General features: G+C 34.4%; 3 protein-coding genes across 5 annotated transcripts; 1 reads left to right on the top strand and 2 right to left on the bottom strand.

Moving 5' to 3' along the window:
• Window positions 1-33,573: 33,573 nt before the first annotated feature.
• Window positions 33,574-102,609, top strand: LOC144438557 (TBC1 domain family member 1-like). 2 transcript variants are annotated; one of them, XM_078127636.1, is made up of 19 exons: window positions 33,574-34,207; window positions 51,967-52,572; window positions 55,516-55,614; window positions 56,773-56,890; window positions 66,447-66,538; window positions 66,948-67,064; window positions 67,256-67,363; window positions 68,300-68,407; window positions 68,656-68,936; window positions 69,333-69,475; window positions 71,924-72,118; window positions 74,104-74,148; window positions 81,450-81,611; window positions 83,257-83,409; window positions 94,848-94,999; window positions 95,449-95,541; window positions 95,965-96,124; window positions 98,026-98,195; window positions 98,857-102,609. In XM_078127636.1, the coding sequence occupies exons 1-19, from the start codon at window positions 33,686-33,688 to the stop codon at window positions 99,511-99,513; spliced, it is 3,981 nt and encodes a 1,326-aa protein (XP_077983762.1). In that variant the 5' UTR covers window positions 33,574-33,685; the 3' UTR covers window positions 99,514-102,609. The 2 variants fall into 2 exon arrangements, with proteins under 2 accessions (XP_077983762.1, XP_077983763.1); XM_078127637.1 differs by lacking the exon at window positions 74,104-74,148.
• Window positions 102,610-107,171: 4,562 nt separating this feature from the next.
• Window positions 107,172-110,328, bottom strand: LOC144438718 (hydroxylysine kinase-like). Its single transcript, XM_078127864.1, has 4 exons — window positions 109,920-110,328; window positions 109,249-109,376; window positions 108,471-108,645; window positions 107,172-107,650 (listed from the first exon to the last, which is right to left on the bottom strand). The coding sequence occupies exons 1-4, from the start codon at window positions 110,326-110,328 to the stop codon at window positions 107,172-107,174; spliced, it is 1,191 nt and encodes a 396-aa protein (XP_077983990.1).
• A 6,615-nt stretch (window positions 110,329-116,943) lies between these two features.
• On the bottom strand, window positions 116,944-131,202 carry LOC144438979 (organic cation transporter protein-like). 2 transcript variants are annotated; one of them, XM_078128211.1, is made up of 11 exons: window positions 131,067-131,202; window positions 127,399-127,829; window positions 126,779-126,882; window positions 124,542-124,696; window positions 122,088-122,256; window positions 121,157-121,310; window positions 120,405-120,523; window positions 119,761-119,981; window positions 118,918-119,032; window positions 117,833-118,042; window positions 116,944-117,705 (listed from the first exon to the last, which is right to left on the bottom strand). In XM_078128211.1, the coding sequence occupies exons 1-11, from the start codon at window positions 131,083-131,085 to the stop codon at window positions 117,591-117,593; spliced, it is 1,812 nt and encodes a 603-aa protein (XP_077984337.1). In that variant the 5' UTR covers window positions 131,086-131,202; the 3' UTR covers window positions 116,944-117,590. The 2 variants fall into 2 exon arrangements, with proteins under 2 accessions (XP_077984337.1, XP_077984338.1); XM_078128212.1 differs by having other exon boundaries at window positions 121,163-121,310.
• Between the last annotated feature and the right edge of the window lie 12,977 nt (window positions 131,203-144,179).

Raw genomic sequence — 144,179 nt, 5'->3', positions numbered from 1 at the left:
TAACGATGGCCAGCCTTTAATGTGTTCTTTAATGGATGTTTGCACTTCAAAGATGGTGGCCCTCTTGGCCATGCTGCACATGCGTCAGTACAGAAGTGAAAGAGCTTGGCAGATCATTTTTTCCTAAAAAGTGTTAAATTCCAGTCACTTTGGCAATATATGTAGTTATTTAGGCAGGAAATAATGTAGCGATAGATTTAGAAAGAAGGGAATGACCTTTGAATAGTAGGAAATGGTATCCCGTGTCATTACAGTATTGTATTGATCACAGTGACCGGCTGGTATTTCACACATAAAATGTGGAAATTGTAATTCTCAAACTCTATAAAATGTATAACAAAGAAATAACATCTGGTTTCCTACATTTTGCATGTGATATTGATTAAATGTTTATCTTCATCAATTTGGAGTTTTCAGAACAACATGAAACATTAATTTTGTAAATGTGTCGTCTAATCATAGCACCAATGGTATAGTAGCACATGTAGCTATAAAATTTGTGATATTCAAAAAAAATTTTATCCACAGCACATACCAATATATATTTGATACCTATGCAATATGCACCATTATTTGACTGTTGCTATGGGTGGGGTCTTGTTGTTGTTTAATGTTTACTCATTTGATTGTCCAACAAAGTCGTGGAAATAATGACACGGATTGAGGAATTTCTGATATATCTTCACATTGGCCATCGGAAAAAAATATGAGAAGACTGGGGAGGAGTTTATGGACAATTTATATACTGGGGACGTGGAGAAAAAGGAATGACTGAATGTTGCGATACACCATAGACACCATAGGATCTGTGGATACACAACTACTGTACATGTGATCAGGGTTACAGTCCCATCTAGTTTAGAAGTACCGTTGAGGTGTAAAAAAAGGTTGTTTGGCAGGGCTATAGAAATAGATGGTCCACAACAAATGAATACTCTCTTGTAATCCTTATTAAGATAACACTGAATGGGATGACCCGGTGTTAAATATTTTTTTCACTCTATTGTTGCACAAACTTGTCTCAGCTGGTAAGTCTATTACAAAATGAATAGGCTGATCCCAATGAAAGTGCCTACTGTCACACTTTCTCATTGTATCTAGTAACAAACAATTTCATATTCATAAATGTCACACCAATATAAATTAACTATGTATATTGTTGTCATTAAATCCATTTTTCTTCATTTTTGGAGTATTGTAAAGAGCACTGAGACAGTGTAGTGCACATTTATTAAAGAAATTAAATCATTATTTTTATCACACAGGTATTTGACTGTTGCTATGGGCATGGTCATGTTGCTTGCCATATTGGCATATTTTTTTCAAATGAATGTTTATTCATTTGCCAACCCATTACTGTTGATAATTTTGCAATATGCAACTGTTACACCAAATATCAAAATACTCATGCCAATGGTTTTGACTTTAAGTCACTCACAGTTAGGCAGACAGATGGACAAGACACCATCAGATCTATAACATGAATGAATGAATGAATGAATATAGTTCAGCTGTGCTAATAACAGTGTGTTCAAACAATCTCAAACATGTTAATCTTGGTGCCAAAGCCAAGAAGGTGAATAAACCCTGTGGTACCATTCAGACCTAGATTTACCCAAAACACACACCGCTGGTCCAATCAATTGAGATTTCAACAATTTCCCAATTAGACACACCAAAGGGAACATCGCCACCAAATTTCAAAACAATTGGCATGGCAGTTGCACACACTCACAAACAAGACTGATGGACAGACACCACATCATGATTACAGCACTACTGAACCCCTTATTCGTTCAGTTGTGCTAAAAATCGAACTTCAGTTTTTGACTTTTTGGACTAGGTATAAACCCCTAAGTTGTCATTTAAACCTCAAATGGTTTTTAACTCCTTATTTTCATAGTAAGGCAGAATATAAAGTCTTATACCTTCTTCTTCCTACAAGGGACAGCAGATTACCTTTTTCAATCTGGTCAAATTTTAGTTTCTTCAAACACCTAAGGCAGCCTTCAAAGATACGACGTACAAAATTACCGCGTCTGGAAGGAAGGCAACAAATAATAGACTCAGTGATTACCATGTAGTGTTTGTTGTAATAAATAGGAGATTATAAAACACACTGAAATGGCACCAAACTTTAATTTCCACAAGTTTTCAACAATTTTCAGGAATTTCATTGTCAAAAGGATATCCAGGAATGGTTTGAAATTTCAGGATGATCACTTTCTCAACTAATGCATAAAGCCTGAAAGAGTTACCAGAATGTTAGAAACTCAAGTGTGTGGCAAAAATATTATATTCCTTGGTATCAGGTCTTGAAGTTGCAGCCATTTTAGTCATATATACAATGTTTTTATGTTGTGACTATTAAAATATGGCAATTTTTTACTTTTTAATTTTTTTTACACATCTTCAAAGGTTAAAGTCTGCAAGGTACATTATGTTAAAAGTTTACTTAATTTTAGTTAATATATAATGACACATGATTATACATAAATTATACATTGTTTTATTTCTGTAAGCCTGGACTTCTGTTCCCCTTTACATTTGCTTACAAGCTGGCATTTCCACAGATGTATAAATTAGATTCACAACTCTTTCACTGAGTGTTATGTAATGGCAGCACAGGAAATTCATCAGAATGTTTGCAAAGCTATACTACCAAATAGAATTCTGGTTACCTCACCATCTAATGACATATAGTGCTAACAGTTATGCATATTTTTATTTTCAAAACCTCAGTCTAGTGTATATTGATAAACTACTCACCTGTCTGTTTCACATGGCTTTGTGTCACTAGAATCTGTAATGATCGACTGCTTTATGTCTCTGTTTTCTAGAAAGTTCGTTTTGGATTGTAAGTCCTTATGTACAATGTCACGTGCATGGAAATATCCCATACCCTGTAAAGACAACATCAATTCTTAAGCTTTTCAACAAGGTATCGTACAACATAACGATGATCTCCAATTGAGATTAACAGGTCTAGCTATTAAAGCAAGAAAAGTTCATTAATTTCCAGGGGCTGAGAATTTCATTACATTAAATTATGTTCCTCCACATTATACCCGTTTATTACACAAGACAAAGATCATGTAGTTTGGCCACTAACAGCACTGTTCAGAAACAGCTTTTGGACAGAAGTGAGGGCCAATTGTTCGTTGTGTTTTATAGTCTCCTTTGTTTGAAAGAAACCTAATTTCTAGTGTTTCGTGGCAAGGCAAATATGATAGCACTGTCAACCAGTGAACACATTTTTCATTTTGTTCACTCTTGTGATAATTCTATCAAACAATTACTGCATTATGGGTACATAGAATATGGCATTTGTCACAAAAACTAAATGTTACATTCATCATGTCTAGTTACTTTTTAGTGGTTGGGGAAAATCAAAAACAAAAATAACTGAAAATACCAAATAAAGATGATGATAACAGAAAATAGCAGAAAGATCACTTTTTAAAAGATAATTTTTTTAAACCAATTTGTGGACGCTTTTGATTCCTTACCTGTGCAATTTGTGGTGTAATATGTACACTCTTATTGAACAGTACAAGGTTTTCATGTCTGGTTTTCCTAAAAGTGGAGACCTGAAATACCAAATGAGCACACACAACAATGATTGCTTTCTACTTTTATCATATGTAATTACATATGTACCAGTCATTACTTACACTGGTGCACATGCACACTAGTGGTACTTGCAGTGAACTGCAATACTGTAAACACTACATACATGTATGCAAATAAGTATGCAACTGTTCCCCACACCATTGCTTCAAAATAATGTACAATTATGAAGTGTTCACTGGACAAAAGTAATCCCAAGTATCTTTGATGCTACCAATATTAATCATGAACCCAGAAGACGCTGCAGAATTAAAATGAAAAAAAAATGTACACTCACCTCTTGATTAAATGACAGACTAGTATTTGCAAATCGTTATCCACATTAAATAACTTCATAACCACATCACCATGCCAGTACCCTCTGCAAAAAGACACAGATCCATTTATTAGCATCACATACATGTGACAGTGCCCCTTAGTGGCAAAATGTATTTAATCTTTTTTCTTTACCATAACTGGACTACCCAGTATGCAGTAAACTTCTATCAGCTAATTGCTACACAATTATGTTTCTTTAAACTGACACGGCCCCTTATACACTGTTTACATCACTCTAGCTGCTGGGGTTCACTGATTGGATGAAGAACCTTTTGTGAGGGACTTTGACCAGACACGATTTAGTTAAAGACTATGTTGGCTTCCAAACTAACTTGAAGTGTACCTCTCTCTCCTCATACCAGGTGAGAAGCCAACTGATTAATCTTAGAAAACTATCACATACCTCAATGTTGTCAGAGATTCATCATAGCTGTAGCTAGCAGGACCAATATTAGCTACCATCACTTTCTTGGCATTACCATCTAAAGAATCTTGCAGAAGTATGGTCAATTTGAAATCACGATATGGAATGTGTGTACTCTTGCCATCAACGAGAGCAGAGGTAACATTATCCAATGCTGCCAAAGACAAATTAATTTTCGTTGCTTCTTTCGAACGTTCTCCCTGAAAATTAAGATACAATAACCAATGAAAGAATGGGTACACACAACATATCACTGCTTGTGTCATTTGGGATATAAGATGTGAATCAATTATTTTATTTCTGAATGTATCAATGGTGTAAGGGAAGCTTGGACTAAAAACCTAAGACTTTAAAAGTTTCCCCTTGTCACACTGAGCAGGAAAAATAACTAATAATAGCCACTCCACCAGTAAAGTTCAATAACAGCTTTTACACTGGGCTTAAAGCATATCAGATAAGCTGTGCGTGAACACTGCACTTACCCCCCCCCCCCCCCCCCCCAACCATTCCTTCAATATAATATACACTATAAAACGTTTACTGGACAAAAGTCATCCCAATATCTTAGATGTTACCAATATTAACAACAAAACAAGATGGTGTACAAAATAATAGCAAATGTACACTCACCTCTTGTTTAAATGGTAGTAATTGTAAATTGTTATCAGTATCTGCATTAAATAATTTAACAGCCATATCACCATGCCAGTACCCTCTGTAAAAAACACATATCCATTTATTAGACATCACTTTAAATGTGACAGTGCCCTCCGAGTCAATTCTATATAACATGTTTTTCTTTACCACAACAGGCCTACCTGGTATACTGAATGGTCAAACATTTAGTTAAAGATAAACAGAAATGGAAAAAGTTCTGCAACAAGCAAACTTTCAAAATATTTATTGGCTAATTGCTGTACAATGTATACACTGTGCTACCTGTAATTGGAGTATTGTTTTTTTTATATATCAATACCAATATATTCACTGATAATTGTCAAAACAATAACAATATTATATAATACCAACAATTTATACAGCGGCTGAAATCCACAGTGGCAGTGGTCAGAGCCACTTAAAATACAAAAAATACCGCGAATGGTGTTGTAGCACAACTGTAAATTTTTTTAATGTTTATCCATATGCTAGTCAATACTAACAATAGGTGTTCATTTGCTGAATGACTATCCAGTTGCCTATCGAATCATGTTGCTATCTTTATATATATGCTGTCATTTGGCTGTTGCTATAGGCATGGTCATGTTGTTAGATATATTTGCATACATTTGTATGTGTTTTTGTTCACTTGTGTATGAATTCCTGATATTATCTTTGCAATATACGTGATCATTTGGCTGTTCCCATGGGTGCGGTCTTGTTGCTAGGCATATTTACATACATTTTTTGAATGTTTATTCAATTATCTATTAATCCCTATTGTTATCTTTGCAGTATATGTGATCATTTGGCTGTTGCCATGGGCATGGTCCTGTTGCTAGGCATATTTACATACATTTTTGGAATGTTTATTCAATTGTCTATTAGTACCCGTTATATTTGCAATATATGTGATCATTTGGCTGTTGCTATGGGTGTGGTCTTGTTGCTAGGCACATTTGCAGACATTTTTTGAATGTTTCTTCAATTGTCTATTAAACCCAGTTGTTATCTTTGTGAAATACATGGGCATTTGGCTGTTGCTATGGGCGTGGTCATGATTGCTGGGTATTTGCATACATTCTTTGAATGTTTACTCATTTGCCTCCCAGATGATGTTGTTATCTGACCAAAATATACTGCCATTTGGTTGTTGCTAAGGGCTTGGTCAGTAGTTTTGGAATTATAGATTTATAACCAAAAAGACACATTTTTAGTCCTAATTTGCATATCACTGATGGAATCATCCCGTCATGAACAAATCTTACTTTACACCCCCTTAAAAATGCTCCCCCAAATTTCGCACTAATCTGCCCAGTGTGTGAGTTTACGTTTTTTGACCAAAAATAACATTTTTTGACCAAAACCACACACCTGTGATGCGATCATTTTTATGTGAACAATTTCCCAACTAGCCACCAAGGTAATAGACTCACCAAATATGGTAATCGGTTCAGCAGTTTTTGACTTTAAGTTGTTCACACACGCGCACGCACACGCACACGCACACGCACACGCACACACACACAAAAAAAAATCTACCTACCCACCTATTTTTAAATTGAAGGTTATCGTACCATTCAATTTTTTTTTACACCTTAGTGCCATTGGATGATTTTGAATTTCTAATGTTTTCATCTGTGAATTTTTCAGTTTATTGTCAAAGTTCAAAACAGAAAATGTGGAAAATACACAACTTAACAGAAAAAGTGACCAGATGTAAACTGAATGTCTTCCGTAAGGGCAAAGTTTTGAGATTGTCATTCCTACAGACAATTGTTGGAATACAACAGAACATATGTAATAAGTTTTTTTTTCTCATTGATTGCTATTTGCTCATTGCTGTTAGTGATCTCCTGGCAAACCACAACATGTACTGTGACATTTCTTGAGAATGTAAAAAAAAATATAAGCGCATCGTTGTACCACTTTAGACAACATTTCCTGACGCAAAACTATTTTTTTCCTTTTTAGTGGCCTACAAAAATATGCCAATAATTTATTAAAACTAAAAGCTACATCAATAATATTTTCAGGACAAGTGCGCTTTGGTATCGCAAATGCATGTATCAAATTATATTGAATTTGAAGTATGAATTCTTGAGATATAGCCTAATTACCGAAAACCATTAATTATGTAAATTTCTTATTAATATTCTTGGGATGTTTACCAAAACCTAATCAGTTCTTGTCACTACCCTACAGAACATATGCAATAAATTTTGTTTGAATTGAGCCAGTCGTGTTTAAGAAAATGGTGATAAAGTTGCACCACTTTAGATGACATTTCCTGACGAGAAACTATTCTTTCCTTTTTTGTGGCCAATCGAAAATATGCCTATAACTTATTAACTAAAAGCTACATCAGTAATATTTTCAGGAAAGGTGCGCTTCAGTATCGCAAATGTGTGTACCAAGTTATAATGAATTTGAAGTGTGCATTCTCGAGATATAGCCTAATTACCGAAAATCATTAATTATGTAAATTGCTCATTAATATTCACAGGATATTTACCATAACCTAATCAAGTCTTACCATTACCCTACGGAATACGTCTTCGAAATTTGTTTGAATTGAGTAAGCCGTTATGGAGAAAACGATGACACAGCTCCTTTAATGTCCATGACGATTGTGTGTACAATGTACCGAAAATATGTCAATATCTTATTAAAACTAAAAGCTACATTAGTAATATTTTCAGGACAGGTGCGCTTTGGTATTGCAAATGTGTGTACCAAGTTATAATCAATTTGAAGTGTGCATTCTTGAGATATAGCCTAATTACAAATCATTAATTATGCAAATTGCTCATTAATATTCACAGGATTTTTTACCAAAACCTAATCAAGTCTTGCCATTACCCTACAGAATACGTCTTCAAAATTTTGTTTGAATTGAGTAAGCCATTATGGAGAAAACGATGACACAGACACACTGACTTCCACCCATAAATATATCTCTTCCTTACGGAAGAAAAAATGTCGGAAACTCAAAATCAACCCGAAATAATACCCACCATGGTGGAAATGTATTCACTGTGGTGGAAATAATTTCACAGCGGTGTAAATAATTGTCACCAAAAAATCACTGTTTTGGACCCAAATCACATTCCGGTGGTAAGATCATTTTGATATAAACAAATTCCTAACTAGACTAGACACCCAAGATAATGCACACACCAAATGTTATGGCAATCAATTCAGCAGCATTTGACTAAGGTCTAAGTTTGTTTACACACACATCCACAGACAGACACTTAGCCATATGCCTATAGCACTACTGAACCATATCAGTTTAGTTGTGCTAAACACATACCAATAAACAAACAAGACAGGCACACAGAAAGAAAGAGACAGACAGACAGACAGACAGACAGACTTAACCCTTATCAGTTCAGTTGTGCTAACAAAAACTACTTCATTATTGTTTTTCTAGACAACACAATGTGAAACAACAAAGATCAAGTTCATGCTTGTAATTCAATGAGAATAACAAGAAGCTTGCTTACCCAACAGCTCTGTTCTGATTACCAACATTCGTCACATGTTCAATTTCTGTCACACTTTTTGTAACAAATGAGATGAGATCCTGTAAATAAATGAAAAAAACAGTGAGAACAAATAACATTACATAAATCCATCAAATATTAAAGTTATGATTTTTCAAGTTAAGTTTTTTTAAACAGAATAATATAATAATACATTTAAATATGACTTTACAGCTACGTATACTTTGGTTTTACAGCTTTGAATGCCATGATAATAGCAATGTTAAATCTACACTAGCTGAAACAGGAAATGTTTCTTTAAAGATGTTTTGCCGGAAGTAATGACTTTCATACTCGTGACATACACTTTCAACAATATTGAACAAACTATGGGTAACGTAGATGTATACATTTATTATAGTAAAATGACTCCCATCAAACTGATGTTTGGGTCTGTACCTTAAAATCAATCAACAAACATAATCCTGATATCAAACAATAATGTCCCACTTGCAGCTAGTGCAGTTTGCAAGTTGAGAAGTTAAACTATTTTACTCTAAATACTCACCATAACATAAACACTAACATCTGGTTGTTTTATCAATTCTAACCGTTCCTTCTGGACATTGGAAAGCAAATCACTGATCTTCTCCTGATAGATCTCCAAGTATGATGCTCTCACTAAATACTGTCGATTTTCTGACTGGGATATGTGTTTACATATGTGGTCAAAGGAATCTGGAATCAAATCTTGGAGGTCTGGATCACTCCATACACCTGAATAATATGATATCATACATGTAGTTTACAATTACCATTGCTCAGATAATTTTGAGCATTTTGTATTCATTCTCAATATTTGACATAACTATCTTGACAAATACAAGTTAATATTGCAGTTTAACACATCAATTTCAAGATTATGGTAAATTTGCAAAATGCAACTTTTTGCTGTTTTTAAAAAAAAATTAACTTTTAGAAATGCCACTCTACCATGAACACTGTACAACACATCACAACAATAATTTTAGCCTGAATCTATCTTAACTGAAAGTTCAATTTCCATTCAATTGTCGTACAAGTTTAAATCAAAATATTGGCATATGGATTGATATTCTCCTGAAAGGTCCTGACATTAGCAAAGACGATCCCATCATCTAATTCAACAACTAATTGTTATGTTTATTAACTGACCTTCCATAGTAAACGTCTTGCCCGTACCAATTTGTCCATATGAAAATATTGTACCATTAAAGTCCTCTACAGAGTCTAGTAGATCACGGAATCTCTTGTCATACAATCCTCTTTGTATAAAGCTGAAAAATTCATTAAAATAGAAATGATTCAGGTATGTACATGTATTAACTATCAAATTAAAATGATGGTACATGTAAGCTAAGGGCATGTTTGTGCATATAATCACCAGTGGTAAAACTAGTTCTGATTAGTGGCTGGCCTCAGTTCAGTGGTGTGGTTCGGTACCGCCACCGACTTTTTTGTTTTGTAAAAATCTGAACATGCTGACGCTAACCACGGTTAGATATGTCTTACAGTACATTTTTTTTTCGGCATGAAGTTCACTTCTGTGCTGTGTCCATATGAACCTGGCATGCATGATGCAATGATTCTCTAGGTAGACACAATGATGGCAACAAAAATTGCACCATTAGTGTAGTGTCTTTTTACAGTGATTGCAACAGGGGTACACACTACATGTACATGTATGTATCAAAATAAAAACAATTGACTCCTAGTACCATATGCTGGAAAGCAAAACATACAATGAATCAAACCGAATTGTTTTTAAAAAAAAAAATTACCATCATATTAACGATGTTTTATGAACCTAACATGCCTTCTTTATTAGTTGAAGTACGATTTTCAAAGCATTTTACATTTGTACATGTTTTCTGTTTTTTCATGTTGACAATGGGCACACACGTGGGAAAATCCTATCAATTCTGCATATTTGAAAGCAGTACACTTACCTTGGCCTTATTTGGATCATTTCACTATAGAGATGTCTGTTAGGATGGGTTGCAATATCTGTGAAAGATTACAAACAAATGTGTTTAAGTTACATACAGACAGACAGAGAGGAAACAGATGGCATCATAACAACATAAAATATGTTATGAAGGAATGGCATGAGTGGCATGTATATGACTTTAGTGTATAACATTACCTGGGGAATCAAAATGAGCTGGTCTTGATAATGCTAGAGAAGATGGTGTCAAACTCTAAAAAAGCAAACTCTATTCTTAAAGATACAACTGTGGAAAAGCAAGTTTTCAACTAACTAAGATAGACATGATAAAATAAGCTATTATAAGACGTTGAACTATTAATTTACACACTGATGAAATGTTCACAGTTGATCTACAAAGTTGACATTTGCAATCAGGTATAGACTTCAGAATTTTGACAAACAAGACTGCACAACATAATACTACAGCCTTATAGTCTCAGGTTCCTCTCTGGCAGGACTTTTACTGCACTTGTCCACGAACTGTGATCATCTGGTAGCCGAACATGATAATTCTCTACCAACTAATTTACATTCAAAGTAAACACTCACTGATTTACAACAACAATCACATGCTTAGACCAGGACTAAGTATTCTCACAAACCATGCAGAGCTGATATTCTTAATCAACACTGCGAAATATATCGGACAGTGCTGTGTATAACACTGATGCCAAATTGCCAAATTCAGATGAACATACTTTTACTAAAACATAATGTCACCACTTTGTGACTCACTCACTGACTGACTGGCTGACTTAGGTGAGTAGTTATTTCACCTAGTTGGGAGCTATAGTAACCCTCAAAATGGTTACAACATTTCGCTGTCTCAGTATTGAGATTTTGTGAGAGAAAAAAAAAAGATCATTTCACTGAAATACACTAAGAAAGCAACACAGTGCTCATCGCAGTGATACATGCATTCAAATGTTATTATCTACATACCATATTATATTTGGTGAAGAACTCAGGAACAGTCAAACTTACTTACTTACTTAGATCTCAATGCAAACATGAAGGGCAATTAGTAGAAAATCAAACTCTGGGAATGAAAACAGTCTTGGCTAAAAGCTGTCTTAATACATATCTTATGTGGTGGGTTTCACAATCGGTAAAACTTTACAAAATGATTTCAAAGTATTGCTGACAATGTGTGTACATTTGATACAATTTGTCATACAAAGACAAATTGTACAAGTTGAAGTACAGTGAAGTTATGCAGCTGTGTCCAAGACAGTAAACATGGACTGTTTATTTTTATACAATTAATCATAATAAAGCTGTGTACACCATAATCAGGCTGTATTTATACAGATGACTATCTCCATACAAGAGTAAACATTAACTATGAAAATTTTAATAGGCAAATATATATTAATTTGTTAGTTTTAGCTAGTACATGAAGAATGATGCCTTTATACACCAGGAAGCAGCAGAAATAACGTACCTGTGAACAACTTCTGTCTTTTAGCTTCTTTTTCTTCAGCACCATAATCACTCATTATTCGAATCACCTCAGAGTCTGTTAACTGTAGAAGACTCTCTAGTTTTCCAACTCTGTTGACCACACCCTGTACAATATTAACACATCATTTCATTCAAATTAATAGATAGTCTACAAACCCAGATCGAAGAAAGCTACTAGATTTTTCAACTTTTGACCATAAAGCAGATGTTCAAAAAAGTATACAATCTTAAGGAATACAATGAAATCATATAAGGGGTGGACCATTTGATATCCTGGGGGGGGGGGGGGGCTTGGAAGATTTCCAGGGGAAAAAAGATGCCAAATGGAGTTGCTTGAAAAAAAATCCAGATATGAGTGGGTGATGGAAAAAAAAAGATGGACCACTGCTGCTAGAAAAAAAAATGTCTTGGCAGGGAAATGATGCACAGGTTTGAGTATACTGTTCAACCTGCTCGTACCACTCCAACCAGGAGACTTGTCAAGTCATGACAAACATTTTCAAACCAGTCTGCCTAACCAGTCAGTTTCAATAGCCTGTGGTATATATATATATATATATATATATATATATATATATATATATATATATATATATATATATATATATATATATATATATATATATATATATATATATATATATATATATATATATATATAGTTTTGGTAGTACTGGAACTCTTTCTTGGTTGTAACTCTGAGTTTCACGCATTGTGCGATCATCAGACAGTGTGACATGCGTGAAACTCTGAGTTACAACCAAGAAAGAGTTCCAGTACTACCAAAACTATTACGCTCTGCCACTGCGGTATAGAGCACTGCCAAAACTATTACGCTCTGCCACTGCGGTATAGAGCACTGTCTTAGCAGATTGATAGGCACCAAGTTATATATATATATATATATATATATATATATATATATATATATATATATATATATATATATATATATATATATATATATATATATATATATATATATATATATATATATATATATATATATATATATATATATATATATATACACACACAAAATTATGCATATAATACATGTATTACCTAGCTACCACACTAGTTACAGAACATGCCATGCAAGTGTTTGGTACTTGTATTCATTTGACTCTTTTATGGTTAAATCACCAATTAACCAGTTTTTCTGTTTGTCTATTTTCTTATTTACAATCAGGATATTTGATTTTTCTTCGTTAATTAACATTTTCCAGAGTTTGCAATATTTGTTTGTGATGTCTACCATTTGTTGAAGTTGGTGTTCATTTGGTGCTATGAGAGCTAACGTCATCAGCAAAAAATAAACCATTAACAGTTGTTTCATTTAAATGTACTCCAAGAAGTGATTGATTAAGTAATTTTTTAAGTTCATTGATATAAATAGAGAAAAGGATTGGAGCTAGCACACATCCTTGCCTCAGACCTTCATTTTGATCAAAATAATTTGTCTCAATATCTCCAAGAGAAACTTTGCTTTCAATTCAATGTTATCATGTGTGTTTAATAATTTGCCATAATTTACCCTTTATGCTATTTTTCCATAAAGCATACCACAGTCCTTCTCTCCACACAATATTGTATGCTTTTTTAAAGTCTAGAAATGCCAAATATGTATGATATCGAATGGTCTACCCCTAAATGGGCAAATGAACTGAATTAACATGGTATGGCGCCCTCAGGTGGCGAGATTGAGAGAATACAGAATAGTCCCAGGCCCCAGGATGACAGGGCTAATACACAAGTCATTAATTAGCGCAAAAACTAATGCGCCGACCCACAATTTTTGTTTCATTTTCAAGAAGTACATGATAAAGTCTACATCTTGTCACAAAATTGACATTACAAGAAGAGAGATATTTCAGTGAAAATATAATATTTTTTTCAATAAAGTCATGTGACTAGGCTTATGGTAAATACCCTGGAAATCTTTTTTTTTTTTTTTCAATGTTGAAATACCACTTTTCCTATATAGTACATATATGTCTAGGTAAAAAGCTATTAATATGGGAAATACACATTCACATTTATTTATTAATGACATATAAAGAAGAAAATTAATTTTCACAATTTTCATCAAAAATATTTAGGAGTGCATGTTGCATGATACTTTGAGCATTTCCAAAAAACACCCTATATTTTCTTTGCAGTTTCTAAGAGCATAATAAATATATTTTGCAAAAAATCACTTTTGATCAAACTGACATTACTGTTAATGTTAAGCATCATCCTTCCTTAAAATTGGTAAAAGGCATATTGCAGTCCTCAAAAAAAACCCAAAAAAACTTTAAACCAGTTGTATCATCAGGGAAATTACTGACTCCATGAAATGGTAATGCATTCATGACCCATGATATGCATGACCTTGGAAGACATTATTTGTTCATTGCATGTGAGCAATAAATGAAATTATCACAGCTTCGTGTAACATAGGCTCAGATGTTTGTTACAACTTACAAGCTTCAATTGTGTCATAAACACAGGTTTTAGGCATGGATGTTACAAAAATTGTACAAAATGACTCAAAAGGAGCAGTTTTTGATGATTTAAATAGTTTCAGCATTGGAATGTTTGAATGCAAGTTTGTCCACTATGCAACAACGTCTTGCTATTGCCTATTGCTAACATTAGTAACAACACTTACAAGTTACAGAAGACGGGTAATGTATACTGTACTGCAAGGTCAACCAAGACAGTCTTAATTTTGTACACATGCAAGGCATATATTGTTACTGATGTTTACATTATTACTTTTATACAGTAAATCCCAAAGGAATACTGAGTTATAGAAATGTTTACATCTTGTCTGGTGAATTATTTTGACAAGTTCACAGTGAAGAAATGTCTTTCATAGAAGAAATGATTTTCAATCAATGACATACAAAAATGATAGTTCATCTAGCACACTGATGACAATCACACAAGTGTTTCAAAAAGTCACACACTAAAGTTCAAATTGAAAAAATTAATAGCAATGTCATGCCACTTTGTTTAAACTTTTCTTAAAAATTTTCACCCAATTCTAATTTGAGATGATATTGTCTTTTAAAGATGTGAAATGTTTGCCAAGGTAGTATAATATTGCCTTAAACTCCAAATCTCCCCTACCAATGATACGACCAGTAGATGTGCTGACCTTTACTACATGACTTGTATATAATGTTTAAGAACATATTTCAACCCTATGTAAGTTATAAAGAATAGTCTCTGATACTTGATGGTGCTGTCTTGTAAAGCATGGATTGAGTTATTGCTAAAAATTAGCTTTAAGAGTAATATTCATGGAAATCCATACATCGATTGTACTGACTATGCCAGAAGACAATTTAGAATTCTACCACAGGGAAAGTATTGACATCAACATTGTACTAAAATGGTCAATCTTGTTTATAATAATTAAACTATCATAATTGCATTTGACATATACAAAATGTGCATTTCACTCAATCAGCATCATTTTTTTACGAACACTCTCAAAGCTAGATCTGAAATTAGTATATCTAGCACTATGCAAATTGTATGCAAATGAACAACTGGTCAGAGAAACTGATATGGGGAAGCTGTTCATTTGAAAGCAAATTCCAATTTATCATATGCAAATCTCCATGATATGTTCTAATGACCTTTTCGTTCTACCTACTCCCATCTGTATTTTTTTAATTTTTTTTTTATTGTGTATTGTGTACTGTTTGGCCTTTTCTGAGTGTGGTCTACTTTTCCTTTATTTTTGTGCTTAACTTGTTTGGGCCCCTGGGTAGATTAGGCTGGTCCTAACAGGGTTACCCATTTGTTGATGTGTATTTTAAAGCATTTTGATAATAAAAGTCATTATTATTATTATATACATGTATATATATAATGACCTTTGACCAGTCCTGTACTTTGACCTGCTTGATAGACCATCAAAATTAAGTCACTACTTGTTTTTTTTCTTCTGTTTCTGTGCTTTTCTGCATATATGCATTTCTACTTTTGCTGAATTTAAGGGATTGGGGGTACCTCTGAACATTTCTTGGATCTTGAAGGCTCCATAATATCAATGTCGGGGTTAGGAAATGTCCAATGTTTTGACAGGTAAGGTCCATTGTTTCAATGGAATGTTATGCCTGGTCCACCGTCTCACAAAGCATGTGTGACAGTAGACTAAATAACGAACTGTTAATACTGATAATCTTTAATCACTTAGAGTGCTCTAAATATCTCAGTGTGAATTAGCCCTATGCAAAGAGACCAGTTGCTTTATCTCTTATCTTCTGGGAGATTATCACACTCATTCATGCATTAACTAGTTCTTCCTTGTTAGTGCATGTTTGAATGTTTGTCTGGTGTGATAACTATTTGGTCAAATTTGCATACATCAAAAAACGAAGTGGCATGCATATGTCACATATGATATGACACCTTTGTGCCAGGTTTGACAGATTGAGTATGGCATGTCTGATAAATGAAGCCGCATTATGGACAGATGAATGAATGGATGGATGCACTTATGGATGGACAGATGGAGGGATGGAGCCCACTGTAATAGTATCAATTGTAACAGCTTTTTAAATGATGACATTTGAAATAAGTCATTTACTAATTACCTGTACTTTCACTTCAGGAGTGTGGAATTCCATCATTTCGATCATTTCATATTCTGTATAAAAAACATAACATAAATATAATAACTATACATTTGTTCGATATTCAAAATATCTACGATGAGAGTACATTCAGTTAGGTGGGCATACTCTACAATGTTTTTCTGGCTACTTATTCAGGACGTTTCTTAAAAATAGCCCCAATGGCATACCTGCACAACTTCATTGACTTTTGCTATGGGTAAGGTCTTGTTCCTAGACATATTTGCTTACATTTTTTAATCTTTATTCATGTGCCTATCCATTCCTGTTGTTATCTATGAAATATACACCACCACCTGGCTGTTGCCATGGGTGTATACTAGCCTTGCTGCTAGGTATATTTTCATGCATTTTGTGAATATTTATTCACTTGCCTACCCTTCCCAGTTTTGTATTTGCAATATAAATCATCATTTGGCTGTTGTTATGGGCATGGTCTTGTTGCTAGGCATATTTACATAGTTTTTTATTCACTTTGTTAATCTCAGCTTTATCTTGTAACACCAGCCAAGAAACATGCTAGTACACCCCAAGGACAAAAACACTGAAAGAAGAACTCTGTGGCATAATTTACCATAGCAAGTGATCACGACACTGAACAACCATTATATTACCTACATTGGAGAGTCCACACACCATCTCAGTGTCTAATTGAAAGAGGACACAATAATGGATAGGGTCACCGGAGTTAGGGACCACGGTAACAAGACTGTCCACAATGTGTCCTAGGATAACACCAAGGTTTTAGCCAGAGAATATGACTGGTTAAAAGGTAAAGGAAAGGAAGCCATCTACATCAGACAGAGAAGACCCATCATGAACTGGGACCAAGGATACCAACTACCATTAATTCATGGACATATTATTCAGCCAGTTCAGTGAGAAACATTAACATTGAATAATTAAATCGTTGCATGATCAATAAAATCATTGTGTGATCAAGGTCCATAAGTTAAAACGGATCGCAGCATCACATTCATTTCCAATTTACCGTTCCAAAGTAACTTTATCATTTTACTGTCCTGTTGATTCTTAGAACCATTAACAAGATATTCTACATTGGTCTGATGTTGTACTAGTGGTCTGAGGTTGTACTAAAAATGAGTTACAGGTTGGAACAACATGATATACATACCTTTTTTTTTACTCTTCCTGAATTTTCGCACAAACTGCTTGAGAAGGTTCAAAATTAACATCATATCTGTGTAGATATAAATGAATGACAAAGTTAAACACATGTACAACTAGCGGCTGCATCTAGCAAATTAAAACATTTAGCTACTGATTTAGCCAATCTCAAGAAGTTTTAGCCACTTTCAGTGAATATTAGCCATTAAGTTAGGGCTTTAAAATGGTAAAATGTAGTATTACATGACGCAATATATTGCGTCTTTTATGCATTATTAATATTATGGCCTTGTGACCCTCATAAAAATCAGGACTGCTTCCTATCAGACACAAGAATTTCGGCGCAAGATATAATATTCCCCTCCTGCAGTCCTAGAAACATGAGAAAGGTCTAAATCATTTGACAGCCTGTCAATTTGTGATGGATTAGGTGCGGGTTAAACACTAATATAAAACTTAAAAAGTCACCAAAACAGACGAAAAGAAACATCAAAACCGCAACAAGACGCTACAATTATTGCAGCTAAAGTCGAGTCCTGCTTGCAGACGCGCGCTAGAAGGTGCACGGTACAATTAATTATCAAAATCAAGTCCCGGTGATTACTCCCCGTATGCCAGCAGCCCGGGCAAGCCGGACTAAAATTCAACTTTACTCTTCCAAAGGATTTACATTCTATTAAAAGAGTCACAAAATTTTCCCACGATTTTCGAAGATGTCGTATAGCATGATTTTATGATGTGTAAAAATCAGCTACTTTTAAAATGAATTTGTAGCACTTCACTTTCGATTCGTTAGTTCTTGACAAACTTCATTCTAATGGTGACGTAATTCATGTTTTTCCCGAATGGCTCCGATTGGAGTCCGATCGTGTTCGGTTTGACGAAGTTGCTTCGAGCTATTTTCCAACAAAACAAACGTTGAATGAACGAACATACCGGTAATATTCACGTCAATTTGTGGTCAGTGTTGCCGTGAAAGAACTAGCGGTAATCAAATGAACCAGATACCTAATTTTAGAGTGTAGCAGTCACCTCGGAGCTGAGTGGAGTCGTGCAAATTCAGTGAATTGAAAATCGTATCGCCAACAGTTTCGCCAAATCATTTTTTTTGCAAATTTGTGCGACTTGCCGAATGGATAAAGTACTAGAAATGCTCAAAATGTCTCTTCTTATATATACACGCCACGGTTATTTTATCACAATCTTACCTTATCCACGTAAATGTTTCGACTCGCCTCGACTGACTCAGTTCAGGACTTTCTTCAGTGGAGAATGTTTTTCGCCAGGTGTTAATGGCGTCACGTGATTTTATTGACCAATGACCTGGTCGTATGCGTGTGACAGCTGCAACCCTTATCTCGGTTCCAGTTGGTTTCTCCCTTCGGGTAGAGATTGCCTCCCGCCACTGCCTTGATGTATACGTGAATCCATAGTCTCTTTATGCATTATTTGGTAACCTAGAGCTCCAATATCTACTTGGTGTCCTCAGCTCCATCAATGTTCCGCCACTGCTAATATCATTGTCTTTAATTTTCCTTAATCGATTTGTTGTGTTCTACCCTGGTTTTTAGTTGCCCCCCCCCCCCCACTTTATCCAATATAGGAACCATTGCAGGAATTACACTGTATTGATCAGTAATCATGTGACGCCATTAACACCTTGCGAAAACTTGCCATAATCAGACAACTGAAGAAGTCAATAAAGTCTCGACGAAATAAGATTATAATTATATATGTCACTGAAATCAAACTGGTCAATATCTTTGGATCTATGTCTATTCTTGCATTTTCTGTCATATCTTGTCTAACCGAGCCACATAACGGACAATATGGCCACAACATAAACATGCCCAGGGTTGTGTACAATATTGAGCTACATGCATCTGGTTGCATGACTTACCGTTGTGTATGCAGCTTGAACACAACTTAGACAATAAAGGACAGAATAGACAAGACGTGAGTTGAATTTAGTGACCTAAGCCTGGGGTCCGGTCAGTTTCTTCGGCCTGGGGGGGGGGGGGGGGCGAGGAGGGGTCACTCTGTTTTTGAAATTGGCAGGTGGGGGGGGTCATGTTGTTTTGAAAATTGTGGATGGGGGAGGGGTCATTGTGTTTTGGATTGTGATCGAAGAATATAATCCTTTTCTGCTATGGCATATAGCTTTGTCTGAAATGTGGTACATGTAAATATTTATTCTTGTCCCTGTTTCTCACATAAATTCTTTAAATACTTATTTAGTTAAAACATAACTACATATACATATACATATACATATACATGTATTACCTAGCTACCACACTAGTTACAGAACATGTTATGTAAATGCTTTGCTGTTTCACAATCAGTGCTTCACTTACATTGCACTTTGCGGCAAAAGTGAACTTGAAGGTTTCGTAATGGTAATCTTCATAGAGAGTTTATAAAAGAAGTTAATCTAAATTGTTCTACTCGTCAGTATGAACACGTCAGAATCGAAGGGATTAATACACTTTCTACTTTGGACACGACATGATATATATATTAATTATTGACACCACACATCACCATATCTCATCAGATTCCAGTTTCTATTATCATGATTATACACTAGGTATGACCATCTAAAGTTCTCTAACACACCGGTGACTTTACTATACATGCAATATTAATGCCCCTAAACCAAGTGTTACGGGCCCATTTTTGTGTGATATGGGAAACTTCATTTAAACTTACATTTACGTTAGCTTTTCGAAGCTTGAATAAGGCTATGAATAACCTAAACATTGCCTTAATAGAAGCAAAACAACTGCAGATCTGCCAGGGGAAAACACAAAGGACTCCCTCATCCCCAGAGGTCACCCATGCATTCAACCAACAATCAGATGCACCAGCAACCTTTTTACTGTCATAATGGTATTAAACTTTTCTTAAATATTTTCATCCTATTCTAATTTGATATGATATTGGCATGTTTGCCAGAAATCTCCCCTACCAATGATACTACCATTAGATGTGCTGACCTTTACTACATATATATAATGATACCAGTTATATACCTGAACATATTTCAACCCTATGTAAGTTATAATAGGATAGTTTCTGATACTTGATGGTCTAAGACTTGTAAAGCATGGATTAAGTTATTGCTTGAAAGGGTCTGAATAGCCTAAATATTGGCTTTCAGAACAAAAATCCCCCAGGGCTTCTAGAGAGAGACCCCCTTGGACCCCCACATGAGGTGGACATATCCTAGTCTTGCTGCTAGACGTTCGGGCTTTCTTTCGATACTGTAAGCGAACGAAATTCGCAGTGAGGGCTTGCCCGAATCCATCCTCGATAGCGATGTTTGGTGGTGTCGTATTCTATCGGAATAACATCCGAGGTCTAGCAGATAGACTAGACATATCCCAGTCTCAAGCTCTTCCCCTCTTACTGTCAAGATGCTATCACAATATATTTCAAAAGTATTTCAACCCTATGTAGTTGGGTTTGTGTGTTTGGTTTTTTTGTTGTTGTTGTTTTGTTTTGTTTTTTACATATATTGGTCCTGTCTTGTAAGGCTTGGAAATTATTGTCTGAAAGGGTCTGCATAGTCTCAAAATGGACTTTTCAGAGTAAAGCTCCAGGGCTTCTAGGGGGAGACCTAGGACCCCCCCCCCCACACACACACACACGAGGTATACACATCCCAGTCTCAAGCTCTTCCCCCTATATCTTACTGTCAAGATGCTATCAAAGTATATTTCACAAATATTTCAACCCTATGTAGTTGCTTTTTACATGTCGGTGCTGTCTTGTAAAGCTTGGAAATTATTGTCTGAAAGGGTCTGAATAGTCTCAAAAGTGGCTTTTCAGAGTAAAAAAGCTCCAGGGCTTCTAGGGGATGTATATGGGGGGGGGGGGTCATCATGTTTTAGAAGTAAGTGATAGGGGGTCAGCCTGTTTTTTGGTTTTATAGATAGGTGGTCAGTGGCTTTTTGTCGGCCCGATTTAAGAATCCAACCCCCCCCCCCCACAGGCTGAGAAACTGACCAGTCCCTAAAGTTCATTTCTGTATTCTAAATAGTCATTAGCAAGGGTATGAGTTACTCCCAAAATCTATGAGCATAAATTCTGGCTTTGGAGTAACATCATATCCTTACCTCCTTGACATTTGTGAATCCCTTCCCCCTCAACATTTTATAGTCATAACAGCTTTCTACAAACATTACACACACACATACACATACACATACACACATACACACACACACACACACATACATACATACATACATACATACATACATACATACATACATACATACATACATACATACATACATACATAATTATATACACACACATACACATACATACATACATACATACATACATACATACATACATACATACATACATACATACATACATACATACATACATAGAAATGCATAAGGAAATTGTGAGACAGTCCGAATAAATATATGTAAAATCCGACGTTTCGAATAAAAATTCTTTCTCAAGGTATTATAATATAAATCATAATATCTTGCTTGCGAAATTGGAATACTATGGAATCATAGGTTTGCCTCTACAATGGATGCAAAACTATCTTAGAGGACAGTTTGTTGCCATCAAAAGAAAAGGAGTGTAGTTTGTGGTGTCCCACAAGGCTCAATTTTAGGCCCATCATTATTTTTAATTTACATAAACGATATCCCGTCATTATCAAGTGTTTTTGATTTTAGATTGTACGCAGACGATTCTAATTTATTCCATACCGTTAGAAATAGAACCTATGTGATTGATCTAAATGGAGTAAATCATGATTATCGTGTACATATTTGTGATTGTATACGAAGGATATATCCGCGATAATTAGCGGATATATCCTTCGCATACAATCAGAAATATGTACACGATATACCAGTCCCTGGCCGAGTAAAACAATTGTACCAAGTATATATTGGATATTTACAATAATTAACGCGTTTTAAATGTCCTTCTAAATGTATACATTAGCCGAGGTTGTATGGTATAACCAGGAAATTAATATTAAATGCCATACAATCAGAATTATGTACACGACATACCAGTCCCTAGCCGAGTAAAAATTTTGTACCAAGGATATATCGGATATTTACAATAATTAACGCGTTTTAAAGGTCCTTCTAAGTTCATAAATTAGCCGAGGTTGTGGAAATTAATACTAATTACCATACAATCAAAACTATTTACACGATGTTCCAGTCCCTTGTACATTAGACCCCGGGCGCAAAATAATTCAATTTTCGTTGTTATCATGTAAAAAATATTAACATTTTATGATTACCGTAAACGCAGGCTGTTGAACCGAAATAAGAACTTGACTGGTGGTACGTCTTTTTCGTATGATTGATCGGACAGACTATCATTCAGTGACCTGAACAAGGAGGTGATAATCTTTGTGTTTATATAACAATTAAAGCTACTAACATTTCAATTGTTACACTTATGGGAAAAGTAAACGTACAACACTGATCCGCCATTGAATACAGTGGAGTCTCCCCTCCACTGTCTATGATTGTACAATATCGAGTACAACAATGACAATATCAAACAACTGGAGCATCCGTAATATCATCGTCTCTGACTTCCAATCCCTCATCCACGGCTAGTCTTGCTGCTAGACGTTCGGGCCTTCTTTCCGATACCTCAAGCGAACGAAGTTCGCAGTGAGGGCTTTGCCCTCGGATGTTCCATCCACAGTCGCTTGTAAACTGTTATTCCTTTCCTAATGGTTTTATTCTTGTCTATGACGGTCCTAATACAGAACAATGACGTTATTATAGGGATTGGCGATATTCTTATAAAATCGGTAGCGATGTCATTTCCACAGTCACACACACAGTCGCTTGTAAACTGTTATTCCTTTCGTAAATGGTTTTATTCTTGTCTATGACGGTCCTAATACAGAACAATGACGTTATTATAGGGATTGGCGATATTCTTATAAAATCGGTAGCGATGTCATTTCCACAGTCACACACACAGTCGCTTGTAAACTGTTATTCCTTTCCTAAATGGTTTTATTCTTGTCTATGACGGTCCTAATACAGAACAATGACGTTATTATAGGGATTGGCGATATTCTTATAAAATCGGTAGCGATGTCATTTCCACAGTCACACACACAACACTGTGGAAATGACATCGCTACCGATTTTATAAGAATATCGCCATTCCCTATAATAACGTCACTGTTCTGTATTAGGACCGTCATAGACAAGAATAAAACCATTTAGGAAAGGAATAACAGTTTACAAGCGACTGTGGTTTCATCCTCGATAGCGATGTTCGGTCGTGTGTCGTATTGTATCGGAAGAACACCCGAGGTCCAGCAGATAGACTAATCTACGGCGTGCTTCTCACTCACTACTCAAACGAACCTATAATTCTCAATGTCAATCCAGATTAACTTCCTCTCCAGTTCGATTGCAGGAAACGCTGCAACAGAACAGTCAGGCGAAAGCGAACGTGGTAAGCCTCCAAGGTCGGTCTGTCTAATTAGCGGATATTTTATAAAGTTTAGAACGATATTTAGACGTGATAATAAGCGGATATATCCTTGCAAAAGTTTGTAACCAGCCGACGGTCCGTCTAATTAGCGGATAGTTTATACAGTTTATAAAGTTTAGAACGATATTTAGGCACGATAATTAGTGGATATATCCTTGTAAAACTTTTGTAACCAGCCGACGGTCCATCTAATTAGCTGATAATTTAAACAGTTTATAAAGTTTAGAACGATAATTAGCCGCGATATTTAGCGCGTAATGTATAACGTTTAGCTGAACGACATTTGGATGCGATAAAGCTTCTAATGTTTGGAACGATATCTATAAAGTTTAGATTTAGATGTAGATACTTCTAATTTAGTTTTCTAAACTTCTAGCTAAACTTTCTAAACAGGCTAAAACACAAGTGTAAATATCTACTGATCCGACTAATGGTAGGTATGTGTATTACCATTAGTCGGATCAGTAGATGTTTACACTCGCGGCATAATGCGTTAATTTGGGCAAATAGTGAGTTTGTTCTAGCAAGCTACTAATTAATGCACAGCTTATAAACTCAGATAAGACATTGATATCAGGTAGGAAATAGAAAAAAACAGTGAGAGGAAACAGCATTTAAAACTTTATTTGAAATATACAGAAAATAATATTAGAAATCCGGAAAATCGCGAGTACAAAATTGATTATTTGTCCTTTACCCTGTGATGCAATCATGAGCCTACAGTGATCGTAAGTGGTCATTATCATTAATGTACTGTTCGGGCAAGCCCTCACTGCGAACTTCGTTCGCTTATATGTTATTGTATCGAAAGAAAGCCCGAACGTCTAGCAACAAGACTAACAATTCATGAACTATCATATTTAATCACAACTGAACTGATAAGGTTCAATAGTGCTATAGACAAGGCAAAGTGTCTGTCTGTCTGTCTATGTGTGTGTGTGTGTGTGTGTGTGTGTGTGTGTGTCACTGTGTGTGTGTGTGTGTGTGTGTGTGTGTGTGTGTGTGAGTGCGTCTGTACGTGCTTGTGCTTGTGTGTGTTACAACAACAACAGCCTAACTTATTGTGTTGTAGGGACATTATAATTACTTAGGGTGTGTAGATCGAAATTGATAAAAAGAAAATGATCTCAACAGAGAAGTTTATTTTAGGTTGAAAATGTGTTCTTGGTATGAAAAAATACTACCAATAAATAAATGACAATACATACATGTACTTACCCAGTGTTACATGGAAATAAAATGTAATTATATCAAAAAACGTTTTGTCCATCTGGGTTTATCTGTTTCCGTGCTGTTCTCCAAATATCGCTGTAAAATAAATGACTTTAAAGGTGAAATTTAAAATTGATTTCACATAATACCTATTAGGTGTGCAGTATCTAACAAACACTAGTATAATGACGTCATATTACAGCAAAAACCACCTCCTGGTGATGGTATACTAAGAGTTTATGACAAGTGAACAAAATATATGCATGGACAATAGCAATATTGAGAAAATTGGGTTCACTGGTCAAAATTGATGTATACAAACCTTAGTTGTGGTTCATTGCTATTATATTATACAATTATATTGAAAAAAATAAGGTTAATTAAGGTTGATTAAATGTATCAGGGGAGTTACACAGGTAAACTGCTTGGGTTTTGGGATTTCCCACTCAGGAATACTAGTACAGCATGACAGCTAGGATCAAAAGCAAATATTTTATAGCACACTAAAAATGGACAGATAAATCTACCTTTGTCCTTTTCTCTTTGCTTTTAATGCCTGGTAGAAGGTGGTTGGTACTATCTTTGTTACATTCTTCATTTGCTGCGGTGCATTGTTGTGATGGTCACTGAAAACAAATAGAAACACATAAATGTATGCATGACTGACTATTAACCATCCTCGTAATGTTAAGTTAAGTTTCAATTTGTCTGTCTTTGTATGTAGGAGTATAGATTTTTGTGAACACACATGTAGGGTAGTTTCTTTTTTTTTGTAGGTTATACATATCATGTACTTTAGTATGTCATGTCTTTGTTCTTGTCCTTATTTTTTTCTTGACATCTGTAGTTCACTACAAATTGATATTTGATAAATCTTTGTTTGTGTGCTACCTCTAACCTTCAACTTACAGTAGTGCAAAGTCAATGATAGAACCATTCAGCCATTCCCCTGGTTCTAAAGTCTGCATGTCTATTTCATTTAGAGCTTGTAAAGATTTCTGCCATGGTAATAACCTGGAATGTAATGAATAATACTACAATTGATGATACTGCTATCTGTAATTGTCTAAAAATATGCTATGCTTGTCATAATTATCATTTAATATAATATATTACATGTGATATTCTTGTAGACAGTACAATATACAGTAATAATATTTGGTTTTGTAACTTATTAAATATACTAGTTGATATGTCATAACATTGCAGTTTTGTTTGGTGACGTACATTAACATATTGTAAAACTTTACGAACGAACCCGATATTATTGTATGATTGTTAACTAAGATTTAGAATGAACAAGATTATTGTATTGTTGTTAACAATACTAAAAATCACTGAAACGATTAATTCTAAATAGATAAATAAATAAATAAATATAAATAAATAAATAAATAAATAAATAAATTAATGAATAAATAAATAAATAAATAAATAAATAAATAAATAAATAAATAAATAAATAAATAAATAAATAAATAAATAAATAAATAAATAAATAAATAAATAAATAAATAATATAAATAAAATATTAACACATTGTGAATCCAGAGAGTAACTATTCCAATAAGGAGTATCTTACAAACCTTTGTGTGGGTGCATTTGTATATATCTCTCCATCACTGTTAATAATTTTCACCTTTTCTGTAATAATTTAATATAATATAATATAATATATTATAGTTAAAACTATATATGAGTTAGAGGAATAGAAAATGAGACTGAATGGTTTTTATTTACGTTTTTAGCAACGTGTATGTATAGTAAACTTTCTTACCTGCTTTGCCTTCATGCTGATCACTTGTTTTCTTTCTTTTATTTGTACTGATACCACTAGTTTTACCTATTATTAAACAGAAGGAACAAATATTCTAGGGTTAAAATCAAATTGAAACACTTTAAAGTAAACATAACCAGGTTACACTTGGTCATGTTCATCCACTAGTCTTTAACATAAATATTACAAAGTTACCCTACATACACATATTTATGTACATTAATTTTATATAGGAGCAAACTGATTAATAGTAATGATAATAATAATAATAATTATAATAAAGTTTATTCGGCCAAAAAAATTCAGAAATTTCTTGATGAATGTCTATGGAATATCAATAGAATTAGTGATTAACTATAACTTTTGTGGTTCTAGCCATTCTTTTCCTCTTCACAGTAATCATACATGGGCCAGCTGGGAGACCTCCTTCGATTCACTGTCACTTGGAATTAATTTGCTGTCTATCTTGTGAATGGATTCAAGTTGTTCACTAATCAATTTCAATATGTGTTCATCATGGATGAGGTAAGTGATATTGCACAATTTGTCTAGGTTTTCTCTACATTCTATGTAAAGTTTATTTGCTTTTGATTGTTTATTATCTGCTGACTGGCTTGTTGTTGGTGTTTGTGCTTCGTTGACATCTGCTGACTGGCTTGTTGTTGGTAGTGTTATTACGTTGGAATCTGATGACTGGCTAGACTGTAAGATACGTCGTGACGTTTCGCCCTCACCGGCCTCCGGGCCTCTCTGTTAGGGGTTGGCCGATGGTTGAGGGCGCCCCGTCACGGCGTACCTTACAGACTAATGACTGGCTTGTTGTTGTAATTGGTGCTGGTTTATAGTCTGATGGAATGTCAAGTTTAAAATACATACTGTCTCTGTATAATGGTGATAAGTTATTCCAACTCCATGATGGGAAATGAGTAAATATTGCTATAAAATGTTTGCATAACATGTGTGTGCGTTTCCAATCCTCACAGTCACGTGAAGGCCTGTTTTCATGGTTTCCAAATTGCATTATGTACTGTATACATGTACTTCTTGACTCACTTTGCACTTGGCAATGTCCGTTATTTAACTCTGTAATGACATACATGGCGTTTTTTTTAAAACATTAGTTTTAATAATATTTATTCATAAATATACATTTCAGGAAACAATTCTATCGAAAAGAACTTGTTGGAAATGAGTTATTTCAATATACATTCACGTTATTATTAGAAAAAAACCCAGAATAACCAAAAAATAAAAAATAAAAGCAAAATCTTGGTTATTCGTCAATGAAAAACTATTATATATGATTTATATGACATATTAAATATATATAATACTATAAAACTATATGTATTATTATAAGAAAACAACAACAAAAACTATCTAAATAAGCTGAATATTTATGTCATGAAATTACCGGCTACCTACCAATAACACAAAATTTAGAGTGTGTTTCGATCTCAAACACACAACTATCAGTTCTAATGCCTCTTCAACGTTGTTTACATAGTCAGTGTAATCATCTGTGCGTTCGATAAACTTCTCTCTCCACGTCATTTTGATTGTGTTTTCGATAGTAATTGCGATAGCAAGTGTATGGATACTCAAATTACGTTGATTTGAAAAACAACGGGTAAATTTAAATATATTTAAATTCCCGCTGCCAGTTCAGTTCAGTCCAATTACGCTCCTCCACTACGGCGGCCCACAGGTGACAGACGAAAACTAAATTTGTGCTATAAATAATTGATTTTTGAGGGCAAAATATTTAATAAAAGGATAACACTTTTATTTCATATGACAAAACATTAATTTCTTGGGTCAATATAGAAATATTACGGCGGCCCACAGGTGACAGACGAAAACTAAATTTGTCCTATAAATACTTTATTTTTGATGGCAAAATATGTAATAAAAGGATAACACTTTTATTTCATATGACAAAACATTAATTTCTTGGGTCAATATAGAAATATTAAAGCAAAAAACTACAATTTCTGTGACAAATAAATTCTTTTTACAGAGCAGAAAATTAATTTGCGAAACGAAAATATTTATTCGTGTGGCTCAAACTTTATTTTCATGTGATAACATTTAAGTTGCGGGATAAAAAGTTTAATTGTTGGTGCAATGTTTGAAACATTAGAACAGTTTTTTCAAAAGTTTTCTAACAAGACAAAATGTTTGTGTCCTGTGGAATAGTTGTAGAATATATATCATGAGAGTTGGACCCTGAATGCACAACACCTCGAATAACAGACAGACTAAAAACGAAGAATGCACATCTGCCCTATACATTCCAACGCTGATCTAGGTACTGAGAATGGCACTGTGGCTGTAATATATCCCTCCCTCCCTCCCTCCCTCCCATCCTCTGTCTGTCTGTCTGTCTGTCTGTCTGTCTGTCTGTCTGTCTGTCTGTCTGTCTGTCTGTCTGTCTGTCTGTCTGTCTGTCTTTATCTATCTATCTATCTATCTATCTATCTATCTATCTATCTATCTATCTATCTATCTATCTATCTATCTATATATCTATCTATCTATCTATCTATATATCTATCTATATATCTAGTATCTATCTATCTATCTATCTATCTATCTATCTTTGTCTGTCTGTCTGTCTGTCTGTCTGTATGTGTGTGTGTGTGTCTGTCTGTCTGTCTGTCTGTCTGTCTGTCTGTGCGTGCGTGCGTGCGTGCCTGTATGTATGTATGTATGTATGTATGTATGTATGTGTGTATGTATGTATGTATGTATGTGTGTGTGTGTGTGTGTGTGTGTGTGTGTGTGTGTGTGTGTGTGTGTGTGTGTGTGTGTGAAACCATGAAATTCTTTGCTGATATTTGGTTTCAATCACATGTTGCTCTCGTCTAGTTGGAATTTGGTTTTAGTGGACATGGTCTAATCACCAACTTTCACACGCAAAATATGTACTATTAAACAGTTTAAAAAGTTAAAATTGTGTTACAATACACATCAATGACGCTATTGTATATTTTCTCAGTTTAGTCGCCTGGTGGCGCTGTTCATGTTGCAAACTGCATCTTTTCGTGATTCTATTTATTGCTAAAATGAATACTTTGAAACCGACATTTTTCGATTTTTAGCCAAGTAAGCTTATTCTTCAATACATCATGAATTACTTCAAAGATGCCTCTTACACACAATGAAATCAAAAGATTCTGTAAACAAAATCCCTTGGAAAAAAAGGAAGTTAGTTTCACCAAGATCCAAAATTGAGATTCACCCGTTGTTTTCATTCATATCATTACTACTTTGCCCACGTTAACACACTACCAAAACTTTAAAAGGTACTTATAAGACGAAATGTCATTTACAATGTACTGATAACTGGTTTTATTTATGGACATTGAAAACACTTTTAAATTGCTATGGATTCACGCGGCATTTTGACTTCTAAAACACAACACGGGGGTGATTATTATGTTTGCGCGATTGTCATATCAGGAACCCGTGCCATCAGATTTATTATACCAACATGTATGTCCCTCATCTCAAATGCCAAATGTTTACAAGATCTTTGTGGAACTTTAAAGCGTCCTCTTAATCATTGGGTTGGGTAATGTCACGGCTATTCATCACATAAGGCTACGGTTAGAATTTACGGCAGGGAGGAGGGGGATATTTTGGTCAAAAGAATTTCGTAGCCCCCTGCCCAATAATTTTCGTAACCCCCGACACATATTTTAATATGTATAATTATAACCCCCCCCCCCCCCACTTCCGTACAATTATGTGGTACACTGCATTAAAGTGCCAATCGATTACAATATAAGAGATCTAAATTTCATTACCCAAATAGATGCAACAAAATGTCTTACATTGTGCTGTAACCTACACTTTGAAATACTTGGCTAGCAGGGTTTTTTCTTTCAATTTTGAAACAGCATCACCCATGATAGCTTGTGGGGAGGGTATGGGAGGGGTTCCCTCCCACAGTGTGTTTTTTAATAATAAGGATAATAAAGATAAGGAGGCCGTTAACTGGCATAAACGTAGAGAGAGAGAGTGTGAGAGAGAGAGAGAGAGAGAGAGAGAGAGAGAGAGAGAGAGAGAGAGAGAGAGAGAGAGAGAGAGAGAGAGAGAGAGAGAGAGAGGAGGGGGGGAGGGGGGAGAGGCGGGCAGCCAGCCAGCAAGACAGACAGACAGACAGACAGACAGACAGACAGACAGACAGACAGACAGAGGGAGAGACACAGACAGACAGATAGACAGACGGACAGACAGACAGACAGACAGACAAAGATAGATAGATAGATAGATAGATAGAGACAGACAGACAGACAGACAGACAGACAGACAGACAGACAGACAGACAGACAGACAGACAGACAGACAGACAGACAGACAGACAGAGGAAGGGAGGGAGGGAGGGAGAAGAGAGATTAAGGCATACATATTTCGTATAGTAATCACCCATCTTATCACTGACTGTAGGCTTTTGAATTCATTGTGGCAAAGCTGCAAGAAATGTTAAAATGTACTCGGTAAACGACCACTCCCGAGGTGTACTTTGGTTCAAATCATGAGTTAAACAATACGTGCCCCTCCCCTTTCAAACGATCAGAATTTCCATGTCCCCCCCTTAAAACTTCCAATTTGTTGCCCCCCCCCCATTTGTCCTCAGACCCCCTGCCATAAATTCAGAACTGAAATACCCTTCGTAATCTCTCGATAACAGACCTCAATTCTGTGATTATGTCGTGAAGTCACATATCTATGAGCATTTGGGTCATCCCAAACCAAAGCACTATATAGTTTGTGGCGCTTGCTTTTGTTCCGAGTGATCGCCGCCTGCGTGGGAAACATCATAAAACGATGGAAATAGAGGTAAATAAAGCATTTAGCTGCTTTCACCACATCAGATTTTAATGAGATTGGGTCCAGGAATACTAGTATTGATGTGAATGGTGTTTCCGTCCTTTATTATCTTTAAAAAAAACATACACTGGAAACAATTGATGTGGTTTTTTTGTTTTGTTTTTTAATTTTTGTGCTGGAATTCCTCCCAGCGATTTTCTGTTATGCAGACAAATACTCACAAACAAACAAACAAACAAACAAACAAACAAACAAACAAACAAACAAACAAACAAACAAACAAACACAAATTCTACAGAGATCCATTCGGGTTTGGGACTACGTGACAGGGCTATGTAGCACGCTCTATATCACGTTGCTGTGGAACTGTCAAGGCTTTCCCAGTCAGTCCACAGGCTATCCCAGAGTCACCCAGGCCCGGCAAACATAGCACCTGCGGGCTCCGTGTACCACTTGACATGATCAGATATAGTGCTGGTCGCGAAGTTGAAATAGCCGCCAAGAGTGTGCCGAGGATTGTGAGATATATAATCAATTTCCGTCATACAGTCCAGCTTCCGTCAAGCAAAGAAAGTTTTGTCCTCGCATATTAATGTTTCGTCCCCAAACATTAATGTTGCATCCGGTGTTAAGTAAATCTCGTCGATAAGAAAAGGAGGTTGTATGGTGACAAATGTTGTTTCTGCTGTCAGAGTATAAGATTGTAATGGACTTAAATTCATATTCCGGCTTGACATTTAAATACTTTTTACACAAATTTAAAGTTTTTTCACGAAAACTTGGTTAACTGCTCTAAGGATTAATAGTTTGCAATGAGGTATTTTAAGTCTTGTTAGAAAACTTAAGAAAAAACTGTTCTAATGTTTCAAACATTGCATCAACAATTAAACTTTTTATCCCGCAACTTAAATGTTATCACACGAAAATAAAGTTTGAGCCACACGAATAAAAATTTTCGTTTCGCAAATTAATTTTCTGCTCTGTAAAAAGAATTTAATTGTCACAGAAATTGTAGTTTTTTTGCTTTGATATTTCTATATTGACCCAAGAAATTAATGTTTTGTCATATGAAATAAAAGTGTTATCCTTTTATTAAATATTTTGCCCTCAAAAATCAATTATTTATAGCACAAATTTAGTTTTCGTCTGTCACCTGTGGGCCGCCGTAAGTTATGGAGGAGTCTACCGCTTCGTTGGGATTGAGAGCTGCATGCAGCGTTTGTTGCAAATTGCAAAACACATTCCTCATGAAATGGTTTCAATTTGGTGGATAATGGTTGTTCTTTTTGGTGAACTTGTACTATTTTCATCTCCGCCCACGTTGTGACGCTCCTGTCAAAACGCCCTAAGACCCCCCCCCCCCCCGCGACCTGGGACATCCGACGCGTAACCTCTGGCAAAAACTTTTCAGTGTAAGTTGGGGGGTCTGTGACGTCATAGGGCGATATGGCGGCCATCATGTGTGGGAATCTCGATATCTAGCGGGTCCATTCATTCAAACTTGAGCGATCTTCGTGATCGTACATTTTCGAGAGATTGTCTGATAGTATACGTGATGTCAACATGAGTGTGGAAACAGCTCTAGCCATCAAAACCGACAGTGCATCTAATGACATGTCCGAACATATGACTGCTAAAAATAACACTGTTACTGATAACAACAGTGACAACGTCCAGGTACTTCTCAATGAAAATGAAATTGAAAAAGAAAGAATGACACCACCGTCGGTGCCACTGGCGTCGTCAGAAGATCAGCACTTCGCAGCCGGAGAAAAAATGACATTTAGGTTGATTTATTTTGGCGAGGAATCGCTTGATCGACGCTTTACTCAGTCGATGTTACCATGGATATTGGCTGAAGTCAGAAGAAGGACCGAAAGACGTATGGCGGTTGTTCAGCTGTCGAACAAAACACTTCTGTGTATTGACGAAGAAACGGGAGCAATATCTTTCGAACACAGACTTCAGGGAATATCTAGGATCTGTCGATGTCAAAGAGACAAAAGGTGTTTTACGTATCTGTACAAAATCAATGCCGATGCTGACTTTAATTGCCATGTGTTTCAAGCAGTCGATTCGGACACGGTAAGTATTGAATCCGCCCACTAAATGTAACTTTTGATGAGGGTACTAATCACGGGAGAAGAACTCGTGACACATTCTGATAAAAGTTATACTGTAATCTGATTCTAGACAATGTATTACTATTGACAGGATTGTGATTGAGACAGATAGTTCTTAGTATCTCTCCTGACTGTCCTTAGACGTAGACATATAATCGAGGATTTTGTCCAACCGTGTTCGCGCCTTATCAAAGTTTATTGTGAAAGATAAAAATCAATAAATTAAATTTGATTTACAACCATGTTGTTAATATTTCGTTATAAATCATACTTCCGTTTACTTAAGACACCTGTTCAACTTTTTTCTTTATATAAAATTATATCTGTTCATGTATTTCGTCATGTTGAGAGTACACAGGTATTCGTCATATATTTGTTTCCTCCTTTGAAAAAAAAATATTTATAAATTATAGTACTCCGTCACTACGACTCTCTGTACATTGTGTGCAAATCGTATACAAAAAAAATGTTTGTCACATGATCTGAATTGTTTATGTATTTAACTTTAATGTAATTTAAGTGATGTCACCTTGACCAAAGTTCACTCCATGGTCTGTACCTTGACCTAGATTGGTGTGAAAGTTTTGTAGACCATTTTAAAGTTTGACACTTTGAAAATATGAGTATAATGTCATTGACCTTGGCAGACACTATAGAACACATGGTGATAGATAAAGGGGCGTGTCATATTGTGTTCACTGTAGAACAAAGGTGGACAGTTAAATCTTCATTATCACCCATTGGTTTTTTCTTCTGGTTTTCAATTCATTTGAAAACAATAATTATATTTAGAATGTTTATTTCTGTATCTGTATGTTGTCTAGGAATCAGGGAAATGTATGAAAAATGTAAACCTGAGAAGGCCACATTGTTGTACAGATAATGTGTGACTCATACTGTGGGGGAAACCCTTGGAATGTGTAGTGGTATCAATGCTATTCTAAACTAAGGGTAGATAATCTTACCAACTTTATCTCTCTATTTACATATACATGCACATGTATTTTAAGCTCTAGAGTTCAGATAAAAAAAATGTACTGACATTGTTGAACCACAATAAAAGAGAAGAATCTGTGGTGTTGGTTAACTTGTTTATATGTTTCAAGGCAATCAGTGACACATCTGTTTGGTTATTTGTTTCTCCCAAAGTTTCAGGATATCCCGTTACGGAGATATCATTGTTCTTGGTATTTGTAGATTTGATGATCTCATCATTAAACCAGGAAGTCATTGTTTAACAATTTTTACTTTCATATTGTCCTAACTTTCACTGCAGCTCAAAGACGAGAAAGTAAACATAAAATACCCAGTACAGTAGTATCACCCTCTGATGGCCACCTGAGTGTCCTGTAAAGTCAGAGGAAATACACATATTCTATTAATTCTTTAAACTCCAATGTTTGAGTGAATCCCACAGTTGCGGATTACTTTTGTTGTATCTACATGTATGGAGTCATAGAATTTATCATTATATTGTTGAGGACCAATCATTTCTATAGTGTTCCCACACAAGTGTCTGTCACACCTAAATAGAATTATTAACTTACATGTATAATTTGAAATATGCTTTTAAAAAGTCCTACAAACTTTCATAATTATGGTAAAAATAAGTCATGTACAGAATATTAGTTCTCTAGTAGTATCATTTCATCTACATTTGTCAATTTATGTCTTCTGCTATAAATGCATGTCAATGCGTGGCAGGAAATAACATCATTACACTAATCAAATATGTGTTTTATTTTCATGAATCATTATTCAAATCACACCTTGCCAGCAATCTGCAATCTTATTACAAATCCAAAATGGCCGTATAAATAATAATGTAGCTATTTTAGGCTGGAATATGCTCCATTCATTTCCAGTTAATGGTACATTGTACATGCATGATGTAGAGAGGTATTTATTATTTTAAAAGCTCATAAAACACTCAGAGTGGGGTATTGTTTGGAACCCAAATAGGTAATATTTTATAAAGCCAATAGGTGGATACCCCATATGTGTACAGACTGTATGGCTCACTTTGTATTGAACACCAACTATTCTTGGTTTAATAAACCAACTATAAAAAATAAAAAGGCCTCTGACGATAATATAAATATGATTAACTACACGTACATGTACCTGTCAAAAGTTAGGTGGGTAACCGTACGTACATGTATATACATCATACATGTATTTCATGTACAAATGTATATACATTTTGTTGCCAGCTGGTTTACAAAATAGAATGAATCTATGTAACTGTAGGTATTATATATATACATGTAGAATGAATCCATGTAACTGTAGGTATTATATATATGCTACATGTAGTATTTAAGTGCAACAGCATAATAGTGACAGTAATAAGCCATATAATTTCTAAAATAATGTAAAAATGATATAAAAATAAGATTACTTAGATTTTACACATTTCCAGTTACCATATTTGTAAATTGTTACAAGTTCATTACAGATTTTTTTTTAGGTCTACATACAGTGTAGGTAGGAATTAAGATTGAGTTTGTTACTGTCCCGCTCCCCAGACATTTTTCTCTTCATTTTGACCAAATGTCTCTTAGCAACACATGCTTGGATGGATGCAGTATGCTGTTGTGTAGTGTGATACGGGCTAAGGAAATCTGTTGTGGTTAGAATTGAGTTGAAGCTACATACATGTATATAAGTATATAAAAACAATGTTACAGTCTACATGTAGATCTTGCCAATGCTGAATATTAAGCTTTATTATATACATAGACCCTCATATTCCCAGGGTGTGACGTCAAAGTATAGTAGTATGAAATCCATACATTTCATATCACTATACTTTGAAGTCACACTATAGTAATATGGTCGCAACTACTTTGAATTATTTGTAAACATCACTAACCTGTACAGTTACGATGTTGTTTGAAAATATAGTTTTGTTGCTATTCATGGATTGCCAAACATCGACCATCTGCATCATCATCATCAGTGTAAACAATGAACAAATACACCTCTTTTGGACACATCTATCGCCCTTCGTACAGCCACTAACGTACGTAGACATGCATGATGCTAACATCAACATTGTAAAACATCCAGTTGTGATACATGTAGTTACACAATGCAGTGAAATTCAACTATTGATAACATTTATGAACGACATTTGTGTTTTTGAAAAGTTCACAATTTTTTCGACATTATACCTGTAACTTGCCAGTGTTGATGTTTTTAGCATATGACTCTGAGCCAAGTTCTATGCATAACCGGTGTAGTACTAGTAGGCATCTGTTCGTTAGTTAGTCTCTCAATATGTCTCATTTTTTCTGGTGAAAGTGTCTATATTTTGTCAAAGAATTGATCACTGCTCTTGACAAACGTCCCATCGTTGGCAAAATGTTCCCTACCTGAAAGTCTGTTGTGTAATTTTACTGATCTCAACATATACGTTAGTAGTAGTAACGACAGCAGCTATCACAATGGCGTCTACATTCTGAAAACTGAATGAACAGCTGAGTGTTGTAGCCACATCACTTTGTAAAATTGATGCATGTTCAGCGTAAGTTTCGGAAAATTTAAAATTGTCATCATAATAGAAAAAAATAGTGGGTCTATGTATATAATAAATAAATAATCTCCCGATATTTCTCATTCGTGCTACGTCATCTTGGACTCATGATTCCCCTATATCTGTATCCCTCTGAGCCAATAGCCAAGATTAGGGGAATCATTCAACCTCAATGACGTACCTCTCATTCGGAATACTGGGAGATTATATATAAGAATAATCTGGATGTACATGTAGTATGGTGTCTGAAAATGTAAATATTAGGCTGCTATCTGGTTCATCAAGACAGCTGTGGTACAAAAATGTATATTTACTTTAATTTCACTGGTATTTTAGAAAAGGGTCAGTTGTGTTTCTAGTGTTCAACCAATGGAAATTTGAATGTTGTGAAAAGTAAACGTTAAAAGCCTGTTCTCCCATGCATGGAAATCTAAAATGATCCAAAATCAAGTCTCCTGTCTCTCACTAAATGTACATGTGTACATTAAAAGCAATTTTTAAAATCATTTAGTTGAATTGTTTCAAAACTGTCTTGAAGCCTGGTGACATAGCGATGACAGGAACACTGACTTCATTCCAATTTAGATTTTCATTTGGCTATCATGCACTTGACTTTTGACAATCATTTTCTGCCCCTGAAATCATCATGTCTTGTTTATTAAGTGAGTATTTTGCATACCCATATTGTTTGGCTGACATTGTATGGTTCACCCTAGGTGAATATGGCATTCATTCATTGTAAACAAAGTGATCTCTCTGAGTTTGGATAGAATATTGTCTTCAAGTTTAAGTATTGCCATTTATTTTCTCTCTGGCTTTTGAGCGAGAACTAGATGATGTACATTGTATTAAGTGCTAGTGAGTTCTGTTTGCTCTTTTTTAGACACTATTTTTTCAAAAATGAGGTTGCAAAGTACTACACTGATAAATGTTCATACATGTACAGTTGTACATGTACTGTAGTTCTGACCAATATTATTTGTACATTTTGTACTTTGCAATATTAATACACATGTACCACATTGAATCAAAAGAAAACTGAATCCAATTTGTCACTTATATATACATAAGATGGACAAGTGAATTTATTCAAATCCATTACTCAGTTTGCTCCTGGGAACAGAAACCGATTTTAAACCAATTTAAGTAAATTGATTCAGTTTTGAGTCATTTGTGAACCGATTTCAGTGAGAACAGACTTGTACTAAGGTTAATTTATTCAAGGAGTATAAACTAGTAGGTTGACTTGCCACCTTGGTGTACATGTACATTTATCAAAGTCTTGATAAAGTTGTCAAATGTGGGCAGTGAAGCGTGTCAAATTTAATATGTATGAAGTTGTTTGTACTAATAATGATTATATTGTAAATGGGTCAGTCTGTCATTTCAGTAAATATATCAGATAATTTCCCAGAAGCAAGTCTTATTGTATTTTTACCCCATTTCGTCAAAATATTGATTAAACATGTAGATTGCTGGTAGCATGGATGCAGTGTACATGTACAAGCTTACCAGCCCACAGAACATGAAATTAAGAACATTACAAATAAGTTTTTTGATGAAGATCAGTAGATTAAGGTGATTAGTAAACGAAATAGAATATATTTCATATTCCATTATGAGTTATTTGTCCTTGCTCTTTTCTTTATCAAATAGCCAAACTGCAATTTCTCAAATCCTTAGGGTTAATACAACAGCCATGGAGTCTTCTTTTGATCAAACCTTTTAGTATTCATGTTTAAAAATAGATGCCGACTTGCCATTATGAATAAATTGAAAAATACCATTGTGCAATGTATTTTAAAATACCAATATTTTTTATGACCAAAAATTCAGCTTGGCAGATCAAATGACTTACACAGGTTCTAACACACAATCAGTTCAAAGAGTATTTTAGCATTGAATTTTCAAGCTATCCAGTTTGACAATCCTTATCAGAAATTGAATGACAAATTCCAGTTTCAGCTGCCAGTCTGCTAATGTATGTTATGTATATGTACATGTATATATAGTACAGTCACATGTGATGTTGATAGGTTAGGGTGATCCATGGATTTATTCTGTGGTGAATGATTGAGTCATGGGTACTGAGATAAGAAAATGAAAAAACACATTTAAAAAAACCTAGTACAAATGTAAAACTAGATTTACATTTCACATACTCACTTCATACTTTCAGATGCTGTCAGAGAATTTTGTAAGATAAAATATGGCGATAACAATTTGTTGTGAAATCATACACTACAGTGTAACTGATTGTGTATTGTATGATGTCATAACAGATACAGGTTATTAGTGAATACGGTATTTACATTAAGAAACCAAGTGTTCATAAGGATAAGTATTCTAATTTGAACAATTCATTTCTTCTCAGTTGGTAGACATGAGAATTCCTGTTTGTGTGTGTTTCTTCCTACTAATAGTGAGACACTGTCAGAATATACATGATTGTAAAATTCAACAGAGTGTGTGTATTTGTACAAATAGGCAAACCTTTAGGCCAGTGACATGATACATGTCTTTTGGTATTTGTTCATGTACAACAGTGCAATATATTACTCCTCTGGGAGTCCGTACTTGTACATTTCTTTGTACATGCACTGATGCAGTATAGTGCACTAGTATAGATCACAAATTCTTGTCATGGGGCTACTGTATATTTGCAGCCAGTAGCCCACTCAGGCTACTATTGATTAAGCGATACTTTAAAAAGATGGAAGATTTATGGACAATAAAATATTTTAATAAAACACATATTTCCAACAGAGGAGCTCTGTTTTTGAATATAGGACTATTGTCAACATCCTTGGGCTACCACTTTCTGAAATTGGTAGCCCACTAGGACTACCAAAGAAAAAAATTTAATTTCGAGCCCTGTACTAGACTAGTGAATACATTACTGTATATTCAAACTTTTCATGATGTACAATAACATATAGTATGATTCCTTTTACAAATTCCTGTATGTGTAATCAGTAAATCACAGAGCAGTGTGCTCACAATTTTTTTATTACCTTGGTGAAAATTTTTATTCAAAATATGATTTTACTAGTTTTATTTTAGGAACATTATTACTAGTATCATACATGTTGTACATGTATAAATGTTTTAGAAAATGTTGGCAGCTTTCTGCTCGTTCTACGCTATCTGCTACTGAACAAGATAACCTGTATTAGTACATGTACCAGTAGATCTGTTGACTTGGTAGTACCTTTAATTTTATTGGCTGACATACATGTATAAAACCAGCCACTCTGTGTTTGGATTAAGTGTCAAACTTGGCATCAAACTTGTTTCTGTATTTTATGAAATACTGAGTGGAGGGATAAAAGTAGGTAGGGTTATTCTTATTTACCACACTAACATAATAATAATGCTATATATTAGTACATTGTGTTTGTTTTGGTTTTAGCATAGGATTGAAGTATTATAAGTTATCTTTTTGTTATCGTGACATTGCACATCAAAACAAACAATCTTTTGTAAAAAGTTAACACAACAACTCATCACTTTATATAAGTCCAATACATTTTGTATGTAGATCCAATCATTGATGAACACATATTGACAAAAATTTAAGGATAGTAGGAAAATACACTTGTGGAAAGTCCTGGAATTTCAAAGGATTCCTGGAATGTATTTTGCGACACGTTTTTCATATACACATGTATTTCCTGCATTTGTGAGATGTACTAGTATTTCACTGGTCAATACTCTTGGAAAATGACCAAAGTTGATCTGAATACTCCAGGAAAACTGATGAAAAGCTCATGGAAAGTCCTGGTATTTACTTGACTTTAACTTAAGTGTATAAGGTCTGTATACATGTACATGCAATTAATACTAAAGAAAATTCATTATTGTAATTTTGTATTAAATTCAAAGATAACATTCATGGAATTTCCTTGTTTTAACCCTAAATATTTCCTTACACAAGTTCTCTTTTTCCACTTTTGATTGAGAAATAGACATGTTTTTAAGAAATCACATGTCCTTCAGTATTTAAATGAACAATGAGAAAAATTCCAATGAAATGTTTGTTTTGATAATTCAAGGGAATCTTATAAAATTACTTAATTTAAGTCTGTTGTATCTTTGTCTATATGATCATAAAAACTATTTAGGAAAACAAACAAATATTGATTGCATCATTTGTATATTTCAAGGCTATACATACATTTAGTAAACATTTAGTGAACATCTGTGCAATATGATTATCAACAGGGTCACCGTCCTCAGTTAGTAATGTATGCAACACTTGTCAACAGGGTCACTGTCCTAAGTTAGTAATGTATGCAACACTTGTCAAAATCAATGCAATGTATACATGTAATTCATAAATTCAATTTTAATTTGTTTGGTGGTCATCAACCCAGGGTATGTTATGAAGTGATTGTGGGGGTCAAAAAAATCTGAACTTGATACAGTATTTCCTTTCTTGGGAGTGTGAGATATACTAAACAGGAAACAATGACCTGGGTGTCAAGACCAAGAGTTCATTCACCCGAAATCTATACTTTGAATACATTACTTGAGATATTGATTAATTTTATATCAAAACAACCTAAGAGAATTTTATAAATCTTCAATGACACATACACACACATACATGTATTGATTTACAATGTAAAGATGTATATTTTCTTATTTTAAATACTAGTAATATTTTATTAGTGTGAAGAGAGGAGTGAGTTGTTTACAGTACAACAATTTTGATAGTATGTATACTTACTTGAATGTCACGTTAACAGTCAGGTCCAAAATGCAGAAATAAGAGATATCTTTAAAAAAAAAGATATTCATTTATTGATGAAATTCATTTAATGTTGGCTTTCTTTCATTCATTTACAAATACAATGTAGGGTCAGTGTTATCCTTAACTTTTTATAAAAAAAATAGTACATGTACATTTCGATATAAACAACAATTATAGTAATACATGTATACATGTATGTTATTGTGTCAAACACATAATAGGCCATACGTTGTACAGGTGTACATAACATATATAGTGATTCCACTTTATGCATAAATACAAATGAATGTATATCCATTTATACAAGCATACAAATATAACCAGAATTACCCATCATACACAGTGACCCATGTTCTGAAAGCATGTCCACTTGAATATGAACTTTGACCCTTTACTTTTGCATTTCTGCCTTTTCACTTTTAGGCTTTACCTTTGTATTTACAAATGTAACAATCTATCTTTGCATGTCATCACAGAGGATCTTTTCATAGTTAATCGTCAAGTTAGTGGCTAAGATCTTATTGGAGACATGTACAGTGTACATTTGGAACACCAATCAAACTGTACAAACACCTGTACATGTAGTTACCATGGAAATACCAATAAAAAATCAATGTTTAAAGCACCTGTTGTTTCCATCTAAACATGCAATATACATTGTATTACTGATATTGTGGTGCTAACCATGGAGATCAAATCAATTTTGTGGTAACCATGGTAACAGACATGCATGTATAGAACTGTTACTGTGTTTCTACTAAGTTATTGGATGAATTAGTTTAATTTGAAGAATTCTTTGTCATGCTGGCCATTTGTAGTAATTGGCACTGAAAAAAATTGATGGTAACCTTTGTGCAAAATGTAACCATGTTAACAGACCATGTAGAGAATTTTATAACATTGACTGAGACATCATAATATATCAAGATTATAACATTATGAGATTTGCCTTTTGAATTATTGTAATAACTGGCAATCAATTTTCATCATGTTTATTCACCCAGTACATAACTTACATGATGTAGTGTAGACATTCATTTATTTACCCAAAGCACAGTACATACAGGTACATTGTAAGTGTAGACATTCATTTTTTTATTTGCCCAAAGCACAGTACATTGTACATGTTTGTACATGTACATACAATGTAAGTGTAGACACTCATTTACATTTTGTATTTGCCCAAAGCACAGTATATAAGTGCAGACATTCATTTATCCACCCAAAGCACAGTACATACATGTAAGTGTAGACATTCATTTATCCACCCAAAGCACAGTACATACATGTAAGTGTAGACATTCATTTATCCACCCAAAGCACAGTACATACTTGTAAGTGTAGACATTCATTTATTCCCCCCCCCCTTCAATATCAAATTCAAATAAGTATGTACATGTACAAATGTAGTACTAGTAGTTTATAATATACACATGTAGTACTATGAATACAAGGCTAGTGTGTATATTGAGAAAATTGCTCTATTTATTAACACCTTATTGTCTTTGTAAAAGTCTAATAATAATAACACCAACAGTAGAAACCAGTATTTGAACAACTGTGAACATTCTGTTAAGATCTCATGGATGGCCTCAAAAAGTACTTTTATAGACAGCATTACCCTGTTGTTTTTTAATATTGATCTCCCAGGAATTGTTTGTTAGTCTCTCAAAATTGTTGATGGATTTTTGTACATTGTGTGAGGAGAACATTACAAGGGACTGGTCAAATTACTTACCAAAGTTAGCTGCTGTCCCTAAACTGTCCGTCGTCCGATCACAGACACAACGAAAAGAAATTTAAAAGAGTAAAATGTGCACATTATATACACAGCGAATGTCATGGATTTTGATCTCATTCACAACATGTCTTCAGTGTCATGCATTTACTAGGAGTGAAAATTCTTACATTTCGTGATTAGACATTTTTTCCCTGAGATATTTCTATTTTTGGGTGCAAAACAGATTATAAATGAAAAGTAAAATCAATTTTATCGGACGAGAACTAGAATGGCTCAACCACCTCCACCCCCCCCCCCCCCCTCCCCAAACTAAAAGAATTTACATTTGTAGTTTTTTTATCCAACATTGAAATATTGATCTCGCACCTGAGGCCAAAAAAATAAAAGGATTTGTTTCTCGTCCTCATGTGCGTCATCTAAAATCATGCGTGTCGTACGTTTTGATTTCATTTTCCAGCTTTCCCCAACATCTACTTTCCATATTGTTGGTGAAACCAAACAGTTTGAGAAGTAGAGATGACAGGCTGTAAAACAAACAGTTTACAATGTAGTTTACTTTCAAAGTTCAATAAATATTATTAATCATTCAGGGCAGCTTCAATGGTAACAGCATGTATGTGATAGTGTAATGTTTGATGAGTTAGTGTGCTTCCCCAACCGACACTCCGTCCGTCGTTGTCCCCCCCCCCCCCCCCCCCCCCCATAAAAAAGAAGAAGCATATCACCGCATTATTTTTGAAATTTCCATAGGACAAGAAACAAACTCTTTGTTTGGCCTAAGTGTAGACATTCATTTATTCACCAACAGCAAAGTACATATTAGACATTCATAAAAAAATTCACCAACAGTACTGTACACATATACATACTAACATAGACATTCATAAAATTTATTGTCCAACAGCACAGCACAGTACATGTACATTGACAGGTGTTTCTAACATGATGTCTTGGAGGCTTGCAGCGTAGAGCGTAGAGCAATTTGTATTTTAATAGCTTGATGATAAATTCATACTGTAATGGTGTTCATGGTGTGTATGTGATGTGTGATTGATGAGAGATTGTACATCACAGTTGTAATCAGTGATCAGTTGAAGCAGGGATGCATAAACTATATATACGTCCCTGGTTGAAGTGATGAAAGCAGAGAATGTATTTCAGTTATTTCACCACAAGTACAATGTACTTAACAACTCAGTTGTACAAATGTATCTACAAATGTAACAGAACTTGTGTGAGTGGTTGGAAGCTGAACTGACTTCTGTGAATAAAAAGGTCTTCTAAAAATGAAAATAAAAAGGAATTGAACAGATATGAAATATACATACATTTTTGTACATGTTGAAATATACATGTACATGTAATTTCATGTACATGTACAGATATTGAAACTTCAAGGATTAAAGGCTGTGTTAAATACCGTCTCTTCATTTGCTAATGACAATGTTTGGTTGACGGAGAGCGTGTCAGGTACTCAGGGGGGTTACTTCCATAAAGGTGTACAGGTACATGGATGTGTCGTCCAAGTGGGTCACTTCTTCACACAAAAAATGCCTAAACATGGGTCGACTTTTCATCTGAAAATTGCCTAATCATGGGGTCGATAACATAGGAAAGGTACATGTACCCATGCTTTAGAAAAATCTTCACAACAACAGAATAAAGGTACATGTAAATGACGAGAAGATTTTCCCCAAGATTTTTCTCTCATGGCAATCTGTTATACAAGTTGAAGTATGCATGATGTGATGCAAGCTGGGGGGAAGCCATACTGTTTGTTTGTGACTGGAAATCTCTAACAATGGGTCTATTTTTTAGATTGTACATGAGTAGATGTTTTCAACTTGGGCTGCACACCCCCATATGAAAATATTGGGATTAATTTATGCATGCATTTAATATAATGTAGATGGTAATCAGAAGATACCCAAAGTGCTGCTTTGACATTAAGTTTTGTAGAAAGTACTGACACTTTAATTGCAGTTACATTTAATTTTAAATTTGTTAGCCTGCAGTAAGATTGCGTGGTCTCCTGAAAATAGAGGTGCATGTACATGTAATTAGGTTAGAGATTTTTAGATTGCGTGGTCTCTTAGAACTAAAAATGAAGATAGATTTCCCAGGAGTTGAATCAGTCATGTACAATCAAGGTAGCATAAAACCATTAGATTTCCTTAGGATATGAGGACATGCTTTGACCTTTTCGGCATGTTTACTTTGTCAGAAGGAAAATCCCACCATTGTTGTGAGCAATGACGCTGTGCAAAATAGTGATTCTATCTATAGCACTTACTAACTGTATGTAACTGCTTTATTGTTCTTTTCTTCTTTATTCCATTCACTTTCAGTAGCATTGCCATTAGGATTTACATGTTCATAGACTTGGGTTAATCCCAAAACACCAGCTATCATACATGTAGAGTTTCTATACTTTCAGCAATGTTAGGCTTTCATAGCTGGTAGGAAGGGTTACTTTCAAAATATCAGCTATCTGTCACTTTATTGGACTGAGGACATTTATCTCTCAACATCCTTTTTACAAAATACACAATGTAGTGCCAATGGCAGTGTAGTTAAACAAATCACAACATGTTTGTTATCAGGATTAGGTACAATGTAGTTAAACTGTAAACAGAAACAGTGAATACTGTATAATGAGAAATACTAAAGTCTTTTTCATCATTTGGCCAGGCATATAGTACTTACATGTACATTGCATTTCATATTACCATGTCGTTGGCGATACATGTATTTAGAATTTGTCATGTTCATGATTAATACACTATACAAAGTTTCTCAAAATACTTCATTTCAAACTGAAAAGATATAATACTTCATAGATCACTTGATGTCAGTTTGCTATTTATAAACATTATTATTTTTTTGACAATAGAGTGACCATGCCTACACAGCATCATTTGGTATTGAATTGAACAATGACTTTGTTATCCTATACAAGACAATAGAATGTGGTTTTCCTGTTGTGTAGTAACAAATAACAGTTTGTCCTTGTATTATGTACAGTCATGTAATCACATGAATTTAATAAGTGTAATTGTAGCTTCACATATCCTGTTATTACAATATACTTATGAAGGTATTTACATGCGTAGATCAGACAGCAAAGGTCAATGGACTAGCATACATGTATGCTCGGCATAAGTTTCCAAATGTCAGCAATCGCACACACACCTCCAAAAGAAATTTTGCGTTTTATTTTATATTATTGTTAGAATTCAAAACGTTTGACAGTTCAATGAATTTTCATAATTATTACAATACATTTGTATATAGAAATGTTGAACACAATTTGATGTGAAACGGCACAAACTTCAGGTTTGTAAAAACACAACTTTACTTGAGTAGTTTACACTAAAGTTTATCGCGATAATGTTATAAATACATGAATATAATGTCAATTGATAATATTATAATTACAGTACAGCAACAGCATTTCTGGACATTTAAAATATTCATATATGTGTATACTGAATTATGTCATTGAATTCTTGGTACAGAAATAAAATATTATAATGCATGGTGATAGAATAAAATATACAAGATTTGATTCTAGCGTGAGGTAAAATGCTATTACAGATATTGAGAACAAGTCAACCATCTTGTTCTATTTTGACCCTCTAGCATGAGGTAAAATGCTATTACAGGTACTGAGAATAAGTTAACTTTCTTGTTCTATTTTGACCCTCTAGCATGAGGTAAAATGCTATTACAGGTACTGAGAATAAGTCAACCACCTTGTTCTATTTTGACCCTCTAGCATGAGTTAAAATGCTATTACAGGTACTGAGAATAAGTCAACCTTCTTGTTCTATTTTGACCCTCTAGCATGAGGTAAAATGCTATTACAGGTACTGAGAATAAGTCAACCTTCTTGTTCTATTTTGATCCTCTACAATGTAGTGTGAGGAAAAATGCTATTAGTATTACAGGTACTGAGAATAAGTCAGTCTTGTTCTAATTTGACCCTCTAGCATACATGTACATGTAGCATGGGGTAAAATGCTAAATTACAGATACTGAGAGTTAAACTTGAACTCAGTCACCTGGTTTGAGTTTTTGCCATTTAACAAGTGACGTTTTTAGTACACAGGAAAAACAAACACTCAAAAACATATACATGTATACTATCATAATGTAAAATAAAAAGTGATATACATGTAGACTCATCATATGTCCCATTAGATAAAACCAGTCCAAACTTTCTCTGTATCATGTCTTCATCAATACTATAATTATACAGTGCAATAAAACAACAATTTCAAACATTTTAAATTTGGTATTAAGCCACGTTTACAGCGGTAATAATCAAATTACCCACTGACTTCAGAATTCAGAGAAAATACATTGGAAGAAAATAAGAACCTTTGTAGAAATGTTACGTGTAAGGAATATAAAGAAGGCCATGATGAATGAGACTAGCGATAGTTATTTACTGTATTGTATTCCCTCTGTGAATTCTAGATCATTTGGGGATTTAGAAATGAAAATGAAAGAAATGAGAAAATATGTCACCACAAGCACTATACTCAAATGAAGCCAGAAAGTATACACCTTAGTTACGTGTAACTTCTAACACAGTATTAAATTTCTTGTCCATGTACAAAAATAATCCCAAGAATATTGCAATTACTTTCAATATTTTTTAGGTGATTACTTTTCTCTGTCACAATAAATTGTTGGGTAAAAAGTGAATGAAGAGGTCAGAATTATTCTTACAAGCTCACAGCATATTTTGCTGCAGACATGCAATGATACAGGGAGTGTACTAAAGATGCACATGTTACATGTAGTGTTGCTGTTTGTTTGCAATGACAATTAGAATTCACATTTACATGTATTGTATAGATTTTGAAGATGTGGAAGCTTTTTAAGATCTACATGTAGGTCAAGGTCAGAGTGACCTATAACGTACATTTATACAAAAAAAATTAGTACAAAGGTGACACTAGTTTATTGCTGTGATGTGTTTGTCATGACTTGATGAGAGTTTTGCCCTTAGACAAATAGTACCGTTTCAACAGACGAAATAGTCCTCATAGTAATAGCGATAACGACTAAAATTTATCCTTTTCTGTCCAAACTTTCTTATAAATAATGATCTATTATATTCATAAATCCTACATTTAATTATTAATGAAGACACATGTCAGTCTAATAATTTTACCATCAAGAAGACTGCATATATGATTAATTATTAAACATTGGATGTGTTAGACCGTGCAATGCTAGATTGCCATGGTACATAATAAGTAAACAATGTACATGTACATGTACATGTATACACATGCGCGCACACACACACACACACACACACACACACACACACACACACACACACACACCTACACACACACACACACACACACACACACACACATACACACACACCTACACACAGACAGACACATACACACTTAACAAGAGCAGTTACATCACTACAGTCACATACAAAAAAAATGTACATATAGATATACACATGATGATGTACAGTAACTGTAATATGATTTACATGTGCATGTATGTGTATCTCCTATACACCTACACATGCATGTATGTGTATGATCTTCTATACACCTACACATGCATGTATGTGTATCTTCTATACACCTACACATGCATGTATGTGTATGATCTTCTATACACCTACATATGCATGTATGTGTATCGCCTATACACCTACACATGCATGTATGTGTATCGCCTATACACCTAGACATGCATGTATGTGTATCGCCTATACACCTACATGTACACATGCATGTATTGTTAATTTCACTGTGTACACATGAAGCCCATAGAAATAATATTAGATTGAACTGGAAGTTCAACTTCAGGTTCAATACTACACGTTTAGCACACTTCTGGTTAATATCATTCCTTAGGCCTTCAGATTCATACACTAATACAGTAAGATTTGCTATATGTAGATGTATTGTAAACTGCACCTGGTTTCAATTAATGATTCAAGATTAAACATTTAAAATGCTATGTACTTTAATTTTATTACCTCAGTGAGTCATATCCATAAATCAAACCTACACTAAATACCATTATATGTACAATGTACATGTATGTATGATTGATCCTGAGAAACTCATGCTGACAATGCAGACTTTCTCCATCTTTTGAAGAGCCTGGCATGGGACTTGCCAAAAATGCCAGTAACATAAGTGATCAAATAGTAGTAATAAATTGACTATTTACTCATTTTACATCTACATGTACATGTACATGACTACAGAAGTTCCCACCCAGAAACCTACATGTACATGTAGCATTGGAAATTATGATAATGACTTTTGGTCATCTCTGAATGGGAAATGCTATACATGTACATTATTTGTAGTTGTACCATTTACTACATACAAATGTAAGGTGGGTACATTGAAAAAATATGAAAAGTTCTGATACTGAGATTCTTGGTCATCTGAGTAGAGACTTTTCAGTAAGAGTTGTGAAATAGGTAGATACCAGTAAATGAGTAATTGATCGATAACAATGTATATTTGTATGCTGGGCCTGATATTTGTATGTTATTGGCAGGCAAACATTTCAGAATACATGTAGGCATGTTGTACAAGGTTTCACTGGACAATGTTTAGGGACATTGTCAGAATTGAACTCCATACATCTGCATGTACTTTGCAAGCAGGAGTACCCAGTACATGTACATGATGTAGTATGAGTAACTAACTAAAGGTAATATTAACGGCACACAAAGTTCCATGGTATGTTAAAAGTAGTAAGTAAAGTTTATGAGCAAACAAAGCATACATGTACATGTAAACTAAGGAAGGGTTAATTGAGGACATCTACATCTAGTAGTCTGTTAGTGTAAGGTGTTTGTTGGCTGGAAAGGAAGTTAAATTAACATGTACTCTTCAAGATTGTCCCAAGGGGCTATTAATGGAATTAGTTTACATGGACATGTACATGTACCCTATACCTTGCTGACTAACACTAGTAACAACATTTAGTCTCAGACATCCAACAATGTTTTCAGTTCTGTCTTTAAAAAACAACCATGTTTTCTTTTGGCATACATGTACATGTTCCAAATAAATCATATTTCAACAAATTTTTTTACTTGTACATGCTAATCTGTTGTAAAGTTTTTTTTATCAGACATTATTATAATATAGTTATTACAGTTGTACATGTATGTCCACACATACCCATCAAATCTTTCTTCTTACAATGTATGTAGATATATTGACTTTAAATAAAAATTATGTTTATAGGTACAATGTAATGTGAAAATTTATTTTGTGATGAATTTTTCCTATCTTAGTTTTATGTCTGAAGAATAGAGATAGATTTAAAGTTGAAATATTGCTTGAATAATTTTATCTCAGTGAAAGATTGGCAATGAAATAAATGCTGACAGGTATTTTAATGGGAAGTCCCATGAGTCTGTTAATTCTATACACAGACTATTAACAGGAGGGATGTCTGTTCAAATATCAGTTTGATGGCCGAGATAACTGTTTCCATAGCAACATTGAAGATGTGCCTTTCCTAATTTTGTCATTGCATTGTGTATTGATCACCTCAAAATGAGATGGAATTCATCATTGCTAGTATCTAAACTAGATGTCACCTGCATGAAATCGTCATCAATTATTGATTACAGATTATTAACAAAACTATTTTTATTCTCGACAGGTTCATAAGTTTGCCAATGCAATAAGAGAGGCCACACGAGAGGCAGTTAAAGAGGACCAACATGCAAAGGTTCATGGGAAGCTACCCGTCACCGAGTGCCTCATCGATGGCAACTCCAGCAACTTTGAAGTGTTGTATTGTGGGAAGATCGTTGTTTCCCATAAAAAGGCACCACCTACACTCATTGATGATACCATTCAGAAATTTAAAGATTACGAAGAAAGAAAACAGAGGAAAAGGAGTGTCCAGAATGATGAAGAGAAAGATGTGGAGGAGAAAGATTTATCAAAAGAGAAAGTTGATGGGAGGACTAATACTGATAATATGGATTTGGAAGATGAAGAGAAGGAGACACAATCACAAGAAGCAAAGAACCAATCAGTAAAGAACAAAGAAAAAGAAAATAAAGACAGTAAAAGTAATCAGAAAAAATCTAAGAGTGCAGAGAGTCAGAATGAAGCTAAAAGAAGTATGCATTCTACAGAAAGTGACCAAAACAGGACAATTTTACTACACATTGGAAGAAATGATATCAGTTTAATTAGTCTGAATAATAAGAATTTTATGCTGACCAAGAGATTCAAAGAAATCTCATTCTGTTCACAGGTAAGGATATTTCCATAGCAACAATGTTGTGTCGCCATAGTAACAGTTATATGAGGCATAGCAGCACACAGCTGCATGTTGACATAGGAAAAAGTTCTGTGTCAACATGTAAAATTTTGTGTTGGCACAAATAGTTGCATGTTAAAGTAGAATTCACCTTGAAAATAAACTATTTAAACTTGTGCTGTTACTTTGTTTAAAGTTGGAACTGATGACCCTTGTGGTTGTCGTTAGCACCTTGACATCCTAATCTTGAATAATGAATAGTAACAGCTCAGTATGAATAATGAATATAGTCTGACCATGTTTTGTCCAAAATTGTATATACCATGTATAAATATCAACTTTCTGTAACAACACATACATTCCAAAGACATTCACACATCCCCACATACCAAATTTATTACCTCAGTCACCTCAATCTCATTGTTGTCATGGATTTTCATAGAGGAATCACTTCATTGTTCACTGTACACATTCTAATGCCTGATTCAAGTTCAAGTTTAGAAAGAAAGTTGTTTTACAAGGAGATCTTTTAAAAATAGATAGAAAGTGAACAATAACTACAGTCTTTAAGATATTACTGAGATACACAGTGAGTATAACTTTTGAAAACTCACAAGGGATTATTTCACTCAAGTAGAAAAACTGTCTAAAGCTTTCTTCTACTGCAACAGAAGAAGTCATGCTTTCCAGAAATGCATCTATAAATGACTTTAGAGTATAACAGGATGAGATTGTGGAGTCATGATGGGTGAATGGTTAGAGTGGCTGGCTTGGAATCTGTAGGTTGCAGGTTGTGGAGTCATGATGGGTGAATGGTTAGAGTGGCTGGCTTGGAATCTGTAGGTTGCAGGTTGTGGAGTCATGATGGGTGAATGGTTAGAGTGACTGGCTTGGAATCTGTAGGTTGCAGGTTGTGGAGTCATGATGGGTGAATGGTTAGAGTGGCTGGCTTGGAATCTGTAGGTTGCAGGTTGTGGAGTCATGATGGATGAATGGTTAGAGTGACTGGCTTGGAATCTGCAGGTTGCAGGTTCGAACCCCATCGCTGCTGTTTGTTTCTGAGTGGCTAAAGTCCTTTGGGAAGATTTGAATCACGAGTGTGCCTCAGTCCAGCCAGCTGTATAATTGGGGACCTGGGAGGATAGGGGTTGCAATATGAATACTTTAATCCTATGTGCTTATAAAGGCTGCAATAGATTGTAATTTGTATGCTCCCCACGGAGTTAAGGAATTATAGAGGGTCGATGTGCCAATATAGATCCAAGCCAGGGGTAATAATTGTAAAGCACTTTGAGCACACAGTGTGAAAGCGCTATTTAAAAACTAACATTATTATTATTATTATTATTATAATATATAACTCCATAGAGAACAGTTATGTAGCTAGTTATTAGTCATAATTTATTTAATAAGGTGAATTTATGTAATTAATAGATAAAGAATCACCTTGGGTGTACAGTGTGTTATAGGAAGTGAAATGAATTGATGAGTATATATGTAGATACATTAATTAACAATGAAGTACTAAATTAAAAGATTAGGTTGTTGTTTTATCCATTTGGCTTAATCTGTCAAATCTAATTAACATTCTTGGTTATAGATGAGTTGATTAGAAATATATTGCAGTAGGTAGATTTCACTGTTGACATGACAACAAAGAAATAATGTAATGTCTGCATACATTATACCGGTACTACCGGGTACAAGCAATTGGAATTGACATTTCCCTCATAGTCAAAGAAACCAACTTACAATTTTAAAAAGTCAAAAAATCTGCTTGAACTGATAAAAAAAGGATGTAAATTTACAGGTTATGATTGAAATAATAATTAGCTTGGCTGTACTGGTCTTGTTTGCAACATTATTAGTAACAGTCCCAGCAACATTTTGTATTCTATTTTTACAAGAATTATCTTCAGCAGTAACATCTGAAAGATTATTAATTCAAAATATCTAGTATAGTAGAATAGAAATTGACTCAAAATGTATAATTTGTTACTTTATAGGGTCAGTATTAGAAACAACTTTATGCAGTGTAGTTACAGATGTACAAAAATGTAGGTTTGAAACTAGTTAGAAATAAATTCAAACCACTGTTGTACTCGATGACTACTAGAAAGATTGGATTTACATGTATTAGATTTACAGCCAATTTCACCTATTCCTCATCAAAATCATGTGTCACTGTGTGTCAAAAAAATCTGTTTTATCCTGGATCCCGGTTTATACAACATTAGTAGATAAGGACCAACACTTGAGACACACTGACTCTTTACAAATGATAACAAAATACAGATAATTCTAACGTTGTTTCTACTGAAGTCAGGAGAAAATATATATTATTAATCTTTTTTAGAGTGTATGACCTGCTGAGTATAGAAATAGTATATCACAATTACTTGTGGTCTGTTTCCATTTGTTTTGTCAGTTGTGTGAAATGTTGTCCTTACGTTATCTACCAATGTTGTATAAACCAAGGTATTTTTATGACATGTTCTGTCAACAAGGTCAAGTGACTTGGCTGTAATTGTCATACATGATGCATTTGTCACAATATCAGTGAAGGGAATCATTTTTTTTTTGCCACAAGCACGTTGTATTAGCCCCAGACAGTTTTGAATTCTTGAAACTTTTAAAGATAGATGTACACGTACATACATGTATGTACAGTAGGTGTTATTATTAGTTGTGTAATTGTCAAATTTGTCTTAATCTTTAGATGTTTCTGGCATACATCTTTCTGTTTGTATAGTGCATGCATATTAAAATCAAGAGACAAATGGTGATTTGTTACTGCTGCATGCAAATCTGTGTTGATTATTTGCAGTCATGTAAGACTTTAATTTATAGCAATATACACTGTATGCTACACAGATCGCTGTCATTGCATATATGGATAGATAGTATAGAGTCATACCTGACTTATTTCTATTCCAGGGAATCAAACATCCGGAATACTTTGGATTCATTTGCCGTGAGAAGACTTCAACAAGCAGTTACATGTGTTATGTATTCCGATGTCAGACAGCAGCCGTGGTAAGCTCACAGTACTTGGCAATATTCATATACTTATGCACAAAATCAAATCTGACAAGAATATCATATAAAAAGTAAAATGTTCTGTTCAGTCTTGACATGATAGCTATCTCTCTACCCTAATGTAATGTTACTGGACTCCTTCATTTTGTTCAACTTGCACAAAAGACTGGGTATATCATACAACTTGTATATTAGGCCCAGTGTTTTACATGCAAATCTTGTTGTTTTCAAGTTTAGCCTGATATTAAAATGGATAGAATGTAACAAGGTGAAATAAACCAAACCAAATCAAAGGTGTTACTAGGTTGAAACTTTGCATTTGTATTTCATGTATATGTACTGTCCTTTTTGGTCATTAAATTATATGGATCAAGTACATTTGCAAAGTTCTACTCCAATCTTTACTTAATTCTACTATACTTTCTGTATTGACATTTGTATGTTAACAACAGAACTTTGACATTTGTATTCAGTACACCATGCTTTTCTTACAGATGGTAGATAATTGCATGTCCAATCTACCAGTAATGTGTCTGAGGCCTTTTGCAGAGGTTCCCTCTAAAATTGTGGTACAAGACATACAACTGCTGACATCAGACCATGGATGAATGGAACCTGTTACAAATAGGGAAAGTAAACATTGTCAAATGAATTGGATTAATAGCACTGGGCTCAGCATGTTGGACATAGAGACTTACATTTCATGGTTTGATAAGAAGTTTTATGGCCTCTTTATGTGTACATGAAATGCCAGGGGAACTGGAAATTTGTTTGTGAACATGAACTACTGTACTATGTAAAGTGGCCATAGAACTGTTCTTATCAAATGATGAAATGTAATACAGGTAAGTCTTTGTACTTCCAACATGCTGCGTCAAGTGTTATTAATCTAATTCAGGTGTTTACTTTCCTTGTTTGTAACAGGTTCTGTTTGTCCAGTTTGTAACAGTCGCAGTTGTGTTTCAAGTCTAATTTCTCAGCAATAAAAGCAAATGCCACATTGTCAGATGATATCTGTCTTCACATTCAATTATTTCTCCAAAATGGTTCATCTTTGTCATTCATACATCTTTTTAACGTTTATCAGATTAATATCCAGTTGACTTCATTTCCAATTCATGTGTATACTTTCAAGTTTACCTTCTTTGTTTACAGGTGGATGAAATTCTACTAACATTGAGACAAGCATTTCACTCAGCATTACAGACATCTCATGTCATATGTGAAACTTGTCCAATGCATCAACTTCATAAACTCTGCCTTGAGATTGAAGGTATGTGGTCAAATCAGTTACCATAGTAATCAGTTTGCTAATATTTACCAAGTAAAGTGATATTTTAAAGATTAAATGGTATGTCAATAGCTTAAAAACAGGCCCTGGCTTGTTGGTGTAATATACAATGTAAGTTATTCACCTTTGGAACAGTGATGCATGGTTTTCTCAAGATTAGCCACATTCGAAAAGTCTTTTCAAAACATAGGAGAATTTACCTCACTTTCCAAAAATATAAGAACAGAACACCCGAAACAACAACACCATGACAATAATGACATAGGGTCTGTTTAAACTTAAAAAATATGATTGCACGTTTGCACTATCAATAATATCATGAAGTTGAGGTCTATATCATTGTCACCTAATGAGGGCTCACTCACTGAGATAGGTCTATAGCATTGTCACCTAATGAGGGCTCACTCACTGAGATAGGTCTATAGCATTGTCACCTAATGAGGGCTCACTCACTGAGATAGGTCTATAGCATTGTCACCTAATGAGGGCTCACTCACTGACATAGGTCTATAGCATTGTCACCTAATGAGGGCTCACTCACTGACATAGGTCTATAGCATTGTCACCTTATGAGGGCTCACTCACTGACATAGGTCTATATCATTGTCACCTAATGGGGGCTCACTCACTGAGATAGGTCTATATCATTGTCACCTAATGAGGGCTCACTCACTGACATAGGTCTATATCATTGTCACCTTATGAGGGCTCACTCACTGACATAGGTGTATAGCATTGTCACCTTATGAGGGCTCACTCACTGAGATAGGTCTATATCATTGTCACCTTATGAGGGCTCACTCACTGACATAGGTCTATATCATTGTCACCTAATGAGGGCTCACTCACTGATATAGGTCTATATCATTGTCACCTTATGAGGGCTCACTCACTGACATAGGTCTATAGCATTGTCACCTTATGAGGGCTTACTCACTGACATAGGTCTATATCATTGTCACCTAATGAGGGCTCACTCACTGATATAGGTCTATATCATTGTCACCTTATGAGGGCTCACTCACTGACATAGGTCTATAGCATTGTCACCTTATGAGGGCTCACTCACTGACATAGGTCTATATCATTGTCACCTTATGAGGGCTCACTCACTGAGATAGGTCTATAGCATTGTCACCTAATGAGGGCTCACTCACTGACATAGGTCTATATCATTGTCACCTTATGAGGGCTCACTCACTGACATAGGTCTATAGCATTGTCACCTAATGAGGGCTCACTCACTGACATAGGTCTATAGCATTGTCACCTAATGAGGGCTCACTCACTGACATAGGTCTATAGCATTGTCACCTTATGAGGGCTCACTCACTGACATAGGTCTATAGCATTGTCACCTTATGAGGGCTTACTCACTGACATAGGTCTATAGCATTGTCACCTAATGAGGGCTTACTCACTGACATAGGTCTATAGCATTGTCACCTTATGAGGGCTCACTCACTGACATAGGTCTATAGCATTGTCACCTAATGAGGGCTCACTCACTGACATAGGTCTATATCATTGTCACCTTATGAGGGCTTACTCACTGACATAGGTCTATAGCATTGTCACCTTATGAGGGCTCACTGACAGGTCAAACACAATTATAGTGAAATTTTCTACCTAAGAATATGAAAACATATCTCATTCTCAGAAATATACCTTAAATGTCCAGGAAAAGTACAGTAACATGTGTTATATGCTATACATGTATGTATTCATCATAAATTCAGTTACGCAATCAATAGAGAGTTGTTTTGTATAAAAATCTTTTCTGATTACCTAAGAGTAGTACAGTAGTGGTCTTTGTACTCTTCAGTTGTGTTGTATTAAAACCTTTTCTATTTGTTATTGTCATACTTTCATTCATTTGAGTTTAATCTACAGAATATATGAATATATCATTTTGATAATTGCATAAATTATGATAATTTTTACACAGCCCTTTTGCACACTGTAGTCAAAGCACTTTGCAATTATTACCCCTGGTATGTTTGTAATAGAAAGAGCTATGAGGTGGTATAAATAATTTATATTTTATATTATTGTTATATCAAGGGTATCAAGGGTATTTGTATACTCCTAGCTACATGTACCTCATACATGCCAGAGGTCGTGTACTTGCCATTCATTCTGAACTCGAATTCTAAAACTGTAGTCTCAAAATTTCGCATCGCATGTTTAATATGCAAATTCAGCTGGTTGTATAAATTGAGTGATAATGTTAAATTGTTGACATGTATAAGGATAATTGTCAAAGTGGTAGTATTTATAACTGCCTGCCAGTTAGTGTCACAGAATTTCAAAGGTTAAGTTATGACAGTCTGTTAGTACACATGACACAGAATTTGAAGGTTACATTATTTGATGAGTTGATGTGTATGTCATGACAATCATCATTATTTGTTATAAGTGACCTTGAACTCATAATTATGTAGGTCATACACTTAGACTTACACCAGTGGAGATAGGATGTGATACAATATGTACAGCACAGCCCTTGGATAAAGAATATGAAAAATACAGCTCTACAAAAAATTTGCCCCCCCCCCCCCCCCCCCCCAATAAATAGTGGACAGTCCTGTATGTGATGTCAATATATACATCAATACTTTCAGGAAGAGTAGCCAGAAATGGAACAATCCTTGCAGTATCCGTAGTGTAAGGTCCATTATATTCACTGAATTTCAATTTTATTTTCCACAGCCCAACCTGGCAAAAAGCCCAGTCCAGGTATTAGGATATACTGCTATATTTAACACATTGACATCATTTAGTGGATCATTTACTAATACATGAAATAGTAGAACTCCATGTGTGAAATGTTTGCATCAGTGACATTCTTACAAACAAATAATAGAAATTAGAACTAACAATGAATGTAAAAAGTCTACATGTAGTCATTTCATCAAAACTGTCTGTGAGTAGCTACACAGTAGAACTATCAATATTAGATGTGAAGTCATTTCATCAAAACTGTCTGTGAGTAGCTACACAGTAGAACTATCAATATTAGATGTCTAGTCGTTTCACAAGAACTGTCTGTGAGTAGCTACACAGTAGAACTATCAATATTAGATGTGAAGTCATTTCATCAAAACTGTCTGTGAGTAGCTAGCTACACAGTAGAACTAACAATATTAGATGTGTAGTCATTTCACCAGAACTGTCTGTGAGTAGCTACACAGTAGAACTAACAATATCAGATGTGAAGTCATTTCACCAGAACTGTCTGTGAGTAGCTACACAGTGAAAATGAAAAATGTGAGAGAAAAAATATATAAATGAAAAACTTAAATGTGATTCTGTAAAAAAAAAAGCACATCTGTGCCGAAATGAAACAAGTTTCCCTTTCAATTTCATAACCCTTTGACACAGTTAAGGTCTGTATAATAAGTCAGTGTATGGATTAATGTTGTATGAAAAGTGTCAGTCAAGGCATTCTGTGGTTCTGAGTCATACTTTTTGTCTAATGAACTATTCCAGTAACACAGTAAAGTCATAGTACTTATTTACTATCTTTATCCTGTTCTCCTCAACACTTCTTTTTGTCAAAATTTCTTATTTTCTCATTTCAGTAACCCACAGATCAGTTACATTTTATCAAATACCAAACACCGGAAATTACAAATTGAGTTCAAATTTAATGTACTATTTTAACATACATGTAATAATATTGCTGGTAGATGAGGGCATTCAGGAATACTTCATTGATTAGATGTCATTCACCTTTATCTAGTCCAGATCAACCAATGGATAAAGGCTAACTTAAGGGGTCTTGTCAATCACTTTGTAATATATGTGAGAGCTAAGGCTGAGATAAGATTAATAGGCCTTGTCAATCAATATTAATCTATAATGACAGTGACACATGTCATTCCATTTTTATGAAAGAAGATAATATTTCATAATAACATGACACAGGATATGTGTTTATGCTCAATTTATAGAATTGATGTAGATGTTGAATAATTTAAATAGTTATGAATTGTTAAGGCATAGAAATATTCAAATAATAACATAGAAGTAGATGTAAAATGAAAGTAATTGAAATATGTTTTTGTTAATTGTTGTCAGAAGATTTAATATTTAAAAAAATTACGATCAGTAAATAACTTGCTGTTTACTGGTTGCTAAGTTGAATTATGACACTTGTACATTAATAATAGTTGTGGTATTTATTGCGTTATTATTATTATTATTATTACTAGTATTGTTATTATTTACATTAACCTTAGGGTTGTATTAGATAACTCAACAGAAAAGTTCATAGCAGTATTACAGTAACTACTTTCTGTAATATAGCGCCCTCGGTGGTCAATGAACATTGGGTTGTGAAACTAAATGAAAATCATTGATGGTTTCAAGTATAGTTTTACAATTGGCCTATATGACTAGACTTCTCTATACTGTAAGGATATTCTCAGATATTGTTTTCTGTCTATCTGTAATAATTGTTTTGTAAAATGTCTTGACTTTTACTCAGTTGTTGATGAGCTGTAAATCACAGAATACTCTGTGCAGAATGACAAGACTGAGTGGCATTTCATTGTCAGTTCTCTCCAATACACAAACTATAGGTAACATAATGATAAAGGAGTCTAGTCATATAGGACAATTGTGAAACTATACTTGAAACCATCAATAGTTTTTATTTAGTTTCACAACCCCCCTATGTTCATTGACCATTGACCACATTGGAAATAAGTGTTTTTAAAAATACTTTTATGTGTTATCCTCGGTGATTTTTATACCTTGTATTTTAATATGTACTTATATAATTTTTACCCAAATAAAACTCAACTCAATGGAACTCAGAGAGATACTAAACTGTATAATTATGTAACTTAATAATTGAAAACAAATATTACTATAAGCAGTGCTATCACATACAACACCATACATGTACATTAACCCCCCCCTCCCCCAGCACAATCTAACATATAATGGGTACATGTTGTAACAATATTTAGATAGAACAAATTTGTTTGAGTTAGGTTGGTTATCTGTTTACTATTACCGAGAAATGGGAGCAAATATTTTATTCCTATTTTTAAAAATGAGATTTGTACTAGTCTTGTAAATTGATTATGATATGAAATAGTCACTTTATGAAAATGAAAGATAGTTCTAAAAAAATTCCTGAAAGTGTTTTGTTTTTCTGTCCAAAATTTGAATTAATATGAAATATGACAATATCAGTTGAGAGATCTGGGTCACACAGCTGTGAATGTGATAGAATAGCATGTCAAATTTATAGAATTTCATCATCCACTATATTAACACGCATCATCTTTTTACCGTATACATTTTTTTGTCTCAAAAAATGACATTATCTGTGTTAATTATAAGAGGAGAACTATTCTTAATCAAAGAGATGATGTAAAAAGTAATGGTTTGAAATTAATAATAATGTGGTCAGGTAAGTTATAATATTTCAATATGTTTGATTAGTAGACAAAAGCTGTCCAACCATATGGTGTTTACACGTGTACATGTATATGTGTATCATTTCACTTCAATTCAATATTTGATAGAATGACGTCAGAAAGTCTTCAGTTTTTGTCAGCATACATGACTTAGTTTTTGACAATAGCGGTCTGAAGTACCATTCTATGAAAAAAACCTGAAATTGTCTGCAACCACATATGGTAGGCTCTTCTGTGTAGAGACAGGCTTTTTTTTCACTTAGAGCTAATTCCATTCAATACTTTATTGCTCATAGGATTGTATTGATTGAAACCATTTCAAGGTATTTTGAGTTTAATATTTATTTACTTGATAGGGAACAGCTGGAGTCGGATGTCAGTGAGTGAACTGAGTAGTTGGTAATATCTAGTTATTTAGTTGGCAATATCTAGTTATTTAGTTGGCAATATCTAGTTATTTAGTTGGCAATATCTAGTTACTTAGTTGGTAATATCTAGTTATTTAGCTGGCAATATCTAGTTATTTAGTTGGCAATATCTAGTTATTTAGTTGGCAATATCTAGTTATTTAGTTGGCAATATCTAGTTATTTAGTTGGTAATATCTAGTTATTTAGCTGGCAATATCTAGTTATTTAGTTGGCAATATCTAGTTATTTAGTTGGCAATATCTAGTTATTTAGTTGGCAATATCTAGTTATTTAACTGGCAATATCTAGTTATTTAACTGGCAATATCTAGTTACTTAGTTGGCAATATCAAGTTAATTAGCTGCCAATATCTAGTTATTTAGCTGGCAATATCTAGTTATTTAGCTGGCAATATCTAGTTATTTAGTTGGCAATATCTAGTTACTTAGTTGGCAATATCTAGTTATTTAACTGGCAGTATCTAGTTACTTAGCTGGCAATATCTAGTTATTTAGTTGGCAATATCTAGTTATTTAGTTGGCAACATCTAGTTACTTTGTTGGCAATATCTAGTTATTTAGTTGGCAACATCTAGTTACTTTGTTGGCAATATCTAGTTATTTAGTTGGCAATATCTAGTTACTTAGTTGGCAATATCTAGTTATTTAACTGGCAATATCTAGTTACTTAGTTGGCAATATCTAGTTATTTAGTTGGCAATATCTAGTTATTTAGTTGGCAACATCTAGTTACTTTGTTGGCAATATCTAGTTATTTAGTTGGCAACATCTAGTTACTTTGTTGGCAATATCTAGTTATTTAGTTGGCAATATCTAGTTACTTAGTTGGCAATATCTAGTTATTTAACTGGCAATATCTAGTTACTTAGTTGGCAATATCTAGTTATTTAGTTGGCAATATCTAGTTACTTAGTTGGCAATATCTAGTTATTTAGTTGGCAATATCTAGTTACTTAGTTGGCAATATCTAGTTACTTAGTTGGCAATATCTAGTCACTTCGTTGGCAATATCTAGTTATTTAGCTGGCAATATCTAGTTACTGGTGTCACTGGTACATGTATGTTGTGAATTCAATTTTAGTAGATTATTGAAAATAAAACTTTATGAACATAGTGTGATGTAATGGTAAAGTCTGGAAATCACAATATTTTCAATTTCACTCAAAATCCTAGGTCAAAATTCTGTGAAATTATCAAACATTTTACCTACTAGTACTTCTTAACCTTTACAAAAGGCCATTTTTTAATCTACTGTTTCCATGGAAATATTGTAGACATTACCTACCACTCACATCATTTGTCAGACTTTGCTTTAAATTGATGTTAGATAAAACCATTGACTCTTTGATATTTAAAAGATTAATGTATTCAGTCAGGAATTTTGTGTTTGGTAATCTAAAGAAAACATAAAGGTCAGTAAATTGACGTAATACCTCTATTTGTATGTACGTTATACTTGAAACAGCTGAATCAAGTCATATTGCTAATAAAGGACCACATACGATGATGTCGCTTTCATTAGTTGATGTTTTATAGAATGTATATTACGTCAATAATTTGGCCTGGAATCTCAATCTTTGATAACCGTGTGATTGTTCCTCTGGGTATTTACATTTTCCTACGTAGCTTGGAAAAGTAAATGCATTTTAGGAAATGAGTGTGGGATGAATAATTCACATCACATTTCACCTTTGGCGACTGAAGTCGGCATAGTCTTCTAATGCACCGTGATAACAGCTCAAATTGATGGCTACGATTTATACAGGTTTTTGTCTTATTACAATATATGAATTATTTATCAGCTGTGAAGTAGTTTTCCATGTCAGATAGAAAGCAGTACTTCCTGTTGTTCTATATTTGCATAGCTCTGTCATTTCATGGAAAAGTTATTTGTATTAAAAGAGTGCAGCTTCTTCACCTGAGGACTGAATGTTGACAGTCAATATAGGAAATATAAATATACTTGATGAGTGGAATCTACTCTGAGAAAACACACAGTATGCTAGAGATGGTTAGATACATGTTCAAATAGACATGAAAATTGAGAATATGTTGTGTGTTTTCTTAGATTTAATGCCACCTACAGAATTCTGTCTCCATGGCGTTTTGCTAGATCACATTGTATTGATTCTGATGAGAATTTTACCACTTACTAGACAGACTTCAATATGTTTAGTACTTGGGATTACTAGATCATGTATCTCATTATGAAAATATTTTTTTTTTTTTAAACTAACTGCCATTGCAAAGACCGCTACATGTAGTTAGTTATAGACTCTGTCTTTCACAGTCTGCACATCTTCTAGTGGGTATATGTTTTGGGATGTTTACTAATAATAGTTTGACACTAAAATTCAAATGTTTTGTAGATGTATTATATATCTTGGTTTGATCTGTTCTCTTTTACTGACTCCCTTTATCTCCCCTTTCCTTAGTAAAGAAATGTTGTTGATTCTTGATAAGTTTGACCGTACATTTATTTTGATGATTGTAGTGTGACAGTGTGATATGACATATATGTATGCTGATATGCCAAATGAAAATAGACATAAACAAAAATAGTTTATGAAGTAACATTACATGTATATACAATGTACATGTACATATAATAGTTCTATTTATATCTTATGCCAGTTTTGATCTCTTCAGTATACCATTATTCAGTAATTGAATATAAAACATACCTGATAGATTTGTCAGTGCAGTCAAAATTATATAACTTGTCAATCATAGTACTTTTACCATGTCAATTCCATATATGGTAGCTCATTTACCAAATATGGCACACTGTCACAGTCCATCAAAACCATGCATAAAATTTATAGGAAAGCCTTTTCCAATGATTTTGCATTTGTCTGTTTCAACACATGGTCAATTTCATTCCTTGAAAGCCGCATACTTGTAATTTAGCGATAGTTTATTTAGTATAATTTTAATTTTAGGTCAAAATAAAATACACCAAATAAGACAAAATGTTGACAGCAACTGATATGGATTTTTATGAACCTAAAGTATTATTATAAGATTATCTGTTTAACATCTGTAGGGAGGATTATGATAAAGATTAAACAGAATATACTCATAGCCTCCCTAATCTGATCTCATAACTGATCCACAAAATAAAAGACTGACATGTATGTGAGCTGTTGGTAATGAGTGGCCATCTTGAAATCTGCAAGTTAATTGCAGTTCATTTGTTTCTGAATTGATAAAGTCATTGTGCCTCTGTCAGCCCAGCTGTATAATTATAATAATAATAATTTATTTATACTGGATAGTTCTTTAAGCATATAAACACTTGTCTCCCAAGAAGTCCAGTGAGGGCCATCCCTCATGGGTTCAGTGTTAATGCAAAAGGAAACCGGAGTACCCAGGGAAAACCTGCATTGTTTGGTAGAGTCAAACTGAACTACACTCTTCTTACTTATATTGGGGACCTGATAGGAAAGAGGTTGCAATGTGAAGAATTTTATCAAATACACATACAGAGGCTGCAATGGATTGTATTTCCCTGAAGGAGGTTTTTTAAGAATGAAAGGCTTCCATTGGTTTGTGACAGGTGTACTCATCATATTGTAAAACACTTTGAACACAATGTGAGATGAAAACCTATATTCTTGTAATTTCACCTCAAATGTACATCAATTGTCAATGTTTTCACTATTTTGTTACAGGTCAGTCATCCAGCAAAGTGCATAAACTATTACTGAAGAGGCTAGAAAACCTAAATGACAGTCAACATGCTGAAATAGTAGCCATGCTTAAGGTAAACTTAGTTTATTTTGTATTTACTACCACAAGCTGAAAATATCAGCTATTAGTACTAGTAAAAAGTGTAATTCCATGACTCCAATATTGCACTTGGCAAAAAAAATATATTTTACAGCGCTGTCTCCATTTTACTGTCAGTATTATTAAATCACATCATATATCTAAATTCATTTTCACAGTTAAACATGTACATTTCCCCATACCAAAGGTAACAAGAGTTTGATATTAAAGTACCACCCTGAACCCCATCACTTATCCCCCCGTACCAAAGGTAACAAGAGTTTGATATTAAAGTACCACCCTGAACCCCATCACTTATTCCCATACCAAAGGTAATGTGAATTTGATATGAAAGTTCATGTTTGTTTCTCATATTGTAATATTTCATCCTTGTGTCTTTCCAGGAAAACAGTGTGAATGACCAGGAGGAGAATGAAATCATTATGGCATTTCTTAGATCTGTGTGTGAAAGTAAACAGAAAACACACTCACACATCAGTGATAATGGCACTCAGAGAGAGGTGAGAAATGAAAACAAGATCCAGTATGCTATATTTCTGTCAAGTCAAATCCAATGTTGGAAAAAAGTGTTGTTTGTTGTTGACTTGATGAGCTCATTCATTCATTCATTTATTGCACTGTGTCCATTTTGACAGCAAAAGTCAAGAATATCAAATTTCATCAATGTAACTTCCTCATGTTTATTTGACAGAGTCCCAAACTTTTGGGAAATACAGAGAGTGCTAAACCAATGTCAAAGTTTGACTTGTTCAAGAACAAGGCTAAGAAGTCGTTGTCAAGTTCATTTGATAACATACGGGTAAGTCAGTTGTCAATGAATAGCGCCCTCTGGTGGCAATGTGTGAAGTTATTTACTGTAAACTTTTGAAACTCTATCGGTCATTGAGCTACTTTGAAAGTTTTATTTTGATGAATGTTTACTTAAAGTACATCATGTACATCAGTACAATCTGAATGTTTACAGAAAATTGCTGGGAGCAATTCCCAGCACAAAAAAAACAAATGAATAAATAAAAAATACTTAAAGTAGTAATTATCTGATAGTGAGGGTAACATATATCTTTCTTTAGAATTTTATTTGCTCAAAAAGAAATAAGAAAATTGGGTAAAAATCAACTTTGTAAAAATGTCACTATCAACAGTTTATTGGTGCATTGGTATATCTAGGAGTTATGTATATGAAGATGATTTGATACGAAATTTGTGTCATGATCATGCATATCTGATGACAGTGTTAAACTTAGTGGAGAGGACCTTGTTAATATGACGTCCAAAACTAGCCTAAGGCTTTTTTTAGACATAGTTTTGTATAATTGACCAACATTTACTTTGTAGACATCCTTTATACTTATTCCACAAATGGACAGGATGAAATTACAAATTATTAACAACTACTCAATCCACTCATAGGTCTTATCTCAGACTATGGTACCACCTACAGTTCTTATCTCAGACTATGGTACCACCTACAGTTCTTATCTCAGACTATGGTACCACCAACAGTTCTTATCTCAGACTATGGTACCACCTACAGTTCTTATCTCAGACTATGGTACCACCTACAGTTGTTTCTTACCCTTATACAACTACATGCTGCATTAATTTCATTGAAAGGAATTTAGTCTTCAGAGTGAAACTGGATTGTCCCAGTGTAGAGATGACATCGATGTCTGCACTCTATGATTCATGTAAAATTACAAGTGATATTCAGAATTGATGATATCTTGATTTACAGGCTTTCAGACACAGAAGTGGTTCTGGTTCTAGCACAGATCAAAGATCTAGAGATGAGAATGGTGTCTTTAATACTGGGTACAGAAGTAGAAGTAACACTAATGAGCAGGTAAACACAAACAAACTAATTGTTTCTTCAACATTTTGTAAGTTACATGTATATCAACAATATGAATTGTTCTTAACTAGCATGCTAAGTTTGAGTTCTGACAATAGCTAGTGGTGCTTAAATATCTCAGTAATTAGAATACAACACACATATCTGTTAATCTACAACAACCAACGTACAAACAAAGCTTGTGTCCCTTTAAGTTATAAAATACTAATTTCATCAATTCATCCATTTTCATCATACAGGAGGAATCACCAGCTAAGCTATCTGAAATGACAGACTCTCCCCAGTCAGCGCCCCCAACGCCTGCCAAACTGAAAAAAACACATAGTCAAGATACAGAGGACTATACAAGATGTACCAAGTTACCATCACCAGAAATGAGAAAACGCAGCAGTACAATTGGTGAGATACCCATCAGTCCAACCAGTCCAATGAGTCCTACCAGTCCTAAGTACTTTACATTTACTACACCAAAACGACAAGAAGATCGGAAACCAGAGTCACCGGCTGTCAAGATTCTTAGGTATGGTATAGCTAGAGTTTAGTGATGTAGACATTTTTTGTAAGATTGAATTTTGGTTTGCATAGTTTTGTGTTATTGTAATTTGTCAAAATTTTGGATCAAATATCACCTTTGTGTATTTCAATGTTGACAGCAACCGTGATATTGTAGCTCAGTTCACTTTATGTTTAACTGGAACATTCTAAGATGTACATGTAGATAGGTTCACTTCAGGTCTACATGTACCTTGAACATGCTATCTTGGTTCAAAGAGTTGTGTCAACATTTACAATGCCATGGCCAGTCAAATTCTAATCCATGAATGTTGACAGTTTATGACATCTTAGCAGTATAGAGAGGCTGATATTTCTAACTTTTGAGTATGTCTTTGAAAAGTCAAATATTTTTGTTCAATAGAAGACAAATGTCTGAGATGCCCTCAACACCAGGACCAATGTCACCACGTAGAGGTTCTTGGAGACAAGCAATATTCAACTCAGTAGTAACACCACTGCATCATCACCATCACCATGATGAATCTCAACCAAGTATGACTAAAGGTGAGACAAGCTAATAAGTGATAAACACAATAAACAGCGCCATCTATGGCAGCATAAACGAGAATGACAGGTTGTAGTGGAAAGCACTCAATGTATCATATTCTGTTGAGTTTTTGGTGTCAATTTCTAATTCTCGTGGAGACAAACTCGCCTAGTCGTAGTCATATGTGTCAATCTTTACTGAATATCTGTGTTGTCCATGGTGGATGTCTAACTTATACATATAGAGAGTTTTCAATACATTGCAACCCAGTTATAATATCTGAAAAGTATATTTAAGAATATCATTTTGTTGGTCTAGTCAAAGTATCATTTCAGTAGAGATAGTGATCTATAGTGATCTACCTGTGTAAGAAACAGACTAAGAAAAGAAAGATAATTATCTTAAATGGTCATGGTCTGCAACTTGTAAGTAGTTGTTATCATTTTTGCTTCCAAATAAAATATTACTTGATGTTCCCATTTATTGTCACTTATCTAAAAACCAGCAGCCACTGGTGAAATTCCTACCATATAAACTGTTGTCATAGTGATACTGTAGTCTAATATATAAGAATATAATAAGGTCATTTTATACAGTATCCCACCAGATAATACGATAGGAGTTTTGTCAGTGACTACTAGTCATTAAACAAGTGATAGTGAAGGCTAAAATATAAGTAACCTTTTATTTGGAGGCAAAAAAGTGACGAAAAATACTTATAAGTTGCAAAAATGACGAAAAATACTTATAAGAAAAATACTTATAAGTTGCAAAAGTGACGAAAAATACTTTTTCAGTTGCAGACCATATCTCTTTAATGCGACCTTTATGTATAACAATTATTTATTACATCTTTTGACCTCAATGTGATTAGATACATCCATCTGTTTGAAAAGATGTACAATCATATATACTGTGTGAAATTTCCTAAACTTAAATAAAGACATGTAGATTTTGCAAAAACACTCAACTTATATACTTGATAGAAATACATTTTTTCAGTTGTAATTTTCATTGTTAATTAATGTTGACATAATGGATAATAGCCCCATGTATGTTCATGATGGAAGAACTATGATTTATGCACTTTTGATTGAGAAATAGACATAACATGTGTTTCGAACAAATCACTCCTTCAGTGTCTAACTGGATCTGTACAAAATGATCCAAATTTGCTGGAGGTGTTGAGTAAACTGGAGGTGTGAAATGGTTAGATTCAATATATGTAATATCAGTTACTGTTGTCAAAGTACATGTACTTGTCATTTTCAGATAATTATGTACATCTAACTTTTCACCTTAGATGATATTTTTCTACATTGGCATTAAGTGATAGATTGTTAACTTTGATATACACGGCCTCCAATAATCTTCTTTTATCCATCTTTTGTTCCCTGTCGATGATCTTGACTGATTTTGAAGTTACATGTAGTTCTGGAGGTTGATGGCCTTTTTATGTAATGTGTTGGTTGAATGCTGTGATAGGTCTTTCTTCTTATGTACCTCAAATCACCTGTTGGTTTCCTACACAGAAAGCACTGCACTCTGGTGTAGAGCAAGACAAAAATGTTTTAGATTTTTGGCTTGTATTGTATGGGGGGGGGGGGGGGGTAGGGTAGGAGGAGGAGGTTGTAAATCTGTAAATAGCAGTCTCCATCTACACTTTTAACTGATACATAGTTGAAGAGTTTGTGATTGGCTCATGTCTTCAAAATGATATTACAGGAGATGGACTGTTGTTTCAAAGCATACTGTGTGTAAATTAACGATGACATTTACCTTAGCATGTCTGTCTGATAAAAGAGTGGCTGTGACATTTAGATTTGGAATCATGTTATGGTTTATGTGTTCTATTTTAGTTTGGATAATTGAAGATAATTGACCTGTGTTATTTAATACATCTACATTGTAACCACTAGTCTTTGAGTTGAAACTAATGAGCGTATCCCAATTCACTGGATATGTGGTATTTTAACAGTATGCCATACAAAGGATGGCTAGCCTTAGTTGCCTGGTGTTAGTTGCTAGCTGACTGGTAAGACAGACAGAGATACAGGGACATGATTTGAGACAGGCAAGAGAGACAAAGAAGGGCAGAAAGTGAGAGAGAAATGGACAGATACACAGACAGGAAGGCAGATGATTGACAGAGAGGCCAGAGATTGAAAATTGAGACAGACAGACAGACAGACAGACACACACACACACACACACACACACACACACACACACACACACACACACACACACACACACACACACACACAGAATATGGTACATTTGCTTTAGAAATCAAAAATTAAGATCCAATTTTATTCAAAAACCTGTTCATGGAGTTTTAGCTCAGCCTATCCAAGATTTTAGGACAAAATTGAAGATTTTCACCACTTGTATCTGTACCTTGTTTATTGTAAATATATAATTGTTTGCATAGACTAATGATTTCTGTATTTTGTTCTAAGTAGATTACAGCAGAGATTTAGACGAGCTAGGCTGTGAAGGACCTGGAAACACTGAACTAAGTTCGTTGACTGAAAGGAAACCCAGAAAACCCAAATCAAGGTTTAAATCCAGAGCTGCCATCAAAGCATTGTGGAGGAAAGCCATTCTGGAACAGATACTGCTTCTCAGGATGGAAAAAGAAAACAAAAATTTACAAGGTAAGAAAAAGAACTAACTTCTTAATGACACTGGTTTTTAGCAGGGTAATTGTCTTCCACATTTAAAATGATAACATAGTGTAATTTTGATAATCATTGTCTGTATTTCTTTGCTATGTGAAGTAATACCTCACTTTGTAAATGTGTGTTTCTGTTATGTTATGGGGCGGAAAGTTGTCAAAATTATCAAAAAAAACCTGTTCTATATGTTTGAATAAACATATCCCACTGCCAATATATGCCCATTTGTTACTCGGTTCTGAAAACTGAAAAAAACCCACAATTTTTCTTCTTTTTCTTTGCATTTCATTATATGAAACTAGTAATGTTATACAGGATGTCATGACTTTGTTTAAATTCCATTTACTTCCATGGCTCAGTCCAAACAATAAATGAGAGAATTTGAAAAAAAAATGTAATGATGAATGTGAGGAAAAAATGTATAATTTTAGACATTAAGAATTGAGTGTCTATTTTTGAGGCTCAAAAGCGATAGGTTGGAATATGAATGTATATATGATTCAGATTAGTGCCATGTTGCCAGATGTTGTCAGCTTGGTCCTTTACATGTAGGAGATTATAGTTTGCTTTAGTGTACAAAGGTCACCAAATATTCAATATTATCTATCAGATCATGGATTTAATACGTAAAAGTGGTGAGTAGTATCGGCAAATATTCCTTTCCCCAAATGTCTCCCATTTCTGTCTGTTCAGTTTTCCCGTGTGAAATATGGAATATTTTTCCTTCTCACGTCCAGATAATAGTTGCCTGTCATGAATGCTTTCACGTTATTTTGAGTTAATACATAGTAGATCGCAAATGGAAAGTTTAGTGCGCTAATTTGATGGAATTTTTCATGAGTTTTGATACCTATTCTATGTGGGCTTTCAATGGTCTTGATGTAATCCTCAATTGTATGAAAATGTCAACCAAGTAAAACAGATAACACCGCAACCTTGTGAAAATGACTGTACCAGAATACAGAAAGCAAAATGAATGACTCAACAGATTTTATATTGTTTTTGCATTGAATGTAATTAAAAACTTACATTTCCCACCAAATATTTTATGCATAAATTTTGTCCAAATATACTATAATTTTCACTTAATACAAATTCCTTTTAGACCAAAATAGCCTAGAATATTTTGTTGAGTACATATTCTACAAAAATGGGACCAAAAATTTCAAATCTGTGCACATATGCAACATAATTGTATTGTAATTGTATTGGTGACACAGCTGCAGTCAGCCATTTTTTTTTCATGATAAATTTTCTGTCAATGTTGTTGTCTGTCGTTCATTCCCTATTTGTTCATTGTTGTAGTTGTATTGTTATCTGTGGAATTTTGATAGAAAGAAAACTGCATTCTTGAATCAACTGAAATGAGAGAATATGAGTTGGAACACAACCTCAATATGTGTATATTTGTATTGCCAATTGTGTTTGTGTTATGTCATATCTTCATTCATTTAAATATTCACTAATAGAACTAAAAGACCATTCATATGCCGTGCCCACATAGGAAGCAGGTATAGAACTTTTTTCAACATTCAAGCTTTCAAATTTATCCACTGTACAGTGACCTTACAGAATTTTTTTTTTAAATGTTGCTCTCAATTACGTTATGTCAAAACTCCCACTATGCACCTACTTTAAAAACATTTATTGAAAATCCATTGTTGACCAGCTGTGCATATTATGAATGTATTTCATGACAGGGAGAAATCCTTCATAAAAGTAATTATTGAATAGAAACTAGATAGCTAAGCCTATACCATGATGACCTTACTTCACTTTACACCATATTGCCTGCAGTAATTAGAATCTCATGTTTATTTGGCTACCAGGACAAAATCAACTTTGGCTTCTAAATTTAGCTCATAAATTTATCTTTTTTGGGTGGAATTGTGAAACGTTCATCTGATGTTCGTACTGTTATGTCTACTTTGTATCTCCCATGCTTACGGCGTACAAAAAAATAGGATATTTTGTGTTTTATTATGGGTACTCGCTAATAACATTCCAAGGTAAGACAAAATATGCAGAACCTGTGGTGGAGGGAGCTTTATTCATTCATTCATTCATTCATTCACAGTGTTTGTATTTATAGTGTGTTTTTTCTTGTTTACATTCTTGGACATATGGCCTTATATGTAGTTTTTCAAACCAGCATGAATTACCTGCACAGTCTTAATAGTTTATTTCTGAGTCACAGTGAACTTGTCCAGACATTTATGTACAGTTTTTTGTTGGAATATTCAACGTGTAATATTAGTTACAATGATATGGTTACAAATAATGTATTTGTAACTTAGATAACTGCACATACAATGTACACAGGTGTCACCTATATACGTGGAATATTGTTGTCCTCACACAGACACAGATAAAGACACAGACACTCACATACACACAGACACACAGACACTCACACACACACAGATACACAAAGACAGACATGCACACACATAGACAGATACACAAAGACACAGACATGCACCACACAGACAGATACACAAAGACACAGACTGACATGCACACAAAGACATGCACGCACACACAGACACATGCATGCACACATACACACAGACACGCACACACATGCATGCACACGCAGACACACAGACACACACACACATGCATGCACACGCAGACACACAGACACAGACACACAGTCATACATACATGTACACATCTCTGCATTTCATTTCAATGTCATCTTCAGATTTGAACTGTTACCTATTAACCTAATTTGATTCCTCTTATACTATAGACAAGTGTACTAACTGAATTTCATCTCTACTTTATACTTTCACATCCTAAATTCTAGAAGCCCACATGACACTTTGCATTTTAAATAGTTGTCATACACAATCTAGGCCTATTTTCAAATAGAAAGTTGGTGATGATAGTGGTATTCATTCTTTCCTTTTTGTCTGTGTAAACATTTCAGATTCCCAACAACCTCAAATGAAAAAAGGAAATTGTGATCTGAAATTTTTAAATTACCTGACACCTAGTTTTCTAACTACAAAATAATATCCTTAGGAATTTTTTTTGTACCAGAGGACATTTTTACAGCATTTACTTATTTTCACCAGTTAGCAATACAAAACTAACTCGTCTTCATCAAAATTCTGTCATATTTTTGTCGTCTGCTAAACAAATTTTCAAAATTGTACAAATAAAAAATCATACAGCATCCCTCTGTTCAACCAGTAAGGACTTTCACAATGAAAGTATGTTCATTCATGTATTTCCTACATCAGTATACTAGGAAACTACACTGGTGGCTAGAACTAGAAGTATAATTTCCTATAATATGATGTACTTACTACTGTCATCTTTATTGAATACACAGCCTTGAAAGTATTTTCATATCATCTGTTGCCTATAATTATACCTGAAACCGAAGGTCACAATAAATTTTTAAGTCTACACTCTAATAGTAATATTAATTTACCAAAATTGTAAACAAAAAATAAATTTATACAAATTCAACTCAAGGCTGCCCAGAGTATAGTTTGATAAGCCTCTATTTCTAAAAGATGATTTTTAAAAAATAATATGCACCTCTGTCGTTTTGTTACAACTGAATATTATATTGTAAGCCATATTGACAATGAATACTTCATTGCTAAGGACAAGTCATTACTATAGCTGACAGCTGGGTGAACTCCCACCACGATCACGATAGAGATCTAATTGTTGTATGGTCATTGCAGTCTTTTCACACAGGAACCATGCACTCGGATATTTGGAAATGATATTTTCATATGAATGTACATTATTTCTTTTCTGAAATATGCCCATTTCTTTGTTATTGATTTTCATGGAAACGTATACCACATAATTGTATGGTAATGACAGTATTGTTAAAAATAGCAGTGGGATGAAAGGAAACAAAAAATGTCTCAGACAGACAGATGCAGACACACTCACATGTACACACATAACAAGCCATACCCTGTCTGTTTAGCCATCCAGCCAATCCTAGAAGATCACAAAAAGTTTGACGTTAGTTTTAATAGAAAACACTGATATTAAACTTAAAGGGAAAATATGTGTAAGTGCAGAATTGGTGCACATATTTTTTTATCAGGCAAATTTACCTGATAATAAAAAAACATTATTTAGAATGAGATCACATAAAAGACAAGTGAATATAATACAAATTGTTCATATTTCAAATTTAAAAAAAAGGAAACATTATTACTTGAATTAATTAGATCTTAACATTATTGTGTGTTTTGCTGCAGTGCATAGATTAGTTTTGATATTTGTAGTATACATACATACATGTGTTAGAGTAGCCTTAGTTAATTCTGTGTTTCTTATGATTCAACTGACCCTATAGTTACTCAATCTAACAAAATGACACCCTCATTTGCATGATTAGAAACAACCCCATCATTTTGAAAGTGTTGCCATAAGAAACATAGAATGATGTGTGGCCATTCTAACCATGTCTTTGTTAGATTCCATTAATCTGCTTTGTGTAATTCTCTATTCCCATTGTCATTCATGTCATCATGCGTACCCTCAACTTGTGGCTTACTTTTGTTGCCATGGTGATGGTGTGGTGTCCATGGTTACGCTGTGTTGGTATCTGTATCCCTCTGTTACTATAGAGCTAATGAAGAAAGTAGTACATGGTACATGTATTCAATAATCCTCTAACTGTCATTTCACAATTTTTCAAACTTTTTTTTCTTCTTCAATTTTTTCAACTTTTTAGCACAACTGAACTTGTTCTGTTCTTAAGTATTTTCTACTCACTGCATCATCCACTGTTTATTTAGAAATGTTGTATTTGTAATCATGTTGGTACATTTTGTGTTTTTGTGTTCATGGTCATTGCAAGTTGAACAGTGCTGTTCAGAGTATTCTAATTTCATTGTTATCACAAAGTACACCAGGCTGAGACAAGCTGATCATTTCAAACTTTGCATGACGTAGTACTATATGTATAGCTGCAATAATCTTATGAGAATTGTTATAATGATATGCATGAATATTCTTTTCATTCAATCTTTATGCAAATTTTTATGATATATGCTAATTTTTATGATATATGCTAATTTTTGCTTTTACAAGGTCACCATGTTCACTCAAGGATGAGTTTGATTGACCAATTAATTCCCTAATGTTTGTTTTCTACCTTGTGAATATTCTCTGTCAAATAACCAAACCATATCTCCAAATGATCATAGTTTGTTTGTACTATTGTCAGCAATTTTCAAGTTTAGTGTTTATTTCAAGTGACAATTTGAAACACTTTAATCATAATAATTTATGTGTACACCTGGTCACTTTTAGACCATTTTGTTAGTTCTTACATTTTTTGAAAAGAAGGGAAAATTTACTCTAATCTTGTCCCCTCAACTCTCACCCTTACAATATTGGCTAGATTGTAAGATAATTAATCCTTACTAAACAAAGTAGTTGCATAATGAAAACTGCTATATATGCAGTCTTACCACAACTAGATAGACACATATGATGAAAACTGCTATATGCAGTCTTACCACAGCTAAATAGACACATACATTGTATGATGAAAACTGCTATATGCAGTCTTACCACAGCTAGATAGACACATATGATGAAAACTGCTATATGCAGTCTTACCACAACTAGATAGACACATATGATGAAAACTGCTATATGCAGTCTTACCACAGCTAAATAGACACATATGATGAAAACTGCTATATGCAGTCTTACCACAACTAAATAGACACATATGATGAAAACTGCTGTATGCAGTCTTACCACAGCTAAATAGACACATATGATGAAAACTGCTATATGCAGTCTTACCACAGCTAAATAGACACATATGATGAAAACTGCTGTATGCAGTCTTACCACAGCTAAATAGACACATATGATGAAAACTGCTGTATGCAGTCTTACCACAGCTAAATAGACACATATGATGAAAACTGCTGTATGCAGTCTTACCACAGCTAAATAGACACATATGATGAAAACTGCTGTATGCAGTCTTACCACAACTAGATAGACACATATGATGAAAACTGCTATATGCAGTCTTACCACAACTAAATAGACACATATGATGAAAACTGCTGTATGCAGTCTTACCACAGCTAAATAGACACATATGATGAAAACTGCTATATGCAGTCTTACCACAACTAGATAGACACATATGATGAAAACTGCTATATGCAGTCTTACCACAACTAGATAGACACATATGATGAAAACTGCTGTATGCAGTCTTACCACTGCAAAATTGACACATATGATGAAAACTGCTATATGCAGTCTTACCACGACTAAATAGACACATATGATGAAAACTGCTATATGCAGTCTTACCACAACTAGATAGACACATATGATGAAAACTGCTATATGCAGTCTTACCACGACTAAATAGACACATATGATGAAAACTGCTATATGCAGTCTTACCACAACTAGATAGACACATATGATGAAAACTGCTATATGCAGTCTTACCACGACTAAATAGACACATATGATGAAAACTGCTATATGCAGTCTTACCACAACTAGATAGACACATATGATGAAAACTGCTGTATGCAGTCTTACCACTGCAAAATAGACACACATGATGAAAACTTCTGTATGCAGTCTTACCACGACTAAATAGACACATATGATGAAAACTGCTATATGCAGTCTTACCACAGCAAAATAGACACATATGATGAAAACTGCTGTATGCAGTCTTACCACAACTAAATAGACACATATGATGAAAACTGCTATATGCAGTCTTACCACAACTAGATAGACACATATGATGAAAACTGCTGTATGCAGTCTTACCACTGCAAAATAGACACATATGATGAAAACTGCTGTATGCAGTCTTACCACAGCAAAATAGACACATATGATGAAAACTGCTGTATGCAGTCTTACCACGACTAAATAGACACATATGATGAAAACTGCTATATGCAGTCTTACCACAACTAGATAGACACATATGATGAAAACTGCTGTATGCAGTCTTACCACAACTAGATAGACACATATGATGAAAACTGCTGTATGCAATCTTACCACAACTAAATAGACACATATGATGAAAACTGCTATATGCAGTCTTACCACAGCTAAATAGACACATATGATGAAAACTGCTATATGCAGTCTTACCACAACTAAATAGACACATATGATGAAAACTGCTATATACAGTCTTACCACTGCAAAATAGACACATATGATGAAAACTGCTGTATGCAGTCTTACCACAACTAGATAGACACATATGATGAAAACTGCTATATGCAGTCTTACCACAACTAAATAGACACATATGATGAAAACTGCTATATGCAGTCTTACCACAGCTAGATAGACACATATGATGAAAACTGCTATATGCAGTCTTACCACAACTAAATAGACACATATGATGAAAACTGCTATATGCAGTCTTACCACAACTAAATAGACACATATGATGAAAACTGCTATATGCAGTCTTACCACAGCTAAATAGACACATATGATGAAAACTGCTGTATGCAGTCTTACCACAACTAAATAGACACATATGATGAAAACTGCTATATGCAGTCTTACCACAACTAGATAGACACATATGATGAAAACTGCTGTATGCAGTCTTACCACAACTAAATAGACACATATGATGAAAACTGCTATATGCAGTCTTACCATAGCTAGATAGACACATATGATGAAAACTGCTATATGCAGTCTTACCACAACTAGATAGACACATATGATGAAAACTGCTATATGCAGTCTTACCACAACTAAATAGACACATATGATGAAAACTGCTATATGCAGTCTTACCACAGCTAGATAGACACATATGATGAAAACTGCTATATGCAGTCTTACCACAACTAGATAGACACATATGATGAAAACTGCTATATGCAGTCTTACCACAGCTAGATAGACACATATGATGAAAACTGCTGTATGCAGTCTTACCACAGCTAAATAGACACATATGATGAAAACTGCTGTATGCAGTCTTACCACAACTAAATAGACACATATGATGAAAACTGCTATATGCAGTCTTACCACGACTAAATAGACACATATGATGAAAACTGCTATATGCAGTCTTACCACAGCTAAATAGACACATATGATGAAAACTGCTATATGCAGTCTTACCACAGCTAGATAGACACATATGATGAAAACTGCTATATGCAGTCTTACCACAGCTAGATAGACACATATGATGAAAACTGCTATATGCAGTCTTACCACAGCTAAATAGACACATATGATGAAAACTGCTATATGCAGTCTTACCACAGCTAAATAGACACATATGATGAAAACTGCTATATGCAGTCTTACCACAGCTAAATAGACACATATGATGAAAACTGCTGTATGCAGTCTTACCACAACTAGATAGACACATATGATGAAAACTGCTGTATGCAGTCTTACCACGACTAAATAGACACATATGATGAAAACTGCTGTATGCAGTCTTACCACGACTAAATAGACATATATGATGAAAACTGCTATATGCAGTCTTACCGCAGCTAAATAGACACATATGATGAAAACTGCTATATGCAGTCTTACCATAGCTAGATAGACACATATGATGAAAACTGCTATATGCAGTCTTACCGCAGCTAAATAGACACATATGATGAAAACTGCTATATGCAGTCTTACAATAGCTAGATAGACACATACTTAGTTAGCATTTTAGTTTGCTTCAGACAAGGGAGATGTGACTGATGTAAGTGACCATATCAGAATGTCAAAGAAAAGTAAAAGTCTTTATGTCATGTATATCTATTAGATGAATTAGATGAATAGAGGAAAGTATTGACTTGATCAAATTGTATCTCAAACAAGTCAACTATGTGGCATTATACATGACATGTCATTATACAGCTATTTACATATGCATCCCTAATATTTCTAGCACAACCAGAACTGACCATTTAGATTCATGTCATTGCTGACAATTGGTATATTATGTGTTATTTGAGTTATCAACACAACAATTTGGGTTGTACATGGTATGATTAGCATAGTCAACACATTGAAGGTTTCATTCTATGGCTATATGTTACTGTTTGTGCATGCTTCTCTGAAAAAAAAATCACCCCCACCCATTCATTTCCATCCAGGCACACCAAACTCTACACTCTATTACTTTCAATTACTATACATGAGTCATCATTGATGTGCACAGCAGACTATTGCTTCATTTTCTAAATTTCAACTCCAACAAGTTCAAGTTCCTTTCCATGAATTTGTGTAACATTTGAATTTGTGTATTGTTTCTCAGCACACCAGGATGCAGCCAGTACTAAAAGAGAAAAGTTAGATTACGAGGAGATCACTCCATGTTTGAGAGAAATTACAGCTATTTGGGACGAGATGATGCAGGCTGCCAAGAAAGATGACATTGATTACAATTATAACACACTGCTTAAATCAGTTAAAGCAGGTAAGTTTGTATCATTACTATTGAAATGGTGACAATTTATATTAAATAATTGCTACCTATCATTTGGTCTTGCGGTAACCATGCCAAAATAAGGTCACTGTTAACAATAATTATAATAATAATAATAATAATCTTTATTTATACTGGGTAGTTCTTTAAGCATATAAACACTTGTCTCCCAAGAAGTCCATTGAGGGCCATCCCTCATGAGATCAGTGTTAATGCAGGAGGAAACCAGAGACCTGGGGAAAACCTGCATTGTTTGGTAGCGTCAAACTGAACGAGACACTTCCTACTTACAGCATGGTAAATTTAATCAAACTGTGAATGGATTAGAATTCCAACTGCAGTGGTAAGAGGCCAGTGGTTTAACCACTCGGCCACCAACAACCCTGTTTTTGGAATAATTTCATGGTTGGTCCAAAAAATTAACCCTCAACTTTTGACAGAAATTTATCTTAAAAATATTAATTATTGTTTCATGATCAGATTCATACAAATATGTAAATATTGTAGGATGATGATTGTAAACTGGAAACTGTCATGTAAATGTTGTTTTGTTAATAATTGCCTTTAAAGAGATTTAATATTTGTGACACAAAGAAACCTGTAGTGTTTTCAGTTTTAGCTTTCATATAATTATTGCTATAATTGTGTAATTTTCTAGCATTCTAAGCTTCATTATGTTAATTTCAAGTGGATTCTTAGTTCCTTTGTGTTTATTAAATTTCTGTAAACAGTTATAGGATTATGACTCGCCAAATAAATTTTAACAAAGCTACAGTTGTAGTTACAGAGATCTTTCTACATACATGTACATAACCACCACTAACACTCAGTACTAAGTCTGATTTGCCCTGTAGATTGCACCTCAGAAATAATACCATGAACATTTGCTATTATTTTGTCAAAGAAAACATATTCTCAGGTAAAATTTTTTTTTTTTAAATTAATCTGGTTTCACCGCACAAATTTTGTAACTAGATGTGAAAATGATATTAAAATTCAGAACAGCTGACAAATCTGTTTTGACTCTCTCTTAGTAAATAAAAGATAGAAGATTCCCTTGAAAACAAGACGGTGAAACCACAAAATTATTATTTCAAAATGACCAGAAATAAGCTTTCATACGGCACAGTTTGGAAAAAATTGAAGAACTACGATTTTCAGGGAAATTTGTCAGTGAGGTGCACTCTACTTTGAATTCTGTTGAAGTGTGTATTATAGTAACATTGTGTGTCTTGTTCACTAAGTTTAGTCTGAAAGTGTAGACATCCGCTTCAGACTGCAAAAACATATTGAGATAAAATATCCTCTGTCTAAAAATGTTTTTTTAAAAAGCTGCCTTCTTCAATACCCTTGGAATTGTTAGAACATCCTAGTGGTCAACAACACTTCTAAAACTTTGTTGACTAGGTGCATGTAGTAACCACTACCCTTACCACTGTAACTATGGCTTTAAGTTAGCTCTGACTTATGTTTCTGGACCCAAGAAGGGATGTGATCATATCACTTCGTGGAAAACCTATGATAAAAGCTTGATTTAAGTTGGTAGGGTCTATCATATACTCCAGTGAAGTAAAAAACCAAACAAACCCATATTTACAAGTTTAAGGATATATGAATAATAGTCATTTTCACCCAGGTGTACCCAGGATGAGACGAGGTGAAATCTGGAAGTTTCTGATTGGTCAGCATGCTAAAAGCAACCATGGAGTGTTTGAACCGCCACCAAATAATTATGAAGAACTCCTGAAACAACTAACATCACACCAACATGCTATACTGCTTGATCTTGGTAAGTTATTGAAGGCATTGTCTGAAAAATGCAACAAGTGTCATAGCTTTATTTATGCTTCTACTGAGTTGTAATATCAGTGTTTTGTTGGGTTGTAATATCAGTGTTTTGTTGGGATGTAATATCAGTGTTTTGTTGGGATGTAATATCAGTGTTTTGTTGGGTTGTAATATCAGTGTTTTGTTGGGTTGTAATATCAATGTTTTGTTGGGTTGTAATATCAGTGTTTTGTTGGGTTGTAATATCAATGTTTTGTTGGGTTGTAATATCAATGTTTTGTTGGGTTGTAATATCAGTGTTTTGCTGGGTTGTAATCTCAATGTTTTGCTGGGTTGTAATATCAGTGTTTTGTTGGGTTGTAATATCAGTGTTTTGTTGGGTTGTAATATCAGTGTTTTGCTGGGTTGTAATATCAATGTTTTGTTGGGTTGTAATATCAATGTTTTGTTGGGTTGTAATATCAGTGTTTTGTTGGGTTGTAATATCAATGTTTTGTTGGGTTGTAATATCAATGTTTTGTTGGGTTGTAATATCAGTGTTTTGTTGGGTTGTAATATCAATGTTTTGTTGGGTTGTAATATCAGTGTTTTGTTGGGTTGTAATATCAATGTTTTGTTGGGTTGTAATATCAGTGTTTTGTTGGGTTGTAATATCAGTGTTTTGTTGGGTTGTAATATCAGTGTTTTGTTGGGTTGTAATATCAGTGTTTTGTTGGGTTGTAATCTCAATGTTTTGTTGGGTTGTAATCTCAATGTTTTGTTGGGTTGTAATATCAATGTTTTGTTGGGTTGTAATATCAATGTTTTGTTGGGTTGTAATATCAGTGTTTTGTTGGGTTGTAATATCAGTGTTTTGTTGGGTTGTAATATCAGTGTTTTGCTGGGTTGTAATATCAATGTTTTGTTGGGTTGTAATATCAGTGTTTTGTTGGGTTGTAATATCAGTGTTTTGTTGGGTTGTAATCTCAATGTTTTGTTGGGTTGTAATATCAGTGTTTTGTTGGGTTGTAATATCAGTGTTTTGTTGGGTTGTAATATCAGTGTTTTGTTGGGTTGTAATCTCAGTGTTTTGTTGGGTTGTAATATCAGTGTTTTGTTGGGTTGTAATATCAATGTTTTGTTGGGTTGTAATATCAGTGTTTTGTTGGGTTGTAATATCAGTGTTTTGTTGGGTTGTAATCTCAGTGTTTTGTTGGGTTGTAATATCAGTGTTTTGTTGGGTTGTAATATCAATGTTTTGTTGGGTTGTAATATCAGTGTTTTGTTGGGTTGTAATATCAGTGTTTTGTTGGGTTGTAATATCAATGTTTTGTTGGGTTGTAATCTCAGTGTTTTGTTGGGTTGTAATATCAGTGTTTTGTTGGGTTGTAATGTCAGTGTTTTGTTGGGTTGTAATATCAGTGTTTTGTTGGGTTGTAATCTCAATGTTTTGTTGGGTTGTAATATCAATGTTTTGTTGGGTTGTAATATCAATGTTTTGTTGGGTTGTAATATCAATGTTTTGTTGGGTTGTAATATCAATGTTTTGTTGGGTTGTAATATCAGTGTTTTGTTGGGTTGTAATCTCAGTGTTTTGTTGGGTTGTAATATCAATGTTTTGTTGGGTTGTAATATCAGTGTTTTGTTGGGTTGTAATATCAATGTTTTGCTGGGTTGTAATATCAGTGTTTTGTTGGGTTGTAATATCATTGTTTTGTTGGGTTGTAATATCAGTGTTTTGTTGGGTTGTAATATCAATGTTTTGTTGGGTTGTAATATCAATGTTTTGTTGGGTTGTAATATCAGTGTTTTGTTGGGTTGTAATATCAATGTTTTGTTGGGTTGTAATATCAATGTTTTGTTGGGTTGTAATATCAGTGTTTTGTTGGGTTGTAATATCAATGTTTTGTTGGGTTGTAATATCAGTGTTTTGTTGGGTTGTAATCTCAATGTTTTGTTGGGTTGTAATCTCAATGTTTTGTTGGGTTGTAATATCAGTGTTTTGTTGGGTTGTAATATCAGTGTTTTGTTGGGTTGTAATATCAATGTTTTGTTGGGTTGTAATATCAATGTTTTGCTGGGTTGTAATATCAGTGTTTTGTTGGGTTGTAATATCAGTGTTTTGTTGGGTTGTAATATCAATGTTTTGTTGGGTTGTAATATCAATGTTTTGTTGGGTTGTAATATCAATGTTTTGTTGGGTTGTAATATCAATGTTTTGTTGGGTTGTAATATCAGTGTTTTGTTGGGTTGTAATATCAGTGTTTTGTTGGGTTGTAATATCAATGTTTTGTTGGGTTGTAATCTCAATGTTTTGTTGGGTTGTAATATCAGTGTTTTGTTGGGTTGTAATATCAGTGTTTTGTTGGGTTGTAATATCAATGTTTTGTTGGGTTGTAATATCAGTGTTTTGTTGGGTTGTAATATCAATGTTTTGTTGGGTTGTAATCTCAATGTTTTGTTGGGTTGTAATATCAGTGTTTTGTTGGGTTGTAATATCAGTGTTTTGTTGGGTTGTAATATCAGTGTTTTGTTGGGTTGTAATATCAGTGTTTTGTTGGGTTGTAATATCAGTGTTTTGTTGGGTTGTAATATCAGTGTTTTGTTGGGTTGTAATATCAGTGTTTTGTTGGGTTGTAATATCAGTGTTTTGTTGGGTTGTAATATCAGTGTTTTGTTGGGTTGTAATATCAATGTTTTGTTGGGTTGTAATATCAGTGTTTTGTTGGGTTGTAATATCAGTGTTTTGTTGGGTTGTAATATCAGTGTTTTGTTGGGTTGTAATATCAGTGTTTTGTTGGGTTGTAATATCAGTGTTTTGTTGGGTTGTAATATCAATGTTTTGTTGGGTTGTAATATCAGTGTTTTGTTGGGTTGTAATATCAGTGTTTTGTTGGGTTGTAATCTCAATGTTTTGTTGGGTTGTAATATCAGTGTTTTGTTGGGTTGTAATATCAGTGTTTTGTTGGGTTGTAATATCAGTGTTTTGTTGGGTTGTAATATCAGTGTTTTGTTGGGTTGTAATATCAGTGTTTTGTTGGGTTGTAATATCAGTGTTTTGTTGGGTTGTAATATCAATGTTTTGTTGGGTTGTAATATCAATGTTTTGTTGGGTTGTAATATCAGTGTTTTGTTGGGTTGTAATATCAGTGTTTTGTTGGGTTGTAATATCAGTGTTTTGTTGGGTTGTAATATCAATGTTTTGTTGGGTTGTAATCTCAATGTTTTGTTGGGTTGTAATCTCAATGTTTTGTTGGGTTTAAATCTCAATGTTTTGTTGGGTTGTAATATCAGTGTTTTGTTGGGTTGTAATCTCAATGTTTTGTTGGGTTGTAATATCAATGTTTTGTTGGGTTGTAATCTCAATGTTTTGTTGGGTTGTAATATCAGTGTTTTGTTGGGTTGTAATATCAATGTTTTGTTGGGTTGTAATATCAATGTTTTGTTGGGTTGTAATATCAGTGTTTTGTTGGGTTGTAATATCAGTGTTTTGTTGGGTTGTAATATCAATGTTTTGTTGGGTTGTAATATCAATGTTTTGTTGGGTTGTAATATCAATGTTTTGTTGGGTTGTAATCTCAATGTTTTGTTGGGTTGTAATCTCAATGTTTTGTTGGGTTTAAATCTCAATGTTTTGTTGGGTTGTAATATCAATGTTTTGTTGGGTTGTAATATCAGTGTTTTGTTGGGTTGTAATATCAGTGTTTTGTTGGGTTTAAATCTCAATGTTTTGTTGGGTTGTAATATCAGTGTTTTGTTGGGTTGTAATCTCAATGTTTTGTTGGGTTGTAATATCAATGTTTTGTTGGGTTGTAATATCAATGTTTTGTTGGGTTGTAATATCAGTGTTTTGTTGGGTTGTAATATCAGTGTTTTGTTGGGTTGTAATCTCAATGTTTTGTTGGGTTGTAATATCAGTGTTTTGTTGGGTTGTAATATCAGTGTTTTGTTGGGTTGTAATATCAATGTTTTGTTGGGTTGTAATATCAATGTTTTGTTGGGTTGTAATATCAGTGTTTTGTTGGGTTGTAATATCAATGTTTTGCTGGGTTGTAATATCAGTGTTTTGTTGGGTTGTAATATCATTGTTTTGTTGGGTTGTAATATCAGTGTTTTGTTGGGTTGTAATATCAATGTTTTGTTGGGTTGTAATATCAATGTTTTGTTGGGTTGTAATATCAGTGTTTTGTTGGGTTGTAATATCAATGTTTTGTTGGGTTGTAATATCAGTGTTTTGTTGGGTTGTAATATCAGTGTTTTGTTGGGTTGTAATATCTGTGTTTTGTTGGGATGTAATATCAATGTTTTGTTGGGTTGTAATATCAATGTTTTGTTGGGTTGTAATATCAATGTTTTGTTGGGTTGTAATCTCAATGTTTTGTTGGGTTGTAATATCAGTGTTTTGTTGGGTTGTAATATCAGTGTTTTGTTGGGTTGTAATATCAGTGTTTTGTTGGGATGTAATATCAATGTTTTGTTGGGTTGTAATATCAATGTTTTGTTGGGTTGTAATATCAATGTTTTGCTGGGTTGTAATATCAGTGTTTTGTTGGGTTGTAATATCAATGTTTTGTTGGGTTGTAATCTCAATGTTTTGTTGGGTTGTAATATCAGTGTTTTGTTGGGTTGTAATATCAATGTTTTGTTGGGTTGTAATATCAATGTTTTGTTGGGTTGTAATATCAATGTTTTGTTGGGTTGTAATATCAATGTTTTGCTGGGTTGTAATATCAGTGTTTTGTTGGGTTGTAATATCAATGTTTTGTTGGGTTGTAATATCAATGTTTTGTTGGGTTGTAATCTCAATGTTTTGTTGGGTTGTAATATCAGTGTTTTGTTGGGTTGTAATATCAATGTTTTGTTGGGTTGTAATATCAGTGTTTTGTTGGGTTGTAATCTCAATGTTTTGTTGGGTTGTAATATCAGTGTTTTGTTGGGTTGTAATCTCAATGTTTTGTTGGGTTGTAATATCAATGTTTTGTTGGGTTGTAATATCAATGTTTTGTTGGGTTGTAATATCAATGTTTTGTTGGGTTGTAATATCAGTGTTTTGTTGGGTTGTAATATCAGTGTTTTGTTGGGTTGTAATCTCAATGTTTTGTTGGGTTGTAATATCAATGTTTTGTTGGGTTGTAATATCAGTGTTTTGTTGGGTTGTAATCTCAATGTTTTGTTGGGTTGTAATATCAGTGTTTTGTTGGGTTGTAATATCAGTGTTTTGTTGGGTTGTAATCTCAATGTTTTGTTGGGTTGTAATATCAATGTTTTGTTGGGTTGTAATATCAATGTTTTGTTGGGTTGTAATCTCAATGTTTTGTTGGGTTGTAATATCAATGTTTTGTTGGGTTGTAATATCAGTGTTTTGTTGGGTTGTAATCTCAGTGTTTTGTTGGGTTGTAATATCAATGTTTTGTTGGGTTGTAATATCAGTGTTTTGTTGGGTTGTAATATCAATGTTTTGCTGGGTTGTAATATCAGTGTTTTGTTGGGTTGTAATATCATTGTTTTGTTGGGTTGTAATATCAGTGTTTTGTTGGGTTGTAATATCAATGTTTTGTTGGGTTGTAATATCAATGTTTTGTTGGGTTGTAATATCAGTGTTTTGTTGGGTTGTAATATCAGTGTTTTGTTGGGTTGTAATATCAATGTTTTGTTGGGTTGTAATATCAGTGTTTTGTTGGGTTGTAATATCAATGTTTTGTTGGGTTGTAATATCAATGTTTTGTTGGGTTGTAATATCAGTGTTTTGTTGGGTTGTAATATCAGTGTTTTGTTGGGTTGTAATATCAGTGTTTTGTTGGGTTGTAATATCAGTGTTTTGTTGGGTTGTAATCTCAATGTTTTGTTGGGTTTAAATCTCAATGTTTTGTTGGGTTGTAATCTCAATGTTTTGTTGGGTTTAAATCTCAATGTTTTGTTGGGTTGTAATATCAATGTTTTGCTGGGTTGTAATATCAATGTTTTGTTGGGTTGTAATATCAGTGTTTTGTTGGGTTGTAATATCAATGTTTTGTTGGGTTGTAATATCAATGTTTTGTTGGGTTGTAATATCAATGTTTTGTTGGGTTGTAATATCAATGTTTTGTTGGGTTGTAATATCAATGTTTTGTTGGGTTGTAATATCAATGTTTTGTTGGGTTGTAATATCAATGTTTTGTTGGGTTGTAATATCAGTGTTTTGTTGGGTTGTAATATCAATGTTTTGTTGGGTTGTAATATCAATGTTTTGTTGGGTTGTAATATCAGTGTTTTGTTGGGTTGTAATATCAATGTTTTGTTGGGTTGTAATCTCAATGTTTTGTTGGGTTGTAATATCAATGTTTTGTTGGGTTGTAATCTCAATGTTTTGTTGGGTTGTAATATCAATGTTTTGTTGGGTTGTAATATCAATGTTTTGTTGGGTTGTAATATCAGTGTTTTGTTGGGTTGTAATATCAATGTTTTGCTGGGTTGTAATATCAGTGTTTTGTTGGGTTGTAATATCAGTGTTTTGTTGGGTTGTAATATCAATGTTTTGTTGGGTTGTAATCTCAATGTTTTGTTGGGTTGTAATATCAATGTTTTGTTGGGTTGTAATCTCAGTGTTTTGTTGGGTTGTAATATCAATGTTTTGTTGGGTTGTAATCTCAGTGTTTTGTTGGGTTGTAATATCAGTGTTTTGTTGGGTTGTAATCTCAGTGTTTTGTTGGGTTGTAATATCAGTGTTTTGCTGGGTTGTAATATCAATGTTTTGTTGGGTTGTAATCTCAATGTTTTGTTGGGTTGTAATATCAATGTTTTGTTGGGTTGTAATCTCAATGTTTTGTTGGGTTGTAATATCAATGTTTTGCTGGGTTGTAATATCAATGTTTTGTTGGGTTGTAATATCAATGTTTTGTTGGGTTGTAATCTCAATGTTTTGTTGGGTTGTAATATCAATGTTTTGTTGGGTTGTAATATCAATGTTTTGTTGGGTTGTAATATCAGTGTTTTGTTGGGTTGTAATATCAATGTTTTGCTGGGTTGTAATATCAGTGTTTTGTTGGGTTGTAATATCAGTGTTTTGTTGGGTTGTAATATCAATGTTTTGTTGGGTTGTAATCTCAATGTTTTGTTGGGTTGTAATATCAATGTTTTGTTGGGTTGTAATCTCAATGTTTTGTTGGGTTGTAATATCAATGTTTTGTTGGGTTTAAATCTCAATGTTTTGTTGGGTTGTAATATCAATGTTTTGTTGGGTTGTAATATCAGTGTTTTGTTGGGTTGTAATATCAGTGTTTTGTTGGGTTGTAATATCAATGTTTTGTTGGGTTGTAATATCAATGTTTTGTTGGGTTGTAATATCAATGTTTTGTTGGGTTGTAATATCAATGTTTTGTTGGGTTGTAATATCAGTGTTTTGTTGGGTTGTAATATCAATGTTTTGTTGGGTTGTAATATCAATGTTTTGTTGGGTTGTAATATCAGTGTTTTGTTGGGTTGTAATATCAGTGTTTTGTTGGGTTGTAATATCAATGTTTTGTTGGGTTGTAATCTCAATGTTTTGTTGGGTTGTAATCTCAATGTTTTGTTGGGTTGTAATATCAGTGTTTTGTTGGGTTGTAATATCAGTGTTTTGTTGGGTTGTAATATCAGTGTTTTGTTGGGTTGTAATATCAGTGTTTTGTTGGGTTGTAATATCAATGTTTTGCTGGGTTGTAATATCAATGTTTTGTTGGGTTGTAATATCAGTGTTTTGTTGGGTTGTAATATCATTGTTTTGTTGGGTTGTAATATCAGTGTTTTGTTGGGTTGTAATATCAGTGTTTTGTTGGGTTGTAATATCATTGTTTTGTTGGGTTGTAATCTCAATGTTTTGTTGGGTTGTAATATCAGTGTTTTGTTGGGTTGTAATCTCAATGTTTTGTTGGGTTGTAATATCAGTGTTTTGTTGGGTTGTAATATCAGTGTTTTGTTGGGTTGTAATATCAATGTTTTGTTGGGTTGTAATCTCAATGTTTTGCTGGGTTGTAATATCAGTGTTTTGTTGGGTTGTAATATCAGTGTTTTGTTGGGTTGTAATCTCAATGTTTTGCTGGGTTGTAATATCAATGTTTTGTTGGGTTGTAATATCAATGTTTTGTTGGGTTGTAATATCAGTGTTTTGTTGGGTTGTAATCTCAATGTTTTGTTGGGTTTAAATCTCAATGTTTTGTTGGGTTGTAATATCAATGTTTTGTTGGGTTGTAATATCAGTGTTTTGTTGGGTTGTAATATCAGTGTTTTGTTGGGTTGTAATATCAGTGTTTTGTTGGGTTGTAATCTCAATGTTTTGTTGGGTTGTAATATCAGTGTTTTGTTGGGTTGTAATATCAGTGTTTTGTTGGGTTGTAATATCAGTGTTTTGTTGGGTTGTAATCTCAATGTTTTGTTGGGTTGTAATATCAATGTTTTGTTGGGTTGTAATATCAGTGTTTTGTTGGGTTGTAATATCAGTGTTTTGTTGGGTTGTAATCTCAATGTTTTGTTGGGTTGTAATATCAATGTTTTGTTGGGTTGTAATATCAGTGTTTTGTTGGGTTGTAATATCTGTTTTGTTGGGTTGTAATCTCAATGTTTTGTTGGGTTGTAATATCAGTGTTTTGTTGGGTTGTAATATCAGTGTTTTGTTGGGTTGTAATATCAGTGTTTTGTTGGGTTGTAATATCAATGTTTTGTTGGGTTGTAATATCAATGTTTTGTTGGGTTGTAATATCAGTGTTTTGTTGGGTTGTAATATCAATGTTTTGTTGGGTTGTAATATCAATGTTTTGTTGGGTTGTAATATCAGTGTTTTGCTGGGTTGTAATATCAATGTTTTGTTGGGTTGTAATATCAGTGTTTTGTTGGGTTGTAATATCAATGTTTTGTTGGGTTGTAATATCAATGTTTTGTTGGGTTGTAATATCAGTGTTTTGTTGGGTTGTAATATCAATGTTTTGTTGGGTTGTAATATCAGTGTTTTGTTGGGTTGTAATATCAATGTTTTGTTGGGTTGTAATCTCAATGTTTTGTTGGGTTGTAATATCTGTGTTTTGTTGGGTTGTAATATCAATGTTTTGTTGGGTTGTAATCTCAATGTTTTGTTGGGTTGTAATATCAGTGTTTTGTTGGGTTGTAATATCAATGTTTTGTTGGGTTGTAATCTCAATGTTTTGTTGGGTTGTAATATCAATGTTTTGTTGGGTTGTAATATCAGTGTTTTGTTGGGTTGTAATCTCAGTGTTTTGTTGGGTTGTAATATCAGTGTTTTGTTGGGTTGTAATATCAGTGTTTTGTTGGGTTGTAATATCAGTGTTTTGTTGGGTTGTAATATCAGTGTTTTGTTGGGTTGTAATATCAATGTTTTGTTGGGTTGTAATATCAATGTTTTGCTGGGTTGTAATATCAGTGTTTTGTTGGGTTGTAATATCAGTGTTTTGTTGGGTTGTAATATCAATGTTTTGCTGGGTTGTAATATCAATGTTTTGTTGGGTTGTAATATCAGTGTTTTGTTGGGTTGTAATATCAGTGTTTTGTTGGGTTGTAATCTCAGTGTTTTGTTGGGTTGTAATATCAATGTTTTGTTGGGTTGTAATATCAATGTTTTGTTGGGTTGTAATATCAGTGTTTTGTTGGGTTGTAATGTCAGTGTTTTGTTGGGTTGTAATATCTGTGTTTTGTTGGGTTGTAATATCAATGTTTTGTTGGGTTGTAATCTCAATGTTTTGTTGGGTTGTAATATCAGTGTTTTGTTGGGTTGTAATATCAGTGTTTTGTTGGATTGTAATATCAATGTTTTGTTGGGTTGTAATATCAATGTTTTGTTGGGTTGTAATATCAATGTTTTGTTGGGTTGTAATATCAATGTTTTGTTGGGTTGTAATATCAATGTTTTGTTGGGTTGTAATATCAATGTTTTGTTGGGTTGTAATCTCAATGTTTTGTTGGGTTGTAATATCAATGTTTTGTTGGGTTGTAATATCAGTGTTTTGTTGGGTTGTAATCTCAGTGTTTTGTTGGGTTGTAATATCAGTGTTTTGTTGGGTTGTAATATCAGTGTTTTGTTGGGTTGTAATATCAGTGTTTTGTTGGGTTGTAATATCAGTGTTTTGTTGGGTTGTAATATCAATGTTTTGTTGGGTTGTAATATCAATGTTTTGCTGGGTTGTAATATCAGTGTTTTGTTGGGTTGTAATATCAGTGTTTTGTTGGGTTGTAATATCAATGTTTTGCTGGGTTGTAATATCAATGTTTTGTTGGGTTTAAATCTCAGTGTTTTGTTGGGTTGTAATATCAGTGTTTTGTTGGGTTGTAATATCAATGTTTTGTTGGGTTTAAATCTCAATGTTTTGTTGGGTTGTAATATCAATGTTTTGTTGGGTTGTAATATCAGTGTTTTGTTGGGTTGTAATATCAGTGTTTTGTTGGGTTGTAATATCAGTGTTTTGTTGGGTTGTAATATCAATGTTTTGTTGGGTTTAAATCTCAGTGTTTTGTTGGGTTGTAATATCAGTGTTTTGTTGGGTTGTAATATCAGTGTTTTGTTGGGTTGTAATATCAATGTTTTGTTGGGTTGTAATATCAGTGTTTTGTTGGGTTGTAATATCAATGTTTTGTTGGGTTGTAATATCAATGTTTTGTTGGGTTGTAATATCAATGTTTTGTTGGGTTGTAATATCAGTGTTTTGTTGGGTTGTAATATCAATGTTTTGTTGGGTTGTAATATCAGTGTTTTGTTGGGTTGTAATATCAATGTTTTGTTGGGTTGTAATATCAGTGTTTTGTTGGGTTGTAATATCAATGTTTTGTTGGGTTGTAATATCAATGTTTTGTTGGGTTGTAATATCAATGTTTTGTTGGGTTGTAATATCAATGTTTTGTTGGGTTGTAATATCAGTGTTTTGTTGGGTTGTAATATCAATGTTTTGCTGGGTTGTAATATCAGTGTTTTGCCAAGGATATCAAATGTACTCAGTGAGTTCTTTTGGCTCATCAGGGTTCTCCATAAGATTAAAGAACAAGTACAAGATTTGGTAACCAATGAAGTTTTACTTGACCCCCAGTTACTGGGTTTCCCTAACCTTAGCAAAATAACTCACAAATCTTGTTATGTCAAGTGTTGTAATGCTTATTGTCACATGTACATTGCCTCTACAGAGTCCTGTCCATGCATAGTTTGAATATGTAGACCATTGTAAGGACTAGAAACACTCGTAACAGAGATTGAGAGGAATGTAATGCTGGTTTCTATCAAATGTTTCCCTATAAATCAATAAACCCCATCCACATACAAAGTTTTTTGAGCAAGAATGTTATTAGTGATCAGAAATTAATTTACCATTGACTGTAGAAAACATTCCAGTATAACAACTTGGTTGTTGATTGAGATAATTATCAATAATTGTTTCTGCAAAATAACATGTAACAAGTAAGAAAATCCATGTTATATATTACATAATGTTTGTGATTTTATGATTACAGGTCGAACGTTTCCGTCACATCCATACTTTTCAACACAACTAGGACCAGGACAACTGTCCTTGTTCAATTTGTTGAAAGCCTACTCATTGCTTGATACAGAGGTTGGCTACTGTCAGGGACTCAGCTTTGTAGCAGGAATTCTCCTCATGCATGTAAGTTTGTAACTTATCACACTGGTCACCCATGTACACTTACATACCATACCTTATCACACTGGTCACCCATGTATACTTACATACCATAACTTATCACACTGGTCACCCATGTACACTTACAAACCATAACTTATCACACTGGTCACCCATGTACACTTTACGTACCATAACTAGGTAGCAATGCAACATTTTAAGATTTGAGACCACACATGATGTTCTATAATTGCTCTTCTTCGGCCAAAAATATCACAAAGTGTAGCAAAAGATTTGATTTATTATCTTAAACCACAGTTTAAATTCATGACACAATTTCTCAAATTTTGATGAAGAAACCTGTGATTCAGAAATACAATTACTTTGTCATATCACATCTGTAATATTTTCTTTAAAAAAGTAAAAAGTGTTGCTTTATACTATTATATCCAATTTATTGCCTGTGTGTTTAGATGAAGGAAGAAGAAGCCTTTGAAATGTTGAAGTATATGATGTTCCAGCTAGGAATACGTGGACAATACAAACCAGATATGCAGTTCTTACAGGTATGCAAACTTTTATTGAAGGTGGGCTTGTAAAGTACACCAGTTGGATTGTGTAGCAATAAGTAGTAAGTTACAACACAGATAAAGGACTGCATAACAGCTTTCTCATAGCTAGAGACATGATGGTGGTGGTGGGGAGGGGGGGGGGACCCAAGACATCAGATCTTGCTACAACAGTCCTCTTTGAATAGAACAGACTGTCAGTGGAATGCGTTTTTTAATGTCAAGTGCGATCATGATATTTGCCCTAGATTTCAATAGCTTGTTATACTTCAGTCGTAAAGATCCAATTCCACTGAGCTTCCTTCAAATCAAGACGTCCTCAGTTCTGATATTTTACATTACATTTTCAGAGACAAGTCATTGTACTTATTAAATGATAATATCTAATATGGATTTCTTGTCAACTTAATCTCTTTGTAGCTACAAATGTACCAGTTGTCACGTCTGCTCCATGACTACTACCGCCCTTTACATGATCACCTAGAACAGCATGATATAGCACCCTCGCTCTATGCTGCACCTTGGTTTCTAACACTCTTCGCCTCACAGTTTCCATTAGGATTTGTGGCCAGAGTTTTTGGTAAGTTTCTTGGCAACATCTTTTATTTACACTCATGCCACAAGATATCTTATCACATGTAGCATTACCAAAAACAATCTCTCTCTTCATCAACATTTTTTTTGGTCAAATGTTTCAAGAAAGGAATTACTTGATACATTTAAATGGAATTTGAATTGATTCAATTCTGCCATCTTTATATTTATAAGTTCCTCAAACCTAACTTGTCACAAATGACCAATCAGAATACTTATGAATGTCAATGTGTTAGAGCTTGACCTTTGACATACAGCAATATGATGACTTCTAGGATTATCAAAATCATAATATCACCCTTTATTAAATAGAAATGTTTTTAGGCCAAATTATATTTGTATCAAACTGAAATCACTCTCATTTGAAAATGTCAGGTAACTACAGAATGATGTGAAATGTCAGGTAACTACAGAATGATGTGAAATGTCAGGTAACTACAGAATGATGTGAAATGTCAGGTAACTACAGAATGATGTGAAATGTCAGGTAACTACAGAATGATGTGAAATGTCAGGTAACTACAGAATGATGTGAAATGTCAGGTAACTACAGAATGATGTGAAATGTCAGGTAACTACAGAATGATGTGAAATGTCAGGTAACTACAGAATGATGTGAAATGTCAGGTAACTACAGAATGATGTGAAATGTCAGGTAACTACAGAATGATGTGTATGTAAAAGTAACAAGTATCAGTCCAACCACAGTATTAGTCCAACCACAGTATCAGTCCAACCACAGTATCAGTCCAACCACAGTATTAGTCCAACCACAGTATCAGTCCAACCACAGTATCAGTCCAACCACAGTATCAGTCCAACCACAGTATTAGTCCAACCACAGTATTAGTCCAACCACAGTATCAGTCCAACCACAGTATTAGTCCAACCACAGTATTAGTCCAACCACAGTATCAGTCCAACCACAGTATTAGTCCAACCACAGTATCAGTCCAACCATAGTATCAGTCCAACCACAGTATCAGTCCAACCACAGTATTAGTCCAACCACAGTATCAGTCCAACCACAGTATTAGTCCAACCATAGTATCAGTCCAACCATAGTATCAGTCCAACCACAGTATTAGTCCAACCACAGTATTAGTCCAACCACAGTATCAGTCCAACCACAGTATCAGTCCAACCACAGTATCAGTCCAACCACAGTATCAGTATCAGTCCAACCACAGTATCAGTCCAACCACAGTATCAGTCCAACCACAGTATCAGTCCAACCACAGTATCAGTATCAGTCCAACCACAGTATCAGTCCAACCACAGTATCAGTCCAACCACAGTATCAGTCCAACCACAGTATTAGTCCAACCACAGTATCAGTATCAGTCCAACCACAGTATCAGTCCAACCACAGTATCAGTATCAGTCCAACCACAGTATCAGTCCAACCACAGTATCAGTATCAGTCCAACCACAGTATCAGTCCAACCACAGTATCAGTCCAACCACAGTATCAGTCCAACCACAGTATTAGTCCAACCACAGTATCAGTATCAGTCCAACCACAGTATCAGTCCAACCACAGTATCAGTCCAACCACAGTATCAGTCCAACCACAGTATTAGTCCAACCACAGTATCAGTCCAACCACAGTATCAGTCCAACCACAGTATCAGTCCAACCACAGTATTAGTCCAACCACAGTATTAGTCCAACCACAGTATCAGTCCAACCACAGTATTAGTCTTCTATTAGTTGTTGTAAACAGAACTAGATCTTTAGGGAATTGGTAGTGTTGACATTAAAACAAGAACTAGTCCAGAGTACTTTCAATTCTGTGCATTTCTCTTCTTTTACATGTTGTATCTTTTTCAAGAAATTGGTATTCAGTTCAGTCATATCACTTCTTTCTTTTTATCGTGTGTATAGATCTATTGTTCCTGCAAGGCATGGAAGTAGTCACCAAGGTTGCACTGATTATCCTGGGAAGTCACTCTGAGTTGATTTTACAGTGTGATACATTTGAAGGCATTGTTGATTTTCTAAAGAATACACTCCCATCACTTGGTATTATACAGATGGAAAGAACTATAAATCAGGTAAGAATAATTCAGTTTTGTATATGGTGTATAGATTTATATTTCACAGTACTTTGATCTATCTTTCGATCTGTCCGTCCGTCCATCCGTCCGTCCATCCATCTGCCCATCCATCCATCCATCCATCCATCCATCTATCTATCTATTTATCTATATATGTGTGTGTGTGCCCATCTATCTATTTATCTATCAATCTATATAATTATGTCTCTACTGTCTATCTATCTCTATCTTGTCTGTCTGTCTGTGTGTCTATCTGTAACCTATGCTATATACATGTTATCATTTTGACTATTTGCTAGTGTCCAATTTTCTGTTTTCTTAGTTTAATGTGATGCCTTTTAAAAAGGTTCACTCTGGTTGGTTATAGGATAATGGAAAGTAACTGTTACAGCTTTTGTCTGTATTATTAATGATTATTTAATGAAAAGATCATATTTACGGTTGACCTCTGAGCCTTCCTGTTTCCTATGTACAGTTGACCTCTCAGCCTTCCTGTTTCCTATGTACAGTTGACCTCTCAGCCTTCCTGTTTCCTATGTACAGTTGACCTCTGAGCCTTCCTGTTTCCTATGTCCATTGTATAAGTCTTATCCAATTTCTCATTGTATTATTTAACTTTTTACACACAATTTTAAGTTTTGATTTTTTCCCCTACCAGGTATTTGAACTAGACATTTCTCGGCCCCTTCATGCATACGAAGTTGAATATCACGTACTTCAGGAAGAAATGATTCATTCACCTTTACGAAGTGACGATGACCTGGTGGAAAAACTAGAGACCAACAACCGCAACTTGAAACGTCAGAATGTGGAACTTTTAGAAGAGTTGCAGAAAGTACATACTACCATTCACAGTTACGAAGCTACATTAGGTAGTATGCAAGCAACTACAAACAAGTACAAATCGCAGGTGAAAGCGTTAGAACTGGAACGAACTGCATTACTGAACACAGTTGCACAACTGAAGAAATTAATCCCAGATGATAAATTACTAGAGGCTGGAATTAATACAAGTCCTATGAACTCCAATACGACACCAAGCACTACAAAAACATTTACGTTGGGAGAAGTTAAGGAAATGCATGCTTCACCAACCGAAGACACAAACACTTGTGGCGATAACTCACTCTTGAAAAGTCAGACTAACAGTTCATTTGAAGATGATCTTGATATGGAAGTAGCAGGCATCACTAGGGTACATGAACTACGTTTGAGAGATCGGCATTTCAGTGGTGAAAGCATCACAAGTACGTGTAGTGAGATCAGTTCAAGCGCATCAGAGAGCAATCAGCGACCGGAATCAAATCAGTCATAAAACAGAGTAATACTGTGAAGTAAACAGTAACGTATATAGTCTACTGTATAGATGGCTTTATAATAGTCATATAGATGTATCTATTTGTTGTTGAAATATTGGAACAATCTATAAATTTCTTTACTAAAAGAAAATGCCATTATTTACTTGAAGTGTTGAAATGTTTCATCTTTATTATCAAAATGCAAACATCAATGCACAAACAAACAAATAAATAAATAAATAAACACAAACAACTTCTGATAAAGTCAGTGTTCTGATTTGCATCTGTATATTAAACAAGAATGTAAACAGAGTTTACATAATCAAACCACACATTGGAAGCTAAAAAGTAAAACCAAAGTTGATGTGACAGTCTTATTTACGAAGATTTAGCCTTTTTTTTTAAACCTAAGTATTAAAAAGGAACATATATTGGTTTGTTGTCTTGGGTGAATTTAACTGTTACATTCTAGATAAATTGAAGTGGGAAAGGTAAAACCAACTATTTAAGGTCAAAGGTCAAATTTAAGTAGAGAACTTTACAAAATTGTGAAGGACTTTCCAGGAGTATCTGTGTACCCTTTCTTTGTAAGAAACCCTGTTACTGTGAATAATCTGTACTACCTAACTGTTTATTCTAAACCTAGAGTTCAAACAATTGAATATATGCTTTACCCTAATCAACTGTTTTGGTGAACAAAATATTCCAACGTCCCACAAGAAGTGTATTGCAGGGTTTATCACAAACTACCTTTGATATGCTGTCTCTAGCGAAGTGTTAGAAACTTCCTGAGAATAAAGTTGAGTTTTAATCTAATTTTATTATTTACACAATTTGTGTTAGACATCAGAGGTTAACTTGCACAATATGAATGTACAGGTAAAATGACAGAGTCAGGGAAAAAGTACAATTTAAAAGTTGTTTTAAATTAAGCTGCACTTACCCGGTACTACCAAATAAGCAATATGTAAAAGTCCTATTTCAGTTGCAAATATTTGTATTTTTTCAGTTCGATATTTTAAGGAACTGAAGTTTTCCTACCTCTGAATATTATGCTGGTCAGTAACTGATAGTGTAGTCAACATAAAAGCAATATAGATAGTATCATTAAATTTGACTTTTGTGAAGAAGTATTTTGTTGTTTAATATAATATTAAAATTTTTTTGTGTTTTTAGAGTCAGCAGTGTGTTGCAATAAAACAGACCTGCATTGATAAATGCACAATCAATTCCTCCAGAAGCCATCCATGGCTCTGTTTTAAAATATTTGCATGAAGAACATTGTGTTTTAGACACAGGTTAAGTTCATACTATATCAAGAATAGTTGGCACAATACACATATAGAGTTACAATTTGACAAGTTTAGAGATATCAATATGACTGACAAATGCTGTAGATTTATTTTTTAAGATAACAAACTTTGATCACTATTCCAAGTTTATAGAATAACAGAGTTATCTAATCCACAAGCAATTCAACTTAGTGCTAGTATGTTTCTAAGTCTAGTGCTATCTGCACATTGAATCTCAAGATGTCATACTGAAGAGATGATTGAATACCCAGTGTAGGAGCTAGACCAGGCCATCATGAACTTCAGACATAATTCAGGATGGCGAGACTACACGACTTTTCCAGATTTTACAGTAACTGTAATTTTAGTCTATAATCTAAATCTGATCAAACATACTTTTATAGATTGAGTGTATTTTATAAAGTTGTGCTGCTATGTGTCACTTAATGCTGTACTTCTGATTATATCTAGCAATACGCTATGACAAATAACTCTAACCCATAGGATTATTTGGGAGTTTCTGTGCTATTAGGCTTTGACAAATTTAAACTTGCAATGTTTGAATCCCCACATTATAGTGAATCCTTGAGGATTAAATCAAATTTGGACAAGTTTCTTCTCTAGTTCTTCCACGTAGCTTTCTTTCTCTCACCTAAATGTTAATCCTGATCTTAAATTTCTTCTCCTTGTTTTATTTTCATAATGTATGCATATTTTTTTTTTCTAAATATTTGTAAACCGCTAACAAATTATTTGATAGGGCAGTTTACTTGTACTAATTTAAATAAAGAAAGGGGATTATGACCCTGTTCTATGTAATGTCATCTTTTGTGGCTATTTTTCTCTCTTTCTTTGGATAGTCAGCGTACACTACCAGTGTACTGTAGAACGTTTGTGTTGGAGTGAAAACAAATCCTAATGAAAGAGAATATGTTGTGCATATTTCTTAAAATCTGTGTTATCCTGGGTATAAGAATTCAGACTACAAACATTATTTTTATGTGTGATTTTTTGAACTTAATATGTTGATTTCAAATCCTTCAGTTAACATTAAGGTGTAAATTTCATTAAAGATATGACCATGTATCATAATTGTGTATTAAAAATCTGAGTTTTCTGTATAAAAAAAGAAGAGTTAATGTTAACAAAATTGAGAGTTTCCTGTGTGTATAGTTTTACAATTGAAAAGAAGCTAGGCTGGTGCTAATGTTAGTATGTATTTTAGTTTTGCAAACAATAATTGCATGTTTTTTATTGCTATAGGGATAGCTGTAAGTGTATGTTGTAAAGTAGTCATTAGTCTTCCTTCGGAGTCTTGTCCATATACTAGTATATACTAATAATTATTCAAAGCCACAGGCATGTATTATTTTATAAATCTGAATTTTCCTTCAATATGTAGTAGTGGAGTAATGTTTTCCCATAATGCTTTTCAATGTCAAAAGTCAGTGTGTTACAATTCAGGTTTTTGTGCAGCTGTAAGTTTGGTATGCTTACTTTGAAGTGTAACCACTTGATGAGTGGATGGACAACAATATCACAAAAACACAGGAAATTAGACAATGCACTTAAACTTATAATGGCCAGTTTGTAAAATTTGTGAAACTTTGTCACCATTGAGATAAGGAATTATGGGAGAAATGCACTAAAGATACTGAATAGGGTTGTTTAGAGTTTTGAAAGGACGTCATTGACTCAAATGTATAGTATGTCAAATTTTGTGCAGAGACAGACAACTGTATGTAGTATTTTGCTGAAACCAAAGAAAATGCTATGTTTATGTTTTGTTATACCTTTGCAACATTTCAGTTTTTAGTTAAATAAACAAACTACAATATATTGTTTCTTGATTTTTTCTTTACCCACCTATTGCTCTCACCAAACCTTAAACAAAAACAAAGTTAAACAGACATATATATACAACATGCAAACTATCAGTGACAGACATATATACAACATGCAAACTATCAGTGCAACCCAGGAAACTCAACTGCAAGCCTGTTTTTTTCTTGTCTTACCACATAGATTAGTTGCTTTGTTTTGGAAACTCTAATTTTTTTCTCACTGTTGCAGTATAAGTTTGCAGCCACAACATGTTATCAAATCTTAACCAGCGTTTATGTGTACAATCTAACAAAATGTCAACCCTTCTAGTATTATAGACCTGATATCAAGGGTAGGTACCAGAACAAATCTAGAAAACCAAAAAGAGAGGCTGTGATATAAGTAAAGTAAAGTACTTTTGTACTGCTTGAACTATTTCATGACATGTGTTTGCAAAATTTTGCCCAATGACTGCTCTTTTACAATTATTTCTATATTTTTTCAAGTGTAGTTTTATCTAGTGTATAATATTTTTTATTATTATATTTACTTTGAAATTTAATGGTATAGTGTACTGTAGGATTTCCTTTTTATTAGCACAACTGAACTGAAGGTTCAATAGTGCTATCGGCATGGCAAAGTGTCTGGCTGTCTGTGTGTGTGTGTGTGTGTGTGTGTAAACAACTTAAAGTCAAAAACTACTGGACCGATTGCTTTGATATTTGGTGGTCATGTTACTTCTGGTGTCTAGTTAGGAAATTGTTCAAATGAAAATGATTGCATCAGAGATGTGAGTTTTGGGTCAAAAAATGTGATTTTTGGTCAAAACACTTAAACTCCAAAAGTACTGAGCAGATTGGCATAAAATTTGATGGGGACATTCTTAGATGTGGGTAAATTAAGATTTGCTCATGACATGATGATTCCCTTAGTGACATGCAAATTGGGGCTAAAATGTGTCTTTTTGGTCAAAAACCTATAATTCCACAACTACTCAGCAGATTGGGCTGAAATTTAAGAGGGATGCATCTGTGGGTGTATAGATAAAGGACTATTAGGCATATAATGATCTCATCAGTAATATGCAAATTAGGTATAAAAATGTGAATTTTGGTCAAAAATTTCTCTCAAAAAGTACTTGGTCAAGACTGAAACTTGGTGAGATGTTTCTAAATGTTATTCTGCAGATTTTCTTCAAAATATTTTGACACAATTGATCCTAGCAACCATGACCACGCCCTTAGCAACAACCAAATGGCAGTATATTTTGCTCAAATAACAGCATCATCTGATAGGCAAGCGAGTAAACATTCAAAAAATGTATGCAATATCCCTAGCAACACGCCCACGCCCATAGCAACTGCCAAATGGTCGTGTATTTCACAAAGATAATGACAGGGATTACTAGACAATTGAATAAACATTAAAAAAATATATGTAAATTTGCCTAGCAACAAGACCACGCCCATAGCAACAACCAAATAATCATGTATATTGTAAAGATAACAGGAATTGAAAGACATGAATAAAACATTTTAAAAATGTATGCAAATGTGCCTAGCAACAAGACCACGCCCATAGCCACAGCCAAATTATCACGTATATTGCAAAGATAATATCAGGAATTCATACACAAGTGAACAAAAACATTCAAAAATGTATGCAAATATATCTCGCAACATGACCATGCCCAAAGCAACAGCAAAATGATTGCATATAATCACAAAGATAGCAACATGGTTGTATAGGCAACTGGATAGTCAATCAGCAAATGAACACCTATTGTTAGCATGGACTAGCATATGGATAAACATTTTTAAAAACTGTACAGTTGTGCTACAACGCCATTGGTGGTATTTTCAGTTTACAAAATTATGGTGATTAGATATCCAGTAATGTCAGAGTGTACCATTCACTTGTTTGATAATCACATAGTTCAAGTGTCTAGTACTCACTGCATACCCTGTTCAAGTGTCTAGTACTCACTACATACCCTGTTCAAGTATCTAGTACTCACTACATACCCTGACTGACAGCGTTATCAGTAATTCTCTTTAACTCTTCTTTCTTTTCTGTCAGACTTGAAACCTTGTACAAGAGAATACTTTATTTGAAAGCTGAAGAGCAAATTTTTTTACAGTGGATAATGAAATGTCTTGGAAATAAAATATACTATAGTTCAAAGCAAAAATCTGTAATTTTCTTGTTTTTATGGTGTGTTTTCCTGACGTCAGAATTGACATTAATGAGAACCAATCAGAGACATAGCCAAGAGACTTATTATATCTTGGTGTTACTGTCTCAAACTCTCTGGTGTAGAACTTTAGCTTTTGAGATGTGACAACACCAAGACACCTCACTGCTTAGTGTGTGTTGGATACTATAAAAAGGGCCATGTTGTTCAGTATGTTTTCTATGTGCGTACCTCTTCTACTGAAGTCAATGTACAATAGAAACAAATACTGGACTTCATCTAGTAGTGTTGTAAATGTAAAATAAAGATTAATTACCTTGTTTTAGTACAAAAATAAAGCAACACACCTGTGACCAAATTTCTAAGACGTTATTAACTTTGTGATTACATCCTTGTTATCATAGCAACAGAATGAAAAAAGTAATAAAATAAGTGATAAAATAAGCATTTTTTGGCTAAATCCAGTGAAATAGACCATATTACTACATGTATACTACTTAATAAAAGTTATTTGAAAATAAAGGATGTAATAGCCTAAAAATTAAAATAATTTAAAAAAAAATAGTATTAATGAAATATTATCAAACAAAAACAATGAACTGATTTTTTTTAGCATAACTGAACTGATAACGTTTCATTCTGTTGCTATGATAACAAGGATGTAATCACAAAGCTAATAACATCTTAGAAATTACCCATCATTCATCTTTCTTTAATCACACACTTTTTTTATCGACACCACACTCATTGGTTAGGGGTAGTCTCGTAGACAGAGCCCCCAGTGGCGAGAGATTGGGTAACAGACAATAACTAACTCGAGACTGTCGGTCCTTCCTTTTCATTCCACTCTTAATTACTCTCCACCAGGTATATCAACCAATTCAGCAGCCCAACAAACAGTCTTGACTAGCGATTTAATGTACCTAACTTCTAATTTAAACAGTGTTGGCCAACTTGGAATTGATGGAAACAGTGCGACTTTAGGATTAGCTCTGGTGGCCTGTTACTACCTGTGCCACATGTAGGAATTGTTTTTTTTTAATTTAAATTTTTATTTCTTTTATAATACAAAAATCAAAAAACAAACAAAAGAAAGACAAGGTAAGAAAACGCCAAAAACAGGAATATTAGAAAAGGGATAATTGTCAGTGTTGTGCACCTAAACCAGCTTCACCATTGTCGAAATATAGCCCAAACATTTATTCTATGCATGATGATGATGATGATGATGATGATGATGATGATGTGTGTTGCAATAATAAATACAACAACAAAGTGACCCTTTGTAGATATTAATCATGATTGATAAATTTAATGCTTTTATGGCTTATCTATCTTGACCGTAAGAATACGTATTAGTTTAGCCATAATTGTACATAATATGTCATTCCGCTATACTGAAATAGACACATTGGCGTTAACCTTTCACCTACTAATTAAGTTAGAAATTATAGATTCCTGCACAGACATGGGAACGAGTTCATTGTCTATGATTCATGACATTACATTCCTGTTTATATACAAATTCATACAGAATGTATCATAGAAATAGATATATCTATACTACTCAAATTTAAATCTTAGAATTGGAGATTATACCTTGTTAAACCGATTGTCACCAAAATCATCTCAGGTTCAAATGTTTAAACGTATGAGTATTTCACTATGGAACTGTGTCTATCAAATCTCATTTTTAAAAAAAGCTATGTTTCTAGATCAAAATAAACTGTAAAGTGCTTGTCCTGTCTACTTTTATATCGATCAATATGATATCCTATTATTTGAAATTGATATTATACAAAAATATGACCACAAAGTATTAGAGAAACAACTAAAGACACAGCTGGTACACGACATCATTGACTGAATGTCCAACTTAGATTATGCCAAATTCAAGTCAAACTCTTTGTGGTCATTTTTACCAGAGGAGCCAATTCCAGATAATGAGAATGGACGTTTGCCATGGATACAATACAAGTTATGTGGCAACTGTTAACAAAACTTGGTGTCAAATTTCTTCATGATTTCCTAAACTTTACACCATCAAAAATGAACAGAAAACAGAGTAATAATTGAAAAACAACAACAACATAGCATTGCAATGTACTATAACACGTTGGAAAGGGATGGTTTCCAAAAGTAAACTATCGAACCTTTAATTCTGTCCAACACAGAAATCTGTTTTGCAATAGCACCCTCTACGGCCAAACTATGCAATCTGTTTGAACTTTTCGATGACTGGAAAATGACGTGTACTCTACCCATGTCACAGATTTCATAAATCAGCCTTTTTACGGTAAGATTTCACATGACAAATTCCTTCCTACATTGCTCGCATATTATATTAATTTCTTCTGACTTAAAGTTATTTAGCAGAATAGGCTGTAATGATTTCATCCCATTGCTTTTGTACTTCCTCTTTTGGAGTCTTCCACTGAAGATTCAACGTTCTCCATCCATCTTCTTGCGTGGTCAACAGATACATGTTATATGGATGACGTTTGAAGGTATACATTCCAATCGTTACACTCTGTGCGATGCGAGCAGCTATACAGTAGTACAACAGATTCTTCTCTAGATCAGTCAGAGGGAGCACATATAGATACCCAGCCAACATATGTCTACTTGATACCATTGGCTCCTTGCTTATCAGCATGGTATAGGCCAGTGCTATCCCTACTTCAAACACATAATAACAGTGGCTTGCTTCACCAAAATCCAATACTCCACAGATTTCATATTTTGAGGTGTTGATAGAACTTTCACTTGAACTGTTGATTATGTTACTATTAACCTTCTGGGTCACTATAATATTAAAATCACTGTAGTCACCATGGATGGTACCTGTCAAAATTGAAAAGAACCTGCTGTCAAAGTTTGGTGGCACTTCATAAAGAGAGCTTCTGGTTTCTTTTAACGTCTATCATAAACACAATTTGACATTCAAATATGACAGAACTTTCAGATACGATAACAATTACAAAGACAGACATTGTTTACATTAACAATTAAATATGCCTTTGAAATTTAAATTAATGTTGACAGTCGAAATGAGTTTTTCTATGGTGTGTATCCGTTGCCATGGTAACTTTTCCCACTAAACTTTGCAACATTATTTTATTACAACTAAACTGCGCTCAGCTTATGTTCAACTTTTTCAAATGCACACCAATCTGTCTGAAAAATCTTAAGTAGAGACCAAAGGGGTTTTATGAAAATCTGAGTCATTGCTACCGTAGCTGTCCATCAACTATTAGTGCCTAAATGCTTCGGCGGAATACTGGACAAATGAGATATTCGCTTGGCCACAGTGCTAGTGCCAATTTAGTCATAAATAAAATAATATTGTTATACTTTTATTCATATACATGGCAAGTACCAAGTTCCCAATTGTTACGACTTGAAGCTTGAATGGGAAATGTTGAACAATTAGTTGTGGGTGTAAAACGTCAACCTTTACACCTGCTACGTATACACAACAACCATAAGTGATATTCCTCTAAAGTCCTTCCAACATTTTTCATTATTATATAATATTTAAACCCCTTCACTTGTAATAATAATAACAATAATTATAATAATTATAATTTTATTAGCACAACTGAACTGTGGCTTTGCCATACTACTACTCTATCATCGTAGTATTCACATGGATACAAATTACCTTTGGTTAATTTTGGATAGTTAGTTATAACGTTATCTTTGAAAGCTGTTATCACAGATAGAATCGTATCTCTTTTCTCCTTCTCTTCGTAGACGTGGGTGTATTTTTCAAGGACAGGTACCTGAAGGAGGCTGTATATGGAATTTGGTCTTTCTAGCCCCTCGTGGTAGAAATCCTTTAAAAAAATGACATTTGTGAAAAATCATTCCTGTTTCTATACTCCCTGAAAATTACTTTACACCAATTTTAAGTAACCGCTAAAATGAAAGCATTAAATCGAACGTTTTCGACTACAACCTCTAACCTTGTTCACTCACTGCCACTAGATGGCGCAGTAGCAGATTGGGACTGGATTGAATTGAATTTTATTTCCACCAGAAACATAAGATAATAACAATACAAAAAAGTATCATTAATAAGAACATGTTCTGGTGAATTGAGGTGACCAATTCAAGTTTACAATACAATCTTGTTCCCCCCCCCCCTGGTTTACAATACAATCTTGTCACTCTCTGGTTTACAATACAATCTTATGACCTCCTGGTTTACAATACAATCGTGTCACCCCCTGGTTTACAATACAATCTTATTGGTCAAGTAGAAGCCATAAGAAAATCTCCACTTTCTCAACACTCAAGATTGATATTGTTACTTTCAACAGTAACATTTTTTGTACCGTTTATTAAATTATGCACACTTCTGTCATCATTCATTCCTTGTGTTTAAAGAATAATTAGTAGAAAGGATAATAACGATGAATCACTCTTCATTTACTCACTTTTAATGCAGTATCTATACTGGCAATGTGTCTACCAGCTTGATAGCAAAGGTCAGGGGTCATCTCAACATGTCTGTACTTCGTTCCTGGTATGGATGTGAGTAATCTCACCATATGGTCAAATGTGCCTGCAAAAGCAGAATGACAAGACAATATGAAATCTTACTGCTCCTGGAACTTACTTGACGGGAGTTCATTTCAACGACAAAAGAGATATATCATGTACAAACAAACTTACATTTCATGTACACACAAAACAGACAACTGCAGATTGATTGCCGTGTGTTTTCAAGGCTAGTAAAATAGCTAAAAGCTATATCGTTCCTCTAGTTTCATAAGATTTTAGTCCCTTCCCTTCCAGTGATATAAAGTATACCAGGAAATGTGTCAATTTCCTAAACCACCAATCACTGTCTGTTACTGGAGCCTTAGAACACAGGAAATATTATAGGTAGTTTAACTTTTCTGATCCATCCATCCATCCATCCATCCATCCATCCATCCATACATACATACATACATACATACATACATACATACATACATACATACATACATACAGACATACATACATACATACATACATACATACATACATACATACATACATACATACATACATACCCCACCCCGACACACATACACACTCACTTTCTTACACCGAAACCAACTTGCCTGTTTTCCAGTTAATTTTTCCAATATCATGTACTCCCCATTTGGCAACCTAACAGGTTTAGGACACTGGATCCCCCTTTCATTTAAGAATAACATTATCTGTGTTTGGGCATCTTGTTCGTTTGTATCCAACGAGGCAATCGAATTAATAACCTTCATATTGTACTCCTGTAGTTTGGCAAAGTCGGATTCCTTTACAGCGAGGTAGAAATTCTGATCACCATAGCTATCAAGTTCTTTGACAGTCTTAATCTCGAACTTGTACAGTTTTTCAGCTAATTCCTTTGCAGTATCGACTGTTAGTGATGGTTGGATACGTTGATCTAGCCCAACCATGGACCTACTCTCGTCGTTGTCTGAAGCCATGGATTCTTGCTGAGAGTGTTTATTAGTATTAAAATACATGTCTATAGAAATAATAATACAACAGAGGAAATAACACATTAATCAAATGACTCGAAATAATTTCACGCAATAAGCATAATAAGTGCATAAAATTTGACATAATATAAATAAAAATGTAAAATATATGAGAGCTTTCAAACTGTAATGCCTGCATAGATGAAAGAACTGACCCTTCTTGTAGCAGCCTAAAATACATTGTAGTAAAATTAGTCTATTAGGAACCATCGTATTCAGTGAAAATTGAAAGATACCCTGTATAAAAATAGTAAGCTAACATGTTATGTCATGTAGTCCATGCAGAGTATTTCACAATACTGGTACAGACCAGGGATTAAAATTTACCACGGGCCCCGCCCTCCTACAATTTTAATGAACTGTTTCATATACCAGTTAAGTTGTTTTTCTCGCGAAATGCAGTATAAATGATGAACACCAAGTACAAGATATGGTATATATATGGTACAAGATATGAGGCAATGAACGATATTCACTAGATACGTATTTTACGAATACCAGGAATATGCCCCTGATCTAGAAAATTATCCCGAATCGTTGAATCGGAATTAAAAAGAATATGCACTTTCCGTATTAGTCCAGTCAAAATAAGGTTTGACCCAAACATAATTGCAACAGAAATAATTTTTAGTGCATCTTGTTCAGAATTCTATGCTGAACAACATATCAAAAGTCTAGAAAAATCTAAGTGGTGGAACATGGTGAAAATGAGGTTTTTATTAATTAGCATAATTAGCGAGAATATTATATTCTTAAAATGCTGTTTTCGGAATAAAACCTGGCAAGTAACATGTCTATGGATAGGTCTAAGGGTGAAAAAGCATACTAGGACCATCATATGATGATTCAACATCTCATCAGCATAATTAATATGTAAATTATAAAAAATTGTAATCAGCATATTCAAATTTGATAACATTTTAACACAAATGTATGCAGGTTATATATCATTTGATTTGCAGTACAGTGGGAAATAAATTTAGTGTTCTTGTCATCATCAAACACTTTTCATTTAAAATGTATCAAAGATTCTTAATTAATTAGTAATTAGCATAATTAGCATATACACGGTTTATCAATCTCCTATGCAAGTAATATGTCTTTGGGAAGGTCTTGAAATGACAAATTACATAGGCTACAATGGACCATTTAATATCATCAAAGACAGTCTGATAACTCATATTTCTGTTTTGTAGTTATGCAACAGAGAAATCAAGGCAATAAATGTTAACAATTGCATCTTGCCTTAACTTCCACCCAATAGTATAGGTATAATGATCTTTATGCATCTAACCAACAATGTTGCAAATGTTACGACTTACATCACTGGATCATTGTGTACTTCTAATACCAATGTATCGCTGTATACCAATGTGTACACATTGTTCTCGCATACTGTACTGATATCAAGTTGTTAACTTCGGAGGAACACAAGATTCAGATGTACTTATACTGAGAGTCAACAAGGACATGAAAGTATTATGGGATGTCCATGCCCTTCATCATTCTCATCACTAAACTAAACAGCCAATCTCTTTCTTATCATATTGTTCTTTTTTAACACATTCCCATCTTCAAACTTTCTGATTCAATTCTATAAATATTATTATTAACAGTGCAGAAAGATAAATTAATTAAACACCCCTTTCAACACTGATATAGTTTGAAAGTAACATCATCAGTCACTTGTTTGTGTCAATTTACCACAATGACATGACAATCGCCTTCCAATTCAATCTAGCCCGCAATCATTTATGTAGTGACTCAAATAATTTGTCAAACTTAATGGTTAGCCTGATATAACAGGAACGGTAAAAATTCTGTTCGAAACAAATGACATGTCAAAAAGGCTATCAAATTCAGTTGTTTCATTTCAAAAATCCTGTCATAAAATTGAATGACAAAACTTTAAAAGGATTTAAATTCTCACTGATTCTATGGAAACCAAATAGTTTTCATTTTAAAAAAAAGGCACTGCATGGTTGATAAATGCTTAGTTCTTGAGCACGTGTTTTACGGGGAATAAGAAATTATAAAATAAAAAATGATTAAATCACCCTTACAAAATGGAATCAAAATTGAATAAAAATTAATCGAATGAAATCTAAACAAATATACCATAGATTTTGTAGAAATTGAAAACAAAATGAGGGAAGCTAAAGTACTTCGCAACATTTCCCTGCCCCTGATATCCTAACAAAAGTATTGATAATTTTAAATATCATTTCGAAAGAATTAGCATTGTCATCTGGAATTAGAACAAAGGTTGTGATGATTGTGTAACAATGTAAACACAAACACAGAAAATATGAATAAAGTTTGATGATAAAACAAATAAAAGAAAAATGAAATAATTATAATAGTCATTATCAGCCAGACTATTAACTTTACAAAGGCGATTTATTGTAGCTGTATTTCATTTTGCTTACAATCAGCTTTGGTCTACGTTTCGCATTCTGCGTTATAGAGTTATACAATCGTGAAAAGCTTAGAACTTAATAGAAAAGGACATTTGTAAACACAAAATAGGAGTTAAAAATATGTTAAAACGATATCATCAGCATTGTTTGAGCAAGGATTAAGGGACAATCTCATAATATATCCCACAAGCTCAATAAATGAATGAACTTTGTCCATGTAGGACAACACATTAAATACTATATTGGAAATCTAGTAGTTGTATATCACATAAGAAGTAAATTTTAATCAACTTATGAACATCTTAGTATAAATATAGAAGTTATCATTGAAGGCATGATTGTGAAAGTTTTCGAACTTAACTTTGGTTAGAAGTGCAAGAATGAAGTTCAGTAATCGCATTGATGCCAGACCCACCCCTCCCAAATGAACAAAGTTATACTTTATTGAGCTTTTGTGACATCGTCTCATTGTACAGAAGGCATCTTCTGTACAAATTTGCCAAATGTTTTATTAACTATATTTGAGATGTCGCAGTATGCAAAATTAGTAAAAATGACTTTTCCAGGTCAAAAATAAAATTAGTTTGTGGTCGTAACATATTCAAATATTAAATGAATTAATTTTAAAGACGAAGTGAGATTTGCACACAAAATGATACGTAACTGTGAGATGACTGGTAATGGTACAAAAATAAAACAAAGAAGATAATAGAGCAAGGGCTTCAACCAAAAAAATTGTTAATGTCCTGTATCACCTAAAATCGTCTTATGTTTTGAACAGTGGTAATAATACATGTAATGTGCAAAAAATTGACTATAATGCTGCCTTTCATGTCATTTCAAAGATGATATCTATATTTTTGTAACATTGAAATAAAAACACAACTGAATTCAAACAATTCACAGAGGGATGTAACAAAATCTACAAATGTATATAATACTCATCTGAATACTTGTCTGTAGGAGTAATATGTGTCCGTGTTACATAGCGCGGAATTCAAAAGATTCAAGTTTAAGCTAAGTTATATCTAGATATGAAAAGATATCTTTTACTAAACTCAAGGTACAGTTCAATGTACAAACTGAAGACCATGTTGTCAGTAATCGAGCTTTAAACGAAATATAAAGGGTAGAACATGCCTAGTAATAACTAATAAAGCCAAACTTTATTGTACAAATGTAATGCAATAACTCATAGGATGTCATAGTTCAAAGTTAGAAATTAAAGTTTCAACTGGCAGGTTTTGAGACAGAACAGAATGTGAACATGTTTTTTTTTCACTTTTAAAAAAATTGAACATAAAGACCAAAAGGTATCAACAACGCAAGAAATAACAAACACATTAATACTACACTGTCACACTATAGTATGTTCATTTAGAATGACTGAAAATAAAGAAAACTACAAAAATACACAATTGTGATAAGCAGATAATCACAACATATTCCTAAACCGGTACCACTAATAATAGCACATCTAGAAACAAGTCAATCAGTGCTGCCTTAATTGAAAGACAAGGGGCAGCACTGGTAAATATTTATAGATATACATAAAGTGACGGAATATTGATAGAATCAAGGGGCATTTCTTTCAAAACTATTGGGAAGAAGACAAAAAGGTCTAGGAGTACAGCATCTCAGATACTGCCAGCATCGAGGTTGTATAATTATGGTGTAGGTACGATTGGAACCATACATCATTTTTGAACGATCATCTGGACACACACGGTGATATAAAATCACATAATGAAAACAGAATCTTCTCCTTACACATTTTCTAATATGGTGAATATTTATAAAACCAACAACCCATGAATGGTACTCCCGCTCAGGTTTGACAATTTGATAATGATGTTCATCTGACTTATAAGGTTAAGACCTATCGAAAGATATATTACTTGCATACTTTAAATCGAAAAAACTTCTCAACATCTTGAGGATAATTACATTAATTAATTAATCAATTAATTAATTAGGAAACTTTAACTATTCTTTAGCTTACCTTGGAGTGGTTTGATGATTGAAAAGTTATGTTCACCCAAAATCGAGTGTCAATAACTATTGAACAAAAAATATCATGTATGCTTACTAATGTATTGTTTCACATGTTAATTACACTAATTAACACTTGTTTAGCATGCATGTTTATCTAACAAGGGAGGAGGTATTTATTGATGAGAGTAAGGGATTCAAATACTCCAATACCTAATGATAGACATACAACTAACAGGGGCGTTCAAAAAAAATGTATAGTTATTGTACGTTACAAGTAATCAGTGTCCTTAATTAAAGTAATTAAGAATACACATATTTATTCTATGGGAATGGTTGCACGATCGTACAGTGACTCCAAAGTAATTACTCACCTTCAGACCTACCCAAAGACATGTTACTTGCATAGGTTTTGAACAAATGATATCTCATGAATATTATTATTTCACTAATTATGCTAATTAAGAAACGTCATTTTTCACCATGTTCCACCACTTAGATTTTTCTAGACTTTTGATATGTTATTCAGCATAAAATTCTGAGCAAGATGCACTAAAAATTATTTCTGTTGCAATTATGTTTGGGTTTGGCCATTTTTTCCGCTAGATTGACTGGACTATATGCCAATCCTGATAAGTAATGCTTTGAATTAAATGACTTACCCAAGTACCATATGGTTTAGTCTGATAGGGATAAATGGAAAACAATATTTCATAAAATAAGAGGGCTTACTTTAGATCCTCAAAAGTGTGCACTGAAAAATTACCGTGGACAACCATGACCGTGGCCCCAGCCTTTTAGTAGGTCTTTGTGAGTAGCTAAGCGTACATACCTGTTTCGACAAGTGCCAATACGTCATATAGTTACGTTCGCCGGATCTGAGAGAGTTCAAATGTCATTTATGCCAATCGGGATACACAAGGTTATCTCGAACGGGATAATTATAGCGATCAGTTGGTAATTCTGATTGTTTTAGTGTTACAATCGTCTGGCCAAAACCCAAGAATTTTCACTTCATTGAACAATAAAAATAATTGTTCTACACATTAATACACATAAGCTTACAGTGTGTTATATATCTGTATTACTAGAAGAACGGATTGAAGTCATCGCCGGTAATTTACCTCTTGGGATTCTATTCATGCTATGTTAGGTGCTGTGTTACTTTTTAAAGTGTCATATACTGTATCATTCAACTAGTATATTTTATTAATTTCAAGATATGATTTAAACTAACTGGATAATGATGGTGGTTGCGTCAGTCAGTTATTATTTCTCTATTGTTCAATCAAACACGTGTCCGTATAATGAAATACGATATTCAAAACGTTGAATTCATTCATCATTGACAGACTGATATGTTCTGATATTACGATACAATGATGGTGGCAGTGCTAGGATTTTGCCGCAGTAGTGGAGTGTAGAAGCGGTGGCAGCGGTGGGATGACGAAAAAAAAATAATGCAAACTTTTAAGTTAGATAATACAATGAGTCAAAGTAAAATGTGACCCTCCATTTATTACAATAACACCCCACCATTTTTGTAAAAATGACCCCCATCCCACCCCTTGTATACCTCAATAATAAAACTGTCGTGTATAAGGAGGAGAAAGGCCATAGATGGGGATTGGATATTTATTTTAGATTTTTGATTTATAAAACAGTTTTATAGTGCAAGACTTTTTACTTGCAAAATCAACCTGAAACAAAGTTGACCAAGTCCTTTTGTAACTCAATACAATGAAAAACGGCAAAACAAAATTTGGAAAAAGTGTGACAGAGTACGTACAATTTTGTAATTTATTTAGTTACTTGAAACAATGTTCTTTCATGTTGACTTTGCAAGTAGGAAGCCATGATAACATTACTTCATAAATTAAAAATCCAAAATAACCACCCAATCCTCATCCATAAGGCCACTGTAAGACCTTGTACACGGGCAGATAGAGAATCGTCGAAAGTCGTCCTGTTACAGCCCCCTCTACGATCAAGTCAAACCTACCATGACTTTTGTTTTGCCATTTTTGGACTTACGTGTAGTAGTGGCAAGATATTAGGAAAGGTCATATTAGCAGTTAACAGAAAACAATGTTTGCCCGCTTTTTCGGATGCTGAACACAAAAATACAATACAATGATCAAACAAGACAATATAATAGAATATAGAATATACTTTATTACCTTTATCGCGATCTTAAAAATATTTATAAGCCCCTCAAAATGACTCAAAGCATTTTCATACCCCAGGCTACTCAGAGATTTTTATATGTGCAATTATACGGTACCTCTCCTGAATTCTAGGGATGTGCAATTGTGCTTACACTACATTAAAATAACAGTCACTGTGGCAGTCGACTTCAAAGTCCATACATAATAAGAGTATGGGGTCTTTTTTTTACGAATATGTCATTATATGGGCGCACAGTGTATTCTAGTAATTTAGCTTCCAAGGAGATACCTTATTCTAGGCTTTACTCCCCACATGTCCCTACGGTAGTTCGCCGGGGATTTACTCCACCGGCATACGTCGATATTTCTGAAAAAAGAGAGATACATTGGAAGCGAGAAACTACACAGAGTTTTATTAGAGACAAAATGAGAAGAATGTCATCGATTGAGCAAGTGTTAATTTTTAAACAAGTTACAATAATCTTGTAATAACCGGAATAATTGACAATTGTTATCTTTCAAAACATTCTAATCGTAGTAAGAGCCTTTTAAAATCCATCCACTTCTTAAGTATGATAGATCTGTTATTATAAGTATTCTATGGAAATATAATAGATTACTTCATAGCAGTATTCTATGGAAATATAAGGTGCTGTGAGTATCCTCTTCATATGAAGGTTTCATTGGTTAGTTTAGATTTATCAACATCAGAGTTGACCTGGATTTGTCGAATTTGTCCAAATCCTGGATACCACTTGTCGTTTCTTTGTGGCTTTCCTTTTCTGAAGAGAATGAAAGAGAAAACGGTAAAAATAAGGACGTTAAATGTGAACTTGACATAGATGTTCGACTATCACAACAAAGTGAATCTACAATAACAAACTGACGAAAATAAAAGAATGGCCTTACTTTCCAAAGCGTTCTCCTTCTTCCATTGTTTCTGGTAGTTTCTTCCCTCTAGTTTCAGGGAGAAGCAATGATGCTACACCAGCTAGGATAGCCATTATTCCAAGGATAATAGGTGGAAGTGGTTGCCATATAGAAGAAAGTAACAGTAGTTGTGGTGCCAGAATACCCCCAATATAGCCAAGCATGGAGCAGAGACCAACACCTACAGACCTGTGATATAAATACAAGAAAATACATTACATGCGTTTTAGTTCTCAGTTCTCTTAGGAGACATAGTTCAGAAATCCACTGACTTCCATGTTATATTGCTTGTTATATTGCTTTTTGTTGGAGAAACTTTACATATGAACTGTACCAACTGAATCCATATCGAAGGGATTCACAGTACCATGGTTTACATGTCGCCAAACAACTAGTTCAAGAAATGAATATTTTTAACATTTCCTGTGTACGTAAAGACAATAATGAACATTTGTCTTGTATGTGTAGAGAAGTGATTTAACTTTTAGTCTTCGAGGATCCAGGATCTTAGTGTAATTCCTGGACACCCATTAGACCTATTATGCGTGACTTTTGCAATTTAGTAATTGTTACGACAAAAGAATCGGATGTTTCCTGGATAGTTAGTTTTGATAAGTTGGATAATGTATATTCGGGGCTGTACGAGTACAAATCTTATAGCTGTGGTCTGGGACCGTAAGGCCCCAAGTCCTAAGTGATCTGTGTAGTAAAACTATCCTCAGACCACTACGTTAGTGGTCTGAGAACTATCCAAGGTCTCCCTGTACTTCACAGATTGGTCTGATGCTCTCAATGTATTTCCTTACTATAAAGGATATAACAATTCTTATTTGCTGAAAGTATTGTGGTTGGATGACGTCATATCCTTTGAATACGTTTGGAAATGTACACATGATGACAGTTGTAATTTAGCAAAAAGCAAAAAGATATTTGGGAAAATCCTCTCATCGTATATTGTATTGTTATTGTACTTCAGTTTGTGTGTACTACTATGTCTGTGGATTTAAGAGTTTAAAGTTTTCGTACTTACCATGTAACTATGACCAATCATGTAGTTTGCTTACCTCACTGGGGTAGGGAATAATTCAGCACCGTAAACATAGGCGATGCCAAACGAGGATGAAATTCCAAATTTACCAATCATAGCAAACGTTACACGTAGCCACACTAGATCACTACCTGTAAGTTTGTAAAACCAATAATGTGATAACTATATCTGGTCTCGTTTTCAGTACCTGGGATAACGTTAGTCTATTATATTTACTGAAGCTCTAAATTCTAGATTCCTCTAGATGCAAATTACTAGCTCGAAGAAAAAACTATTCATTTACCGTGCACACATGGCTACACTAATGATCATAGTAACAGTGAGATCACGTCGTTTTATTGATCCACATTGTTCCGATGAAATATTAAATTCGAACATTTGGCAGTCACAAGCTGAGTTTATAACCCAAGTGGAAATACTTACACAAACCCCCGATTAAATGTAATGTTAACGTTACAGCATGCCTTCTATATTAGTACATTTCAATTGTCTTCTAGCATTGTTAGAGCCGTTGACTGCATATAGGAGGGATGACGTATGCAAAGTTACGTCATCGGATCATTGATACGTTTTATTTTAGTATCAGGTTTACTTCAGTCAGTTGCAAGTGATGATTAAGAATACTTCTGTTAGTAGAAAACTGGGACTAACGTTTCACCAATAATTACGTACAAACTAGCCTTGTGCCCCTTTAAATGCGAAAAGTACTTAATGAGCATGAGTAGTCACCCTCATACAAACCACTAATTTAGATATGCTTACAGCACAGACTCTCACGGTAACAGGTAGTTTGTCACACTAATAATCAATTGCAAATTTGCATATCGGTGACAAGTACTGAAAGATGAATTTTACTTACATTGCGGCACAAAAGCTGCTGATATACAACCAAAGCCACTTAGTAACATTGTGATGAAGAGAGAGCGCCGACGTCCAAGTTTGGGAGACTCTAACAGAAATATAGCGATACCATATGCTGGGACCTCCACAGCAGCTGATAAAAACGCATTGATAAAATCACTGCCTCCAAGAGAGGACGTACTCAAGCTCAATCCAAAATAGACAACGTTGTTGGCCAACCTTTGTGAAAATTTGAATACAAATGTATAATATATATAAGGAGAAGGGTTGTAATGACATAAATGAGAATCATAAACTATCAATGTAAAGTACTAAAGACAGACATATAGACAGACAGACGGAGAAGAAAGTACGAGGTACATGTTTTTTGTTTGTTTACAGATTTAAATTAATATTTTTTGTTTGTTTACAAATTTAAATTAATATTTTGTCAGAGTGTGTGTGTATGTATATATATATGTGTGTGTGTGTGTGTGTGTGTGTGTGTGTGTGTGTGTGTGTGTGTGTGTGTGTTCTCGGAAGTTGTATACACTACTTATAATTAGATACTGTATTTCAATATATTGATATCGGTGAGTGTTCAGTAAAATGGTATCCACGTGAATAACTTTAAATAGTATATTGATAATATAGCATTCCTACCAGTTAAAGGCTAAAGTAAGCGTCTTTTTTCTCATATTTGGAAAACGAAATAAATCTAAGACACCATACTGTTTCTCATCGTCCATTGGTTCAGGTTCTTGTTTGTATTCTCCGAGAGACTGATATATGAAATGACAAAAATAACGATCTTAAAGTGATGTGTGCAATAAAAACATCTATCGTAGAGAGAGAGAGAGAGAGAGAGAGAGAGAGAGAGAGAGAGAGAGAGAGAGAGAGAGAGAGAGAGAGAGAGAGAGAGAGAGAGAGAGAGAGAGAGAGAGAGAGAGAGAGAGAGAGAGAGAGAGAGAGAGAGAGAGAGAGAGAGAGAGAGAGAGAGAGAGAGAGAGAGAGAGAGAGAGAGAGAGAGAGAGATAGGCAGTGTCATTCCAGAATATTGAATATGTAGGAAGTCATTCTTAGGTCGGTCCCCTGTGTTACTAGTAAGACATTCTTAGGTCGGTCCCCTGTGTTACTAGTAAAATTATTATTAATATCTCAATAATAGCATTTTAATAGAAGAGTCTTGCTTACACTGGAGTGAAGCATTCTGGGAAACAAACAAGGTCAGTGCCTCCTAACTTTGTTGGTTTCCCAAACTGTAAGCTTATAGAAGGTCGTTTCAAAGCAAGATATGTCATTTCATAACTCTAATTTTAAAAAGTCTTGTGATGTAGAATTAGTGAACTCATCCCCAATGTATAAAGAAATGAAGCTAAAATCTGTCTCGCCTTTGTTTCCCTTTTATAACGCACCTGGACGTCATCATCTAAACATGGCTTCCAAGAATCATCGAAGATGTCTTTGGGTAATGTTACTTTGTTAATCTTTGCAATTTTCTTGATAATTTTCTTGGCTTCCTTCTCTTTACCCATTGATAGTAGCCATCTAGGAGACTCTGGTATAACACTGTGAAAGACAATGTTTGAAAAGTAGAATTTCCAGTCATACCGACATCAAATATCTATACAAAACGTTTGAGATAAAGGGTGTACAGTATTTAACTGGTTAGCTTGAGATCATTTAAAACGGACAACAAAATAAGACATAAGTATAAGCGAAAAAAGTTCACCAACTTGGTAGATCAAATGAAATTTAATTTTCTAATGAGTACTTCCACAAAATACACAGTTTGAGTGATTTTTGTCGAAATCAATCACATAAGTATATACTTTATGGATAAGTAATTAAAATACTCTATGTAAAGATAGATTTTTAGGTTTTAACTGTTAAGAAAGGAGACACCTGGGGTAAAAAGTAAATAGCTTATTCAGAATGGAGACAGGTTTAGATCGCTGGGTCACAAGTCAACACCGGTAAAACTAAAGCTTTCTTGCAACAATATCAAACTGAAGAAAATTTCCTGGTAGTAAATATCGATGAGTCTTCTCTAAAGCATGAAGAAGAAATCGAAAGAAACGAGCAACGGTTTGCTAAATAGTATGAACACTTTGCTGAGACACATACATATTGTTACGAGCAAGACAACATTAGAAGTAAATGGATATGAGATCGTTATCAAAGCTGACCCAATCATCCCCACTGAGTGACAAAATAGCACCACATATACACGGTCAGGTACTTAGACATATGCAGAGCAACTAAAGTTTTGAAGAAGTCACACAACTTTCAACATTCACATCGTGTCTACATCGAAATTAGATTGTCAATATATTATCTACTTACAACCAATAAACAAGTAACAGCGCATTTGGAATTATTATAGCTAGTTGTAATTTCCACCATTCACGGAAGAAGTAGGCGAATAAAGACAATAGCATATATCCAACACCGTAGAACATCGGCACCACCATTCCAACCATGGTACGTTTGGAAGGACCCACAAGCTCCAAAACTGAAACATTAAAGAACACAAGGAACAAAATAGGAAAATGAAGTGGGTAGGTCAAAATTCTACGTTATTTTTTTCTCTATTTACTGTGTTCACAAATTGTTTCATCCCTATAATAAGATAGTCGTTTGTTATCATACATCTGTGATTGTTTGATGAGGTGTACAAGAAATAAAGGAAAATAGTTATATGTATCGGTACATAATATGCAGACATAGTATAAATTCAATTTACAGTATGTCCTGATTTCTCAAAACAACAACAACAACAACAACAACAACAACAACAACAACAACAACAACAATAACATACTATAGCAATTAAATGTAAACGGAAATAGCAGTAAATTCTCACCATTTTATCTGTTTGGAACAACAGTACTATTAATGTAATGTGTTTTATATATATATATAAACTGTTTATTCGCATGCCAATCCATCCTTGTTGTTATCCATAGAATGCGTCATCATTTTATTGTTGTCTGTGCAATATATGCCAGTGTTTGAATGTTTACCTGTTTGCTTAACTACCCATATTGTTATATTTGCCATATATACTATCATTTAGTTGTTACGGCCCTGTTGCTGTGTGCACTTTTTTGGATATTTATCCACTTGCCTACCCATTCCTGTTTTTATCTTTGCAATATACACCGTCATTGTACTGTTGTTGTTGTGGGCGCGGTCCTGTTGCTAGGAAAATGTTCATACATTTTGAATGTTTATTCATTTGTTACATTTTTTTATCTTTGTTATATAAATAATCATTTAACTGTTACTTTTGTCGTGGTCTTGTTGCTAGACATATTTGCATACAATTTTTGAATGTCTATTCATTGCCACTCAACAATTGGCTGATACTAACAGTTTGGTGATGGTTACAAGGAACGCACAAGTTTACATTGAAGGTGAATGCTATATGTTTCAATCTGGCAGAGAGATACGCACACATTGCGTCATTACTACAGAGCATAGCAAACGATCACCCTGATTGGATGATAAAGTGAATACTGCAATGTAAACAACAATATTGCGAGATGCGTTATACTTAGCCCGACAGTGTAACGCAGAAGTGATCCCATTTTGAAATGAAACAGTATTTTATATATTCAAAAAATGAATTCGTAGTCACGGTTAACTATAATGTATAAATTGTCAAATACTATTCCTCATTTTGCTACATTTTTCGGCATAACTTGCCTGCAGCTCGCCATTATTACCGGAAAAATTATCCCTCGCAGCAAGATATGGTATTTGACAAATAGCATATTTATAGAAACAGAACTAGTCACCAGAGTTGTCAAGACTGGTACAAGTAGATTAACAAGTAATTGTACCCAACAATCGGTGTTGGTGAGGTTGTTGAATGTCGGAGGCACTGTTCCGTCAAAATCTACGAAAACTAGATAGCATTGTAGATATAGATATGGGTGAGTGCATCTACAGGTGTAGTCAACGAAGCCGTTCTTGCAAAACGCTGTTCTTATGCGGTTTTTCAGTGGGCTCGCAATTTATTTTCCATTGGTAGCGGGAGGGGAGCTAACAATCAAGGAAGAATTGCGTTAGGGAAGTCCTGATTTTGACACAGTGTCGGTGGGAGGGACAACAGGGAATTCTGGGGACAGGGGCGCACATTGTGTACATCAAAAAGAATTACTGGTATAGTGGATAGTACAAACGTTTTCCTGGTGGGGAGGGGGTAAATCATTCACAACATTGGATGGGCAGTGGGCTGGCGGACAAGTTGAAACCCAGTGGGAGGGAGGGAGGAGCTAGATGTCCGTTACCACCAGTGGAAGGGCACATAAGAACATCAAAACTCCCTCCCCACAATTTTGTTTGAGGGTGAGGCATTTTGGTCTGAAACACCAATGAAAACAACGAATAGGTCCGTTGGCTGCACCTGCATCCAAAATGTACATTCTTTAGAATAACTCACGGAATTCTATGCAGTATCCACAGATGGTGAATTACGAAAGATTTAGAATGTTCAAACCATAACTGGGGTGAACAGATTTCAAAGATGCAGTCACTAATTAAAAACCAGTTTGATTTGTAGAGAAATTCGTGTCTGATCTGTATACTAAAATCATTTAGTCAAGCAAACACATCAAAATTACATTATATGACATGACGTGATCCTGAACATGACCCGTCCTGACCTTATTGACATCAAATGACATAACATAACATTACAGTTCATTACATTAGCCGTGCTGCTAAACGCGACGTACGTCAATTTATGCTTTCTAAATCATTACTAATTCATATTATCTATCTGATACTCACCGAGAATAAATCCTCCTAGATACGTACAGTATCCAACGACAGAAATGCAGAAATGAAAAACTGCATAGACTGGATAACTTGGTGCAAAGGCCGCGGAAATACCGAAAACCTGAAACAATATCAATGACAGTACCAGCCCACGTAAACGACCAATTCTGAAAAAAGGTAGAAGGAAGCACGCCAGTTTATTTAAAGGAATTGCATTAGCTGCAACAGGAACGTTTTGTTTACTTACTCGTAATATCATACACCATGAACAGTTTTGTATCACCTGTGTTAGGTATAATAACTTACTTGTAATATCATACACCCTGAACAGTATTGCATCACCTGTGTTAGGTACAATAACTTACTTGTAATATCATACACAATGAACAGTATTACATCACCTGTGTTAGGTACAATAACTTACTAACAATATCATACACCATGAACAGTATTGCATCACCTGTGTTAGGTATAATAACTTACTAGTAATATCATACACCCTGAACAGTATTGCATCACCTGTGTTAGGTATAATAACTTACTAGTAATATCATACACCTTGAACAGTATTGCATCACCTGTGTTAGGTATAATAACTTACTAGTAATATCATACACCTTGAACAGTATTGCATCACCTGTGTTAGGTATAATAACTTACTAACAATATCATACACAATGAACAGTATTGCATCACCTGTGTTAGGTATAATAACTTACTAGTAATATCATACACCTTGAACAGTATTACATCACCTGTGTTAGGTACAATAACTTACTAGTAATATCATACACCCTGAACAGTATCACATCACCTGTGTTAGGTATAATAACTTACTAACAATATCATACACCATGAACAGTATTGCATCACCTGTGTTAGGTATAATAACTTACTAACAATATCATACACAATGAACAGTATTGCATCACCTGTGTTAGGTATAATAACTTACTAGTAATATCATACACCATGAACAGTATTGCATCACCTGTGTTAGGTATAATAACTTACTAACAATATCATACACAATGAACAGTATTGCATCACCTGTGTTAGGTATAATAACTTACTAGTAATATCATACACCCTGAACAGTATCGCATCACCTGTGTTAGGTATAATAACTTACTAGTAATATCATACACCCTGAACAGTATTGCATCACCTGTGTTAGGTATAATAACTTACTTGTTATATCATACACCATGAACAGTATTGCATAACCTAAATCAAATCAAACACTTTTTGGGTCCGCATCCTAAATCAGCGCCATCAATGGTGATCACTGTTTCACCCTGTTTCTGTACTGCTTATGGATAGTATCGACCACTGGTTAACATATGCAATCATGTCTAATTACAGCTAGAACAGGCAATATTCGCCAGAAGACTATCTGTAACATATACATTTACATTCAGAGTCGATCATTTTGCAAGTTTAGGTTGTTGTTTTACTTGATAGATAACAACACTTTTACTGCTGAACACAGCATGATTGTTATTGAGGGATGTTTTAAAAGCAGAATATAAATAAATCCTCTTGTGTTCAGCAATAAAAATGCTCTTATCTAATGAGTAAAACAACAATCTCAACTGACCAGATGGTTGAAGTTGTATGATCCTTAAATGTACATGTTATTTACAGTGTTCCGGCGAACATTGATTGAAAACATAATACTCAAGTTACACCTGTACAGTTTTTACATGATGAAAACATTCGCTCAAGATTTAAAGTTTCCACTACACTAGATACATATATTATTAACTATTAATTAACAGATACAGTGCGTTTGGTAATTAATTGACCATGTTTTAGAGTATATCTTTGGTTAGTTGATGAAGAAAATATCCTAGTTGCAGCTAATGCAGGTTTAAAATCTAATAAGTTCTGCTAATATTTACAGCTGTTTATTCAAGTTATTTGTAAACGATAATTAATGTACAATCTTTGGAAATAAAACCATGGATAGAATGTCTAAATAAATTAATAGTGGAAAAATCAATGTTTTGTGATGAAGTGAATCACGGACTGTCATCAAAATGGACTTTAAGTCAAAAATATATATTATAGTATTGTTTCATTAAATTTATCCATATGCCCCTCCTGTCGTCAAAAGCCTTGTCGAGTGAGGAATTAAAATGACGTTGATGCTTTGAGTTCAGGATAGTTTAATAAGACGTATCATTGAACTCAGGTGACAACAATGTTGTGATATAAAATATTGCAAGTATAATAAAAGAACCTACTTGTCCAGGACCATTCCCGATGCAATGCTTCCAACGAGATACCCGGAGTATGCAATAGAAGTCAGCAATGCACTAAGGTAGTAACTGTCACACACTAAATCAAACTATAGGAGATAAAGGTAGTAACTGTCACACACTAAATCAAACTATAGGACATAAAGGTAGTAACTGTCACCCACTAAGTCAAACTATAGGACATAAAGGTAGTAACTGTCACTCACTAAATCAAACTATAGGACATAAAGGTAGTAACTGTCACACACCAAATCAAACTATAGGACATGAAGGTAGTAACTGTCACACACTAAGTCAAACTATAGGAGATAAAGATAGTAACTGTCACCCACTAAATCAAACTATAGGACATAAAAGTAACTGTCACGTCACACACTAAATCTAAAACTAAATATAGGACATGATTTATACGCACTTTCAACATAATCAAATTCAAGTCATAGGCGGGTCGGAATCTATATTTTGGTACAGTAACTAGAGAATGGTTTTACAGTTATACAATGCCACTTTTTAGTCTACTGATTTTTATCGAAGATGTATTCAATATAAGTCACAAAGGCTGATAGGTTTAGATATTAGTTAAGATAAAAAATAATTCAGCCTACCTCTTGTGACAATGTTGATTTATATTTTGATCTGTCATACTCCCATCCACGATCACAATACATCGTGTCATCGCCATATCGCTGCAGAGAATACCCCTCTCCATATGAGATGTTACTATATCGGTAACATTTACTGTATTGCCAATCTGATCCGCAAACATCTCCACTCTCTTCTTTTGGGATCGTTAGATTTTTCACTTGGTCTACGCAACTGGTATTGCTGGCAGTAAAGTTGGACACGCATACCTGAGTAGTTATATCATCGGGGACTTTACACCACGAGTCTGTTTCAGCCAACGTGAAGACAATGGCGAATGACTGTATTCCAGCTGGTATAGCAGTTAGCGACAACAAGGCAAAGCAAAACATTTGGTGCCGTCCTAGTTCTCCCAGTGTGTGTGTCAATACGTCATCGTAGTGTAATTTTTCGCCTGAAATTACATGAACATGGCTTATGGTAGCGCGATACGAAGCGAAATGAAACAAACAATACAAGGCATCTGTGAATGCAAAATGTTAGGGCTTATGTACCTTCTATGGCTTTCAATTCTGTTTACCTCAGTGTTTGTGATTTGGTAATTCTATTTTTCAGTTTTAACCTTTTAGTATGTTATAGACCTCACTAAGACTTTTCCAACGTAGTATCATATGTTACTCAAAACTCCTAGGGATAAACACAATTGCGAGAGAAAAAGAGGGCAGACTGATAGCCTTTAATTGTAGGTACATACATAATTATATACCCTAACATTGCTCACTCCATAATCCCTAGCCTTGTTTCGATTCGTTTCGCCGAATACGATAAGCCATGAACAGTTTATGAACTAAAGTTTTACTTTGGACAACATTATGGTTAGTTCATGAAATGGGTGGGCCTGATATCTTTTACTAACTAAACTTGCATTTGTAAAGCTCAAAACTCTTGGATGTACAGATTAGTTTTCCACTTCGTCTCAGTGGTGTACTGCCTAAAAGTACCATTATGTCAAGTGACTTCGTAAGTAAACGACGAATTGAAAAATCGCACCTGTGGGGATTCATGGTCAAATTGTCGTCATGGTCACTAGCTTTAAACACGCAAACTTTATTCCTTTTAAGTGTAAACTACGTACGGACGGGTAAACGATAACTGAGTCTGGATGTGAAAATTAGCTATAGCGTGCAGATAAATGTCAATGTCAAGTTGAAAATGGTAAATAATTAGTAACTGAATGCAAGTGTGAACTTGAAAGTTTGGGCTAGTCAAGAGTGAACTATTGGCAGTGAAAGATCTAACAACTCTTCTTTGTTAGTATCAGGGTCATGGTACTACGTATATATGCAATGCGAGATTAATGCCATTTAGAGACAGGAACCTTTGACAGCATGCATGACAACCCTTTTTTGTCAACGGCATGCTCCTGAAAGATGCTAAAAATATTGATTCTCCGGTCTAGTACCAGCTAGGGTACCCCAGACTGTGATTTCAAACAATAAATAGGGCAAACCGGGTCAAGCCATTCATCACTTAAAGTGCCTGACCCGTATGTTCAGGGTATGGTTTTCAGACGTTTTCTTTTTACCGGTATCTGCGCCATTAAATAGTATTCATTTCTGCCAGTCGTACCACCTACTGTTCTTGTACTAACCCAGAAGTGCATCACGTGTATAGGACGCAAAGAACATACGAATGAACTTAATACTGGTCAAGGAGAACTTACTCTAAGAGGAGAAAGTCACTTGAAACTTGAAACGTTTGTTTATCTACAGGTTAAAGATGTTAAGGAATTTAAATAGCCCAGGGGTGTTTTGATTCAAACAATAGTGCACACATAAACGACGTCTTCCAAAGTTCATTATGAGACCACGGCTTTCAAAATGAACTCCAACCAATGCAAGCCCTTTGACTTGTCACTGTTTGTGAAACATTCACATTCTGTTTTAAATTATGTAAATGCATGGTTGGATTGGGTTACATATATATTCCATCATTTATCAACACAATACATGTGATGCACTTTGTAATTTAATTTGTATTGATCTGGGAAAGTTTCATGAGGTATAATGGGGATCATATAGTCCCGTGTGACAACTTAATGTTAACTAAATATATCGATAAGGTGAGGTAAGATTTAAAAAAATGTCTATCTGGGTCAACATAACTGCTTAGGGAGCCTTCAGCAATTACAAAGGGGGCTGGGGGAATGGGGTGGGTGTAACTTTTTACAAACAGTCGGGGGGGGGGTATATTTAATGGAAATTAGGGGAGGGGTTACATTTTTACTTTGATTCATATTTTTAACCTAAACTTTGATTTATTTTGTAATTTTGGTATGGTCTCACCGCTCTCACCAGTTTCAAATCCTACTGCTACTACATCCCACCACTGCCACCATTGTAAAGTAATATCATAGCATATCAGTGAAATATCGTGAATTAACTGTTAGTTGTGGTGTGGAAAGAGCAGCAGTAAAGGAAGAACAGCATGGCAAAATATCGGAGATAATATGGTGGAGATGTTCACCTTAGTCCTGAAGTTGTCAGTTGTGTGCTCATCTAGTCTTTTATTTGAGAAATCTGGACTTCAGCTCAGCCAGTTAGATCCAAACACTGACATTGATTTAATACAAACACAACTCACTGTGGTGGCAATGGCAGAAAACAACCAATGCCTTTAAAATCTACCAATGTAGTGGCATCTCAGTACAGAAGAATTCCCTGTCACTAGCCGGGGATTCGATCCCACGACTCCCTGACTACTAACTACGCCACAGTGAGACAGTGTAAAAATGTTTTTCATTGGAATATTTGAAAAGGGGAGGGTTACATTTCAGAGAGAGGAAATTAGGATCAATTTTTAGCACAACAGATTAGGAAAGGGTCACATTTTATGCCACAGATCTAGACCAGGCTTGATTCCTGTCCCCTCCCCCCCGTACTATTTTTTCCTATAGTCAATGTATATTTGTTATTTTGTTACAAACATTTATTAACATATAACGTTATATATTTGGTATTGCCGCTTGCGCGCACTCACATGAATTTAATATAAGTTCGCTGATGTCTTTTAAAGATTTTTTTTTGCATTTTAATGGTTCTAAGTGATATTGACCAAAAGTATGACCCTCTTTAAGAGGTGTTTTTAAACGACCCTTTCAAAACACCACTCCTTAAAGTTGACCGCACCTTTAATAACACAAAACACACAGGCATAGTATTGACGAAGACACTACGTACTGTAACACAAATTGATTAATGTAAGGTGGAAACAAAAGTTGACGATCAATGCTTTGTACACACATATATACATTGTGTAGTTAGTTATTACAAATAATACAGAACGAACAAGGGCCGTGCGTTGTCCTTAATAAGTTGATAAGTTTGTTCTAAGACACCAGAGGATTTCTCTGTGTGTTGACTCTTAAACAGAACGCAATCTGTACACAGCATATTGTGTTGAAACTACTTTAAATTTGACAAGACTTTGATGTAGGGAATGTATTGATTAACTACTTGTATAGCGATGTACAACTGACAAACTACCAAATACAAGCCAATGAATTGGTATACCCGAAATATTCTTGATACTATTTTATGCAGGTTGCTCTTCAGATAAGAACTTATTTAAATAGGACACACTGACAGGTTCAAGAGACCACTTTAAAAAGCTCAGTCATTCATTAACATACCTGTTTTCTTCGTAGCCATCTTTCATGTGTGTATGAGTATCTCGAAATAACAGTGTCTAAGTTTGTGAGGCGCAACTTGGAAAACAGGTTTCTAAGACCAGCTGCAGTAGTTGGACGCACGCTGTCAATAGGGAAGGTTCACTAGTAATACATACAAATAGTTGCATTCAAAAGACAACCTGAAATCAAAGGTCAAAGGGTGAGCCACAAAAAGTAGTTGGAGCGAAGCTAATTATACACATGAATAGAAATAGCCACAGCATTGGACAGAGACAAGAACTATATTCAATATATGACATGTCCTTGGTGACATACTAACGTACAGAGAAAGAGTAAATGTTTTAAAATGCAAATGTAGTGACCTCGATCATCGGTCTTCTGACATTGTATTCAAATTAATGTCGTAAGCCGAAGTGTTCTATATTCATATACCTGTAGGTTTTTTTCAACTTTCTGTAAAGATCGTCTGTCCAAAGTATGGGACTGTTAAGGCCCTCGGAGGTTGTTTTGTGCAACAAGTTGTTTCTGGATCAATTTCTTACGTGGAAATGCTTAATGCTGAAGTCGATTCTGGTTGGAACGTTGGCAAATATCGAAAAGAAAATGGCAGCCAATATTGTTCATTTTCTCCATAATAGTTCCATCGATCGAGACAGACGGATAGATAGACAGATAGACAGAAAGACAGACAGACAGACAGACAGACAGACAGACAGACAGTCAGTCAGTCAGTCAGTCAGTCAGTCAGTCAGTCAGTTATACAGACAAAAAGACATACAGACAGATCTCGACAGACAGACAGGTAGATCTAGACAGGCAGACGGACGGACGGACGGACACAAACAGACAGACAGACAGACATACATACAGGCAGACAGTCAGCCAGACAGACAGACGGACAGACAGACAGACAGACACAGAAACAGATAATTGGATTGGCTATGTTCGCAGACGACTATGGATACTATTGTATTGGTACATACCTGGTGTCGTTGCTTGTGTTACTGTTTGTTACTATGTTTTGTGATTACAACTTTCTAGATCTGATTAATAAACATATTACTTTATAACGAGACCTTGAAAAATGTTCTGCAATTGGGGTGTTGGATAGAGTATAAATGTTCCCTCAATTTTGTATGATTAATATGTCTGTGTGTGTGTGTGTGTGTCAAGTGTTGGTATTTTATGGCGTTACAAATGATAAATCTCAACCAACCGATGATGTATCAACCAGATATTGTAGTAAAACGGCATTGATAATGTATCAACCAGATATTGTAGTAAAACGGCACTGATAATGTATCAACCAGATATTGTAGTAAAACGGCATTGATAATGTATCAACCAGATATTGTAGTAAAACGGCACGGATAATGTACCAACCAGATATTGTAGTAAAACGGCATTGATAATGTATCAACCAGATATTGTAGTAAAACGGCACGGATAATGTATCAACCAGATATTGTAGTAAAACGGCATTGATAATATATCAACCAGATATTGTAGTAAAACGGCATTGATAATGTATCAACCAGATATTGTAGTAAAACGGCATTGATAATGGAATGGAATGGGACCTTGAGGAACTTCTAGACTAAGTATAGTGGTTATCATCACGTTTATACGTCCCCGTTACCACAGACAAATCTAGAGGTCTGAGTTGTCACTGAGGAAAAGGTGTAAATGGCATATTCCTTGCATAAACTATAATTGAATTACAAAGAGATATGGAGAACTGGTATTAATAGGTGAATCGTCCAAAGGGACTCAAATAAAGCATAGGTCCTCCATCCACTGGAATCCTGTGGGTGGATTGGGTGGCCTTTGAATAGGTCGAACATGCAAAGATTATTTTAAAATATCGGAGATATATGTCAACTACATGTATAGAAATATAAAATGTTCTGTAGTTTCAAATGATGATAATGAGTTAGTTGTGTTATTACCTGAGTAGGGCTAGTAAGTAAGTAGCAACAACAATAACAACAACAACAACAACAACAACAACAACAACAACAACAACAACAACGATGACGACGACAACGACGACGACAACAACATCAACATCATCATCATCAACAACAACAACAACAACAACAACAATAACAACGACATCAACAAATGTATATATAAGTGTTTTGACACGGTCGCATAAAAGTGAACTTTATAGCCGAATACGAATATGCAATCGGATATGTTGATAGCTTCACACTCGGGCAAGTTGCAGTGCCTTATCGAGGCAACACAGGGTAATGTGAAAGCCGAATCTATTTATTAAAATTTCTCATTAATATGCATATGTTTTGTATCAAAATCTAATTAACATAATATTTACTTTTGTCAATTTTCATAAGAATTGGAACAGGGGTTTGTGAGATATCATGTTCACAGACACACACATGAAACAAAAGTATAACATTACCCCCTACCCCCCTCCTTATGGGAGGTAAAAAAGAATGGAAATCTACTGCCGTGTTTAAAACATTAAACACTTGGTCTGCCTGATCGTTCATTAAAATCTGATACAGCTCTAGGTATAAAATAATATTACGTATGACACATTGGAACACAAAACATGTCACTTCTCATTAACATTATTTTATTCAAACAAATTGTTATTTATGTGAGAATATTGTTCATTTACAAGATTTATTTTGATTTATTTTTATCGCTATATATTGCCAGTTGTGACCAGTTTGAACAGATGACAATAATACATTGAAGAATTGAAAGTATTTACTATCGCTAGACGTTATTTGTTTGACCTTTGACCTTTATTTCTTGTATATTCATGAGCTCTCAAATTAAATCTCATAAATTCTGTGTCGATCCTTTGACTCGTGCTTCGGACTCGCTTATATAGACCCTTTGGGTCGCCCTCTATTGGTGAACGTAGCAACAGCGCTAGCTCCTGTGCACATGTAGTATTGTATATTTGCGAGACATTGAGATTCAGTAAATCATCATTCACCTTGTTTCTGTGTATAGATAAAGGGTAGATTCGATGAATATGCGATTCAATACAGCTTGTATAAATTTCACTTTAATGTTGAGGAATCGAAAGTACTCGTGTACGAGGCTCGTCACGTGAGTCATTGGGCCTACTTAGATTGTCATTTCTTTGACAAGCGTCATGAACAAAAAAAAGTCGTGAAGAAAAACAAAGATGTCGACTTATTTTCAAATTTCCAAAAACTGTTAAGAGAAAACATTTATAAATCCGAAATTAATTATTTTCTACAAATTTAAAAAAAAAATAAAAGGTTTTAAAATATATTTTTGAAAAAAATTCAAAATAAATCAAAGTAAATCCTGAAATGAACAATATTCTCAAACAAGTAACAATTTGTTTGAATTAGATAATCTTAACATGGACTAAAAGTGCGGATTCCATCGAAAAAGTACACATAAACGGTTAAAATTAGTTTGTAACTACGAAAAATATAAAAAATACTGCAGCTAAAATAAAATAAATACTTTTTGGCCTGAAAGACTTGTCATAGGGTTGCATATTTTGTTTACATCAAAATCTATGCTGTCCTTCCACTTCAACCTTATTGTCGAGAATGCATTTAATTAACACAATACAATTTTCAACTCTTTCAACACTCTCTCCTTGCACCTACACCGGTTCTGTATTTTCATACATACATACATACATTACATATACATACATACATACATACATACAGACAGACAGACAGACAGACATACAGACAGACAGACAGACAGACAGACAGACAGACATACAGACAGACATACATACATACATACATACATACATACATACATACATACATACATACATACATACATACATACATACATACGCCCCCCGTGTAATTAACCAATGAAGTGATAAAATTTTACCAAAATGTTTGTCTCTTTGCTCTCCTAGAGTAACTTATATTTTAGGGTTCGTTGTGTTGTTACTATATTTTAGTTTCAAATGAGATAACTTTACTTCCCACATGTCCCTACGGTAGTTCTGTGGGTGATTTACTCCACATACGTCGATATTTCCAAAAAAGAGAGATACATTGGAAGCGAGAAACTATACAGAGTTAGTTTTATTAGAGACAAAATTAGAAGAATGTCATCGATTGAGCAAGTCTAAGTGTTAAATTAAACAAGTTACAGTAAATCTTTTAACCCTTTAAAGCCCGATACCCTATATTTAGGGTGTAATTACATAGAGTTACAGAAACCAAGTCATTACAGCCTGATACCCTATATATAGGGTGTAATTACATAGAGTTACAGAAACAAAGTCATTAAAGTCTGATACCCTATATTTAGGGTGTAAATACATACAGTTACAGAAACCAAGTCATTAAAGTCTGATACCCTATATTTAGGGTGTAAATACATACAGTTACAGAAACCAAGTCATTAAAGCCTAACATCCTATATTTAGGGTGTAAATACATAGAGTTACAGAAACCAAGTCATTAAAGCCCGATACCCTATATATAGGTTGTAAATACATAGAGTTACAGAAACCAAGTCATTAAAGTCTGATACCCTATATATAGGGTGTAATTACACAGAGTTACAGAAACCAAGTCATTAAAGCCTGACACCCTATATTTAGGGTGTAATTACATAGAGTTACAGAAACCAAGTCATTAAAGCCTAACACCCTATATTTAGGGTATAAATACACAGAGTTACAGAAACCAAGTCATTAAAGCCTGATACCCTATATAGGGTGTAATTACATAAAGTTACAGAAACCAAGTCATTACAGCCCGACACCCTATATTTAGGGTGTAATTACATGGAGTTACAGAAACCAAGTCTTTAAAGCCTGACACCCTATATTTAGGGTGTAAATACATGGAGTTACAGAAACCAAGTCATTAAAGCCTGATACCCTATATTTAGGGTGTAATTACATTGAGTTACAGAAACCAAGTCATTAAAGTCTGATACCCTACATTTAGGGTGTAATTACACAGAGTTACAGAAACCAAATCATTAAAGCCTGACACCCTATATATAGGGTGTAATTACATATAGTTACATAAACCAAGTCATTAAAGGGTTCATGACCAGAATAAATATTTAATATTTCAAAACATTCTAGTAACAGCCTTTTAAAATTCATCCACCACTTAAATATAATAGATTACTTCATAGCAGTATTCTATGGAAATGTAAGGTGGTGTGAGTATCCTCTTCATATGAAGGTTTCATTGGTTAGTTTAGATTTATCAACATCAGAGTTGACCTGGATTTTTCGAATTTGTCCAAATCCTGGAAAGCACTTGTCGTTTCTTTGTGGCTTTCCTTTTCTGAAGAGAATGAAAGATAAAACGGTAAGGACGTTAAATGTGAACTTGACATAGACAATCACAACAAGTGAAACTATAATAACAAACTTACGAAAATAAATAAAAGAATGGCCTTACTTTCCAAAGCGCTCTCCTTCTTCCATCGTTTCTGGTAGTTTCTTCCCTTTAGTTTCAGGGAGAAGCAATGATGCTACACCAGCTAGGGCAGCCATTATTCCAAGGATAATGGGTGGAAGTGGTTGCCATATAGAAGAAATTAGTAGAAGTTGTGGTGCCAGAATACCCCCAGTGAAGCCAATCATGGAGCAGAGACCGATACCTACAGACCTGTGATATAAATACAAGAAAATACATGACACATATTTCAGTTCTCCATAAGGTGACAAAGTGCAGAAATGTTATTCATTTTTTAGGGGATAAGCTGTACACATGAAACCACATCGGGGGGATTCTTCCCATTTCATCACTCTGCCGTGTTATAAAATGGATAGTTGACTTACCACGTAACAATGACTAATGCTATAAAATTGACAGTTGACTTATCACGTGACTATAACCAATGCTATAAAATTGACAGTTGACTAACCACGTGACAATGACCAATGCTATAAAATTGACAGTTGACTTACTATATATGTGACAAATATTGAAGATGAATACCATTTTACTTTAGTTTGTCCCCTGTACCAAAATCTCAGACAAAAGTACTTACCAGAATGGTCATATGTAAATCCTACTATTGAAAAGTTTTATTCACTTATGTCGTCAAACAAAGGTCCAGTAATTCTAAACCTAGCTGCGTATGTATACTACGGAAGCGTATTAGTGCCAAGTTGTAAGGAAAAAAATAAAATTTAAAATCTCGTAATTACGAGATTTCAATTCTCGTAATTACGACTTTTTTCTCGTAATTACGACTTTTTTCTCGTAATTACGAGTTTTCAATTCTCGTAATTACGACTTTTCGATTCTCGTAATTACGACTTTTTTCTCGTAATTACGACTTTTTTCTCGTAATTACGAGTTTTCAATTCTCGTAATTACGACTTTTCGATTCTCGTAATTACGCCTTTTTTCTCGTAATTACGACTTTTCAATTCTCGTAATTACGACTTTTCGATTCTCGTAATTACGACTTTTTGAATCTCGTAATTACGAGAATCGTAAAGACATTTCGATTCTCGTAATTACGTCGCAATTCTCCGGTAAGTTGATATCTAACTGGAAAAATCGCACTGCCATTTTAAGTTCATGTTATAAGCAACAGCTGAGTTCTCAACAACACCCGATCATCGGGTAGTAAGTACATTTAAGGTGAACTGAACACTCTAATATAAGTCCAGTGAAATTACATAACACCTATAGGTTAAAAAAAGAAATGGCAATGAAATAACGTGTGCACATATGTACACACATATACTGGATGCAACAAGAAGTTAGTAGGTTCACTGCAATGTTTAAACAGGCAATCTGTCAATGAACTTAGCCAAATAATAAACACAAAACAAGAATTCCAGAACAACAAGAATTCTTCATCAGCAAAGAATTTGTTCAAATAATTGGAGTCCAATATTAAACATATAGATATTCTGCTGAATTTCGGACACAACTCCAACTTATATCCAATGATGAAGATGTAGGGAAACTGTCCAATACAAGACAGGATTACGACTGATGAAGGACCTAACGGCCGGTCCGAAACGTCTTAAAAGAAGGATCAATAAAGTTTCTATCTGGGGACGTCTCGCCAATGCCTTCCTACTATAAACACCCTGATATACCAGGGTCAATAACCTCGACAAACCGGTCATTTGGCTAACTGACCCTCAAACCAATATTATTATACCATACCAAATACATATATTCAAGTATTTATCAACCGTGGAAAAGGTCTCCACACATTTTCAAAATTGATCGAACGACCTACGGTGCCACGTTATTGAATTTTAAATTTCAAAACCGTATAAATCTGATTTACCCTTAATGAAGAAAATTCTGAACTAAAGTTGTGAATTTTACCAAATATCAGATGGTAAATACTATTTTCTTCAATTTCAAATCCATTATTGATTCATTTTGCCGATATATAATGAAAGAATATTCTTCGCTGTTTTAATGCACTCGAGTTTTTTTTAAAGAAACGAAAAACGCAATCAAATCATACAAACCGGTTACCGTGTCAAACACTCTATAGTACATTTGCTTAGTACATCAAAATTATAAGATTCGTGTCTGAACAATTCAAAAATTGAAAAATAACAAACAATAAAAAATCATAATTTCATAATTACGACAATCAAAAAGTCGTCATTACGACAATCAAATAGTCGTAATTACGAGAATCGAAAAGTCGTAATTACGAGAATCGAAAAGTCGTAATTACGAGAATCAAAAAGTCGTAATTACGAGAATCAAAAAGTCGTAATTACGAGAATCGAAAAGTCGTAATTACGAGAATCAAAAAGTCGTAATTACGAGAATCGAAAAGTCGTAATTACGAGAATCGAAAAGTCGTAATTACGAGAATCAAAAAGTCGTAATTACGAGAATCGAAAAGTCGTAATTACGAGAATCAAAAAGTCGTAATTACGAGAATCGAAAAGTCGTAATTACGAGAATCAGAAAGTCGTAATAACGAGAATCGAAAAGTCGTAATTACGAGAATCGAAAAGTCGTAATTACGAGAATCGAAAAGTCGTAATTACGAGAATCAAAAAGTTTAGAACGATTCTCGTAATTACGACTCGGAGAATTAAACCTGTGATTATTATGAAAATCTAAAACATGTATATATTAGTAAAGTTCATGTTCGTATAAAACATGTGGCGTCTAACGATGTTTTATCACCATGAATGGCAGCATGTGACCTATTTTTGATCAGCAAGGCGCAAGCTCCAAATACGTGTTATGCACTTCGTTGAAAGCGCTTAGAATGTAGTACTATATAAGGGTAAAGTTACTTGATGGAGGGGGGGGGGGCAAAGAAAATGGCATAAAACAAGTTACTTTCCGAATTTTAAGGCTGTGACTATTTTGATGTGATTGCTTATATTTTCCATGTTACCTCTAACTCCATTCCTCCGCAGCAAACCAAAAACAAAACAATACTACATATTTGATAATGAGAGGGCCCCCTTCTAAATATGGACCTTGGGAATCCCAAAACTCAAATGGTTCACTCCTAAATTCCGCGCTCAGTGTGATAACTGACTTGCTACTAACTGTTGTTGGCTTACCACATGTATCATCAAAAAGTCGTAATTACGAGAATCAAAAAGTCGTAATTACGAGAATCAAAAAGTCGTAATTACGAGAATTGAAAAGTCGTAATTACGAGAATCGAAAAGTCGTAATTACGAGAATCGAAAAGTCGTAATTACGAGAATTGAAAACTCGTAATTACGAGAAAAAAAGTCGTAATTACGAGAATTGAAAACTCGTAATTACGAGAAAAAAGTCGTAATTACGAGAAAAAAGTCGTAATTACGAGAATTGAAATCTCGTAATTACGAGATTTTAAATTTTATTTTTTTCCTTACAACTTGGCACTAATACGCTTCCGTAGTATACAGAGCAGATGTTTTAAGAAAGGAATTTTGCTAATTTGTTTTCTGTACACTTCCGTGAGATTTTGTAATCGAGTACTGTAAATTTTTTGCGATATGGGCTGGAGGCCTTAAGAAGCAATAAACCATTATATATATATATGTGACTATGACCAATGCTAAAAAATTGATAGTTGACTTTCCACGTGACTATAACCAATGTTATAATATACCTAGTGATAATGCTGTTCCCTGATTCGCTAGAATCAGTCACGTGATAGGAAAATAGAATGACTATTTCCCTAGGAAAATAGTTCCGTCAACTTTTACATGGTCACGTGACCACCGCGCGTTCACAGCAGGTCAAAATGGCGGCTTCTGACTTTCCACGTGACTATAACCAATGCTATAAAATTGACAGTTGACTTACTACGTGACTATGACCAATGCTAAAAAATTGACAGTTGACTTACCACGTGACTATAACCAATGCTAAATAATTGACAGTTGACTTACCACGTGACTATAACCAATGCTATAAAATTGACAGTTGACTTACCACGTTACTATAACCAATGCTATAAAATTGACAGTTGACTTACTATATATGTGACTATGACCAATGCTAAAAAATCGATAGTTGACTTTCCACGTGACTATAACCAATGTTATAATATACCTAGTGATAATGCTGTTCCCTGATTCGCTAGAATCAGTCACGTGATAGGAAAATAGAATGACTATTTCCCTAGGGAAATAGTTCCATCAACTTTTACATGGTCACGTGACCACCACGCGTTCACAGCAGGTCAAAATGGCGGCTTCTGACGATGTCGTCTGCCACCGCGAGTTCACAGCATGAGGTATATTATAAAACACATATTGCCTGGCCTATATTCGGGCTATAGCACCCGTTCATTACCCCCTCGTGACTGTGAGTTACCACAATCACATGCTATTTCCCTCGGCCTTTGGCCTCGGGAAATAGCATGTGATTCTGGTAACTCACAGTCCTTCGGGTGTAATAAACGGGTGCTATAGCCCTCATGGCCAGGCAATATGTGTTCACTATAAAATTGACAGTTGACTTTCCACGTGACTATAACCAATGCTATAAAATTGACAGTTGACTTAGCACGTGACTATAACCAATGCTACAAAATTGACAGTTGACTTACTATGTGACTATGACCAATGCTAAAACATTGACAGTTGACTTTCCATGTGACTATAACCAATGCTAAAAAAATGACAGTTGACTTACCACGTCACTATAACCAATGTCATCAGAATGCTCGATTGCTTACCTCACTGGGGTAGGGAATAATTCAGCACCGTAGACATAGGCGATGCCAAATGACGATGAAATTCCAAATTTACCAATCATAGCAAACGTTACACGTAGCCACACTAGATCACTACCTGTAAGTTTGTAAAACCAATAAAAAACCAAATTGATACCTATACATCTGGTCTCGCTTTTAGTACCTGGGATAACGTTAGTCAACAACAAGACATATTCTATTAGCTTCGGTACTTAAAGATTCTCCTAGATGCATGTTACTCGCTGGAGGAAAATTAGTAGAAATATTTATTTACCGTACATGCATTTATTCATCTTTATCCAGCTTCATTTAAATATATGTTCATCTGAATACACTTCTCGTGCATGTGTGTTGTCTGCATATCTCGTTTGAATACCCCATGGTAACCAACAAACTGATTGGATATTTTCAAACCATGTTAACAACTTTTTGTAATTCTAGTTACCAGCGTAAGGTGTGAGAGATCAAATGGAATATACCGTAAGCGGCGTAAACAGGCTATGTTAGAAGTATTAAATTCATAGGAGGGATTTCCACGACATTTTTATATGTATAATAAATTACGTCATCGGATCATTGATAGGTTATATTTTAATACCAGGTTTGAGTTCAGTCATGTACAAGTATTGGTTAAGGGTACTTCTGTCAGTAGAAAACTGAGACTACGTTTTCAATATTCACCAAACATATATATTACGTACAAACTAACCCCTTGCCCCTCTAGGGATCGGTCAGTTTCTTCGGCAGGGGTGGATTTGTAAGGGGGGTCACCCTGTTTTTGAAATTGGCAATAGGGGGTCATGCTGTTTTCAAAATTGTTCATAGGGGGCTCATTGTGGTTTGAATTATGATGGAAGAAAAAATCCCATTTCTACAATGGCATATAGCCTGGTCTGAAATGTGGTACATGACATGTAAATATTTGTTCTTATCCCTGATTCTTACATGAATTCTTTAATATTACTTATTAGTTCAAACATAACTATACATATACATATACATATACATGTATTACCTAGCTACCACACTAGTTACAGAACATGTCATGTAAATGCTTCGCTGTTTCACAATCAGTGTTTCACTTATATTGCACTTTGGGGCAAAAGTGAACTTGAAGGTTTCGTAATGGTAATCTTCATAGATAGTTTATAAAAGAAGTTAATCTAAAATGTGCTGCTCGTCACTATGAACTTGTCAGAAGGGATTAATACACTTTCTATTTTGGACACTATATGTTATTGACACTACAAATCACCACACTGATCTCATCAGATTCCAGTTTCTATTATTACGGGAGGTATGACCACCTAAAGTTCTCGAACATACCGATGACTTTAATATACATGCAACATTAATGCCACTATACCAATGTCACGGAGCCATTTTTATGTGACATGGGAAAGTCATTTAAAACTTACATTTACGTTAGCTATTCGAATATATTACCTAAAAAGCTATGAATAACCTAAACATTGCCTTAATGGAAGCAAAAAACTACAGATCTGCCAGGGGGAAAACCTCAAAGACTCTCTCCCCCCCGGGCCAGAGGTCACCCATGCATTCAAAAGACAATCAGATGCACCAACAACCTTTTTACTGTCATAATGGTATTAAACTTTTCTTAAATATTTTTACCCTATTCTAATTTGGTATGATATTGTCTTTTAAAGATGTAACATGTTTGCCGAGATAGTCTAAAATTGCCTTAAACTCCAAATCTCCCCTACCAATGATACTACCATTAGATGTGCTGACCTTTACTACATGTATATAATGATGCCATTTAACTTTTTAAGAACATATTTCAACCCTATGTAAGTTATAAAGAATAGTTTCTGATACTTGACGGTGCTGTCTTGTAAAGCATGGATTGACTTATTGCTTGAAAGGGTCTGAATAGCCTAAATATTGGCTTTAAGAGTAAAAATCCTCCAGGTCTTCTAGAGGGAGACACCCTTGGACCCCCTACATGAGGTGGACATATCCCAGTCTCAAGCTCTTCCCCTCTTACTGTCAATATGCTATCAAAGTATATTTCAAAAGTATTTCAACCCTATGTAGTTGCTTTTGACATGTTGGGGCTGTCTTGTAAAGCTTGGAAATTATTGTCCGAAAGGGTTTGAAGAGTCTCAAAATTGACTTTTCAGAGTCAAAAAAAACCTCAGGGCTTCTAGGGGAGACCCCCCATAAGAGATATGCATATTCCCTGCTCAAGCTTTCCCATACCTTTCATTGTCAAGATGCTATTAAACTTCTTTTGGAATATATTTACCCTGTGTAGTCAATAATTATAAATATGATAGTGCTAACCCGGGAACATTCACGGACACTGCTTAACGATTGCAACATTTGGTTTGTAGCTTATCCGTTCTGCTTTTCGCCAGAATTTTTTCTGCAAGAGACTTGTAGTTTTGATCCCAATTTCAACCCCTATTGCTGACAGGCTATTGTTCATGGTCTTCTGCATTCATATGTTAATATCAACTATGCAATACAGTAGAAAATTGTTGCACCTGTTTAACAAGCCATCGACCAGAGAGAGATTACCAGTAGCAGTTTGGAATACAATTAAGTCATGTGGAATACGAGCCAAACAACCTACCCACAGAGGGATGAGATCGGATGCTCTGAAAATCAGTATAGACTGTATGACACAATCTCGATCAAACAACTTACAATTGACAAAAGAATTCGAACAGTCAGCCGATTTTTCGAATGGTACAAGATTTATACCCACAGTGATAAACGTTTTCCAGCGTCAGTGTCATCTTTATGTCCGTTCAACGAATTTGTCGAACCTCGTAACTCTCCGCAGAGAATCTGCATTATTGAAAGCTCGTAATGTTCAGTTCACCTTATGGAATGCTAGATCCATGAATGGGAAGTTACAGTCTATCTCCGATTCTATCATTCAGAATAAAACTGATGTATTTATGGTAACTG

The sequence above is a fragment of the Glandiceps talaboti genome, chromosome 8 (assembly GCF_964340395.1).
Source record: "Glandiceps talaboti chromosome 8, keGlaTala1.1, whole genome shotgun sequence".
NCBI classification, from domain to species: Eukaryota; Metazoa; Hemichordata; class Enteropneusta; family Spengelidae; genus Glandiceps; species Glandiceps talaboti.
This window is presented reverse-complemented; position numbering and strand designations above follow the sequence as displayed.

Excerpts from the sequence above, each read along its gene's own strand:
- LOC144438979 (XM_078128211.1), bottom strand. Across the intron at positions 126,883-127,398 it reads AATCAACATTGTCACAAGAG|TTTGATTTAGTGTGTGACAG; the intron begins GTAGGCTGAATT and ends TATCTCCTATAG. Across the intron at positions 119,033-119,760 it reads AGCAGCTTTTGTGCCGCAAT|GTAGTGATCTAGTGTGGCTA; the intron begins GTAAGTAAAATT and ends ACAAACTTACAG.
- LOC144438718 (XM_078127864.1), bottom strand. The coding sequence starts at position 110,328 with ATGTATTTTAATACTAATAAACACTCTCAGCAAGAATCCATGGCTTCA. Across the intron at positions 108,646-109,248 it reads GTATAGATACTGCATTAAAA|GATTTCTACCACGAGGGGCT; the intron begins GTGAGTAAATGA and ends ATTTTTTTAAAG. Across the intron at positions 107,651-108,470 it reads CTATCCAAAATTAACCAAAG|GTACCATCCATGGTGACTAC; the intron begins GTAATTTGTATC and ends CAATTTTGACAG.
- LOC144438557 (XM_078127636.1), top strand. The coding sequence starts at position 33,686 with ATGAGTGTGGAAACAGCTCTAGCCATCAAAACCGACAGTGCATCTAAT. Across the intron at positions 67,065-67,255 it reads ATAATGGCACTCAGAGAGAG|AGTCCCAAACTTTTGGGAAA; the intron begins GTGAGAAATGAA and ends TTTATTTGACAG. Across the intron at positions 68,408-68,655 it reads GAAGTAACACTAATGAGCAG|GAGGAATCACCAGCTAAGCT; the intron begins GTAAACACAAAC and ends TTCATCATACAG.